Source organism: Erinaceus europaeus, chromosome 13 (assembly GCF_950295315.1).
Source record: "Erinaceus europaeus chromosome 13, mEriEur2.1, whole genome shotgun sequence".
Lineage (NCBI taxonomy): Eukaryota > Metazoa > Chordata > Mammalia > Eulipotyphla > Erinaceidae > Erinaceus > Erinaceus europaeus.
In genome coordinates this window covers 41,464,611-41,588,735 of record NC_080174.1, presented here as the reverse complement: position 1 = coordinate 41,588,735, position 124,125 = coordinate 41,464,611, and the positions used below count along the sequence as shown (strand labels likewise).

At 46.1% G+C, this 124,125-nt stretch overlaps 3 protein-coding genes and 1 non-coding gene across 9 annotated transcripts; 1 reads left to right on the top strand and 3 right to left on the bottom strand.

Moving 5' to 3' along the window:
- Nucleotides 1-9,390: 9,390 nt before the first annotated feature.
- RPS6KA1 (ribosomal protein S6 kinase A1) lies at nucleotides 9,391-61,443 on the bottom strand. 6 transcript variants are annotated; one of them, XM_007538649.3, is made up of 22 exons: nucleotides 61,237-61,443; nucleotides 50,168-50,212; nucleotides 38,065-38,181; nucleotides 36,780-36,861; nucleotides 34,947-35,027; nucleotides 34,734-34,813; nucleotides 33,861-33,967; nucleotides 33,035-33,072; nucleotides 32,480-32,622; nucleotides 31,700-31,770; nucleotides 31,317-31,405; nucleotides 30,270-30,334; nucleotides 30,018-30,120; nucleotides 28,254-28,384; nucleotides 25,244-25,369; nucleotides 25,024-25,113; nucleotides 24,282-24,440; nucleotides 12,287-12,448; nucleotides 12,020-12,096; nucleotides 11,680-11,797; nucleotides 10,524-10,661; nucleotides 9,391-10,342 (listed from the first exon to the last, which is right to left on the bottom strand). In XM_007538649.3, the coding sequence occupies exons 1-22, from the start codon at nucleotides 61,297-61,299 to the stop codon at nucleotides 10,220-10,222; spliced, it is 2,208 nt and encodes a 735-aa protein (XP_007538711.1). In that variant the 5' UTR covers nucleotides 61,300-61,443; the 3' UTR covers nucleotides 9,391-10,219. The 6 variants fall into 6 exon arrangements, with proteins under 6 accessions (XP_007538711.1, XP_060061580.1, XP_060061579.1 ...); XM_060205597.1 differs by lacking the exon at nucleotides 38,065-38,181; XM_060205596.1 differs by lacking the exon at nucleotides 50,168-50,212.
- Nucleotides 61,444-62,032: 589 nt separating this feature from the next.
- On the bottom strand, nucleotides 62,033-102,493 carry LOC132542581 (uncharacterized). Its single transcript, XM_060205093.1, has 4 exons — nucleotides 102,489-102,493; nucleotides 81,059-81,436; nucleotides 62,576-62,686; nucleotides 62,033-62,218 (listed from the first exon to the last, which is right to left on the bottom strand). Exons 1-4 carry the CDS (start codon nucleotides 102,491-102,493, stop codon nucleotides 62,062-62,064), a joined length of 651 nt encoding a protein of 216 aa, XP_060061076.1. The 3' UTR covers nucleotides 62,033-62,061.
- A 23-nt stretch (nucleotides 102,494-102,516) lies between these two features.
- Nucleotides 102,517-102,627, bottom strand: LOC103127768 (thymosin beta-4-like). The gene has a single exon (XM_060205070.1). It carries the CDS (start codon nucleotides 102,625-102,627, stop codon nucleotides 102,517-102,519), a length of 111 nt encoding a protein of 36 aa, XP_060061053.1.
- Nucleotides 102,628-121,496: 18,869 nt separating this feature from the next.
- Nucleotides 121,497-121,602, top strand: LOC132532511 (U6 spliceosomal RNA). The gene has a single exon (XR_009544465.1). It is a non-coding gene; the product is annotated as a U6 spliceosomal RNA (small nuclear RNA).
- The last annotated feature ends 2,523 nt before the right edge of the window (nucleotides 121,603-124,125 follow it).

Below are 124,125 nucleotides of genomic sequence, written 5' to 3'. Positions count from 1 at the left end.
GTTGGCTAGAATTTTGTTCAGTATTTTCGCATCTATGTTCATCAGAGATATTGGTCTGTAGTTTTCTTTTCTGGTTGTGTCCCTGTCTGCTTTTGGTATCAGGGTGATGTTGGCTTCATAGAAGCTGGCAGGGAGTATTCCAGTGTCTTCAATCTTCCGGAAGACTTTTAAAAGTAGAGGTATTAGTTCTTCTTTGAAGGTTTTGTAGAATTCATTTGTAAAACCATCTGGTCCAGGACTTTTATTTTTGGGGAGATTTTTGATAACTGTTTCAATTTCATTAGCTGTGATGGGCCTGTTCATGTTATCCACTTCCTCTTTACTTAGTTTTGGGAGTTGGTAGGTATCTAGGAAATCGTCCATTTCTTCCAGGTTCTCTAGCTTGGTGGCATATAGTTGTTCATAGAAGCCTCGCATGATATGTTGAATTTCTGCGGTGTCTGTTGTGATATCTCCTCTTTCATTTACTACCTGATTTATTTGGGTCTTCTCCCTTTTTTGTTTTGTGAGTCTGGCTAAAGGTTTGTCGATTTTGTTCACTCTTTCGAAGAACCAACATTTACTTTCGTTGATCTTTTGTATGGTTTTCCTATTCTCAATGTTACTTATTTCTGCCCTAACTTTAGTGATTTCTGACCTTCTGGTTGCTTTAGGATTCCTTTGTTGTTCTTCTCTAGGTCTTTAAGATGTGCAATCAGGCTGTTTATTTGTGCTTTTTCTTGTTTCCTAATGTGTGCTTATATAGCTATGAACTTCCCTCTTAGGACTGCTTTAGCTGTGTCCCAAATATTTTGATAGCTTGTGTCTTCATTTTCATTGAACTCTCGAAAAATTTTGATTTCTTCCTTGATTTCCCCTTTGACCCAGAGGTTGTTAAGAAGTGTACTGTTGAGCTTCCACATTTTGGCACTGTTACTAATCTTTTGTTGATTGTTAAGTGTTAGTTTAATTCCACTGTGGTCTGAGAAGATGCTTGGGATGATTTCAATGCTCTTGAATTGGCTGATGCTGTCTTTGTGGCCTAACATATGGTCTATCCTTGAGAATGACCCATGTGGATTTGAGTAAAATGTGTATTCCAGTTTCTTGGGATGAATGACTCTGAAAATGTCCAGTAGTTCTAGTTTATCTATCTCTTCATTTAGCTCCCTTATGTCTTTATTGATTTTCTGCCTGGATGATCTGTCAAGTTGAGAGAGTGGGGTGTTGAAGTCCCCTACTATGATTGTGTTACTGTTAATATATTGCTGTAGCTCTTTCAGTAGAAGTTTGATGTATTTAGATGGCTTCTCATTGGGTGCATAGATGTTAATAATTGTTTAAGTCCTCTTGATTGACTGATCCTCTGAGCATTAAGTAGTGTCCATTCCTATCTTTTTTAATCTTATACATTTCAAAGTCTATTATGTCAGGTATAAGAATAGCTGTTCCTGCCCTTTTTTGTGGGCCATTGGCTTGTATGATAGTTTTCCATCCTTTCACTTTAAGTCTGTGTTTGTCTTGTTGAGTTAGGTGGGTTTCCTGTAGACAGCATATTGTTGGGTTGTGTTTTCTGATCCATCTTCCTACTCTGTGTCTTTTAATAGGTGAATTCAGGCCATTGACATTTATTGATATCAAAGATTGAAGATATTTTAACACCATTCTTGTAGAGTTTTAGAATGTTTTGATATATGTCCTATTTGTGGTGGTCTGGTTGTTTATAGGAGACCTTTCAGAACTTCTTTCAGGGCAGGCTTGGTGATGGTTGATTCCTTCAACTGTTGCTTGTCTGAGAAGGTTTTGATGCCTCCATCTAGTCTGAATGACAGTCTAGCAGGATATAGTATTCTCTGCTTGAAAGCCTTTCTCATTGAGCACTCGATAGATATCTTGCCATTCTCTTCTGGCCTGTAGTGTTTGTATGGAGAAGGCTGCTGCTAATCTTATGGGTTTTCCTTTGTAGGTGACTCTTTGTTTTTCTCTTGCAGTCTTCAGGATCCTTTCTTTATCCTTATTCCTTTCCATTCTAAGTATGATATGTCTTGGTGTCTTTAGGTCTGGGTTAATTCTGTTTGGGACCCTCTGGGCTTCTTGAATTTTTATGTCTTTGATGTTGTCTAGACTAGAGAAGTTTTCAGCTACTATGGCCTGGAAAATGCTTCTTTCCTCTCCTTCTCTTTCTTCCTCTGGTATGCCAATAATGCGTATATTGTTTCTTTTGTAGTCATCCCATAGGACTCTGTTGTTGTTTTCAGCATCTCTTAATCTCTTTTTGAGATCTCTTACTTCTTTTTTAGTTGTCTCTAATTCATCCTCAATCTTGCTAATTCTGTCTTCAGCCTCATAGATTCTATTCTCTCTGCCCTCTACTGCTTTCTGGAGTTCATCTATTTTGTTGCCCTGCTCTGATACTGTTTTAGCTTGTTCAGCTAGTTGCAGTCTTAGCTTAGTGATTTCAGCTTTCAGCTCTCTAATAACCATGTTCCATATTCTCATTTGTTGTTCCTGTATTTCTGATTACAATTTTTTCAAATTCTTTACTCACTCCTGTTATTATTTCCTTAGCTAATGTTTGGATGTTGAACTCATTTTGTGCTTCACCCTCTGGAGGACTTTTAGCTGGACTCTTGTCCTGGTTCGAGTCTCCAATATTTTTTCTTGTTGTTTTAACCATTTTATATATTATGTTATGAGTTCCCTTTATCAGTACTTTTCAAATTATTGATCACTATTGCCTGGATTGACTTGTGTCTAAGTAAATTAATTAAAGGGTTCACAGTGGTGGAAGTTAACAGTTATTTCAATCCCTGAGTTGGAGCTCAGTGGTTTAAAAGCCTCTTTTTTTTTTTTTTTCCTTCCCTGTAGGCTATGGGAGCCTGAGGGCTTTTAAACTATCAATATGCTTCTTAGCTTAATCACTGACTCCTGACCAAGAGATAAAGCAGGGTGTGGCAGAGATAATCCAGTGGTTATGCAAAGAGACTTTCACAGCCCCTCAGCTATGCCATCTAGGTATAGGTCTTTTCCTGAGTTTCCTGGTTATATCTCTGTCCCTTGGTGTCCCTTCCTGTCACTGCTCCAGATTCAGTGACTTACTGGTTTCCTGTGGTCATTCTAGTCCTGTCTTGTAGGTCCTTGTATTTCATGCCATGTGCACTTAACCCACTATGCTACCACCTGACTCCCTCCTAGTGAGTTTTGTTCCATTGAGATGACCCCTGAAGCCCAGTAACTGATAACTGAAAAGCTCCACGGTGATAGCAGAACAGTTCTGTCCAAAGCCAACCCTGGGCACATTTTGAAGGTGGCAAGCAACTCACCCAGGTACACACGCAGCTCAAGTATGTGTCATCTGTCCTTTCATTTCTCACTTCAGCCCACAGCCTGGGGGGGGGGGGGAGTGTAGCAGAAGAAGGGAAGAGAAACAGAGGAAATTACTTATAAAAAGAAGTTTCAGATTGAGTCACAAGCATGAGTTAGAATTCAGAGAGAGGTTCTGGGGCAGGAGGGAAAGAAAAAAGATCTCATAGGCTAAGATATACAGATGAGTCGACTTCTCTCAAGTCTCTGGGTGTGGTTTCCTCTACTTAAAACTCGGGGGGGATAAGAGAGGCCAGAAGATAGCTCAACTGGTAGAGTACAGGGCTCCCATGCCTGAGACAGCTGGTTTGACATCTAGTGCCATGTACCTAGTGCTGCTCTGCCTTCTATGTCTTTGTTTGTTTACACCAGGGTTATCAACTGGGACTTGGTAACTGTAACTTTTTTTTTTAATCTTATTGGTTAGGACAGAGAGAAACTGAGAGAGAAGGAGGGAGACACCTGCAGACCTGCTTTACCGCTTGTGAAGCTTCCCCCCTGCAAGTGGGGACCATGTCCTTGTACACTGTAATATGTGCATTTAACCAGGTGCACCACCACTTGGTCCCATAACTGCAACTGTTCACAGAAGCCAACCCCCCTTTTTTTCTTTTTAAACTTATTTACTATTTGATAGGACAGAGAGAAACTGAAGGGGGAGAGGAAGATACAGAGGTAGAGAGGGGACCTGGGTAGTGGCGCATCTGGTTGACTGCAAATTTTAACAATATACAGAACCAGGGTTCAAGCCCCTGGTCCCCACCTGCAAGGGGAAAGCTTTGTGAGTGGTGAAGCAGTGTTGCAGGTGTCTGTCTCTCTCCTTCTCTATCACCCCCTTTCTCTCAATTTCCTTTTAAAAAATATTTATTTACTTATTTATTTTCCCTTTTGTTGCCCTTGTTGTTTTCATTATTGTTGTAGTTGTTGTTGTTATTGATGTTGTTGTTGTTAGATAGGACAGAGAGAAATGGAGATAGGAGGGGAAGACAGAGGGGGAGAGAAAGACAGACACCTGCAGACCTGCTTCACCACCTGTGCCTGTGAAGTGACTCCCCTGCAGGTGGGGAGCCGGGGGCTTGACTTTCTTTCAATTTCTTGCTGTCTCTATACATTAAATAAAGGTAATACATTAAAAAAGAGAGCGGTAGAGAGATACAGCTGCAGCACTGCCTTACTACTCAAGAAGCTTCCCTCTGCAGGTGGGGACCAGGGTTTGAACCCAGGTCCTGTGCACCACTACCTAGTCCGGTCTTTCTGTTTTTGGTAGAGGGTGACACAAACACACACAGAGAGAAGAAAGGGCATGGGGAGAGACAGAGGAGAGATATCTGTAACACTGCTCCACCACTTGTGAAGCATTGCGCTGCAAGTAGGGATGAGTCTTGAAATCTGGGTCCTCAAGCATGGCAATGTGTGTTCTACAGAGGCCACCTCCACCTAGCCCTGTCTCTCTTTCAGTGTGAAATTCTAAAATCAAGTAAATACTTTTTTTTTAGAAAGTATGAAAGGGGGGGCCGGGCTATAGCACAGCAGGTTAAGAGTACAGGGTGCGAAGTGCATGGACTGGCACAAGGATTCCGGTTTGAGCCCCCAGCACCCCACCTGGGGGGGGGGGTTGCTTCACAAGCGGTGAAGCAGGTCTGCAGGTGTCTATCTTTCTCTCCCTGTCTTCCCCTCCTCTCTCAATTTCAATCTGTCCTATCCAATAGCAATAACAAGGGCAACAAAATGGGGGAAATAGCCTCTAGGACCTGCGGATTCATGGTGCAGGCACTGAGCCCTAGCGATAACCCTGGAGGCAAAAAAAAAAAGTATGAAAGGGGCTGACGAAACAGTTCACTTGGATGGTGTGCTGGTTTACCATGTGCATGACCCAGGTTCCAGGCCAGCTCCCACTGTACTGAAGGAAGCTTCATGCTTTGTGGTCTCTCTCTGTCTCTATAATAATAACAACACAAGAGCAAGGAGGGAATGAGAGAACTGAGAGGCTGTCATCAGATCTGGGAGGAAGGGTGGGTGGGTGAGTGGGTGTCAGCATGTGTTAAGCGCTTACTGTGTAAAGTCTTCAAGCATTCCCTGTAGGGGCCACATTAACACCCCATTTTAAAGGCAGGGAAATCAAGGCTGAGAGGGTAATTGATCTGCCCAAGATCATAGACATGGAGTTAAAACTGGATTTTTGGGAGGGGAGATAGGAAAGGATAGCATAAAAGATATGCAAAAGACGACTTTCATGTCTGAAGCTCCAAGGTCCCAGGCTCAATCCCCAGCACCACCATAAGCTAGAATTAAGTAGTCCTCTAGTTAAAAAATAAAATAGAGGGAGTCGGGCGGTAGCGCAGCAGGCTAAGCGCAGGTGGCGCAAAGCACAAGGACCAGCATAAGGATCCCTGTTCGAACCCCGGCTCCCCACCTGCAGGGGAGTCGCTTCACAGGCGGTGAAGCAGGTCTGCAGGTGTCTGTCTTTCTCTCCTCCTCTCTGTCTTCCCCTCCCTCTCTCCATTTCTCTCTGTCCTATCCAACAACGACAACAACAATAATAACTACAACAATAAAACAACAAGGGCAACAAAAGGGAATAAATAAATAAAATATTTAAGAAAATAAATAAAATAAAATAAAATAAAATAGATGTGTTGCACCAAAGTAAAAGACTCTGGGGTGGGTAGGGGGAGTTCAGGTCCTGGATAAGGAGGGCAGAGGATCTAGTGGGGGTTGTACTGTTATGTGGAAAACTGAGAAATGTTATGCATGTACAAACTATTGTATTCATGGTCTATTGTAAAGTATTAATCCCCCAATAAAAGAAAAATAAATAAATTTAAAAAATAGAATTTTAACCCAATATTACCTAAATGTCAAAGAAAATATTAAACAGCAAAACCAAGACAGCCTGACCCACACCCCTTCCTTTAATAACTGCTACAGCCCCTGTTCCAGTTGAGGAAACCCCAGGGCAGTGAAGTGACTTGCCCAAGGTCAAGATTGGTGCTTGAGGGATGGAGGTAGGTGCCTCTGATTCCATATCCAGAGCTGTTCCCACCACCGGTTGTCTGTGGTTTTCACAGATGAGCTGAGCAGAAATGGAGGAGGGACAAAGTGGGGCCCATGGTGGAACATTGGTGGGTGATGGACAATGAGGGAGGTCTCCTGTTTACCTCACAGGGTCTTTGGGGTCCTCCCCCTCTGCCTGCCTCAAGATGACATTCACTGATGATGATCATAGAAATTCCTCCCCTTGCAACTGTTGAGTCATCTCTCTCTCAACCCCCCTGGGATTACTGGGAAGCCCCAAAGAGATGGAAGCAGTTCAGAAGACCTCAGTTCCAAATGAGGAAGTTCCCAATTGTATAAGGGGCTGCCGTGTGATGTGTGACTTTTCAGGAGTTTGGGCAGAAATTATATCTCTGGGAGATTCCTGGAGTGGGTGGAGACTGGGTCCAGACCTTTGAAGCCCTCTGACTGAGATTTTGTGAGTCACCGTGGATACACTGTAGTCAGGGTGATAAGCTTTGAGACAAGACAGATCTGGGTCCAAAACCTGTCTCAGTCACCTTCTGGCTGGGGGACTGAGGCTGAGAGGAGAAACAGTAATACCTACCTTATTTGAGTTTGATGTATACATTGTGCACTGGGTAAAACAAGAACTCAATAAACCATGCCTGTTACTGTAGCCATTGAAGGATGGTCACATTGAAGATTGGCAGGTTCTCTGGTGGCCTTTTATTATAAGGCTGAGTGAGCGAATCAGATCCATGTGCTAACCAAAGTAGCAAATGTTTGGATATTTAACATATGTAGGAAACCAGCCTTTTCACGGAGGGTGCCTGTCTCAGAAATAATCACGGAAAATACGATGCATAAGTGGATAAAATGCCAGAAATGCTCAGGGATTTTACTGTCTGTGCCAACAATTGAGAATCTAAGTCTCTGACTCAGAGGGGACACGTAGAATCATATAGACAGTTTCCTCCCGTTAAGTTTCCTCTGAGACCTAGATATATCTTACTAATTCTGTGTGTGTGTGTGTGTGTGTGTGTGTGTGTGTGCAGTCCAGGTGAGGGGGAACTTAACTCTTGAGTCCTTCCACAGGAAATCCTCCAAATCTTCCAGCTTGTTCTCTAATGTCTGCCAGCTGGGAAATCAAATTTTCCTACAACTACATTCTGCAATCTGACTAGACTCAGAAATCACAGGAACCACGGCCATGTGACTGGCTGAGCGAAAACCAGACAGATCTCTGAAATATGAAATAGACCTTGGGCATTCTCAGAAGCAGAGAGCCGGGGCAGCACATTGGGTAGGGGGACGTTTCAGAATCATGTAGATTTTGATTTTAGTACAATTCCACATTATTCATGTCCATGGGCAAATCACTTAACTTTCAAGCCTCAATTTACTCATGTATGAAATGGAATTAATCACATCTCACCTTTGCATGAGGATCAAATGAAATAAAATATGAATAACACCTAGTGTCCAGCACTTGTACATGGTATGTAGCGGAGGGACAGTAGGAGTTGTAGAATTGCAGGTAGGAAAGTCTGTTGAAAATTCTAGCATGGGGCAGGGTGGTTGAGTGTACGTTACAATGTGAGAAGACCAGCGTTCAAGCCCCTGGTCCGCATAGGCAGGGGGGAAGCTTCACAAGCAGTGAAGCAGTGGTACAGGTGTCTGTCTCTCCCTCAACCTCAAAGAAAAACCATGGATGCCAGGAGCAGTGGAATCTTGTGCAGCCACCAAGCCCCAGTGATAATTCTCATGGCAAAAAAAGAAAGAAAACTCTAGCAGCAAAAATAAATGCATGCATGCTAGTATGCAGCAGGGCTCAGTCTCTCACCGCATAGGGAACGTCATGGCACTGACACTGGCAAAAGCTCCTGTGCTGGGGTGTCTCTCCTACGCATCTAAATGGAGAAGCAGTCCATGAGCAGTGAAACTCTGTCTGGGTGGGGTCCCATCTAAAATGGAACAATAGAACAGTGCCAGTGGCTGCAGAGGTAGCTCAGTGAGTAGAGTGCCTGCTTTACAAACCTGATCCACAGATTTGACCCTTGTAGTGCATATGGCCAGAGAGGTGCCCTGGTCTGTTTGTCCCTTTCTCATTAAATAAAGAAGCCTTCAAAAATAACATAATTGGGGGCCGGGCGGCAGTGCACTGGGTTAAGTGCACATAGAACGAAGCACAAGGACCTACACAAGGATCCTGGTTCAATCTCTGGGCTTTCCACCTGGAAGGGGGGAAGGTCACCTCACAAATGGTGAAGCAGGTCTGCAGGTGTCTATCTTTCTCTCCCCCTCTCTATCTTCCTCTCCTCTCTCCATGTATCTTTCCTATTCAACAACAATAACAATAACACAAACAAACAAAAAAAAAAGAGGAAAAAATGGCCACCAGGAGCAATGGATTTGTAGTGCAGGGACCAAGCCCCAGCAATAACTCTGGAGGGAAAAACAAAATAAACAAACAAAAACATAATAGCATCTACTTTACAGAGTTAAGACTAAATAAGGTATCCATACAAGGCCTGGCCACTGGTGGGTAATAATGCAACGGTTATTATTAATACCACAGTGAAACCTCCCTGGCAGGAATGTGTAGGCAGAGCCCACAGGGCTCCCATATGCTCCCTCAAATGACCTGAGCCCTAGGAAGCCAGGCTAATTGGTCCTGGTCCATTTCTTTTTTTTTTTTTCTATTTACTTATTTATTTTCCCTTTTGTTGCCCTTGTTTTTTATTGTTGTAGTTATTGTTGTTATCCTTATTGGATAGGACAGAGAGAAATGGAGAGAGGAGGGGAAGACAGAGAGGGGGAGAGAAAGACACCTGCAGACCTGCTTCACTGCCTGTGAAGTGACTCCCCTGCAGGTGGGGAGCCGGGGGCTTGAACCGGGATCTTTAGCCGGTCCTTATGCTTCGCACCACGTACGTTTAACCAGCTGCGCTACCGCTCGACTCAAGTCCTGGTTCATTTCTTGTTGCTGTCAAAGTCTTTGAAAAGCAGAGAGAGAGAGAGATAGAATCAGGGATGGAAAGCAGAGGCAAATGCGTTTCAACTCAACTGTAAGTTTATTATTAGAAAGGCCATGGACAGATGAACCCTGAGTTACCAGCTGAGGAAAATCAATGAAAAAAAAAAAAAAAAAGCCCCTGCCCCTCCTGGCCCACCCTGAGTGAACTCTGTCCCAAGGTGGACCACTTCAGAAGTCTGCCAGAAAGTGCATTCTGGGTCCTGCTCTGCTGCCTGACTGCAGGGGACCCTTGAGGGCTGGTGTGGATGCTGGTGCCTAGAGCTGGGGGCTGCAGAGCCTTGGCGCCCCCAGCAGGGAGTGGTTCCAGATTCCCCTTCCCCCCCCCCCCCCCCCCGCAGCAGAACAGAGCAGAAAAGGAGATGACTGGGTAGAGCAAGTTCTGCTGAGCAGCGGCAGCCAAGAGCACTGAGAGGTGGCGCTGTCAGTCCTTGGAGGTGTGCAGATGGCGATAGGTGGCCAGTCATGGGGGTCCCCAGGGGAGGACCACAAAGCTACTCTAGGGAGTCTCAGCCACAGAGCACTCTTGTGTGGCTCAGTGCCCCTCCTGGGGTTACACTGGCTATTTCTGCTCCCAAAAAGGCAAATGGATCTTGTATCCATGGTGGTTGGTGACATTTTTCCCCTTCAAAACAAGTCTGTTGAATTGAGTTCAACCCGCAGAGCCTGAGCTGAGAAGAGTCCATCTTGAGGAAGAAGGCACTTCTCACACCCGTGCTGGGGGTGCTCTGGGCTGACTACGTCTGGGGCACCTTGGGGCTCCAGATCCCTCTGGCCCTGTGACTCAGGCCTGCTTTCTCTGGGAAGTATGCCAGCACTGCCCTGCAGCCTGAGCACCCTGGGCCCTCACAAGGTGGTAGATGGCAGCTTCCTCACCCGCCGCTGGGCCAGGATAGACGACTCAATGGGCTTCAGCTGAGGGGTGGGCTTGGAGCTGTTGAGGGCAGAGTATGTAGCCGCCATGGCTCCCTGAGAAAGAAGGAGGGGTTTCAGAGAGGATAGGGGCCCCAAAGAGTACAGTGCTGACACACCTGCATGTCAGACTGGTAATCCTGGCTTCTCCAGGCTCTGCAATCCTAATCCCTTGCCCATAGAATCTTAGCCTGCGCCCCCCACTCTGGGTCCCAGCAGTCAGGGGTGGCTATAGTACCTTCACAAGTTGTAGATCCTGGTGGGATAGCTGGCTTTGGGGGAGCTTATCTTTCTGGGTGATCCACGGGTGCTGCAGGACCTGCTTAGCTGTGAGGCGCTGGTGAGGGTCCACATGTAGCATCTTGGACACCAGGTCCTGGGAGCACAAAAGGAGACTAATGCGGGGGGTGGGGCTGGCAGGGGAGATCTTATGGGTAATGGTGGGGCAACCATCTCCTGCCATCTGCCACCTCAAGCCTTGTAATAGCCCTCTGGTCCCATCTCCAGCCTCCTCCTCCACCCCGCAGAGTCAAAGCATGCCTTTCTCTGAGCCTGATTCCTGGCTCGTCTCTTTCTCCTTCACCTTGTGGAAGTCATGCAGGAAAGTGGGAAGAATGTTGGGCTCTGGCAGACTCAGATTCAAAAGCTGGCTCTTGGGTTGGAAGACATTCATCCACAGAGCCTGGGTTTGAGCTCCCTGGCACCACATGGCATGCACCAGATGTCTCTTTTTCCCTGACTCTTTCCCTCTCTGTCCTTTCCTATCTGAAATTTAAAAAGATGACAGAGAGAGAAAAAAAAGTCTTCCAGGAGCAGTAGAATCACACAGGCACGAAGCCCCAGTAAACAAGAACAAAAAAAAAACTGACTCTTTCACTCAGCTGAATACTCTGTGCAAGACACTTCAGCTCTCTGAATCTCCATGTCCCTTTTGAGAAAAAGGCATAACACCTGCCACAGGAGGCCGATGGAGGTGGTGCTGTTCACTCAGGGCTCAGCCCAAGCTCTAGCACGAGGCTCTCACAACTGGCAAGTGCAGCTAGAACCGAACACTCAGGGGCTCACCCTGCTTGGCATGGCCAGCTGCTCTACTCCAAGTCTCCACTGCTCATACCCCTGGCCAGGATGGCACACCTGCATGTCCGTAGCTCCCCCCAGCATCCCTCTGTCCCTCAGGGGACCCAGGGCCCAGGAAGGTCCAGTAAGTGATCACCAAGTTGTTGAAATGAGGAAAGGGATGGGATGTTCTACTGGGAGAAAAATGACAACAGGAATTTGTGGAGATCCTTGAAGAAAGGAGGCTGCAGGGTACCTGTTTGTGATGCCAGGATGCCCTGGGATGGGACTCTGCCTCTCTCCCCACAATGAGCCAGGGTCAGGCTCCACAGACTCACCTTGGCCATCTCTGAAACTGTGTTCCAGTTTCCCCCGCTGAGGGTGAACTTCCCACTGCCGATCCTGGTCAGGATCTCCTCTGGCGTGTCACTGGGGCCGTTGGCAAACGGAGTGTATCTGGAGAAAAGGCCAACTGGTCTGGGAATAGTCTCTGGCTTCCCTCCCAGAGCTAGGGCTAGACTGGGGGGCTGTGACTATTCCCTCAAGGAGGGTTCCCCTAAGCGGAGCTTCTTCTTCCTCAAGGTGGAGCTCCCCAAGGTAGGGCCACTGATATAAGACAAGCACAACCCTGGTGTGAATACCAGGGATGGGAGAAGGGGCAAAGAGACTGGCACTCACCCTGCCAGCATGGTGTAGAGCAGGATGCCCAGGCTCCAGATGTCACAGCCTTCATCGTAACCCTGGCGCTTTAGCACCTGGCAGGAAGGAAGGGCGGGAGGGTGGGCAGTGCCGGGGATGGTGGCAAGTGCTTCATATACTTCCCCGCCATCTCCCATGGGCTGGATCCTTCCCTGGCACCTAGGCCAAGGTGATAAGGACTGGGGTCCTCTTGAAGGTGCCCTCTGCCAGATTCCCTCTTATAACTGAGGAAGTTTGGCCACTCACCTCAGGGGCCACAAAGTTGGCGGTGTAGCAAGGGGTCATGAGGAGCCCATTCTCAGCCCGCAGCTGCTTGGCAAAACCAAAGTCACAGATGCGTAAGCACTCGGGGTTCCCGGATTCATCCACGTACAGAATATTACTGGGCTTGAGGTCTCTGTGCACAACCTGAGGAAGGGGGCTAGGGTCAGTTCTCAATACGAGGGTGCTACACGTGGCCTAGGTCACCCGTCAGGGCCAGGACAGTGAGAAAGGCCCAGGAAGGAGGACAGATGGACCCAGAATCGTCAGGAAGGGCAAGGGGTCGAACCAGGCCCTAAATGCTGCTGGTACCGCCAACCTGAAATCTCTAGGCTGGTTTCTACAAGGCAGCTCTAACTTACCTGCCCAAACTGAACTCACATTTTTTTGAATTCAGTTTGAGGGGAGCCCTCAAACTGTTGGCAATATTACCTAGTGATAACTCCATCCTTTCCAATGCTTGGATCAAACTTTATTTATTTTTGGTCTAGATTATTTATTATGACAGGGATTGAACCTGGCTTACATATGAGCCCTATACACTACCGTGGTACTGTCTCCTTGGCCCTTAGGTCAAAATCTTCAAAAGTTATTTGCAATTCCTCTTTCTTTCCCATTCCTCAGTCAATCAATCAGCAAACTTTACTGACCCTTGCCTCCTGTTCTAAACAGAACTGCTTGAGACCTTGTCAAATGTAGGGCAGACTGGGAAGCTCTAAGTATTCCCTGGTCTTTCCTCTGATTTCCTGTTGCCCACTCCCCTTTGTACTCTGGTCTTCCAGCACTCTCTTTGCTCAGTGGACTTCAGACATACCAACCTCTTTGCTCTTCCTTCAACAAGTTAAGCATGCTGTTGCCTCAGGGCCTTTGCACTTGCTGTTTCCACTTACTGAATACTCCTCCTTCAGACATCTGCCTGGCTCATTCACCTGGCTCTGTCAGGCCTCAGCTCAACCTTATCAGGGAGGCTTTCCTAGACCACTCCAGGGAAATCTCAGTCACCATCGGTATTCTTTAGTCTCCTTACTCGACTCCATCTACACATATAACGATGAGCCACCATATTTTGCCATAACATTTATTTGCACCCTGAATATGCCCACGGGAAACTCCATGTGTCTGTGTCCCAGCAGTAGAAATAGTTCCTAGCACATGGCAGATACTAGACAAATATCTACTGAACAAACGGATGAATGACACCCACTACTGACTGTCCTTCCTCAGGGCCCCATCTGCTCACCCCTATCCTGAGCTACTGGGCTGCTCTACTGTCCACCTCCTCATCTCCCTCCGGATGGCTCTATCCCAGTCATGACTTTATCACTGAATTGTTGACATTCACAATCACTTCTCTACCACCGAATTATTGACAGTTCTCAGACCTCTGACTCCAGTCCAGAACTTTCTGAGTGCAGATTCATACAGCTGCTTACCAAATGGCAACCACTCAGTTTGCCACAGAGCCTCAAACCAAACTTAGGTTTGAACTTATGTTTTCCCCCTCTTCTTCCGAGCTAGTGTACCTCCCTGAACACTGTCAAAACCTTCAATGAGGCTCAGGAGGTGGTTCAGTGGGTACAGCACATGCTCCCACCCACAAGATGGGTTCTTTCATAGTTCCCACTGAACTCTGAGCCATCCAGCAGGTGTCCATGAACAGGCAGGCTGAAGGGCAGATGAGGTCCAGGACAGTTCACCTCCACAGAGTGAAGAGTGGCAGGAAGATGAAAAAGAAAGGGACAAGTGGGTTGGCCCTATTGACACGTTATAAACTGTAGCCAAGCACTGGAGAAGTCAGGACTGACTAGTCCCTTGGGCTCTCTCATTCCTAACAGAATCGTATGGCTCAGAGGACAAGTGCAGGCCCTTGAAAATGGAAGGTCATCTCTTCCCTGTAGAAGCCCAGCCAAACCGTCCAGGTCTGGGTGTTCAGCTTGGCTGAGAGAACTCCAACTTTCACAAGTGAGTTTCCTGGTTTACAAGGTGAAGTAAGACCAGCTGGCTTTACTGAGATTTTTTTTTCCTTTATTCATTTTTTCCCTTCTTCCTTTGTTGTTGTCATCACCACTGAGATTTACCACACCTCGTTGACCTTTTCAGTCAGAGAGACAGAGATTAGAGACAAAGTGAAAGACACCATAACACAGAAGCTTCCTTTGGTATGGTAGGGAATCCAGGAGACTAGAACCTGAGTCTTGAGTATGACAAAGTATGAACTATCCAATTGGGCTATCTTGCTGGCTCCTTCTCTCTCTCTCTCTCTCTCTCTCTCTCTCTCTCTCTGTCTCCCGGGCTTCACCACTCCAGGATGACTTTTTCAGATAGAGACACAAGGCAGAGAGAGTGAGGGGCAGTAGCCATAGCACCAAAGCTTCCTTCAATGGGATGGTGACCAGACTCCCAGGCAATTCTGAAACCTATGCCCAGGTGTACACATGAGGGGAGAAGGGAGCATATTCTCACTTCTCATCACCCTGCAAAGTGCAGAGGCTGGGTGAGAGACAAGCATATGACCAGGCTGAGTGCGAACCTTGCCAACCAGTCTAAAGGGGCAGCTGCTACTTGCTCCACAGACAGCTACCATGTGACAACTCAGGCCCAGATTTCAAAAGCAACCAAATTACCAAACCAAGGCCCAAACAAAAACAGGCCCCCCCCCATCTTGCAGGCCAAACAAAAAATATATATACAGGCCAAAAGTAGCCATTGAGTCAACAGGCCATGGCCTCTGACAGAGCTGTGATTTCAACTGGAAGTCGAACAGGCCTGACTGTGAGTCCTGGCTTACCAGCAGTAGCTGTGTGATCGCAGGCATGCGACATAGCCTCTCGACCGAAGGGATGATTGACAGAGCAGTGCACTATCCAAGTGAGGTATTTGCTAGCCCCCAAAGATTTGAACAAGTGAAACACACAAAAAGGCGTTCAAATTCATTAATTATAGAAAATACAAATCACAACTATAGGTCAGCTGAACTGGACTTGGCATATCGCACCAAAGTAAAAGACTCTGGGGTGGGTGGGTGGGGAGAATACAGGTCCAAGAAGGATGACAGAGGTCCTAGTGGGGGTTGTATTGTTATATGGGAAACTGGGGAATGTTATGCATGTACAAACTATTGTATTTACTGTTGAATGTAAAACATTAATTCCTCAATAAATAAATTAAAAAAAACAACAAAAAAAAAACTACAGGTTAGGCTCCATACTGACCAGAATCATTGATTAAGGGCTGGAAAATTCCAAGTGCTGCTAATATCAGAACTCTCACACAATACTGCTAGGAGCACGAATCACTTACAACTCTGGAACACTGGCAACATTTACTAAGGGTGGACATGCAAGGGGCCAGGTGGTGGAGTACCTGGTTGAGCACATGCACTATAGTGAAGAAGGAACTGGGCTCAATCCCCTGCCCTACCTGAAGGGGGAAAGCTTCAGAAGTGGTGAAGCAGTACCGCAGGTGACTGACTATTCCCCTCCTCAATTTCTCTGTCTCTACCCAATAAATAAATAAAATACAAAAAAAGAAAAAAGAAAAAGAAAAGATGAGCATCTATATACCATGGCTGAGTAACTCCATGGCTGGGTGTACACCCAGTGTTAAAGTGTACAAATGTTTGCAACCCAAAGACTGAGCAGTGGATAATGCACCAGACTCTCAAGCGTGAGGTTCTGAGTTCAACCCATTATCACATGTGTCTTAATGACACTCTTGTCCTCTGTCTCTCTCTTCCTCTCATGAACAAATAGGTACATCTTCTTCAAGCATACATATGTGCACCAAAAGGCAAACACCAAGATGTCAGTAGATCAGTGTTATTTGCAGTGGTCAATAACTGTTAGTAAATTAAAAGTTCATTAACAGTAGGACAGACAGTCAAATCATGGTCTATTCTTTCAAAAAACATTTTATTTATTTATTTATTCATGAAGAAGACAGAGACAAAGAAAGACTCCAGCATATCACTCCAGTAGATATGCTGCCAGGTACTGAACTCAGGACCTCATGCTTGAGGCCTGTGCTTTTTCCACTGTATCACCTCCTGGACCACAAGTTGTCTATTTTATGGTGGAAAGTAAGAGCGAGGAGAAAGAGTGAAAAGCATCTACACAATAATGAATTGTGAATCTCAGAGTCAGCGTGAGGGGCAGAGTGGGGGAGGTGGCTCAGTGCGTAAAACACATGCGTTAACCATGTGTGATACCCTGGGTTCAATCCTTATCACCACACAGGGGCATGAAAGACAGCACTAAGAGAATTCTCTGAATGGCAGATTGGTGCTTTGTTGCTAACCCACCCTCTCACTCTCTCTAAAAATGCAGGATATTAAATAACTGAACCAAGAGGCAGCTCAGTGGTTTCATATATGTGTATATATATAAATGGTCTGAGGTTCATTTCCAGTGCCACTGATTTTTTTTTTTTTAAAGAAAATAGAGGTCATTAAGTGAACTAATATTTAGACTGTTTCTAGCTACACCCTTTCTGAGCCCTTTACTTATCTTTCTTTCTTTCTTTTTTTTTTTTTTTTATTAACTTTATCTATTGAATAGAGACAGGCAGAAATTAAGAGGAAGGGGGAGGTAGAGAGGGAGAGAAAGAGAGAGACACTTGCAGCACTGCTTCACCATTTGCAAAGCTTTCCCTCTGCAGGTAGAAACCAGGGGTTTGAACCCAGGTCCTTGTGCATTATAACATGTGTGCTCAACCAGGTGTGTCATCACGGGCTCTGCCCCACCTGCTTTTTAAAGCTATATATAGGAGCATGTCTATACAGTATTCAAGGAGGGGCAAAACTAATCCAAGCTCTCAGAAGTCAGCTGAGGACTGTTACCTCTGGGCTGAGGAAAGCAGGGACAGGAAGGGGTACTACAGTGCTTTGGGGGAGCTGGACAGACTTTGCATTTTGGTCTGATATCAAGTTATCAGTAAAGTTTCAAACATCACCAACTTGTACATTGTTTTTTTATATTTATGCAATATTTTAAGAAAATATAGCTAAAATTAAAACTGATGGACCTGGATCAGCAAAACAGCTCATTTGTATAAAGCACTGCTTTGCTGTCTGGATAGCCTAAGCTTGAGCCAGGCCTCACTATATTAAAGGAAACTTCAGTGCTGTGGTTTCCTTTACCATTTCCCGCCTGCCTCTCTATCTGGGGTGGGGATGGGGGTGGGGGAAGTCAGCCTAGAGCAGTGAAACCCTGAAGATGACAAACAAACAAATATCCAGTGGACCTGCTCCATGATCACCTTCTTCATATCCCTTAGCTCTTGACAACAGACCCACTAATGCTAAATCAATGCACAGACTCCCTCTCCAGATATTTCAACTAAAGAAGTTTTGGGGGGGTTGGGTGGTGCTATACCAAGTTAAGAGCATAAAGTACGAAGCGCAAGTACCTGCATAAGGATCCCGGTTCAAGACCCCGACTCCCCCCCTGCAGGTGGGTAGCTTCACAAGCGGTGAAGCAGGTCTGCAGGTGTCTCTCTCCCTCTCCCCTCAACTTCTCTGTTCTAACCCCCCCCAAAAAAAAATTGGTCACAGGAGCAGTGGATTTGTAGAGCAGACACTGAGCCCCAGCAATAATCCTGGAGGCGAAGAATAAATAAATAAATGAAAATGAAAATGAAAATAAAAATAAAAAAGAAGTTTCATATTTCTTCTTCATCTGCACCTGGAAACTTAGTCAACTCCTTGCTAGGGGAAAAGTGACAAACAGTCCCCCATAACATCCTCACCAACGTGGCTGTTTGTGCTGAGAGTTTTCATATTCTTCGTGGAGGGGCTCACTGTTTTGAGGGGTAGTTTCCACTTTACAGATTGCTTCCTTGCTCTCAGCCTCAGAGGGCTGCTGGGAACTTATGGTTCAGCAACCTTCTAAACCTTCTTGAGGGTAACTTTGAGATCAAGACAGGAAAAGGAAACACACTTAACTGTCTGACCTGACACCATAGTCTGCTTGGATTGGCCATTTCAAAAACCAAAACCACTACAAACCTGACCATTAAAAGTACATGTGGTAACCAAACTGAAGCTCTGGTTATGAGGTAAAGTTCTTCTTCTTCTTCTTTTTTTTTTTTTTAATTTTTTAAAAAAATATTTTATTTTATTTATTTATTCCCTTTTGTTGCCCTTGTTTTATTGTTGTAGTTATTATTGTTGTTGTTATTGATGTCATCGTTGTTGTTATTGATGTCGTTGCTGGATAGGACAGAGAGAAACAGAGAGAGGAGGGGAAGACAGAGAGGGGGAGAGAAAGATAGACACCTGCAGACCTGCTTCACCGCCTGTGAAGCGACTCCCCTGCAGGTGGGGAGCCGGGGTTCGAACCGGGATCCTTATGCCGGTCCTTGTGCTTTGCGCCACCTGTGCTTAACCCACTGCGCTACAGCCCGACTCCTCCTTCTTCTTCTTTTTTAAATTAAACAAAGGAACTTCCTGTAGTATATGAGAATCAGAAATTGCATTTTGCTAGTTCTAATGAAATAAATGATTTAGGCAAAGATCCTGAGACGATCAAAGTATTGCATGAGCACCCACTGAGAGGCCATGTAAATACATCAACCATCTCCTGAAAGGGCTACAGCAATGTATTAACAGCAGCACAGTAAAAGTAGGGGGTTTCAACACCCCTTGGATGCTAGACCAGAAACTACCAAATACTTAGAGGAAAACATTGGCAGAATTCTTTTCCCTATAAATTTTAAAGGTGTCTTCAATGAAACAAACCCAATTATATATTTTTTAAAAAGTTGAACAATAAACACAAAGCAGAGCTTGGACTGGGTTTGGTGTATTGCACCAAAGTAAAGGACTCTGGGGTGGGGGTGGTTCAAGTCCTGGAACATGATGGCAGAGGAGGACCCAGAGGGGGGTTGAAAACTGAGAAATGGGGACAGGGGTAGATGGCATAATGGTTATGCAAACAGACTCTTATTCCTGAGGCTCCAAGGTCTCAGGTTCATGGTGAATTCACCCTCTTTACCCTATCTTGGAGCTTGAAGGAATCATATTAAGTGAGATAAGTCAGACAGAGAAGGATGAATATGGGGTGATCCCACTCATAGACTGAAGTTGATAAACAAGATCAGAAGGGAAAATGCAAAGCAGAACTTGGATACTTTGGTGTATTGCACCAAAGTAAAATACTCTGGGGTTGGGGAAGGGTTCAAGTCCTGGAACATGATGGCAGAGGAGGACCTGGTGGGGGTTGTATTGTTACGTGGAAATATTATATATGTACAAACTATTATATTTTACTGTTGACTGTAAACCATTAATCCCCCAATAAAGAAATTAAAAGAAAAAGAAAGTATTGTATGAGCTCCACTGAGTAACAACACCGCACCCAGAAATTGTTTTTTGTTGTTGTTGTAATATTTTATTTATGTATTTTGAATAGAGACAGAAACTGAGAGTGAAGGGGCAGTAGAAAGAAAAAGAGAGAGCACGGCTTCACCGCTCATGAAGTCTCTGCCCTCAGGTGGGGACAGGGCTTAAACCTGGTTCTTCATGCACTCTAATATGTATGCTCAACCAGGTGTACCACTACCTGGCCCCACTTGAGTAATTTTTTTTTTTTTGAGAAAGAGGGGTAGGGGAGGGGGAGAGAGAGAGAGAGAGAGAGAGAGAGAACCAGAGCATCACTCTGGTACATGTGATGTTAAGGACAAAACTTGGGACCTTGTGCTTTTAAGGTTAATGCTCTAGTCACTGCACCACCTCCTGGGTCACAAATGTTATAATAGAAAAATGTCTTTTTTTTTAAAAAAAAATTTATTTATTCTCTCCTTGTTTTATTGTTGTAATTATTGTTGTTATTGATGTCATCGTTGTTGGATAGGACAGAGAGAAATGGAGAAAAGAGGGGGAAGACAGAGAGGGGGAGAGAAAGATAGACACCTGCAGACCTGCTTCACCGCCTGTGAAGCGACTCCCTTACAGGGGGGGAGCCAGGGGCTTGAACCGGGATCTTTACACTGGTCCTTGCGCATTGTGCCACATGCGCTTAACCCACTGCGCTACCACCTGACTCCCTAGAAAACGTCTTTTTAAGAGTTATATAACTGGAGCCAGGCAGTGGTTCACCTGGTTGAGCACACATGCTTCTATGCACAAGGACCCGGGTTTGACAGTCCCAGTCCCCACTTGCAGGGGGAAGGTTCCTGTGTGGTGAAGCACTGCCGGAAGTGTATCTTTTCTAGTCCCCTGTCTCCTCTCAATTTATCCCTTTTCTATCAAATAAATAAATGAAATTTTAAAAAGAATTACATAACTAAGATAATGTATGGTCTGTGATATGCTTTTTTTTTTTTTCCTTTTTTAAAATTGCCATCAGGGTTATTACTGGGGCTTAGTGCCTGCACAATGAATAATTCCCCCATTCTCAGCGGCCAGTCCCCCCTACACATACACTCCCCCCCCACCTTTATTTGATAGGACAAAGAGAAATTGAGAGGGGAGGGGGAGATGGAGTAGGAGACACACAGAAAGAGACCTGTCAGCACTTGCTTCACTGACCATGGATCCCCCCATCCACCCACCAGGTGGGGAGTCGGGGCCCAAACCCAGGTCCTTGAGCATTTCATGTGCATTTAACCAGGTGAGCTACCACCTGGTCCTCTGAGATGTGCTTTATTTTATTATTTTATTATTTTTTAAATTTCATATGAGAGCAAGAAAAGCTAGAGCATCACTGTGGTACATCCAACATTGGGAATTAAATCAGGAACTTTAGGCATGCAAGCCCTACACTCTACCAACTGAATTATATTCCTAGCTGCTGAGATATGCTTCAAAATATTTTCATATCTGCTCATTTATTGAGAGAATCAGAGCACCTTTTCAGTATATGTGGTGCTGAGAATTAAAATCAGGAGCCCCAGGCATGCAAATCCTGCATTCTGCCATGAAGCCTTCTCTCCAGTCACTAAAGTACTTTAATTGTAGGTATTTATGAATTGTCAAATGTTTGTAACTGCCTTTCAAATGTGTCCATAAAAAATATATGTAAAAAAGGCACTGCAGATAAAGAGAGAAAGCAAATGTAACACTGTTAAGCACTGGTGACTCTAGAAGGAAAAATGGTTTTTATTTATTTATATATATATTTTTTATTTATATTTTTTAAGTTATCTTTTATTTATTGGAGACACCAGAAATTGTGAGGAAGGGGGAGACAGAGAAGGAAAGAGACAGAGAGACACCTGCTGCACTGCTTCACCACTTGCAAAGCTTTCCCCCTATAGGTGGGGACCGGAGGCTCGAATCTGGGACTTTGCACATTGTAACATGTGCTCTCAACCAGGTGCACTACCACCCACCCCCTGGAAAATGGTTTTCATTGTACTGGTTTTTTTTCTTAAAATTTTCTGTAGATCTGCGCTTTTTCTTCAATAAAAATATAGTGAATATGCTTCAGTAAAAAGTAAAGGAAGAAAGGAAAAAGAGAACCCAGTATAAATATCTCGACAATTCTTAACTCTAGGTCACGGGTATACAGGAATTCATTATATTATTATTTTATATATCTATTTATTTACTTTCCCTTTTATTGCCCTTTTTATTGTTGTTGTAGTTATTACTGTTGTTGTTGAAGTCATCGTTGTTAGATAGGACAGAGAGAAATGGAGAGTGGAGGCGAAGACAGGGAGAGAAAGACAGACACCTGCAGGCCTGCTTCACCGCCTGTGAAGTGACTCCCCCTGCAGGTGGGGAGCCGGGGGCTCGAACCGGGGTCCGTCCGCTAGTCCTGCACAATGAGTCACCTGTGCTTAACCTGGTGCACTACTGCCCGACTCCCCATTATATTATTTCTATAGTTTTGTCTATGTCTGAAAATGTTCCTAACAAAAAGTTAATTTAAGGGAGGGGAGATAGCATAATGGTATGTAAAAAGCTTCATGCCTGAAGCTTCAAAATTCCAGGTTCAATCCCCTGCACCACCACAAGCCAGAGCTGAGAAGTGTTCTGGTAAAAGTGAATGAATAAGGGAGCTCGGTGGTAGCACACTGGGTTAAGCGCAGGTGGCACAAAGTGCAAGTACTGGCATAAGGATCCCAGTTTGAGCCCCCAGCTCCCTAACTGCTGGGGAGTCGCTTCACAAGCAGTGAAGCAGGTCTGCAGATGTCTTATCTTTCTCTCCCCGTCTTCCCCTCCTCTTTCCATTTCTCTCTGTCCTATCCAAAGATGACGACATCAATAACAACAATAACTATAAAAATAAAACAACAAGGGCAACAAAAGGGAAAAATAAATAAATATTAAAAAAAAAACCCTGAAATGTCACACATGTACAATCTATTGTATTATGTCAATGGTAAACCAACAAGAAATTTAAAAAAAAAAAGTTAATTTAAAAAGAAATTCAGCAGGGCCAGGTGGTGGCGCACCTGGTTGAGTGCACATGTTATAATGAGCAAGGACCCAGGTTTGAGTCCCTGGTCCCCACCTGCAGGGGGAAAGCTTCACAAGTGGTGAAGTAGGACTGCAGGTGTCTCTCTGTCTCTTTTCCTCTGTATTCCCCCTTTCCCTCTTGATTTCTGGCTGACTCTATCCAATAAATAAATAAAGATAATAAAAAAATTAAAAATAAAAAAGAAAGAAAGAAATTCAGCACTGGCCTGATGTAATTCCCCTGCTGTTTATGCAACAGCTAGCACAGTCTGCTTTGGACTCCAGCATTTTCCTGGCCCAGCACCACAAACAGCCCGTTTCTCCCTGTGAGGGGCCGCTCCAGTTATCACAAGCTTGCAGATGAAGAAAAGCCTCAGAGAGGAGGAGCTTTCCCACCTCACACACACACATATGGGGCTTGGACACAGTCAGCTGGGCTCCAGAGTCTGCATTTTTTTTTTTTTTTGCCTCCAGGGTTATTGCTGGGACTCAGTGCCTGCACTATGAATCCACAGCTCCTGGAGGCCATTTTCTCCCCTTTAGTTGCCCTTGCTGTTTTGTCGTTTTGGTGATTATTGTTATTGGTGTTGTTGCTGTTGAATAGGATAAAGAGAAATGGAAAGAGGAGGAGAAGACACAGAGGGGGAGAGAAAGACAGACACCTGTAGACCTGCTTCACTGCCTGTGAAGTGACCCCTCTGCAGGTGGGAAGCCAGGGGCTCGAACCAGGATCCTTGCACTTTGCACCCCCTGCAGGTGGGGAGCCAGGGGCTTCAACTGGGGTCAGTAAGCCGGTCCTTGCGCTTTGCGCCATCTGCACTTAATCACTGCTTTACCGCGCGACTCCCTGCTTTTTTCTTAAATTGATTTAATCATGATCCACAAGTCTGGTGGATAAGAGGGGCACAATTCCAACCAGAGTCTGCATTCTTAACTTCACACTGTCTTACGAGAAGCACCTTAAACACTGCCTCGTCTAGAAACTCTTATTTCTACTAGGAGGAATTTTTCTACCTCCACCCTGTGTAGTGATAATGGCCAAGCTCTACTGTGTGAGCACTAGCCCTTGGCAGCATCTCCTGCTTCCACTTGCTCTATCCTAGTAGCTGGATCCACAGCCAGACCCCTGAAGCCTTACAGTGACCCATGTTCAGATTCAAAACCACTCCTCTTCTGCAGCTTCAGCCCAAACCTCTTGGTTAGACATTTTGCCTCCAATCTTCCCTGGCGGCATGACTATGGACAAGTGACCTCACTTCTCCAAGTCTCAGTCTTCTGACCAGTAAATAGAATAAATAACATACCCCATTGGGCTATTAGAAGAATCAACGGAGATCCTGTAAGGGAAGGACTCGGCCTAAAGCCTGGATGTGGTGGGCACTGAGCAGCCTTTTTACAGTCTGGTCTCACCTCTCCTTCCCCTCTATCCATTGTGTACCCACCACCTGCCACCCATCCACCCACCCCGAGTGTCCTCTGGCTGGCTGGAGGCCAGCACTGCCTGGGTCAGCCCCTGGTTCATGCACACAGCCACAGTATGACCACAGTATGACACAGTAGTCCCCACTCCAGACTTACCCCCTGGGAGTGCAGATACTCTACTGTCTTGCTGATGGTGTGCAGGACAAAGCTGGCTTCCCGCTCTGAGAAGAACTTCTGCCGAAGAATTTTGTCCAGCAGCTCTCCACCCCGCATGAGCTCTGTCACTAGGTACACGTGTTTGCCATCGTCGTATACCTGCCAGACACCTCGCCGTCAGGACCCTCCCCTCAAGGCCAAGCCTCTGACCCCTAGATCATGAGCTCACTAGGTCAGGAAGGAATAAAAGCCAGGGCCATGTACTGTGCTCTGTGCTATAGACCCTAACAGGGATGTCACCTCTCTGACCAGGAGGATGTTGGCAATGTCCCCTAATGGGCAGGAAAGCCTTCAGAGGATGTCCAAGGCCAGAGTGGAGGACCCTAGGGAACAGCCAATAGAAGGCACCAAGGACCACCCCCCTTCCACATACTATGAACAGTGGAGGAAAGTCAGTGCCAAAGGCAAGGCAGCTGGTGTACTGCACTAAAGTAAAAGACTCTGGGGTGGGGGCTTCAGGTCCTGGAACATGACAACAGAGGAGGACCTAGAGAGGGCTGAATTATTATGTGGAACACTGAGAAATGGTACACATGTGCAAACTACTATATTTTACTGTTGACTATAAACCATTAATCCCCCAATAAAGGGGGAAAAGGGGGGGAGGGCAAGGCAGCCCTAAGGCAGCCCTAGAGTGCAGACCCCCCCAGCCCCCAGCCCAGTTCCAAAAAGTCCTACTTACATCTTTCAAAGTGATGATGTTGGGGTGCTGTCCATACCGAAGAAGAATCTCAATCTCTTCTGAGGGGTCCCGCTTGCTCTTGTCAATGACCTAAGGAAAAGTGATACATGTGGCAGTATGAGAGGTCAGATCGTAGAGTTGTAGGGCTAAGGGGCTCTCAGCTGCACACCCTTCACTCCAGCCTCCTCCCAGCTCAGTCAGTACACAGTAAGGGGCCCACCTTGACAGCATACTCCATGTTGGTGGCCTTGTGGACACAGCGCTTACACACAGAGTAGGAACCCACACCAATTGTCTCCTTCACCATGTAGCCGTCACTGAAAACCAGGTTCTTTCCATGGAGTTGCTGCAGGGAACCAAGAGGTAGGGCTGAACTCCTGCTCTAGAAGGCAAGGGATGTCCTCTGGCACTCAAGGCCTTGGCTTAGTGGAGATGACACCAGGCACTAGGAGACCAGGGGAGAGCACTGGGTATGTGACTTGAGGCATGAACCTGCCCTATCTCTTTTTTTAAAATATTTATTTATTCCCTTTTGTTGTCCTTGTTGCTTTATTGTTGTAGTTATTATCGTTACTGATGTCGTCATTGTTAGATAGGATAGAGAGAAATCGAGAGAGGGGAAGACAGAGAGGAGAGAAAGATAGACACCTGCAGACCTGCTTCACTACCTGTGAAGAAACTCCCCTGCAGGTGGGGAGCTGGGGGCCTGAACCAGGATCCTTATGCCAGTCCTTGTGCTTTGCGCCATCTACGATTAACCCACCGCGCTACCACCTGACTCCCAAACCTGCCCTCTCTTAGCCTAACTTTTCTCCTGGAAGGTACCAGTCTGCCAGGTTTTGGTGGAGGAGGGGATAGTCAGGATAGTTATAGAGCCAAAAACACACACACAGGTTTGTGTCTCTAGGAAGCCCAACAGGCCTGGGAAGAATACAGGAGTCTCTAGTTTCCTGTGGCCTTAAGACAATCTGGCCCCCTTTCTAGGATGTTTCAGCCTGTTTTGTGAGGTTTCTCTAGGTTTTGCGACACTAAGCAAATACATGAAGGTGTGTAGTGTGCAGACAGCTCTGGCTCTTGCCTACTGTCCTCACAGCCAGGCTGTTTAAACATTTGCTTTGGACACAGAAGTCCCAGCTGGACAACTAATTACAGTCTCCTTAACTCTACCCTGGTTGACCCAGAGTTCTCACAAGAACCCTCTGGAGAAAGGTTCTATCATCCCTACTTATACATGAGGAAACTGAGACAATGCAAAAGTCAGTCCCTCACTTTTTGTTTAATTTTTAAAATTTATTTATTTTTTAGAGAGATGCAGAGAGAGAGAGAGAGAGGGAAAAAAAACTAGAGCACTGCCCAGCTCTGGCTTATGGTGGTGCAGGGGTTTGAACCTGGGACTTTGGAGCCTCAGGCATGAGAGTCTCTTTGCATAACTATTATGCTATCTACCCCCGCCCAGTTCCTCACTTAAAAAAATATTTTTATTTATTTATTATTGGATAGAAACAGAAATTGAGAGAGGAGGTAGAGATAGTAAGGGAGAGAGACAGAGACACCTGCAGCCCTGCTTCACCACTCATAAAGCTTTCCCCCTGCAGGTGGGGAACAGGGGCTCAAACCTGGGTCCCTGAGCACTGTAATGTGAGCACTTAACCAGGTGTATCACCCTTGGCCCCTCACTTTGTAAATTCAGAACACAGCCAGCCAGCAAGACTCTATATTCTTTTTTCTTTCTTTCAAAGACTGATTTGTGCCAAGAAAGACAGTCTAACTGTAGCACATCAGACATGCATTCCTGAGGCTCAGAGGTTCCAGGTTCAAACCCTAGTGCCACCATAAGCCAGAGCTGAGCAGTGCTATAAAAAATGGTGACTTCACCATTTTCAGCCGATCTTGGATGGACCTTGAAAAAATCATGTTGAGTGAAATAAGTCAGAAACAGAAGGATGAATATGGGATGATCTCACTCTCAGGCCGAAGTTGAAAAACAAGATTAGAAAAGAAAACACAATTCGAACCTGAAATGGAATTGGAATATTACACCAAAGTAAAAGACTCTGGGGTGGGTGGGTGGGTGGGGAGAATACAGGTCCATGAAAAATGATGAATGAAATAGTGGGGGTTGTATTGCTAAATGGGAATCTGGGGAATGTTATGCATGTAAAAAAAAAAAAAGAAGTAGAAACGCAAAGCAGAAATTGACTGAGTTTGGAGTATGGCACCAAAGTAAGAAAGCAGAAGTATACTAGAGTTTGCAGTGAGTACCTCCCTAATACTTCCTCTCCACTTTTCCAAGCTTTGGGTCCATGATTGCTCAACAATTTGTTTGGCTTTGTATGTTAACTCTCTTGTCAGTCACCAGGTTCCAGGTGTCATCAGGATGCCGGCCAGACTTTCCTGGATTGAAGACACCACCAATGTGACCTGGAGCTCAGCTTCCCCAGAGACCCATCCTACTAGGGAAAGAGAGAGGCAGACTGGGAGTATGGACCGACCAGTCAATGCCCATGTTCAGCGAGGAAGCAATTACAGAAGCCAGACCTTCTACCTTCTGCAACCCTCAATGACCCTGGGTCCATGCTCCCAGAGGGATAGAGAATGGGAAAGCTGTCAGGGGAGGGGATGGGATATGGAGATTGGGTGGTGGGAATTGTGTGGAGTTGTACCCCTCTTACCCTATGGTTTTGTTAATTAATCCTTTCTTAAAAAAAAAAAAAAAATCACTAAGGGGGGGGGGAAGGATATATTTACTTAATAGAAGAAAGATCAAAGTACCATCATTCTACCTAATATAGTTCTGGTGATTAAACTTAAGGCCCCCAAATATGGAAAGAAAAGATTCTCCCAACTAAGCCATTTCACTGGCTGCAAAGGCTGACACTCTTATCTCTCTGTTCTGTTTTACATGAAGGAATAGAAACATCAAACAAGTATACGAAGATCCAGGTCCCCAACTCTCTGTCAGGTGGACCCACAGCCACCCTGGGCAGCCATTTGCATTTGTCAAGACCATACAACATCCTGGGCTCAATGCTCTGAATTAATATCCATGCTGTCATCCAAGCTTTATGAAGAAACTGAGGCCCAAGGAAGTGGGAGTTCCATCAGGCTCCGTGGTGGCTTCAGGGTTCAAACCCGGTTCCTGTCCAACCCTAGAGTCTGTATTTCAGGATTTCCACCCTGCAGGTTCTAGGTGGGAATAGACTCTGGGCAGCAGTCTGCTGCTTCCTCACCTGTACCACTGAGTGCAGTGGTGCCTGTGTGGCCCGGGCCTTGCCGTCGTCCTCCATCAGGCCAGTAGCCACAAAGCTGAAGCCGCGGAACAGCTGATGGGCACCAGCACTAGGGGGGATGCCTGGGGAATCTGTAGGGACAGGAGGAGATAAGAGTTGGAAGTACACTGGACCCTAAGACTACAAGGCAAGAAGAGACCACAGGGGCTTCAAGGCCCGCCTCAGTAGCAGCATACACAGGTTGCTCCATGCTGGGCCTCACTTTGCCACTTTGTTCATTGGTGCTTGGGCCAGCCCAGTCCTGATAACCACGATAATAAAAGTCTCTCATATGCAGCTTCTGGTCTAAGTCGCTTTTTTCTATGGCATTTCACCTGTGTGATTCCACTGTCACCTTTTTCTGTCCCTTTCCATCACAGATGGAAACAGAGAGTGTAAGAGAGCAAGAGCAAGAGAGAGGAGAAACACCAAGTACTATTCCACTTTGTGTGAAGCTTCTCCCTTGCATGGTGCTCCTATGTGGTGCTGGGACTCAAAGCCAAAACCTCACACAACATCAAATGTGTGCTCTACTGGGTGCCTTCTCCTGGCCTCCCTGCCTTGGGTCTGCCCCTCTAGGGGGCAGTACAGCAGAAAGAGGGTTGGCTTCAGCTATAAACTTGTCTTTTTTTTTTTTTTTCCACCAGAGGACTGCTCAGCTTTGGCTCATGGGGATTGAACCTGGGACTTTGGAGCCCCAGGCATGAGAGTCTCTTTGCATAACCATTATGCTATCAAACCCTGTTCAAGAAGCCTTGTCTAAAACTGCCCATACCACACAGCTCAGCAACTGTCTCCAAGTCTTCTCCCTACTACAGTCTGAACTTAAGACAGCACAGCACCCCCGAGTCTGTCTTTTTTGTTGTTGCTGCTGTTGTTAAATAGAGGCAGAGGCAGAAAGAGTGTGCAAAGGACACAGCACTGAAGCTTCTTGCAAGGTGATGGGGGACAGGCTCAAACCTGGATTGTGCACATGGCAAATAGCACACTATCCAGTCGTGGGTCTGCCTTGTTTAACATCCATCTCCCCATGTCTAATACACAGGAATGACCTGATACCTATCTGTCAGATAAGTGAACACAGATGGACCAGGCTGCTTGGAGAAGTGCTAAGCTTCCTGTCCTCAAGTCACAACAAGAAAAACAACCCCTTGGCTAAATCCTGGCCCTCTAGGTGGCCATCCAACAGCCCCGTTACCTGGTCAAAAGGTTAGAATTTGCTAAACCCCCCACCAGAAGCCCTCTTCTTTGGATTATCAGACCAAACCCAGGGACGGAGTACACTTGCAGCTGAGCCAATATTCCAGATGACTACATTGAGGCCTGGCAGTCAGAGTGGGCAAGCCAATTCCCACACTTGCCTCTGGCCTGTGGGTGCTGTCACCCATGCTCTGCCAGACCCTATTATTTTCACTGGGTCAGATTCTTTAGCCTTGACGTGCTTGTGTTCCCAGCAGATTGGAAGGTGCCCGAGGCAGAGGTCCTGACTTTTCTATTGTGGCCATAACTTCCCACTCCCTTCCATCTCCTCACCCTCACACAAAGAAACCCATAGAATCCCAGAGTGAAAGAGCCAGACAGAATGAGACAGGGACAGGGTCAGAGACCTAGCCGCAGACTGCCTGCTTACCTAGGCCCACCAGTCTCTGCCCATCCCTGCATTCTAAGGTGCCCTGACTTTCTGTTTCCAGTACTCTCCCAGAACAAACCAGACTACGGACATACCCTTGGGTGTTCGGGATGTGAACTCAGTGTCAAAGTAGAAGGTGTCATCAGGCTGAGCCACAGCTGGCTTAAAGGGTGGCTTGATCTCACGACGGTACAGCTTCTGCAAGGCAGGGTGGGCACTCTGGTCACCTCAGACAGCCCAAGAAGAGCTCATCCAAGGTCCCAGCTGGTAGCAGCTGCCCTTGCCCAAGTCCTTCCCCTCCCACCACCATGGAAGCCCCGGCTGGGCCCTGGGCAGGACACACTTACATTCCAGTCAATAGTAGAGTAGAAGACATGCCGTTTGATTTCCTCTGCCCCGTCAGGGCCGGAGCCTGAAAGAGCCCAGATGAGGGGTTTGCCCATGGTTTGTCCAACCTCCTGACGCCTGCCCTGTGTGCCAAACCGCCTTTTGTGGCCTGGGTCCAGTAGCAGGAGCAGCCCACCAGAAGCAAGAGGGAGGATTCTCCACATCCACCCAGCCATTACCAAGGCCAACTGTTCACTCTGCATTTTCATTTTCTGGAGCACTTTATGATTGAGGGTCAATGGACTGATGACAGAAGGAAGGCCCAGAGAGGTTAGGCAACTTATCCAAGTCCACACAGACAGTACAGAGGTCAGATTTGATGCAGAGGGCCCCCATCTCCCTCCCATGCCCTTTGCCTCCTTCTCTCTTATCCCACTGACCTCATCAGTGACAAGATAGAATCTCATTCCATTCTACCTTGGGGACCTGGACTGTACCTTCTAAGTCTGGTCATGGTCTGGATAAGCCAAGGAGTCAACACATACTGAGCAGCAACGTGCACCAGGCATGTTCATAGAACTTCATTTAATCAAGAGAACCCTGAGAGCTAGCTTGAGACTCGCATCTCCCAAGGAGATCCAGCCTCAGGAGCAGGAGTCAGCTGCATCAGGTCACTTAGCTCATAGGTGGTACTTATTTGTCTCACAAATATTTATCGAAAAACTGCTGTGTGCTGGGCAGTGTGGACTGACATGGGCCTTGGGACCTGAGCCATCTGACTCCTGAGTTCATGCTTCTCTCTTGTGCCAGCAGCCTTGGGGGTGGGAGCCCTCTGTCCTTGTCCCCAGAGGGAGTGGGGATGACTCAGTTCCTGCCTTCTCCCCACACATAGGTCACCCCGCAACCCTGCAACACACACCCTCCGCCCCAAACCTGCTAGAGAGCAGGGCAGCCAATGGCATTGTCTACCCACACAAAGGACAAGGACCCCTTTCAGTCCCAGATATGGCCCCATGGTCCAGGCTGCAGCTGTACCCAACTCCCTCCTCTGGGCTGGGGATGCTTACCAAGCCGGTTGGCAGGATTCCGCTTGAACAAGGCCCGCAGGAGGCTCTGGGCTTCTGTGCTCAGAAACTGGGGCATGCCTAGCTTCGCCCTGAAACAGCCCCCAGGTCTTGTCTGAACCCCGCCCCAGAGTCCTTATCTCCCCTTCTCTCTCTGTCTGGTCTGGTTTCTAACTCAGTCCAGACAAGTCACTAGACAAACTCACCTCCTAAGGACTTCAGGGATCCCTGCCACAGCCCTCGGGGGGCCCACCCCAGAGCACTGGCTCATTAATGGGGGAAATCCACAGCTAGTATTGGGTACTACCCTGGCACCCACGCCAGGTCATGGAATGGCGAGAGTGGGGGGGGGGACCCTGAGGTATTAAGGAGGGCCCAGTGCTCACTTTAGAATCAGTGTCATAGTCTCCTTCCGGTCCTTCCCCTGGAAGGGCAGGGAGCCTGTCAGCATCTCAAACTGCAAGGCAAGGACAAGGTCGATTTCAGTTCTGGTCTCCACCTCCCGTACCCCCCACATCCACCCACTCATACCATTTAGCTCCATTCCCCCCATGGAGGATCAAGTATCCCGGCAGGAATAATTGTTTCTTTTTTAATTACTATTATTATTTTTTTAATATTTATTTTTCCTTTTATTTTTCTCTTTTGTTGCCCTTGTTGTTTTAACATTGTTGTTACGGATGTCGTTGTTGTTGGATAGAACAGAGAGAAATGGAGAGAGAAGGGGAAGACAGAGAAGGGGAGAGAAGAAAGACAGACACTTGCAAACTTACTTCACCACTTGTGAAGCGACTTCCCTGTAGGTGGGGAGCCGGGGGCTTGAACCAGGATCCTTAAACCGATCCTTGCACTTTGCGGCACGTGCGCTTAACCCACTGTGCCACCGCCTGACTCCCGGAATAATTGTTTCTATTCCCTATTCCTCTGTGAGCTTGACTATCAGGAGCAGCACTGGTGGTCCAAGGTTGGGGAGAGGTCCAGTCCTGGACTAGGGGATGCCCCAGGTGACGAACCTTCCAAGGAAGGAAACCATGCTGGGCAAACTGATGCCAACTTGGACATGGGGGGAAAGAGGAGAGAGGGTGACAGAGACCACCAACCTCCTTGCTGTACAGAGAGGGAACCTGGGACCTAAGCTCTGGGCTGGATGTCTTACTCCTGCTCACCATCAATACCCCATAGGACCACCAGTCTGCACTGTGTGTGTGACCTTGACGGTTGACAACCTCTGGGGCCATGTACTCCACTGTACCACAGAAAGAATACGCTTTCTTTTCATGGTCAATGGCCTCCTTGCTCAATCCGAAATCTGTGGCAAAAAAAGCAAGAAGAAACATCTGAATGAGCCCCTGCCTTCCTCATTGCCCCCCTCTGCATGCCCAACCCACCCCTAATCCAGCCCAGAGAGGCCTGAGAGCATCACCCCCAGGTGCCAAGAGGAAACTAAGGCCCAGGAGTGCTGTGCAGATGTCCCCAACTCTCGCAGGAACTGGCACTAGCCTGAGGGGACATCTGCACAGCACAGGAGAAGGTAGATGACTTGGCCAACATTTTAAGTGGGATACTGGTATTCAAAGCCAACCCATTTCAAGTTGCAGCTTGGCACAGACTCTCAGGAAGAACAATCCCCAACCACTCAGGCCAGACCCACTAAGAGACTGAACTTCCCTCCCCTAAAGCCTTGGGGTGAAGGTGGGGGGAATCAGGTGCTCCCTACTCACCAGTGAGCTTGATGTGACCCTCCTCATCCAGAAGGATGCTGTAGTGGAGAGACAGGAGTCAGGGTCTCCCGGCTGTGGCCCCCTGCTGGACTATGGGGGTTGGGGCTGGTCCAGAAAAGGGGCTCCACCCAGGTCCATCTGATGAGTGCGTGGGTGGAGAGGGTGGTACAAGTGCCACACAGGTGTGCTGCCTACCCTTTCTGCTTATTCTTGGAACACGTGTACAAGGTAGATACTCTTAGGATTTTTTTTTTTTCCTTTTTCTTTTTCTTCTTTTTGCCAGAGCACGGCACAGTTAAGGCTTCTGGTGGTGTGGGAAATTCCACCCTACTATGGCTCCTTTTAACAAGCGGGGAAACTGAAGGAGAGTAGCTTGCCATGGCTACAGGGCTAGCAGGTGGTGGAGAATGAAATTTGGAAATGGGTCCTTAGCTCTAAAACCTGATCTCATTCCACTTTTGCACCTGCCCCTGACTCCCAAGTTACCGTATGAGGGTAATTCCATGTGAAGGAAAATTCTAGAGAAGGCCTTAGCAAGGAATGACCTTGAATAGCAGCATCTTAGACACCACTGTGGATTACTGAAACAAGTGTAGGCAGTGGACCTGCATGCAGGTGCCTGGCCCTGGGTAGTGGTCGCAGGAGTGATCAGCCTCCAGGATGAGACTGTTGCCACCATGCTACTCCCCTACCCATCCACAGCAGGGCTCAAGACTTTCTTAGGGAGACCCACACCCATGCCCATCAGGCAACCTTGAACTAGGAAAGGCCTGGCCTGTCTCTGTGCCCCTTAAGCAGACCAGGGTGGGACTGGGGCTTCACTTACTTCTCAGGCTTGAGGTCTCTGTAAATGATGCCCAGGCTGTGCAGGTGATCCAGGCCCAAAGCCAGCTCGGCCAGGTAAAACTTTACATCCTCCTCTGTGAACATAACCTACAACAGGTAATGGTGGTGACGGTGGGGGTTCCCATGCCAATACCTTTCCTCTTTGTTTTATTTATTTTATTCTTTTACTAGAGCCTTGCTAAACTCGGGCTTAAGGTGGAACAGGGACCTAGGAGCCTCAGGCATGAGTCTTTTGCACAACCAATACACTACCTCCCCCACCCCCTTCCTCTTTACAAAGGGGGTTTGAGATTACACGTCACTCACCACAGTATTGCTAAAGCAAATCGGGGAAAGTCACCAACAGCAAGATGATGAACGGGGGAACACTGCCTCTCGCCTGCTTAACACACTGCTCTGCAGCATGAACTACGAAAAGGAATCTCTACACACTTTGACGTGGAGGGGTCTCCAAGAGGAACTCTCTTGAAAACACAGCTTTTTAACACCTAGAAGATGGCATCTAGCTTTTTGTCTGGTTTGGGGTTTCTCCCTGTCCTGGTGGCCCTGGAACAACAGAAGTGAAGAGGTGGCGCCTAGATCCCCAGAATCAAAGTGAGATCAGATCCAGGACTGGTCCTCTTCAGCCCAGCCTGGGGGAAACTTGTAGAGGCTTGCCTGAGAATTGGGTTCTGTTCTAGGGTGGGAAATGTTTCCTGGGTCAAGGATTATTAGGTAGGCCTGGGTGGTCTCAGGTCCCAGACACACCAGCTATGTTCTTCACAGGACTTGGGACAAGAGGTCTTATTGTCATCCCTTCCTTCTCCCACCCAACTCCACTGTGGGGCCTTCTGGCAGCAGGGTGTCACCTCACCTCTTTAGAGAGCCGTGTGAAGAGGTCCCCGCCACGCAGGAAGTCCAGAATAAGATAGAGCTTGCCTTCTGTCTGGAAGGCTGGGAAGAGAATAGGCCATGGGAGAGCCAGTTGGGCCCTGCACCTCTTCCCACAGCTCCCTTGGCTTGCCTGGTAGGAGGGGGCCAGCAGCCTGCAGGGAGATGGGAGCGTGGGGAAGGCGTGCAGTCTCACCATAGTGCAGCTTCACCACAAATGGATGGTTCACATCAGCGAGGATGTCTCTCTCCATCTTGGTCCGAACACGGTCCCGCACTAGCCAGAAGAGAAAGGCAGTGATCAAGAGTCTTTCCTACCAGGGGCTCTTTTCCATTTGCTCCTCACCTCTCAAGGTAGTGCCTGGGACTGAACCCTTGATGCCCCACCTATCCCTCTCCCACTGAGGGCCATCAGTCCAGGCTGTCAGAGTAACCTGCCCTGGTATGTCCTTAGTCTGAATCCTTGTGCCTCCCTCCCTTGGGATGCTCTCTCAGCCCCTACTCCACCTGGCACAGATATCCTTACTCCAGTCTGGTTAGAGGAAGTACCTGGGGATCCTGTGAGAAAGGCAGATTCCCCAGGCTTGACATTCAGGCTTGTGGGGCTGGGGCTGCAGCTCAGCAGCAAACTGTGTGCCTGGCATGTGGGAGGCACTAGGCTCAAGCCCTGGCACTTCATGGACAAAGGGGTGCTCTGGTCTTTCTCATAATACTAAAGAAATCAATGAATGAATCTCATGAGTCTGAGAAAACTCTCCTCCCTCACATGCACACTTTATTTTACAACTGCTACTTTGATTTGGTTCAGGTCCTGCCTACTTTATTAAATTTTCTTTAATAATCCTCTTTAGTAGCTGGGGTCCTCTGCACCCATCTGTTGCTTATGCTGCCCCCTTAAGAGCACCTTTACACTCCACTCAAACTTTCTTCCTCCCCAGACATGGCAGGGACTATTTTGGAGAGAACTATCTTAGTTGGTGTTTCCCAAGTACACCTTCTGTTCTCACACCACCGCTGCAGGTGAACATTTCCTCTGTTCAGGGATGTCCTTCCTCTACTCATCCTCCAAGGCATTGCCCTGAGCCTACACCTTAGAAGACTATAAACCTACCCTCCCGTGCTGCTCATCACATGCCAGCTGCAGTGCTTGGGAAGGTCAGCCTCTCTGGGGGTGCCCACAGAAGGGGCCATTCCCCTCCCCTGTGGCTCTCACTGTTCCTCCCAGTCCTACTAGGATAGACTTGGTGCACAGAAATTACATCACTCACAGATAGTCTCTCATGGGTCTTATGACCCCTGATGTCCCCAAGGCCAACAACACTCCTGACTCTCCCCACATCAGCCCAACCATGGACCATCCCACTACTCCACTGGTCAGTGGCTGCACTAGTTTCCAGGCTGTTAAAGTCTTGACCCAGCCCAAAGCCCACTTCCAGCAACTTTCACACCCTTTGCATGTGCTAGTTTTCCAGGTCTAGGCCTGGACTACATACTGAACTTCTTTGCCATCTGCCTCTGGGGCCCTGTTTGGACTCCTATCCACTCAGCAGCTTTCCTGGGTTTCCTTCCTATGTCTCTTCTTATATCCTTCTCCTCCTGAAAGTTCTCCCAAGACTCTTCTAGGGTTGTGAGGCAACTCTACTAAAGAGGCCTCTTACAAACTATTGTATTTACTGTTGAATGTAAAACATTAATTCCCCAATAAAAATTTTAAAAAAGGAAAAAAATAAAATAAAAAAATAAAGAGGCCTCTACCCTACCAACCTGAGGCATGAAATTTGAGGGTTCCCACTTCCAATACACTGTATTCATCCTACTTGCAGACATCTACCTACACCTGTGGTTGGCACATAGCCTGGGGGTTGGGGAGAGAGGGGCAGGGGTGGAAGTAGAGGGTAAAGGGTTGCTAAGAAAATGCTTGTTTCTCTATTGCAGACCAGGCACTCCTGGGGAGAGGGCTTCCTCCTTCATCAGCTCCCTCAATTCTGTGCCAAATTTGGACTCCACGTGTAAAGGTCCCCCTACTCACCTTTCAGTGTTGCCTTCTTTAGTACCTTCATGGCATACAGATGCCCACTGTCAGGCCGGGTGACCTTCCGTACCAAGAAGACCTGGGAAGGCAGGAGTGAAGGTGGGAGAGAAGCTGGCAAGGAGGCCGAGCCTGCTAGTTTCCCTGCTCCAGTCCCAGGTCAACCTCTAACTTCCCCAAGCCACAAGTTGACTGTTTCTCCTTTCTTTTAATTTTTTTATTATCTTTATTTATTTACTGAAAACAAATATAAATTGAGAGAGAAGGAGGAGACAGAGAGGAAGAGAGACACCTGTAGCCCCGCTTCACCACTTGCAAAGCTCTCCCCCTGCAAGTAGGAACCAGGGGCTTGAACCTGGGTCCTTGCACATTGTAACATGTGAGCTTAACCAGGTACACCACCACCTGGCCCCCTTTTCTCTTCTTCTTCTCCTTCTCCTTCTCCTTCTCCTTCTTCTTCTTTTTAACCAAAGCACTCTGGCTTGTGGTGGTTAAAGGTATTGAACCTGGGACCTTGGAACCTCAGGTATGAAAGTCTTTGGCATAACCCCTGCCCTCTTTTCTTTCCTTTATTTGATAGGCGAGAGAGAATTTCTGAGAGGGGAGAAAGAGAGAGACAGACAGACAGACAGATGTTCCTGCATTACTTGCTTCAGTATTCATGAAGCTTCCCTTCTGCAGGTGGGGAGCAGGGGCTTGAACCTGGGTCCTTGCACATAGCAACATGTGCACTTAACCAGGTGCACCACTGCCCAGCCAAAACTACTGTTCTTATCTTACTTATTTTTAATTTTTATTATCCTTATTTATTGGATAGAGACAGCCAAAAATCAAGAGAGTAGATAGAGAGGGGAGACAGAGAGGGAGAGAGACAGAGAGACACCTGCAGCTCTGCTTCACCACTTGCAAAGCTTTCCCCCTGCAGGTGGGGGCTTGAACCCAGGTCCTTGCATGTTATAACATGAGCATTCAATCAGGTGTGCCACCACCCAGCCCCCTTATTTATTTTTTACCTGAGCACTGCTCAGCTCTGGCTTCTGGTGGTGCCAGGGATTGAACCTGGGGCCTCAGAACCTCAGTCATGAAATTCTGCTGCACTATGGGTAGCACCGTCTCCCCACTTTCCCCAAGTCAACTCCATGCTCTCCCCTGGACACCAAGCTGACCTCTCATTACCACCAGATCCATAAACCTTTGCCCTCTGACCCTTGGCCCCAGGCTGACCTCTCACCCCCACCTCTAACATGACCAGTGCTGCCCTCCCAGCTGAGGGTTTAGGACTCACTTTGCCAAAAGATCCCTGGCCCAGAACCTTGAGGAGCTCAAATTGGGACGGGTCGGCCTTCTCGGAGCCAGCCTTGACGTGGTGCGTGATGGAGATCTCCTTGAGGATACCCTCATCCTGATGGAGGGATAAAACTGGTGGGCACGGTGGGTTCCAAGTGAGCCCGTGTAGGGTATATCCACCCACCCAAGTCCAGTCCCACTGGGCTTCAGTAGCCAGGGCCCTGAAGCCCAATCAGACAGTTCCACAGACATGGTTAGTTTCCAGGTTCATCAAAACCAAAAGGATACAAAGACCAGGGAAGAACACACTGCCAAGGTCAGGTGAGGCATACAGCTCCCACTGCTCTTCCAGGCCAGGTCCAAATTCTTTTTGCAGATACAACTGGCTGAAGCAGCTCCAGGCTCTGGCTAAGGCTCAGAGACCTACCTCAGGTCCTCCCTGTGGACCACCCCTCCCCCACTCAGTAAGTTTTGGTTTTACCACAATAGGAAGTAGGGTTTGTTCTTATATTGGATAGGCAAAGCTGGGCTTTTGTTCCTGGTTGGAACGGATGATAAGAGCCCTCTGGCTAGGAGGACAGAGCGAAGATATACACGGATCAGAGTCACCTGGGACTCCCACACCAACCTGGTAAGTGCCAGTCTAGGTGGGAAGGTGCTACGGCCAGAGAAGTCATGTCCTATCCTCTACTCATCCCTTCACACGCATCTACTACAAGTTCCTTGCTGGGCCCTACCAACAGTTGTTCTAGAACCCTCCTGCCTTCCTGCCAATCTGTCTGTATTACCATAAAACCCTGAAGTGCCTCCTTACTCCCCTCAGGAAACAAGAACAGGCTATACCTGGGCAGCGAACAAGGCCATGCCTGGACTAGGAGAGACCAAAGCCTGCCTGGGCCAAGCTAACTGCCCAGGCACCTGTTCCCGGGGCCACATCCAGACTAGGACCAGACATCTGGGCACACTCACCAAGTCCAGCCTGGGGCCAGAGCCAGGGGCAGGGGCAGGGGCAGGCAGAGAGGTCTGGCTGATCCTGGGCCGCTGCTTTCTGAGCAGCCAAGGGAGCAGGGCCCAGAGCCGCAGCCGGGGCGGCTTGGGATCCTGCTCCATCCGCCCCACAGGGCCAAGGCACCATGGCAGGGGCAGACAGTGGCAGGGCTGCCGCGGAGGTGGCCAGGCCCAAGGCGGATGTACAGGATGAGGGCGGGGGCTAGGCCAGGGCGCCAATCACTCAAGGCCTGTGGTTCCCCAGCTCCAGGCCTACAGCCTCACAGAGTCTCTTCCTCCCCCCCCCCACTGCCTAAGGGCTGTCCTCTGGCCATCCCCCATCCTCCCAGTTGCCTACAGAGGGGAAGCCCCAGGCTAACCCAGCTGCTGGGGAGTCACTAGGTGCCCACCAGCAGAGATGGGAACCCAACATAGGTGAAGAGGGGCAGCTGGCAGGCAGAAGCAGGCACCCAACAGGCAAAGACAGATAAAGGCAGGCACCCAATGGGCTGAGGCAGGAAGGTGCCCGTTTCTAACAGGCAGAGTCAGATGTGGACATGTGCCCAATAAGACAGGACAGGAGACTAGGACCTAACAGGCAGAGGTGGCTAACACTTGCATCTAAAACGCAGAGGCAAGTGAGGACAGAGCTGGATGGGAACATGTACTCAACAGGCAGAAACAGAAGGGGACAAGGACCCAATAGGCAGAGGCAGATGGAGACCCAACAGGCAGAGGCAGATGGGGGCTTGCATCCAACAGGCAGAACCAGATGGGAACAAATACTCAACAGGCAAAGACAGCAGGGAGGAGAAACCAACAGGCACCCCACACACATGACATATACCCAGCAGGTGAAGACCAGCACTCCTCCAGTGGAGACAGACAGACACCCCACAACAGACACATGGAGAAATCAGTGAGGCCCAGGAGCCTGGCAGGCAGTCAGGGCAGGAAAGGGGACTAGATCTGGACTCAAGGGCAGAGCACTAGGCTTATTTTGGTCTGTCTGGGAGTGAGGATGGAGGGCAGAAGTGAGGGGACATAATCAGCAAGGTCCCCTGCTGAGGCCTAAGGGGGCCCAGGGTGGGGGAAACAGTCTGAGAAGGATAGCTCCTGAGAGCAACTGGATGCTTCTGACTCTGACTTAAATGTCCTCCAGACTCCCATACCCATCTCAGGAATATAACACTGAGGCCGCAGGACAGGGACGCCAGCTCAGGTTGAACCAGTGGCAGAGCTGATGTGTAGCTGACTCCTTGTTGGCATTACTGCCCAGCCTGGGGAGAGGAGCCTCAAATACCAGGAAAGGGTGGGCAGGTAAGTCAGCCGGAGCCATTTCCTGCCAATGCAAGCAAGCCTCCCCCAGTAGTAGGGTCAGCCTGAGGACTTCCCATCCTGGTCTTGACCCTCAGAGCCAGAGCCCTGTCTTCAGGGGCCTTCCCTGCCAGGATAGAATCAGACAGCCACTGAGCACAGAGCTGCAGGTAGGTCAGACCCACAGTGCAGTCCCTGAGGGTGGAGAACAGGCAGGAAGCCAGTATGCAAGAGAGGCTGAGCAGAGGAGAGACCACAAAGAAACCCCTACCCGCCTGCCCATCCTGAGGTCTGTGCCTCTGGCTGAGAACACTCCCTGGGGAGCTGTAGTCACCCAGAAACCCCAAGGAACAGAGTCAGCCCCAAACCCATCCCAGAGTTATAGTGACAGACACCACTCTGCTCACCTTTCTGAGACAAGGGACCAAGTCTCTCTCAACCCTGGGGCACTCTGCTGGGGTCTGCATGATGGGGCTCGAGCTGGTGGCCAGAGGGCCCTGTTAGTTACTCCCGACTTCTGCTTTTTCAGCCTTCCTGGCCCAGAACGCAGGGTCCCTGACCCCCTCCTTCTCACTTCCCCCTCTGTAGGGAGGAGGGACAGATGATGGGTCAGGCTTCTCTGCTGAAGAGGGGACACTGCAGACCCCAACATGATCATGATTCCAGGGAGAGAGGCAAGGTTCGGGGTCTCTTCAGGGTCTCCTCTAACCTTGAGGAGCAACTAGATCCCAAGCAGAAGTCACATGGTGACTAGCAATGAGGCAGGGAACAGCCCAGCCCCTGCAAGTAGCCCTTGAGGAAAATGTGGGGCAAAAGTCCACAAAGTTATAGCCTTGAGTACACACACTCCTTCCCCAAAAGTGACCTTGCCCTGGTGAGCCCACCCAAAATGGCAGCCACAGGAGCAGGCTCCACCACACTCAGCCCTGCCTTGAAGAAGCCTCTTAGCCCAGGGTCCAGGGCAGGGGAGCAGTCCCAGTGAAACCCTCACAATGGTCTACAGCTGGCCGTGGGGGTAGGGACCGACCAGGCCTGGCCCTTGGCTTATCACTCGCACTTGTGCACTCAGAGGAACATGCAAACGTATACATACACACACACACCAGGGATCGGAAACCATTTCCACAGACACCCCCCCTGTGTGGAAACACACACCCCCATGTACACACGTACTTCCCCTTCCAGTCTTCTCAGGGCCTGCAGCAAAACTCTGACGATGGCCTGCCCAGGGCTGTGAAAGATGCCTCTTTATACTGAGTCCTCGAACAGCACCCCCACATCCACAGGCAGGGGTCTAGAGGCTAGGGTAGCCCTGGAAGCCCCAAAGTGCTCAGGTCCAGTACCAGTTCAGCTCTGGAGTCCCTCAGATGCAGAGGAAGACTCTGTAGCTAGCAGGGTACAGGATGGGGCAACAGGAAGGAAATTCAGCATTGTCTTTGCTGAAGGGTATGTGGAGTGAGTATGAGGCCTGAGGGCGGGGGTGGGGCGCTGATACCAGCCCATATCCCTTGGTCCCTGCCCTATTCCCCCCTTATAGATACTTCCTTTTTATTACTTCCTCTCTTAGGGCAGCTGGGAGAGAAGCCCAGAGCAGCCACCCCCCTCCTCAGTCCCACACACACATACACACAATTACTCCCTAACCCCAAGGGTCCCTACTACCTTGGACCTCCCTCCACCAGCTGCAGCCCAAGACTACCTGCTAATCCCTGGCCCTAACAAACACCAACTTCCTCAGCTGGCAGTACCTGTAGGGTCTCCCAAGCACTGCCTCCTCTGGACTGACAGATGTCCCCCAAATATATCCTCCCAGCATGCCTCTGGGCCAGGGAAGAGGGGATCCACATTTTCCAGGGGTCCTGGAGGGGTAAGCAAGCATTAGGCCAGAACTAATAGGAGATGATAACAAGAGCCGTGCCTCCTAGTAAGCAGGCAGTTCCTACATGGCGCCGTTCTTTCCTTCAACCCAAGCTACTGTGGATTCAGACAGGACCTGTGTCTTAGCTCCAAGGGTAGCAGTATCATACCATTTTCAGAGATGAGGGAACTAGTCTCAGAGAGAAAGTGACTTGTCCAGTGCTATGTGAGTAGAAAGGGGAAGAGCTACAAGCAAAATCAAAGTCTAGGGCACAGAGAGATGGCTCCACCAGTAGAGCACTGAACTGGAGGTTCCTGGTTTGAATCCCAGCAATGCATGTACCAGAATGGTGCTACCTCACTCCTGTTTTGTGTGAAACACTCTATGTCTCTCGTATGTAATAAGTAAATCTGTGACCCAAGGAGTGCAGTGGATCAGGCATTGGACTCTCAATCTTGAGGTCCCAAGTTCAGATCCCTGGCACCACATGTACTGGAGTGATGCTCTGGCTCCCTTTCTCTCTCTCTCTCTTTCATTAATAAGTAAATCTTTTTTTAAAAGATTTTATTTATGAGAAAGACAGGAGAGAGAGAGAGAGAGAGAGAGAAAGAACCAGACATCATTCTGGCACATGTGCTGCCGGGGATGGAACTCGGGACATCATGCTTAAGAGTCCAAAGTTTTATCACTGGGCCACCTCCCAGACCACTATAAGTAAATCTTAATAATAAAAAAAATTAATCTTTTTTCTTTAAATCTGTTTGTGTCCAAAGCCTGCACTCTTGAACATTTCATTATAGCCTTTCCAGCAAGGTCTTTGAGACTCACTGCTCTGCGCCTAGGCCAGGAAAAAGACACTAGGAAATGTACACGTTAAGGCAGACCCTGGCCTGATTTTCCTGAGAAACCAAATACATGCTAGCAAAATACACTGCTCCTTGACAACCTAAGTGCTGTGGATGTCCTAAGGGCTGCCTGTGTACGACTGGGAAGCTTTTCCACAGCTGGGCCTAAGGACAATAGGAGTTGGTCAGGCAGAAGAGGAAGCAAAAAGGCAGAGAGAGGGAGGGAGAGGGAGAGAGAGATGTGTCAATCTATGTGAGCAAGAAACTTAAGGCTGGGAATACAAGGCGGGAAGTTAAGAACTGTCTACTCAATAGATGAGTGCTCCCAGGCAAAAGTCCTTTCTCTGTCTGAACCTCAGTTTGCTCCCCTGTAAAACAGAAGTTTGTTTCTATAAATAAAGCGGGCCATAGTGAGGTGGGGAGGTGGTAAACAGAACTCCCCCTGGAAGGCTGGGCAGCCTTACTGCTGCAGGGTCTCCTCTGGGTGGGTGGAAAGTACAGTCCAGCGAGATCCTGGCACTGGTAGGGAGGACTGGCCTGTTTTGGCCAGTCAAGCAAAGCTTTCCCCAACACCTGAGGCAGCCCAAGGCTTCCCCAAGCCCATAGTCACATCCTGCCTGAGCTCCAGCCAGAGGAGCAGAAGGGATCCGGGAGGGATCAGAGTTTCATAAACAGGAAGAGAGGAGGGGAGGGGGGAGTGGCTCAGCTCTCAAAATAGACCTACTGGCTTCAAAGGGGTCCAGCTCAGGCTGCAGCCAGGGGAGGGGGCCTGGGCTGGCCATTCAGCCCTAGGAAGGAGGGTGAAAGGATCCTTGGCATGCCTGAGGATGTGCTAAAGGGCTGCTGGGAGCTCTCTCCTAGACTGGCTGGGCACAAAAGGTCTGCTAAAACCCACCTGCCTGAAATGAATGAGATAAACAAGTACCAATGGCAACATTGTACCTCAAACGTTGGATTCTTATCTTTCAAGGCATCACATTCCCTCCTCTGGGTGGCCTAGAGGAGTGGGCTCTATTCTCTTACAGGAAAGAATCTGAGTCTCAAAAGAGCAAGCCATTGACCCACAGTGAGAAGGGCAACAGGAAGGGGTGGGGGGGCTGTCACATAGATAGTGCACCTGCTTTGATACACTCCCAGCCCAGGTTCCAGCCAACAACTACTCCACTGCGGTATCTTCTTTTTCTTTTTGCCTCCAGGATTATCGCTGGGGCTCAGTCCCTGCACTACGAATCCACTGCTCCTGGAGGCTATTTTTTCCCTTTTGTTCCCCTTGTTGTTTATTATTGTTGTGGTTATTATCATTGTTGCTACTGCTGTCATAGCATAGGACAGAGAGAAATGGAGAGAGAAGGGGAAGACAAAGAGGGGAAGAGAAAGATAGACACCTGCAGACCTCCTGCAGGTGGGGAGTTCCGGGCTCAAATCAGGAACCTCACGCGGGTCCTTGCACTTTTCACCACCTGCGCTTAACCCGCTTTGCTACCGCCTGACCCCCGTATCTTTTCTTTTTAATAATTTTTATTTTTTTTTTATTTAAGAAAGGATTAATTAACAAAACCATAAGGCAGGAGGGGTACAACTCCACACAATTCCCACCACCCAATCTCCATATCCCACCCCCTCCCCTGATAGCTTTCCCATGCTCTATCCCTCTGGGAGCATGGACTCAGGGTCATTGAGGGTTGCAGAAGGTAGAAGGTCTGGCTTCTGTAATTGCTTCCCCTCTTTTTAATAATTTTTATTGTCAGATCATAAAACTGTGTCTCTGTTGTCACACGACATGAAATGTGTGCATCTGTGGTCCGAGGTGGTGCAGCGTATAAAGCATTGGATTTTCAACCATGAGGTCCCAAGTTCGATCTCCGGCAGCACATATACCAGAGTGATGGCTGGTTCTTTCTCTCTTCCTATCTTTCTCATGAATAAATAAATAAATTATTTAAAAAGAAAAGAGGGGTGGTCCGGGAGGTGGCGCAGTGATAAAGCTTTGGACTCTCAAGCATGAGGTCCTGAGTTTGATCCCCCGGCAGCACATGTGCCAGAGTGATGTCTGGTTCTTTCTCTCTCCTCTTATCTTCCTCATTAATAAATAAATAAAATCTTAAAAAAAAAAAAAAAGAAAGAAAAAGAAAAGAGGGAGTCGGGCAGTAGCGCAGCGGCTTAAGTGCACATGGCGCAAAGCACAAGGACCGGCTTAAGAATCCTGGTTCGAGCCCCGGCTCCCCACCTGCAGGGGGGTCACTTCACAGGCGGTGAAGCAGGTCTGCAGGTGTCTATCTTTCTCTCCCCCTCTCTGTCTTCCCCTCATCTCTCCATTTCTCTCTGTCTTATCAAACAACGATGACATCAATAACAATAACTACAACAACAATGAAAAACAAGGGCAACAAAAGGGAAAATAAATATTAAAAAATAAAAAATAATAAAAGAAAAGTGTGCATTTATCTGTCTGTTTTTATGATTTATTTGTTTGTTAACTTGAGAGAGAACCAGAGCACATAACTCTGGCACATCTGATGTTAAGGGTCAAACTCAGGACCTCATGCCCGAGAGTCTATCACTTCATTCACTGTACCACCTTCTGGGCTGTAGCGCTGTAGTATCTTTCCCTTTCTCCCTTTGTCTCTCTGTGTCTCCTTATCTCTGAAAAGGTCAGCTTGGAGCAGTGAAGCCCTGGTAATGACATAAATAAGTAAGTAATAAAGAACTGGTGGGTGCAGTATGGAGCAATATTCTGTAATGTTACAATCTTGTAAACCACTATAAATCATTACTAAAAAGTAAAAATAAGTAAAAAAAAAAATTTAAAGAATTAAAAAAGAAAGAAAAAGAAAAAAGGTGGGACTCTAAACTCAGAATACCTAACTCCTGGGACTAAGAGATTAGGCGATAGCTCACTGGGTAAAGTACACACCATACCAGGTGCAAGGACTCAGGTTTGAACACCTGTATCATATAGGCCATCAGGGCTGCCACTAAGGGATGCTCCATAGATATTAGAACAATACAGTGCTGTCTCTCTTCACTCTGTCTCTATCTAAAATATGGAGGCCTGGTGGTGGCACATTCAGTAAAGTACACAGGACCTGGACTATGTACAAGGACCTGGACTCAAGCCTGCAGAGAGGAAGCTTCACAAGAGGTAAAGTGGGGCTGCAGGTGTCTCCCTTTTTCCTTTTATCTCCCTTCTCAACTTCTGTCTCTACTGGAAAGCAAAAAAGAAATGAAAAAATGGACACTGAGATTGGTGGATTCATTGTGCAGATATAGAGCCCCAGGGATAACCCTGGTGGCAAGAAAAATAAGTAAATAAAAAATGGTAAGTATAAATAAAAGATTTATAAAAGCTTGATTCTACTGTAAAACATAGTAAGAATAAAGAACACCTGACTCCTACCTCCTACTGGAAGGCCCACTTCTCTCTCCAGTGGCCTAAATGCTGAAACCAGACAGCAGTTAGCTCTACAAGGAAGAGAAGCTGGTGCCCTGTCACCTACTCCAAGCCTCCTCTGTTGCTGTACACAGTGGTGAGGGTCTGTCCGGGTCACACTCAGTCCCAAGACCATGGTGCCCTAGGACATGCTCAACACATCACATGAAACATGGGCACCTGGAAGGAGGTCTTTTTTCTGTGTGGTCTGGCACATAATGAAGGCCCTCACGCTCACAGCCACATTCCTCTCCACAACAGCACCTGCCACACAGTTTTCCTGTCTACACGCCCCACAAGACCAGGAGGTCCCTGAGGATGCAGTGCTGATTTCATTTTAGAGGCCCCCAGGGCCAGAACAATAGCTCACTTGAATAGGGTGCTGTTCTGCCATGTGTGACCTTGGCATACACTACACTGAAGGAAGGTTTTTTTTGTTTGTTTGTTTTTGTTTTATGATTGGATGGAGACAGAGAGAAATTGAAAGGGTAGGGGGGGACAGAACTCCAGAGGGGAGAGGGAGATAGAGAGGGAAAGAGTCAGAGAGACACTTGTATCTCTGTTTCACCACTAGTGAAACTTTGCCCCTGCAGGTGGAGACCAGGGACTTGAACTGGGGTCTTCTCACACTATAATATGTGCACTTAATCGGGTGAATCATTGCCTGGCCCCTGAAGAAAGCTTTGGTGCTGTGGTCTCTCTCACTCTCTGCCTTCTGTTGCTATCTAAAATGAATGAATGAATCCCCCAGTGCCACAGTAGGCTAGCTCGAAGTCTGAAGAAGCTAAAGATAAAATAATCTGGGAGTCGGGCGGTAGCACAGTGGGTTAAGAGCAGGTGGCGCAAAGTGCAAGGACCTGCGCAAAGATCCCAGTTCGAGCCCCCAGCTCCCCACCTGCAGGGGAGTCGCTTCACAAGCAGTGAAGCAGGTTTGCAGGTGTCTATCTTTCTCTCCCTTTCTCTGTCTTCCCCTCCTCTCTCCATTTCTCTCTGTCCTATCCAACAACGATGACATCAATAACAACAATAATAACTACAACAATAAAACAAGGGCAACAAAAGGGAATAAATATTTTTAAAAACTAAAAACAAAAAATAATAACAACAACAATGATAAAACAACAAGGGCAACAAAAGGGAAAAATGGCAGGAGCAGTGGATTTGTAGTGCAGGCACCGAACCCTAGCAATAACCCTGGAGGCAAAAATTAGATTAAATTAAATTTAAAAAAATAATAATCTGCTGCCAGCTCACCACACTGAGCACAGGCTGTGTGGACCCTGGGCTACTGAGCCCAGAGATGGACACTGGGAAGACTGTCAGTTGAAGCAACAGAAAAGATGGATGAGCAGGTACCCAGATCACAGGCCTTCAATGCTCCTCCTCTTCAGCTCCGTGTTCCCTGGGCTGAGAAGACTATGGATGCTCTGGTCAAGCAAGGCAGAACTCTGTTGCCTAGCAGCTGTGAGCCAGGTCTCAGTGATCTCATCTGTAAAATGTGGACAGGAACAATCTCTCCCTCTGGGAGTGTTCTGAGAACCAAATGCAAAGCTTTGTGTGGGTTCAGCTTTTTCTGAGGTTTTCTTTTTTTATTGTTACAGCTATTACTGTTGTTGGATAGGAAAGAGAGAAATGGAAAGAGGAGGGGAGACAGAGAGGGGGAGAAAAAGATAGACACCTGCAGACCTGCTTCACTGCCTGTTAAGTGAATCCCCTGCAGGTGGGGAGCTGGGGGCTGGAACCGGCATCCTTACACCCTTACACCGGTCCTTGTGCTTTGCACCACCTGCGCTTAACCCACTGCGCTACCGCCCAACTCCCTTTCTGAGGTTTTAAGACTGTCCCTGTCCATCTGGAACTTTGTCTCCCTCCCCATCCCAGGGCTTCAGACATCCTAGGGTCCACTACAGGTTACCTGCCTAGCAGAACTCCTCCCTCTCCTAATCAGCCCCTCCAGAACTTGACATGAGAAGTTGTACTCACCACCAACTCCCCCAGGTTAGCCCTAAGACCTGAACACCCTGGTTCTCCTTAGGAACTTCCAGTTGTGCGTTTTGTTATTAGGCTACTAGGGGGAGCTATTTCATGAGATGAGATTCTCCAGACTTGAGGCCCAAGTCCACACCACAGTCAGGCCTCTGTGCCCACAATTACCAGGGTAACCAACAGAAAGGGGAAGGGAACTACTTCTCTTCCCCACCGTACCCTGATCTTAGGAGTCAAGATAAACCATCAGGACCAGCCCTGGGCCCATCTCAAAGGTCAAGTTTATGGCAGGTCTGGTGCCCAGGTGGCCGGGTCTGGAGGGTGGGGCTACTGGGAGGAAGGAATAATTCACATGACTGGTGCTGCAACTGCTGTGTGTTAGGCAGCATTCCATCTGTCCTTCCCATCACTCCCTTGAGGCAGGCAGTGTCTCTCCACCTTACAAATAAGGAAGCATTCAAAAGGATAAAGAGCTTTTGGCTGCATGGTGAGGAGAGAGCTGGGACCAGATCTGCTCTGCCACCAGATAGCAATGCAACTAAACTGAATTGGCATTGGTCTTTCTCCATGTAGAATTGAGATACCTGAGGCCGTGGGGATAAGAACCCATCTATGGGAAGTCGGGCAGTAGCGCAGCGGGTTAAGCACACAAGGTGCAAAGCACAAGGACTGGGCATAAGGATCCCGGTTTGTGCCCCTGGCTTCCCACCTGCAGGGGAGTCACTTCACAAGTGGTGAAGCAGGTCTGCAGGTGTCTATATTTCTCTCCCCCTCTCTGTCTTCCCCTCCTCTCTTCACTTCTCTCTGTCCTATCCAACAACAGAGACATCAGTAACAACAATAATAAATACAACAATAAAACAACAAGGTCAACAAAAAGGGAATATATATCCCGTGTGGTCTGGGAGGTGGCGTAGTGGTAAAGCTTTGGACCTTAAAGCATGAGGTCCCGAGTTCGATCCCCAGCAGCACATGTACCAGAGTGATGTCTTTCTCTCTCTTCCTATCTTTCTCATAAATAAACTAAATAAATAAATAAATAAATAAAATTTAAAAAGGAACCCACCTATGGCCACATAGTTGTCAGCCAGGTGTTTTTTATCAACACACTGAGCCGGGGGGTTGGGGGAGTGTCTGAGATGCTGACAGGAGAAACCTGGTGGAAGGGGGGTTAAATGTGGGAAGGGGAGCAGAGGTGAGGGAGCAAGCTCCAGAGGAGGAAGGCCTGAAGCACAGCCTGTGTGCCCCAGGCGTGGAGCCAGGTGAAACTTGAGAAGTCACCAGTTTCCACTGAGCATCAGTGGCCTAAAAACTTCAGAGGCTTAGACCCACCCAACTTTACCTAAGGGAGGAGCAAATTGAACATTACTCTCCCCTTACTTCTTCAGCTGCTCCTCACACTGGTGAGGACAAAATTAGCCAGGGAAGTGTTCTGGCCTGACTGATGGGCAAGCCCATGGGCTGCAGTCCCCTCACCTAAGAAAGAGGCAGGTTAGAGCAAGTGATCTCCATGCACAGGGTTGCCCTGAGGATAGGGTGGGACGGGAGAAGGAAGGCTGGGCTGAGCAAAACTGCAAGAGGTCAGAGAGAACTCTCCTCTGCCCTCTACCTCCACAACCACGGAAACTGTCCCCATCTACTCGAGACCCTAGCCCAGGGAGCTAGTCCTGGTCCTCACCTTGGATGGCTGGAGTCCTGCATCTTCAACCGAGGCCTGTCCATTCTGGGAATGAGAAGAGAGGTTGGGAGACATTGTCAGATCCTACCAATGAGGGACAGAGCAAAAACAGACCCTGAGGAATCCCCCATCCCTGGATGTTCCTAACAGATAGGGAAGCCATGGAGACAGGTTCCCCTGCTCAAGGTTGCAGGTAGGGAGCCCTACTGCAACAGGACCTCACAGCTCCAGTAGAGCATTTCCTTTGTTACTTTTTCCTTAAAAAAAAAAAAAAAATTTACTGGATAGAGACAGAGAGAAATTGAGATAGAGAGGGAGACAGAAAGATACCTGCAGCTCTACTTCACCACTCATGAAGCTTTCCCCTTGCAGGTAGGGACCAGGGGCTTGAACCCGAATCCTTGCACACTATAGTGTACGCGCTTAACCAGGTGCACCACCACCTGGGCCCCCCCCCTTTTTTTTTTTGTTACTTTTTTTTTTTTATATATTTATTTATTCCCTTTTGTTGCCCTTGTTGTTTTATTGTTGTAGTTATTATTGTTGTTGTCGTTGCTGGATAGGACAGAGAGAAATGGAGAGAGGAGGGGAAGACAGAGAGGGGGAGAGAAAGATAGACACCTGCAGACCTGCTTCACTGCTTGTGAAGCGACACCCCTGCAGGTGGGGAGCCGGGGTTCAAACCGGGATCCTTATGCCGGTCCTTGTGCTTTGCGCCACCTGCGCTTAACCCGCTGCGCTACAGCCCGACTCCCCTGGGCCCCCTTTTTAAAAGATTTTATTTATTAGAAAGATAGGAGAGAGAGAACTGGACATCACTCTGGTACATGTGCTGCCGGGGATTGAACTGAGGACCTCATGCTTGAGAGCCCAATGCTTTATCCACTACGCTACCTCCCAAACCATGTTTTTTTTTATTTTTATTTTATTTTTTACCAGAGCACAGCTCAGCTCTGGCATATGGTGGTGCAGAGGACTGAACCTGGGACTTTGTTATTATTAATTTTTAATTATTTTTTATATTTATTTTCCCTTTTTGTTGCCCTTGTTATTTTCTATTGTTGTAGTTATTATTGTTGTTGATGTCGTCGTTGTTAGATAGGACAGAGAGAAATGGAGAGAGGAGGAGAAGACAGAGAGGGGGAGAGAAAGATAGACACCTGCAGACCTGATTCACTGCCTGTTCTAGCTCAAACCCGGAATGCTGGTCCTTGCGCTTTGCACCACATGTGCTTAACCCGCTGCACTACCACTGACTCCCGGTTTTTTTTTAAAGATATTTTAAAAATGTTTATTTATTCCCTTTTGTTGCCCTTATTTTTTTTATTGTTGTAGTTATTGCTGTTACTGATGTCACTGTTGTTGGATAGGACAGAGAGAAATGGAAAGAGGAGGGAAAGACAGAGTGGGAGAGAGAGACCTGGAGACCTGCATCACTGCTTGTGAAGCGACTCCCCTGCAGGTGGGGAACCAGGGGCTCGAACCAGGATTCTTACTGGTCCTTGCACTTGGTGCCACCTGTGCTTAACCTGCTGCGCTACCGCCCGACTCCTGTTTTGTTTTGTTTTTAACCAGTGCACTGCTCAGCTCTGGTTTATGGTGGTACCAAACGTTAAACTTGGGACCTTGGAGCTTCAGGCATGAAAGTTTTTTTTTTTAAATTATTTATTTATTTTCCCTTTTGTTGCCCTTGTTGCAAGCATAAAAATTTTTGCATAACCACTATGCTATCTCTGAGACCCTCAGTCTAGCATTTTCCGACACCCCTCCCTCCAGCTCTCTGCCTAGTAAACACCTCATCATTGAGGACTCAGCTCCAGTCTTCCCTCCTCCCCGTGAGAAGAGACAACCTCACCTGTGAGGCCTCAGTATCCCAAGCTACACCAGGATTTACTTAGGTCCTAGGTCATATGGAATTAGTGGAACCACAGGTGATTCCAGCACCTGACATCTGGCAGAGGCTCAGGGAAAGCAGTAGTGAGCGCCAGACCCAAGGTTTTCCCATTTATTAAGGCCAGCCCTGTATGTAAATAGTCCCCGCAAGTGGTACAATAAAGCAACACCGGGTGTGGGGGAGCAGAGGTGACTCTGCTTGGCAGGGGCAGGGGAGGGGCTGTAGGGAGGGCAAGGTCAGGGCAGGCACCATTCTGGACTGGCTACTTTCCCAGACTTAGCCTACCCTTACTTGCTATAAGGTTGGGAAGTGGATGCCAGATGTCAGGTGCTGGAACCACCAGCTCACCTGTGGTTCCATTAATTCCTTATGACCTAGGACCTAAGCCCTGGCCCCACAGGGCAGAGAAGGAAACAGGATCAGAGGGACATGTGATGGCATTAAGATCATATACCTGCTAAGTGGGGATTCAAAATTTGGTCTATGACATCCAGGATGTAAACAGTAAAGATCTTTGAAACAGCAGGCCAGACCTCAGCCAATCCATATCCTAAACATTGAGGGAGAGGGGGCTCTGGAACCCCATCTCCAGGCAGGTCTGCTCTTTCCAGCCCTAGGCTGTACCCTCAAGCAGGCACTGTTATTTATTTATTTATTTATTTATTATTAATTAGAGAAGATAGGAGGAGAGAGAAAGAACCAGACATCACTCTGGTACATGTGCTGCCAGGGATTGACCTTCATGCTAGAGAGTTCAATGCTTTATCCACTGTCCCACCTCCCAGGACCACTCAAGCGCTGACTAGGTTCTTTTCAATGCAGTATCTGGCATTGGGAAACTGAAGGAAACTGTCCAACCCCCCCCACCACCCCCCATCCCTCATGGCACAGCCAGACACAATACTTAGAAAGACTCAGCCTCAGGCAGGTCAGGACTTTGGAGCCAGGGGCTGGGTTCACAAGGCAGCTAAAGCTTTGCCTGGCTGTAGCAAGCACAGCTGTGCTCTGCCCATGACATAATCTCCCTGCCCCTGGAGAGCAAGCCAGTCCCAGGATATTTTGTCCCTTGAGCCCCTTTGATGGCCTAACTCTTCCACAGGGACCAGTATTTCTTTTTCTTTTTTTAAACAAAGCACTGTTCAGCTCTGGCTTATAGCAGTGCAAGGGATTGAACCTGAGACTTTGGAGCCTCAGGCATGAAGTCTCTTTGCATAACCATTATCTAACAGCCCTTCAAACACATGTTCCAATCATACACACTCACTACCCTCTTCCAGCAGCCTGGGGAGAAGGATGGAATGATGGAGTCGGTGTGTGTGTGGGGGGGGGGGTGAATGCATTTATAGATTTGAATTCCACCTCGCAGCAATCTAGATTCTTGATATTATTCCCATAAACAATCAATGAAGCCTATATATTGATACAAACTCCTCACCCCAGCCCACTGCATTCCAAAGCCTTGTGTCTCCTAAATGTCAACTGTGACTGCTGCACTCAGCAACTGTCTCCCTCCATTACACAGTCAGTCAACCCTCACTGAGAAGTACTGAGAGTTGAGGTCCAGACCCCAGACACTCCTATGCGAGTGTCTTAACTCCACTGCCTACAGAGTTAAGCCCCAGATCTCTGGCACTGCATTCAAGGCTTCATCTCCAACTACCCAATGCAGATGATTAGGAATGTGGGTTCCACTGGCAAGGGAAATAATTCAACATGTAGTGTTGGATTTGCAGGCCTGAGGCTCCTGGCTCAACCCCTAGCACTGCATGTACCAATGTGGTGTTCTGATTTGTCTTCAACTTTCTCTCCCAGGTAAAACTCTAAATGATATGAAGTAAGTTAAAACTAAAAAAAAAAAAACACTTGGAGAAAGCAGACTTTATGCAAGACTTTCATGTTCAAGGCTCAGAGGTCCCAAGTTCAATTCCCCACACCACTACAAACCAGAGCTGAGTAGTGCTCTACTAAAAATAAGTAAATAAAAATATGCCTGTGAATTCTAGCTTCCTGCATGACCCTGAGAAGGTAATTTCAGGGGGTCATGTGATAGTACAGCTGGTTAAGGGCACACATTAAAGTGCACAAGGACCCAGGTTCAAGCCCCCGGCCCCCACCTGTGGGGGTTGGGGGGGACTTCACGAGTAATGAAGTAGGACTGCAGGTGTCTCGCTGTCTCTTTCCCTCCCTCCCTCCTCCCCTCTCAATTTCTCCGTTTCTATCCAATAATAAATAAATTTATTAAATAAAAATTATTTTTAAAAAAGGTAATTTCATTTCTCACAGTCTTAGTTTTCACCTGCGAAATAAGGCCGAAGTAACATAACCTTACCAGATGGCTGCAAGAAGCAATAAAATAAGGCTAATGCAAACATATACTTGGCACATAACTTGTCCACAAACAATAGGTCTGATTATTACTAGGTCCTGTTATTCAGCTAAAATGAATAATCTGAGACCCTGAATAAAACAGCTTGCTTCCATGTCCCTAGGCATCATGCTGAGCCCTTCTACCAGGAAAGCTCTTCCTGCCTTGTCACTTTGGCAAGCGCCCGGTCTTCTTGCAGAATTCAACTGAAATGTCTCTGCCACTGTCCAAATAGCCTCAAGTCCTTTCTTTCCTCCTTTGCACAACACCCCCCAGCACCTAGCAAACAACATGTTGTGGCGTGTCCATTAAAATGTCCTTGGGACTCAGCTCAGGTCCAGCATGCAGTCTGTCAAATGAAATCTCAGTCCAGCAAAGAAAAAAAGAGCCCAAAGCAGGTTCTATTTCCATTTTCCAGGTGATGTTCAGAGTGGAAGAGGCTCACCTGAGATTCCTTAAGCTAGTAGGTGACAAATATGGGTCCATAATCCAAAAATCAAAAGCCTAGAGCAGGGGAGACAGCATAATGGTTATGTAAAACTTTCATGCCTGAGCTTCTAAAGTCCCAGATTCAATGCCCTCACACCACCATAAATCAAAGCTGTGCGGTGCTCTGGTAAAAACATGAATAAACAAATAAAGGTGGGGCAGGAGGTGACAAACCTAGTAGAGTGCCCATGTTATAGTACACAAGGACCTGGGTTCAAGACCCTGGCCCCACATGCAAGGGGGAAGCTTCATGAGTGGTGAAGCAGTGCTGCCGGTGTCTCTCTCTTCTCTGTCTCCAAGCTCCCTTCTCAATTTCTGTCTCTATCCAAATTAAATAAATAAATGTTTAAAAAGTAAAAAAAAAAAAAAAAAGCCTAAACAAGGAAAGGGGTTGCTGAGTAGACCCAGATATGTGATTTTATTGAGCAGTGTCCTGGATGAGCCAGGGGACCCTGCAGACCCAGTATGGCTACCTTCAGTCCCAGATGAAGCCTCATGCCTGTAAGAGCTGATGCATGAGGTCTCTACAGGGAACTGGACAATTCAGGAAAAAGATCTGAGAGTACAAAGACAACCACAGGTTAAGCTTTCCCCGAGTCAGGGTCCTGGGAAGACAGGAGCCATCTGCCTCTCTCTAGCCTGCCTGCTACACAGGGAGAGGATGTAATTCTCTCTCTCTCTCTTTTATTGGAGAGAGACAGCCAGAAATCAAGCAGGGAAAAGGAGACAGAAAGGGAAAGAGACTGAGAGACACGTGCAGCACTGCTTCACCACTTGCAAAGCTTTCCCCATGCAGGTGGGGACCCGGAGGCACGAAACTGGGTCCTTGTGCACTAACATATAACTTAACCAGGTGTGCCACCACCTGGCCCCAAGAATGTAATTCTCTAGTCATAAAAAAAAAAAAAAAAAAAAAAAAACCTCAGCCAATAAACCCTAACACTGCCAGACACTGACTCTCACCTGGGAACCTGCACATCACTCCAAGCCTCAGTTTCCTCATCTGGACCATCAAAGCAGGTCTGTTTTATTTATAGTTACACCTAGTGCTTGGAATAGTACTTGTCACAATAATAAGTTTTCAATAAATACTTGCTGGACAAATGAATTATTTGAAGAATACTAAACAAAGGACCACAACTAAAACATTTGGTACAGGGACTGGGCAGTGGTGTACCCAGTTGAGTGCACACATTACTGTGTACAAGGACCCAGGTTCAAGCCCTTGGTCCCACCTGCAAAGGGGAAGCTTCAAGAGCAGTGAAGCAGTGCTGTGGGTGTCTTTCTCTTCCTATCTTTTCCTTTTCTCTAAATTTATCTCTATTCTATCAAAAAGAATGAAAAATTAAAAAAGGAGAAAATGGCCACCAGGAGTGGTGGATTCGTACTGCAGGCACCAGCCCCACCAAATAAAGTTTTCCCCAGAGCACTGCTCAGCTCTAGCTTATGGTGGTGAAGAGGATTGAACCTGAGACCTGGGAGCCTCAGGAATAAGAGTCTCTTTGCATAACCATTATATCTTCCCCATCCCAAATAAAGCATTTGGTGTAGCAGCCTTGGAGGTGGTGCAGTGGATAAGGTATTTACTGGACTCACAAGCATGAGATCCCAAGTTTGATCCCTGGAAGCATATGTGTGAGAGTGATACTTTGGCTTTTTTTTTTTTTTTTTTTTTTTTGGATAGACAGAGATAAATTGTAGAGGAGATAGAGAGGGAAAGAGACAGAGAGATGCCTGCAGCTCTACTTCACCACTCATGAAGCTTTCCTTTTGCAGGTGGGGACCAGGGGTTTGAACCTGGGTTTTTATGCACTGTAATATGTGCACTTAACCAGGCACGCCACTGCCTGGCCCCATGCTTTGGGTTCTTTCTCTGTCTCTCTGACAAATTAAGTTTTCAAAAAAATATTTTCTTCTTAATTAAACATTTGGTACAAAAGGATTCTTTGGCCTCTTAAGAAGATGGAAGGGAGTCGGGCGGTAGCACAGCGGGTTAAGGGCATGTGGCACAAAGCGCAAGGACTGGTGTAAGGATCCTGGTTCGAGCCCCTGGCTCCCCACCTGCAGGGGAGTCGCTTCACAAGTGGTGAAGCAGGTCTGCAGGTATCTATCTTTCCCCCTCTCTGTCTTCCCCTCCTCTCTCCATTTCTCTCTGTCCTATCCAACAACAACGACATCAATAATAACTACAACAATAAAATAACAAGGGCAACAAAAGGAAATAAATAAATAATAAATAAATGCTAGAAAAAAGTAGAGATCACTTCCCCCTTCATCCTCAGAGTGCGCTGGTCCTAGAGACAGCTGCCCAGGCTCTCTAGATCTCTACCCACCCCCTGAGAGGTCAGAGATGGATTCTGACAGGCAACCTGCCTTCCACACAAGCAGCTCAGTCTTGGAAAAGCAACAGATGGACAAAGACAGCACATGCCCAGCAGACAGGAAGCAGCCCCAGGAGCTGGGTTCAGAGCCCAGCACTGGCAGCCCTCATGCTGCTGGAGGCTGAGGGCCAGGTGCCAGGGCCGGTTGGCACCACCAGCCCTCAGCACAGGCTGGACAGGGGCCCTGCGGGACACTGACAAACAGCCAACATCCGGAGCCTATCTGAGAGTACCTTCCTAGGGCAGTTTCACCCCATCCCTCCCCCACTTCAGAGCTTCCCAATACTTAGTGGAAGATGGCACAATGAGAGACCTGAGTTCTAATCCTGCCTCTGACATTAACTCAAAGGCCAGCTCTGAGTTCAGTTAGCCTATTTGAAAATGGGGGTAATGGTCTCTACTTTGACAAATTTTAAGAACTTTATTATTATTTTACCAGAGCACTGTTTAGCTTTGGCTTATGGTGGTGCTGGGGATTGAACCTGGGACTTGACGAAGCCTCAGGCATGAGAGTCTGTTTGCATAGCCATTATGCTATCTACCCCCACTCAAGAACTTTGTTATTATTTTTTAAAAGGTTAACTAATTTATTTATTTTATTTATTTATTTCCCTTTTGTTGCCCTTGTTGTCTTTTTATTGTTGTTGTAGTTATTATTGATGTCATTGTTGACATCAACAGACAGAAAGACAGAAAGAAATGGAGAGAGAACGGAAAGACAGAGGGGGAGAGAAAGATAGATACCTACAGACCTGCTTCACCGCCTGTGAAGCAACTCCCCTGCAGATAGGGAGCTGGGTGCTCGAACCGGGATCCTTACGTGGGTCCCTGCGCTTTGCGCCACATGCGCTTAACTCACTGCACTACCACCCGACTCTCAGATTAATTTATTATGAGAAAGAGAGAGACAACAGCACCACTCAGTTCTGGCATATGTGGTACCAGTGAGCTCAGACAAGTCCTGTCATCTACCACTGAGCTATCTGTCCAGGCACCAATTATTTCACTTCAGTAAGGTGACACAGGCTTGGGTAAAGGAGGCAGACTTCCTGTCATGCACCACACTATCGCGACAAAAACACAATCAGTGGAGTTCCTTGGATGGTGAAGCAGTGCTTTGCATTTCTCTCTTTCTCTCTCTCTCTCTCCCTTCTCCTTTGTCTTTACCTCACTTTCTCATAAAAAAAAAAAAATCATGAAAAAAAAGGTGACAGGATCAGGAAGATAAGTTTGCCTGGAGAGTGCATTGCTTTGTCAGGCACACGTGACTAGAAGCTTCAGTGATGTGGTGCTGTCCTCTCTCTCCCTTTCTCTGTCTCTCACTACCTATCTGAGCAAGTCCACTTGGGGTTGAGAAGCCACAGCGAGAACAAATTTTTTTTTAATTTTTTTCGATATTTATTTATTTCCTTTTGTTGCCCTTGTTTTTATTGTTGTAGTTATTACTGTTGTTGGACAGAGAGAAATGGAGAGAGGAGGGGAAGACAGAGGGGGAGAGAAAGCTAGACACCTGCAGACCTGCTTCACTGCCTATAAAGCGACTCCCCTGCAGGTGGCGAGACGGAGGCTTGAACCAGGATCCTTCTGGCGGTCCTTGCGCTTTGTGCCATGTGCGCTTAACCCGCTGCACTACCTCCCGACTCCCAACAACAAAAATTAAAATAAGTGAGGTGGCACAGATGTTACTTGAGTCTGGCACCTTAGACCAGTCAACACACTTGAGGTGGCAGAGATGAAGTAAGGTGGGTGACGCAGAATAAAGCTCTGTATATGCTAGGGTTCAGCCTGGGGACAAGGCTAGCGCTTTCAGCAGTGCCAGGCAGAATATTCACCTACCCTCCCAACGGGTTTACTCCACCTGGACCACACCCTGGGCTAGGCCCTGCCTCCCAGCGGTCCTTTTTTGGGAGTGTCATGGAGAAGGCTGGGCAGCCCAGATCTCAGGTCTCTGCCAAATGCCCCCATCAGTCCCGTGCTTGCCTCCTGGCCAGCTAGGAACAGACAGCACTGCTGATCCCTGCAGGTCAGGCTGCTGTATCGCTTACATGTCACCTGGGCTAAGAACAGCGAGGCCCTGTTCTCCAGTGAGAACAGCCCAAACCTCTCCCTGGCTGCCCCATGGCTCCTGTTACTCAAACAATAACACCCAGTCGCCTGGCACCTCCCTGGGGCGGGGGAGGGGAAGAATGGGCAGCAGGGCCCTGCACCCTCAGTTCAAGAAGTAGAAATCTACAGTAGCTAAGAGCTGACTGAGGCCCATCAGGGTTTCTGAGGTGAAGTTCCTGGAGAAATCATAGTCCTCCCTAACCCTAGGAAATGAGTCAGACTTCTAACAAGAGTTCAGGCACAGGGGCACTCAAAATTGACTTGCTTCCCATTTAAACCTGGCCCTGGAGTTAAGCTGAACCCTTACCTCCAGGGTCCCCCCAAAAGGAAGCAGGAAGTAGTGCTGTGCCCTGCACCAGGAACACAGCTCCTAGGTGTCTGCCCTCCCTACTAGCATAACCCAAGGAAATCCTTGAATGAAGTCCTCCCTGGCCTCTCCCAGTCTAGCTTCTTCTAGGAAGGTCTGGTGGTAGTGACATGCCAGGGCAAAGGAACCCACTTCTGAGCACCCCCTACCCCCCCCCTCTTGTGCCTTTGTCCTGAGGGGGGTGGGGAAGGAAGAGAGGGGCTGCAGAGGGCAGTGTTCCTCACCTCAGAGGGTGAGTCAGCTAGAGAACCTCCAAAGCATAGCAAGGCCTGTAAAAAACCCCATGGCAGGGATCCCAGAACAATTTACTCCAAATTGTGCCTTCAGGTTGGTTACCTAATCTTGCCGCGCCCACCCTCCAACAGCCAGGGTCAGCCATGACCATCCCTTTAAAGGGGTAGCACACCCTGGGTGCTAGGGATCTGGGGTCTTCACTCTGCTTTTCAACCTGTCACCCTGAAAGGAATGGCACCTAGCAGCTTCCCCGGTAGGAAAGGACTGAGGGAGACCTAGGCAGGAGCAGAGGCCCACAACAAGGGAAAAACACCTTGCCTCTCAGGTTCACTGAGGTACTCATGCCCTTCTTGTAAAACGTCCCTCCTCCTCCTTGAAAGGGGAGTATCTGCCTCTTTGCAACAAAAACCGGAGGGTAGTTTTTGACCTGCTCCTTCAGGGGCTTGAGCTTGACCCTGGAGATCAAAGGGCACAGGAAGAGCTGGCCTAGTGCATGCTGAGGGCCTGGCACCACGGAATTCTCAAAGGAAAGCAAGGAGCTGCTTCTGGGAGCAGCAAGGCTGGCAGGGGACAAGCTCCTGAGGGGCCCAGCCCTCCCTGTGGGAAAGGGTACAAGAACTCCCTGCCTAGCCCAGTGTGATCTTCACAAGATCTTAGGAGCTTCTCTCTCCTCTTTCCCAAGCAGAGGCTGGGGACACAGGTGCTCGGCAGTCCTAGCCTCGGGGCAACAGAAACCCAGAGTTTCTCGACTCCAGTCAGGGTCCCCTCACATTTTACAACTGCCCAGAGTCAAGAGGGGCGACCCTTCTAGAGCTAACAGCAGAGAAGCGGGAAGTTCCTGGGGTGGAGCATTGCGAGATGTCAAGGAGAAGGGGCACGGGGAGGTTCCAGGACCCTTAGCTCTGCTTAGCCTCAGGGTCTGCCCCCTCCCCCGTTCCTTCCTGTGCACTAATGCGGGGAGCCCCGACAGCTCCCGGGACCGGTCCTAGGCGCGTGGGGTGAGGCAGGCCAGGTCTCAGCGCCCCAGGGGCCCCCACCCGGCTAAGAGGGGGATGGGTTCTCGGAGGTACGGTCCTCGCCAGGGGGGCGGAGCTGGAGAGGGGGCTCGAGGTCGGAGACACTCGCGTCCTCCCGGCCGCCGGCCCAGACTGCAGCGGCGCCGCAGCCGCCCAGCCCCTACAGGGACCCGGCTTCGCGGGCTGCCGGCGCCAGCCCCCCGCCCGGTTCACTCACCTCTGGGTCCAGCGGCACCAGCTCCATGAGCGGCCAGGGCTCCTTGAGCTGGGCGAGCGGCATCTCGCCGCCACCGGGCCGCCCGCACTCCTCCGGCGGCCGGGGCCGCGCCGCCTCCCGGGACCAAGGGTCCCTGGCTCCGCGCCCCCGCGCCTCCCCCTAGATCCCGCGCTCCGGCCGGGCCGTCTGCCGCCGCTGCCGCCGCCGCCGCCGCCGCCGCGGCACTAGCACTCCGGCTCCCTCCGTCACCCGGCGCCGCCTCGCCCATTGGCTACCTGCGCGGGGGGTGGGCCCTCAGAAGCCCCACCCCAGCCCCCGCGGCGCGGCTTCGGCTTCCCCTGCGGACCTCGGCCCCGCCCCCGCCGCGGCCCCCGAGTGAGTCTTCAACCTCCCGCAGGCATCTTCCGGGTCTCCCTCCCAAGCCTGGTCCCTGGGCGCTGACCAAGCCAGGGCCACAACTCTCCCCCACGCAGCTAGTTGGAATCTCCCCTCCCAGGGAAGCTCAATGTCCCCCTTATGTCCACCCCCCACACACTGAATGTCCCGGAGCTTGAATGGAGCGAGAACACCCCACCTCCCAGCCCCACCACCGCAGCCTTCAGGCCTTCACCTCAGGCCCTAGGAATCCTTCAACAGAAGCCAACACTGAGATCTCCTGGGGATCTCAGCGCCCCAAGCCCAGGTAGGTTCCATCTTTTCTGTCACAACCAGCAGAACTCACAGCGCCCCCACAGTGATTGCTTTTATTTTAATTTTATTTATTTTATTTTTTTACCAGAGCACTGCTCTGCTCTAGGGTATGCTGGTGCCAGAGTGAGGCTCTATTTATATTCTTTTTTTATCCACTGCCCACCTCCCAGACCACAATTTTTTTTTCTTCATCTGTGCTTGAAGGGGCTCCTTATCAGGAAGGTTTCTCCAGCTGCAGGCCTTGCTGATTTGGACTTGTGCCCCCTCACTCTGATGAGGGCAGAAACCAGACCTATCAGGAATGACAAATGCCTGGGTTGCACTTGGAGTAAAAGACCAAAGAGAGAGCCGTTTTTCCCCACCCACCCACCTACCCCAGAAGAGATTCAGCCTCCACCTAAAGAGGCTATAGAGGTCCAGTGATAGTGGTGAGATTGATGGGAAAGAATGGCCAGTTATCTGCAAAACCGTTTTAGAGCAGAGGGAAGGGAAAGACTGTTTATCGAGAGCCTCCTGCCAACCAAACTTCACCAACATGTGAAGTCCTTGAATCCTCACTGTCACCTAGTTTACAAATCATAGAACAGCCTCATAACGAGGAGACAACTTGAGGCCAGGAGATAACACACCTAGTAGGTAGCACACACACCTTAGCATATACTGTGTCCTGGGTTCAAGCCGGGTCATGGCAACACTTTCAAAAGTAAGCTCCATAGATGATGAAGTGGTGGTGTGGTATCTCTCCTGTCTTTTCTTCTCTCTGCAAAGAAAGAAAGGACAAGGGGAAAGGCACTTAGCAGCATTTATTGTGGTAAATTAGTATTATTGCTTATGCAGGAGACCTCAGGCTCACTTTCCTGTGCTGCATTTAAAAAAAAAAAGGGGGACCAATGAAGCCGCTCACTTGGAAAGTGTGCTTTAAAAAATATGTTTTAATTTCCTTTATTTTTAAAAAGAATTTATTTATTTATTCATGAGAAAGATAGGAGAGAAAGAACCAGCCATCACTCTGGTACATGTGCTGCCGGGGATCAAACTTGGGACCTCATGCTTCAGAGTCTAGTGCCTTTGCCACTGCGCCACCTCCTGGACCACTAATTTCCTTTATTTTATTAAACAGGACAGAGCAATTGAGAGGGAAGGGGGATAGAGAGGGAGAGCACTGAAACCTGTTTCAATGCTTGAATGCTTGTGAAGTTTCCCTACTACAGGTGGGGACTGAGACTTAAGCAGGATTCCCATGATAACATGTGAACTTAACCAGATGCACCACTGCCTGGCTCTGGAAAAAATGTGCTGCTTTGCTAGGTGTGCCACCCAGGTTTGAGCCTAGCCCCCAACACATTGAAGAAAGTTTTGATGCTGGTCTCATTTTCTCATTACCAGTCTTCAAAATGGATAACTGAAAGAAAGGGAGGGAGATTTACACAAGATCACCAGCAGATAAATCAAATTAGGACTTTAAAAAGTCAAAGTGGTCATTATTTTTAAAATAAATCTTATTTATTTATTTATTTTTGGATCGAGCCAGAGGAATTGAGAAGGGAGGAGATAGAGAGATAGACACCTGCAGCCCTGCTTTACCACTCATGAAGCCTTCCCCCTGCAGGTAGGGGCCAGTGCCTTGAATCAAGGTCCTTGAGCACTGTAATGTGTGCACTTAACCAGGTGCGCCTGGCCCCCATCGTTATGAGATCTCTAATAAAAATGTTTTTTTGGGGGGTCGGGCGGTGGCGCAGTGGGTTAAGCGCATGTGGCGCAAAGCGCAGGGACCGGCGTAAGGATCCCGGTTCCAGCCCCCGGCTCCCCACCTGCAGGGGAATCGCTTCACAGGCGGTGAAGCAGGTCTGCAGGTGTCTATCTTTCTCTCCCCTTCTCTGTCTTCCCCTCCTCTCTCCATTTCTCTCTGTCCTATCCAACAACGAATTGCGTCAACAAGGGCAATAATAATAACCACAACGAAGCTACAACAAGGGCAACAAAAGGGGGGGGGGAAATGGCCTCCAGGAGTGGTGGATTCATGGTGCAGGCACCGAGCCCAGCAATAACCCTGGAGGAGGAAAAAAAAAAAATGTTTTTTTTAAAAAAGTAAAAGTAGGGGCTGGGGGAGGGAGAAGTAGCACACCGGGTTAAGCGCACATAGTGCAAAGTGCAAGGATCTCAATTTGAGCCCCTTGCTGGGGTCTTGCTTCGCAAATGGTGAAGCAGGTCTGCAGGTGTCTATCTTTCTCTCCCCCTCTGTCTTTCCCTCCTCTCTCAATTTTTCTCTGTCCTATCCAACAGCAGCAGCAGCAGCAGCAACAACAACAATAATGGGGAAAAAAATGGCCTCCAGGAGGAGTGGATTCCTAGTGCAGGCACCGAGCCCCAGCGATAACCCTGGAGGCAAAAAAACAAAAGTAAAAGTAGGTGGCCTGGGAGGTAGTGCAGTGGAGAAAGTATTGGACCCTCAAGCATGAGGTCCTGAGTTCAATCCCCTTCAGCACATGTACCAGAGTGATGTCTGGTTCTTTCTCTCCTCCTACCTTTCTCATAAAAAATAAAAAAGTGAAAGTAGGGGCCAGGTGGTGGTGCTTCTGTTTGAGCACACACTACCATGCACAAGGACCCAGGTTCAAGCCGGTTCCCACCTGCAGGGGAAAGCTTCATGAATGGCAAACCAGTGTTGTAGGTGTCTCTTTCTCTCTCCCACTATCTCCCCATCCCCTCTCAATTTCTATCTCTATCCAGTAAATAAATAAGATATTTAAAAAAAAAAAAGTCAAAGTGGAGGGGGGCGGGTGGTGGTACACCTGCTTCAGTGCACATGCTACCATACACAAGGACCCAGGTTCAAATCCCTGGTCCCTTACCCCTACAGGGGGGGATGTTTCACAAGTGATGCAGCTGTCTTTCTTATCTATCTCTCCTTTGCCTCTCAATTTGTCTCTATCCAATAAAATGTAATAATAATAATAAATAAAACATTTTAAAGGGAGTATTAAAAATAAAGTGAAAGTGGGTGGCCCTGGGAGATGGTTCAGTGGATAGAGCTTTGGGCTCTGAAGTATGAAGTCCCAAGTTCTATCTTTCTATGATTCTTTCTTCTCTCTCAATAAATCTTTTATTATTATTATTATTGGATAGAGACAGAAGTCAAGGTGGCCTGGTGTTGGCACACCCAGTTAAGCACACATAGTATTAAGTACAAGAACCTGTGCAAGAATCCCAGCTTGAGCCCTTGCTTCCCCACCTGCATGGGGGGATGCTTTACAAGAAGTGAAGCAAGTCTGCAGGTGTCTGTCTTTCTCTCTCCCTCTCTATCTCCCCCACCCTTCTCACTTTCTCTGTCCTATCCAATAAAATAGGGGAAAATGGCCACATGGGCAGTGGATTTGTAGTGTGGGCACCAAGTCCCAGGTATAACCATGGGAAAAAAAAAACACACCACAGAAATCAAAAGGGTAGGGGGAGATAAAGAGGGAGACACCTGCAGACCTGTTTCACTGCTTGTGAAGCTTTCCCTCTGCAGGTGGGAACCAGGGCCTTGAACTAGGGTCCTTGTGTATGATAATGTGTGTTACAATAAATCTTTTTTAAAAAGTCATAATGGGCAACGGGTTAAGCGCAGGTGGCGCAAAGCACAAGGATCGGCATAAGGATCCCGGTTCGAACCCCGGCTCCCCACCTGCAGGGGAGTCGCTTCACAGGCGGTGAAGCAGGTCTGCAGGTGTCTATCTTTCTCTCCTCCTCTCTGTCTTCCCCTCCTCCTTCCATTTCTCTCTGTCCTATCCAACACCGACAACAACAATAATAACTACAACAATAAAACAGCAAGGGCAACAAAAGAGGATGCTGGCCAGGCTTCCCTGGATTGAAGACCCCACCAATGTGTCCTGGAGCTCAGCTTCCCCAGAGACACACCCTACTAGGGAAAGAGAGAGGCAGACTGGGAGTATGGACCAACCAGTCAACGCCCATGTTCAGCAGGGAAGCAATTACAGAAGCCAGACCTTCTACCTTCTGCAACCCTCAATGACCCTGGGTCCATGCTCCCAGAGGGATAGAGAGTGGGAAAGCTATCAGGGGAGGGGGTGGGTTATGGAGATTGGGTGGTGGGAATTGTGTGGAGTTGTACCCCTCCTACCTTATGATTTTGTTAATTAATCCTTTCTTAAATAAAAAAAATAAAAATAAAAATAAATAAAATAAATAAATTACATTTAAAAAGTCATAATGGGGGGGCAGGCGGTACTGTACTGGGTTAAGCGCACATAGTGTGAAGTGCAAGGTTTGACGTAAGGTTCCCGGTTGAAGCCCCCAGCTCCCCATCTGCAGAAGTGTCGCCTAACAGTCAAAGAAGCAGGTCTGTAGGTGTCTTTTTCTCCCCTCTCTGTCTTCCCCTCCTCTTTCAATTTCTCTCTGTCCTATCCAACAACAATAGCAACAACAGTAATGGACAAAAGATGGCTGCCAGGAGCCTTGGATTCAGAGTGTAGGCACCAAGCCACACTGATAACCCTGGATGCAAAAAAAAAAAAAAAAAAAGTCAGAATGGGGGCAGGAAAATAGCTCACTGTGTTGAGCACACACTTTATATATTTTACCATTCTCAGAAACCGAAGTTCAATTTCCTGACACCACATGGGAGCACCATGCATGGCCCTAGAAGAGCTCCATGAAAGAGTGGTGCTATGGTATCTCGCCTCTCTCTCTCTCTCTCTCTCTGTCCCTCTCTGCCTCTATCTGAAACTAAAAGAAAAGAGGAAAATAAAAAAGGGAATTTCTCCCTAAAATCACATAATTTTCTTGTTTTATATTTCCCAGAGTAGCATCTCAGCTATTGAATTGAGTTGAATTTTGAGTGGAAGATATTTGGAACTTGACAAACCTGCATTTGAATCAAAGTTCTGCCACTTCCTTAACGTGGGGAAATTCATTTAATGTCTCTAAACCTTAGTTTATTTGGGCTGAGGAGATAGCACCACTGTTGAAGCAACAGACTCTCATGCCTAAGGCTGTGAGGTCTCATCTTCATTCCCTAGTGCCACCATATGCTAGAGCCTGCTCAATTCTCTCTTATGAAAATAAATAAATCTTGGACTGGGGAGACAGCATAATGGTTATGCAAAAGATTTTCATGCCTAGGGGCCAGTTGGTGGTGCACCTGGTTAAGTGTACACATTACAGTGCTCAAGGACCTGGGTTCAAGGCCCTGGTCCCTAGCTGCAGGGGGAAAGCTTCATGAGTGGTGCAGCAGGGCTGCAGGTGTCTCTCTGTCTCTTTCCCTCTCCACTCTGTCTCTATCCAATAATAAATAAATAAAAAGATTTAAAAAAAGATTTTCATGCCTGTGACTCTGAGGTCTCAGGTTCAACCCCTAGCACCACCATAAGCCGTAGCTGAGCAGTGCTCTGGTCTCTTTCTCTGCAGCTTTCTCTTTGCACCACTCTCTTCCTAAAAATGAAATATATAAAAAATTTAAATAAGAAAATCTTTAAAAAATTAGTTCATTTTTCTGTAAAAAGGGATTAATATTCCAATAATTGGGACAGGGAGACAGCCTAATGGTTTTTTTTAAATGACTTTAATGCCTAAGGTTGTGTTCCCAGCACCACCATAAGCCAGAGCTGATCAGTTCTCTGGTAAAATAAATAATAATAATTCCATCCTCGGCTCCCCACCTGCAGAGGGGTCCCTTCACAGGCGGTGAAGCAGGTGTGCAGGTGTCTATCTTTCTCTCCCCCCTCTGTCTTCCCCCTCTCTCCATTTCTCTCTGTCCTATCTAACAATGACGACATCAATAACAACAACAATAACTACAACAATTAAAAAAAGCACAAGGGCAACAAAGGGAAAATAAATATAAAAATAATAATTAAAAAAATTAAAAATATAAATAAATAAATAAATAAAAATAATAATAATTCCAATATTGAGGTATATACTGAGGCTAAGTTCATTTTAATTTTTTTTTGGGGGGGGGCAAGTGGTGGTGCACCTGGTTAAGCACACACATTACAGTTACCAGGATCCAGATTCGAGCCCCTGGTCCCTACCTGCAGGGGGAAAGCTTCAGGAGTGGTAAAGCAGGGCTGCAGATGTCTTTCTGTCTCTCTTCCTCTCTATCTCCCCCTCCCTTTCAATTTCTCTCTGTCTCTATCCAATAATAAATAAGTAAAAATATTTTAAAAGTTGTTTTGATTTGTTTTAGAATTTATTATTTATTTACTTTTGCCTCCAGAGTTTATCACTGGGGCTCGGTGCCTGCACTAGGAATCCACTGCTCCTGGAGGCTATCTTTTTTTTCTCCCCATTGTTGTTGTTGCTGCTGCTGCTGTTGTTGGATAGGACAGAGAGAGGAGGGGAAGACAGAGAAAGGGAAAGAAAGATAAACACCTGCAGACCTACTTCACTGTTTGCGAAGCGACCCCCCTGCAGGTGGGGAGCCCGGGGCTTGAACCTGAATACTTGCGCTTTGTACTATGTGCAAGCTTAGCCTGGTGCACTACTACCTGTTCCCCCTTATTTATTTATTTTTAATCTTTTTACTTTATTTATTATTGGATAGAGACAAAGAGAAATTGAGAGGGTTGGAGGAGATAGAGAGACAGACACCTGCAGCCCTGCTTCATTACTTGTGAATCTTTCTCCTTATAGGTGGGGGCCAGAGGCTTGAACCTGGGACCTTGCACACTGTAATGTGTGCGCTTAACCAGATGCACCTGGCCCCACTAAATTCATTTTAATTCAATAAATATGTTTGGCTATGTATTATACACCAGACCTGCTTTCTGAGTATATTTTGTAAACTAGATGCTCTGAATTGAGCAATAAATGAGCCCAAGCCCCTATTCTCATGCAATTTATGTTCTGTCTGGTGTGATTGATTGAATAATCAGTTAGCTCTAACATAACACTGTGAATCAGGTGCTGTCCAAAGCACTTTACCTGTATAAAAATCATGCAATTCTCATCACGACCATGTGAGGTAGGTGCTCTTATTGTCTGCCTACTGCCTGGCCTTCTTGCTTGTATTTCTCACGACAAGAATTCCTTGTGAATTGCATCATCTCATCCTAAGGGCTGAACAGTGGCTGTGCTTTCATATCGATGTTTCACTTCCTGTATCTTCTCTCCTCAGGATATTGGAGAGGCAGTGGGTCATGGGGGTGGAGGGCCCAAGGGACACCTGAGCCCTGCCTGGGCAGGTCAGCTTGTTGTTGAGCTTCCACTCAACAGGGTGATATAGAGATCAAACTTTACAAAGTGTTGATCCTATGGCTGCTAGTGTTCACCCTCTCTAGACTTTTGACACCTTGATTGGAGGATTGGAGTTTGTGTCAGTTCTCCTGCCACAAGACCTTTGCTCCTCTCTTCCCTCTTCCTCAAGCCTGCTTATCTCCACTATTACTTCCTCCAGAATCTTATCCCTTATCTCCCTCTACACACAAACAGTTGTCTACTTCTCTTTTTTTTTTTTTTTTTCCTGGCCTCCAGGGTTACTGCTGGGGCTCGGTGCCTACACCACGAATCCACTACTCCTGGAGGCCATTTTTTCCCCTTTTGTTGCCCTGGTTGTTTTATCATTGTTGTGGTTATTATTGTTGTTGTTATTGATGTTGTTGTTGGATAGGACAGAAAGAAATGGAAAGAGGGGGTGGGAGTAGATAGCATAATGGTTATGCAAAGAGACTCTCATACCTGAGGCTGCTAAGTCCCAGGTTCAGTACCCCACACCACCATAAGCCAGAGCTGAACAGTGCTCTGGTAAAAAAAAAAAAAAAAAGAAAGAAAGAAAAGAAATGGAAAGAGGAGGGGAAGACAGAGGGGGAGAGAAAGATAGACACCTGCAGACCTGCTTCACCACCTGTGAAGCAACTCCTCTGCCGGTGGGGAGCCGGGTCCTCGAACCAGGATCCTTATGCTGGTTGTTGTGCTTAGTACCATGTGTGCTTAACCCACTGCACTGCCCCCGACTCCCTTGTCTACTTCTTCATAGCACTTCCCAAAACGTTGCACTTTTGTTGTTGTTGTTGTTGTTGTTAGGGTAGTGGTGATACCAGGTTCTCCTGCTGTGCCAATATTTTTCATGCTTTTCGTTTCAGATAGAAAGGAGACACGACAGCACCAGAGCTTCCCCCAGTGCTGTGGTACCTCCATGAGGTTTTTGGGCTAGACCCCAGGCCACATGCATAGGAAGACACATACCCAACCAGGTGAATTATCATCTGGTCCCAACATTTTTGTAGTATTATTAATTAAATAATTGACTCAATTAATTTTAATGAAAGGGAGAGAAAGACACACACATACCAGAGTACTGCTCAGCCCTAGTTTATGTGGTTCTGGGAACTGAACCTGAGACCTCAGAGCCTCAGGCATGAAAGTCTTTTTCATAATCATTATGCTGTCTCCCCAGCCCCCAATTTTTTCCCCATTTTTTTTTATGTGCTACTGGAGAATAAATCCAGGCACATACACCTGCAAGGCATATGCTTTATTGTTGAGCCATCTTCCTGGTCCCTGAAACTTGTATCTTTACATGTGTTTATGTGATTATTTGATTGACACCTGGTTCTTCAGTTAGATGATAAGCTCTGAGAAGACAGAAATCAGATCTTGTCTTTTTTTTTTATATTTATTTATTTTCCCTTTTGTTGCCCTTGTTTTTTTTATTGTTGTTGTAGTTATTTATTTTTTAAATTTTATTTATTTATTTTCCCTTTTGTTGTCCTTGTCTTTTTATTGTTGTTGTAGTTATTGATGTCGTTGTTGTTAGGACAGAGAGAAATGGAGAGAGGAGGGAAAGACAGAGAGGGGGAGAGAAAGATAGACACTTGCAGACCTGCTTCACCGCCTGTGAAGGGACTCCCCTGCAGGTGGGGAGCCCGGGGCTTGAACCGGGATCCTTAAGCTGGTCCTTGTGCTATCAACAATGGCAATGATAATAACCACAGTGAGGCTACAACAACAAGGGCAACAAAAGGTGGAAAAAATGGCCTCCAGGAGCGGTGGATTCATGGTGCAGGCACTGAGCCCAACAATAACCCTGGGGGAAAAAAAATAAAATAAAATAATTATTATTATTTTGTTTGTTTTGTTTTTTGCCTCCAGGGTTATTGCTGAGACTTTGTGCTGCTCCCAGTGGCCATCTTTTCTTTTCTTTCCTTTTTCTTTTCTTTTCTTTTCTTTTCTTTTCTTCCTTCCTTCCTTCCTTTATTTTTTCTATTTTATTTGATAGACTAGAGAGAAATGAGAAGGGAGGGTGAGACAGAGAGAAAGATAAGACACCTGTAGAACTGCTTCATTACTTGTGAAGCATCCCCCTGCAGATGGAGAGTCAGGACTTGAATCCGGGTCCTTTCACATGGTACTATGCACACTTAGCCAGGTGCACCACTACCCAGCTTCCCTTTCTCTCCTTCTCTATCTCCACCTTTCCTCTCAATTTTTCTCTGTTTCTATCCAAAATAAATAAAATATTTTTTAAATACATATTTAGGGGCTGGGTGGTGGCACACCTTTTTGAGCTCACATGTTGCAACGTGCAAGGACCCAGGGGAAAAGCTTCATGAGTGGTGAAGCAAGGCTAAAGGTGTCTCTCTTTTTCTATCACTCCCTTCCCTCCCCATTTCTGGCTGTCTCTATCCAATAAATAAATAAGGATAATAATAAAAAATTTAATACATATTTTTTTAAAAAAAGAAAGGGGTTGGGTTGTGGTGCACTTGGTTGTCTCTCATCTTTGTTTTTTTTTTTTTTTTAAGAATTTATTTATTCATAGAAAGAAGAACAGAAAGGGAAACTAAAATCAGGATCTGATTAAATCGAGAGCAGGGCACCAATGTAAAAATACTGTGGTGAAGGGGAGGGTGGCCATTGGGCTTCCTGGCATGGCGGAGTGGGGGGGGGCAGGGGTGGTGGTAGGGATGGGACACAGTCTTTTGGTGGTGGGAGTGGTGTTTATGTACAATCCTATTAAAGTGTAAACATTATATAAACCACTATTTAATTAATATGAGAGGCGAAAAACTGATGATATGTCTAGAACTTCTTAAAACACAGACTGAGTCTTTTTAATACATAGGCTGTCTTTAATATGTTCTCTCCCAAAAGCCTAGACCAGGGAGAACAGAAGCAACCAATAGCACAGCTATATACAAGATGCTGGGTACTATACCCTAAACCCTATCAAAGGGACTTTCCAAAGTTAACCCTATCACCAAATAATGTGATGATAACAATAACTATCCATTGTCTTCTTGAACCCTAAGACAACAGGAACCTCACATTTCCACTATAGAGCCTATATTTCCCCCAGTCCATGAACCTTAGGGTGGGGCCCACTTTTCTGCATGCTGCTCTCAATTCAAATCAAATAATATTGCATCCGGGGATCACAACCTAATCAACACAATCAGTGCCACTCCAGCATGCTTCACTTCAGACTGTGACCAGAGACTTCAGCTTCATCATTCAGGTGAGACCTTTCCTTTCATAGTATTCTCTAATTCCATTCCAGGTGTTCCACTCCCCAATAAAGTCCCCAAACCTAGATATAGTCCAGGTCCCCTGAGATAGAGCATAGGTTCACCTGTGCCCATAAACTAGGGGAAAAATATATACCTGAAAGCAGAAGTACACAAGAGCATGCAGGGAATACCCCCAATACTTCATCTGCACTATTCCAGTCTTTAGGTCCATGATTGTTCAACAGTTTGTTTGGCTTTGTATGTTAACTCTCTTTTCAGCCACCAGGTTCCGGATGCTAGCGAGATGAGGACCAGACTTTCCTGGACAGATGACCCCATCAATGTGTACTGGAGCTCCGCTTCCTCAGAGCCCCACCCTACTAGGGAAAGAGAGAGACAGACTGGGAGTATGGATCGACCAGTCAACGCCCATGTTCAGTGGGGAAGCAATTACAGAAACCAGACCTTCCACCCTCTGCAACTCACAACGACCCTGGATCCATACTCCCAGAGAGATAGAGAATGGGAAGGCTATCGGGAGGGGGTGGGATGTGGAGATCAGGTTATGGGAATTGTGCGGAATTGTACCCCTCTTATTCTATGGTTTTGTTAATGTCTCCTTTCTAAAATAAAAAAAAAAAGAATTTATTTATTCATGAGAAAGATAGGAGGAGAGAAAGAACCAGCCATCACTCTAGTACATGTGCTGCTGGGGATCGAACTCAGGACCTCATGCTTGAGATTCTGGTGCCATAGCCACTGCGCCACCTCCCGGACCACATGTCTCTCATCTTTGTTTCAATCCCTTTCTCTCTTATTCTCTATAAAGTAAATAAATAAAGGCTACCAGGAGCATGGATTCATACGTAGGCAGCAAACCCCAATGGTAACCTTTGTGGCAAACACACACACACCTCTCACAGAAAGGCCAGAGAGGGAGAGGTCAGAGAAGAAGAGGATAAGGAGGTCTGTGTGTGCAGGGGAACAATTTTCAGGGCTGAGAAAGAACAGAAGGAATTGGGTCAGGAGCCAGGCAGTGATGCACCTGGTTAAGCTCTCACATTATAGTGCACAAGGACCTGGGAAAGCTTCATGAGTCGTCAAGCAGGTCTGCAGGTGTCTCCCTCTACTTCCCTCTCCCCTCTCAATTTCTCTGTCTCTATTCAATAATAATAATAGACAGATGGTGATGCACACATTATAGTGTATAAGGACTCAGGTTCAAGCCCCTGGTCCCCACCTGCAGGGGGAAAGCTTCACGAGTGGTGAAGTAGGACTGCAGGTGTCTCTGTCTCCCTCTGTATCTCTCTCTTCCTCTCAATTTCTGGCTGTCTCAAATAAATAAATAAAATTAAAACATAATAAACATTGATTCAAAAAAAATAAAAAGAAGGGAGCTGGGTTAAGTGCACATAATTCAAAGTGCAAGAACTGGCACAAAGAATCCAGTTTGAGCCCCTAGCTCCCCACCTGCAGGGGGGTTGCCTTGCAAAGTGAAACAGGTCTGCAGGTGTCTTAGCTTTCTCTCCCCCTCTTTTTATTCTCCTCCTCTCTCAATTTCTCTCTGTCCTATCCAACAACAACAGCAACAACAACAATGGAGGAAAAAAAAAAAAAAAGGTGGCTGCCAGGAACAGTGGATTCCTAGTTCAGGCACCCAGCCCCAGCAATAACCCTGGAGGCAAAAAAGAGAGAGAGAGAGAGAGAAAAAGAATTGGGTCTTCTAATCTGGGGAGGGTGTTGGATGGACAAAAGTTTGGGGGTAGGAGCTTGTTGCTACTGGTTAGAGAAGGTGGGAAGTAGCAATTGAGGTGTATGTGGTAGCAGTAAGACCTAGGTATGGAGCTGGAGGTAGAGGAAGAAGCTTTTGATCACCACAGTATTTCTGTGGTGTCAGCTGTATGCCAAGTACTGCTCTGAGCACTGGGGACACAGAGGGCCTCTGTCCTTTGGGGAAGGGGTGTGTGAACTGTAGGCCAAACCTATATCCCTATGAGCTAAGATTGGTTTCATGTAAAAAAAATAATAATAATGATAATTGAAAAAGTCAAAAGATTATTTCATAACTTGTGAAAATTACATGAAATTCAGATTTAAGTATCCATAAATAAAGTTTTATTGGAACACAGCCACGCTTCGTTTACGTATGGTCTAGGGCTGTGTTCACACTCTACAACAGCCGAGTCTAGTAGTTGCAACAGAGACCATATGGCCCTGGAAAGCCTAAAGTGTTTACTAGCTCACTCTTGAGGGGAAAAAAAAAAAAAGTTGTTCAACCCCAGCTCTGGGAACTGCCATTCTCTTTGAGGGGAGATGGTTAAACAAGCCGGTATACTCATTTCAGAGTGCTTCAGAGGAGAAGAGCCAGCTCCAGTTCATCAGCAGGGGGATGGGACAGTTTTACCGACCCCCAGGTGCAATCCCCACCACCAAAAATCAGAGCTGAACAGTGCTCTGGTGGTGGTGGTGGGGGAATTGTTGCCTGCTGCTTTGCGTCCTGGAGTCCTTTCTGGGACTTACTAGATTGATGTTTTTGTTACCGTTTCACAGTTGTGGAAATTAAAACAGAAAAGATCTGATTTACTCAGGCTCACCTAGCTGGAAATAGTTTGCAGAATCAGAATTTGAAAAAAAACGATGCCATTCTGAACCCAGACTGACTAGGCAGTGGTAGAGTTAGAGCTGAGGTTAGTCTGGATCCATTGACAAATATATGTTAAATATTTGCAGTGTGTTGGATGTATTCATGGATACAGCCATAAGCACAAGAGTCTTTGAGACTTGTTTTTTGGTTATCGCTGGGGCTCGGTGCCTGCACCAAGAATCCACAGCTCCTGGAGGCCATTTTTTTCCCTTTTGTTGCCCTTTTTGGTCATCGGTGTTGTTGTTGGATAGGACAGAGAGAAATTGAGAGGGGAGGAGAAGACAAAGAGGGGGAGAGAAAGATAGACACCTGCAGACCTGTTTCACCACCTGTGAAGTGACTCCCCTGCAGGTGGGGAGCCGGGGGCTCGAACCGGGATCTTTATGTGGGTCCTTAACACTTTGCGCCACGTGCCTTAACCTGCTGTGCTACCGCTCGGCCTCTGATCTTTGAGACTTTTAAAAAGGATTTATTTATCTGTTTATGAGGGTAGCAGAGAGAGAGAACTAGAACGTCACTTTAGCACATGTGATGGACGTCATAGTTGACACTCGAAGACTTTATCCACTGCCCCAACTCCTGGACTGCCTTTTGAGACACTTAGTCAGAGATCTGTAACTGGTGCCTGAGGTGGAGGTGAATCAGAAAAGAGCAGTAGCAAGTTCTCCCTGTGCAAGAAATAAGATATATAATACAGCCAGAGAAATAACACAGTGGTCATGCGGAAGAAATTGATGACTAAGGTCCTAACAATCCAGGTTCAATCCCTAGCACCTCCATAAGCCAGAACTGAACAGTGTTCTAGAAACAAAAGAAAGAAGGAAGGAAAGAAAGAAAGAAAAAGAGAGAAAATGCAAAGAGGGGAAGGAGAGAAGGAAACCATGCAGTCTGTAGAGAATCAAAGTATAAATGCAGAGGGTGGGGGAGAGCTGGTATTAGCTCACTTGGATAATATGCTGCTTTTTCTTGTGCTTGGCTTAGGATGGAGCCTGCCCCCCACCACATTGAAGGAAGCTTCATTGTTATGGTCTCTTTCACTTTCTCTGCCTCTCTGTTTCTGTCTATGAATAAATAAAGAAATATTTGTTTTTTAGAAAACATTTACTGATTTATTAAAGCAAGGGAGAGAGAGAAGAGGGAGAAAAAAACATCATTCTGAAATCTGCAATGTTGGGGATTGAACTCAGGACCTCATGCTTTTTCTAAAACTATATATATATTTAAAATATTTATTTACTTATTTTTAAAATATTTATTCCCTTTTGTTGCCCTTGTTGTTTTATTGTTGTTGTTATTATTGTTGTTATTGATGTCGTTGTTGTGGGATAGGACAGAGAGAAATGGAGAGAGGAGGGGAAGACAGAGAGGAGGAGAGAAAGATAGACATCTGCAGACCTGCTTCACCGCCTGTGAAGCGACTCCCCTGCAGGTGGGGAGCCGGGGTTCGAACCGGGATCCTTATGCCGGTCCTTGTGCTTTGCGCCACCTGCGATTAACCCGCTGCGCTACAGCCCGACTCCCCTATTTACTTATTTTTAAGTTTGATAGGACAGGGAAAGATTGAGAGGGAAAGAGGATATAGAGAGGGAAGGAGGGTGGCCCAAGAGGTGGCACAGTGGATAAAGCACTGGACTCTCAAGCATGAAGTTCTGAGTTCAAACCCCTGCAGCACATGTACCAGAGTGATGTCTGGTTTTCTCTCTCATCTTTCTCATGAATAAATAAATAAAATCTTGATTGAGAGAGAGGGGGGGGGGCCAGGTGGTGGCATACCTGGTTTAGCACACGTTACAATGTGCAAGGACCCGGATTAAAGCCCCTGATTCCCACCTGCAAGGGGAAAGCTGCTCAAATGAAGCAGGGCTACAGGTGTCTGTCTCTCTCCCTCTCTTATCTCTCCATTCCTCTTAATTTATGGCTGTCTCTATCCAATAAATAAAGATAATTTCAAAAAAATTAAAAAGAGGGAGAGGCAGAGGGAGAGAAAGATACCTGTAGCACTGTTTTAGTGCTCATGAAGCTTCACCTCAGCAGGTGGGAACTGAAGGCTTGAGCCAGGGACCTGATTCATGGCAAGTGTGTGTGCTCAACTGAGTGCACCACTACCTGAACCCCTAGAGAATTTTTTTTTAATTTTTTTTTATTTAAGAAAGGATTAATTAACAAAACCATAGGGTAGGAGGGGTACAACTCCACACAGTTCCCACCACCCAATCTCCATATCCCACCCCCTCCCCTGATAGCTTTCCCATTCTCTATCCCTCTGGAAGCATGGACCCAGGGTCATTGAGGGTTGCAGAAGGTAGAAGGTCTGGCTTCTGTAACTGCTTCCCCGCTGAACATGGGCGTTGACTGGTCGGTCCATACTCCCAGTCTGCCTCTCTCTTTCCCTAGTAGGGTGTGTCTCTGGGGAAGCATTGGTGGGGTCTTCAATCCAGGGAAGCCTGGCTAGCATCCTGATGGCATCTGGAACCTGGTGATTGAAAAGAGAGTTAACATACAAAGCCAAACAAATTGTTGAGCACCTAGAGAATTTTTTTTTCATTGCCAACAAGATGTTCGTTTGGTGCCAACACTACGAATCCACTGTTCTGGGTAGCCATTTTATTTTTAATCCATCTATTTTATTAGATAAGACAGAGAAATTGAGAAGGGTGTGGGGATAGAGAGAGAGAGAAATAGTGACACCTGCAGTCAGTCCTGCTTCACTGCTTACCCCCTGCAGGTGAGGAGCAGTGTCTCAAACCTGGGTCCTTGCTCATGATAACATGTGCCCTCAATTGGGTGCATTACTTCCCGCCCCCTAAAAAAGTTATTTTTAAATATTTTTATTTATTTTTAAAACTATAAAAGTGTTTTATCTTTATTTTTTTTAAAGAATAAGGATAACCAGAAATCAAGAGGGAGGGAGACAGAAAGACACCTGCAGCACTGCTTCACAGAACTTTCCTCCTGCAGATGGGGACTGGGGGCTTGAACCGTGGTCCCTTATGCATTGTAACATGTGCACTCAACCAGGTGCGCCACCAACTAGCCCCAATATTTTATTTTAAGGAAGTACCTGACCACTACTCAGCTCTGGCTTATGGTGGTGTTAGATACTGAATATAAGACCTCAGAGTTACAGGCATGAAAATCTTTTGCATCACCATTATGCTGTTTCCCTATCTCTAAAAAATATTTTCAAAGCTTTATTTATGAGAAGGAAAGGGAGAGAGAGAGAAAACCAGATCATCTGGCATATGCATTGTCAGGAATTGAACTCAGGACCTCATGCTTGTAGGCCCAACATTCCAAAATAAATAAATCCTTTTTTAAAAAATTGACACTTGTGGGGCAGGAGTAGATAGCATAATGGTGCAAAAGATTCTCATGTCTGTGGCTCCAAAGTCCCAGGTTCAGTCCCCTGTACCACCATATATCAGAGCTGAGCAGTGCTCTGATTCTTCTTCTTCTAGCGTTTGCCCAGTGCTCTGATAAAAAATAATAATAAATAAATAAAGACAACAATGAGATACTTCACTCCTGTGAGAATGTCATACATCAGAAAAGGTAGCAGCAACAAATGTTATGGAGCCGTGGGGACAAAGGAACCCTCCTGCACTGCTGGTGGGAATGTCAGTTGGTCCAATCCTTGTGGAGAGCAGTCTGGAGAACCCTCAAAAGGTTAGAAGTGGACCTACCTTATGACTCTGCAATTCATCTCCTGGGGATATATCCTAAGGAACCAAGCACACCCATCCAAAAGGATTTGTGTATACTTATGTTCATAGCAACACAATTTGTAATAGCCAATACCTGGAAACAACCCAGGTGTCCAACAACAGATGAGTGGCTGAGTAAGCTGTGGTATATATACACAGTGGAATATTACTCAGCTATTAAAAATGGTGAATTCACCTTCTTTATCTCATCTTGGATGGAGCTTGAAGGAAGCATGTTAAGTGAGATAATCCAGAAAGAGAAGGATGAATACGGGATGTTCTCATAGACAGAGGTTGAAAAAGAAATTCAACAACTACAAGGGCAACAAAGGGGAATAAGTTAATAAATATTTTTTTTAAAAAAAAAGAAAAATTCAGAAGAGAAAACACAAAACAGAACTTGGACTGGAGTTGGTGTATTGTACCAAAGTAAAATAACGCAGGGGTTGGGCAGGGGTAGATAGCATAATGGTTATGCAAACACTCTCATGCCTGAGGTTCCAAAGTCCCAGGTTCAGTCCCCTGCACCACCATAAGCCAGAGCTAGGCAGTGCTCTGGTAAAAAAAAAAAAAAAAATTAAAAAATTTTAAAATTCAGGGGTCTGGGGAAGGGTTCGGGTCCTGGAACATGATGGCAGAGGAAGACCTAGTAGGAGTTGTATTGTTATGTGGAAAATTGGGAAATGTTATGTATGCACAAACTATTGTATTTTACTGTTGACTGTAAGCCATTAATCCCCCTATAAAGAAAATTTAAAAATAATAATAGGGGGTCGGGATTTGTGGTGAGCCCCAGCAATAAATCTGGAGGCAAAAAAAAAACAGGGAGGGTTTCCCAGTGTGTGCAAGTCCACAGCATAACAGATTATGAAGAAAGCAGACCCCCCCCCCAATGCAATGTGCTCAAAGCTGTCGCTGTACAGTGAGCCTTAGCCTGTGTCAAGGAGCCAGGATGGAAAAGGTTAACAGCAGCACCCGAATATCAGCTTCAAAGCCAATCCACTCCCTCTGTCCTCTTTTGCAAAGAATGCAACAGAGAGGAGTTATTTGATAGGCCTAGGTGGTGGCTCACCCTGTAGAGCTCCCAAGGTACCACGGGACCGGCCAGTCCCCATCTGAAGGGAAGAAGCTACGCAAATAGTGAATGAGTGCTGCAAGTATATATTCCTCCCTCCCTCCCTCCCTTCCTATTTCTCTCTAGGGAAAAAGAGAGAGAGAGAGTGATGGAGTCGGGCGGTAACGCAGTGGGGTTAAGCGCACGTGGCACAAAGTGCAAGGGGAGCCCCCAGCTCCCCACCTGCAGGGGAGTCACTTTACAAGTTGGGAAGCAGGTCTGCAGGTGTCTTTCCCTCCTCTCTCCATTTCTCTCTGTCCTATCCAACAACGACGACATCAATAACAACAATAACTACAACAATAAAAAAAAAACAAGGGCAACAAAAGGGAATAAATAAATAAATAGAGAAAGAAAAGAAAAAATGGCCACCAAGAATGGTGGAATAGGAGTTGTGGCTCAGGCTCAAGAGCCCCAGCGGTAACTCCCGTGCAATAAATAAATAAGCTATTGGGGTGGGAACTCGTGTATTACCTCTGCTAAGGGGAGAACAGGGAAGAAAAGGGCCTCGTACTGGAAATCTTTCTAGATGTGACTTGTGGCCTAGAAGCTGCCCCTCCCCCAGTCTTGAGGAAACTGAAGAGGCGGTCACCTGGAGGGACAGGTGGGCCTGACGGGGTGCTCAGGGTGGGGCCGGCCGGCCGGGCAGCTGAGTTCCCAAACGCTCAGGGGTACAAGTCTGAGCAGTTGCTGGAATGTGAGGGCAAGAGCGCGGTGACACACTGGGGGCCCCTATCAACTCATCTCTAGAAAAAGATGTCGCCTCCAGATCGAGCCCCCAGATTGAGTCCCAGGATTTCCTGCGGGTTTCCTAGAACCCGGCCCGGAAGGTGGGCGGGGTTCCTGCCTCCCCACTGGGGACGGATTGAAGCCCCAGATCGCAGGCCCCCGCCCCCGCCAGCGCAGCACGCGGCCCGGAGGTCCCCAGCTCGTCCCCTCCCCGCCCATTTCCGCAAAGCAGCGGCTCCCGGCAGCACCTCCGCGGCGGCGGAACCCGGCGGGACACGTGCCGGCCAGTGTTCGGTCCCCGCCCTCGGCCGACCCCGCCCTGTCAGTCCCTGCTCCCGCTCTCGGGGTTGTGGAGGGTGGTCGCGGCCTTGGGAGGGGCGGCAGGCCCAGGGCGGAAGCAGAGGGCGGGGGCCCGGCTGTGAGGGCCGGAGCTCGAGCCCACGCCCACCCGGGCCTCCGGACTGGCGCGTCTGGGAGCGGGACGAACCGTCGTGTGGGCCCCGCAGTGCGGGCGCTGCGCCCAAGCAGGGCCGGGTCGGTGCCCGCCAGGTGCGCTGAGCCGGTCTGGCAGCGGGGCCCCGAGAGCGGTTGTCCGGGTAGAGGCCGGTCACGTGAGCGCGAACCCACTCCCCGGAGGGACGCGGTGGGTGAGCCCCGGGGACAGCCCGTCTCCGTCCCGCACGCCGTGACCCGCTCAGCCTGCGGGTGGGGAGCGGGCCCAGGAGGCGCGGAGCTCGGCTCTGCACCGCCACCGTGTGGCCGGAGGGAGCAGCGCTGGAGACTCCTCGAGAGTGGGGGGTGAGCGGAGGGGACTTTCCTGTAATGGGATTTGGGTTGCCGTGGCAACGGTGGACCGAAGGCCCGACTTCCCGGGACCCCGGTATGATCTTACCCAGCAGCCGCCCCACGCTACTCAAAGAATAACGGGATGTGGATAAGAATGACCACCCTGGGGACCGGGCACACTTGGTTGAACGCACAGTACCGCGCGGAAGGACCCCTGTTCAATCCCCACCCCCACTTTCAGGGAGGAAGTTTCACAAGCGGTGAAGCAGGGCTGCAGGTGCCTTTCTTCACTCTCAATTTCATTGTCTCTATCCAATACATACATAAAATTTAAAAAGGGGCAGAGGTAGATAGCATAATGGTTATGCAAATAGAGTCTCATGCCTGAGGCTCCAAAGTCCCAATTCAACCCCCCACACCGCCATAAGCCAGAGCTGAGCAGTGCTCTGGTAAAATAATAATAAATTAAGAAAGAATAACTACCCCTCCCAGAGGTAGTAAGACCTCCAACAACTATATGAAAGGCATTCAAATAGATGAGCAGGTAACAACACGTAGGGAAATTTCCTATGTTCATGGCACCCATTCTCAGGAAAACATGCATAACATTTAGGGAGAAACTCATGTTATTAGACTTGCCTTTTTCTTTTCTTTTTTTTAAAGAATTTATTTATTTATTTATGAGCAAGATAGGAGGAGAGAAAGAACCAGCCATCACTCTGGTACATGTACTGCCAGGATCAAGCTCAGGACCTCCTGGTTGAGAATCCAATGCTTTATCCACTGCGCCACTTCCCAGATCACTTTTTTTTTTTAAGATTTTATTTATTCATTCATGAGAAAGATACGAGAGAAAGAACCAGACATCACTCTGGCACATGTGCTGCCAGGGATTGAACTCAGGATCTCATATTTGAGAGTCCAATGCTTTATCCACTGTGCCACCTCCTGGACCACTAGACTTGCTTTTATAAGCATGCTGATAATACTCAACAGAGGAGTAAGGCACGCTAATCACACCCAACAGATGAGGAATTGAGAAGATATAGGTCATTGAAGGTCACCTTCCTGAAGGGGGAATCAAACTAAGACTGAAGAATGTGAAAAGTGTCCAAGACATGAAGTAAGCAGGCAGGGGGACAGTTGTATATATAAAGATGAGCTTTGGCAACCAGTTGGTGGCGCACCTGGTTAAACTTACACATTACAGTGTGCAAGGACCCAGGTTCAAGCCCCTGATCCCTATCTACAGGGGGAAAGCAAGAGTGGTGAAGTAGTGCTGCAGGTGTCTCTCTGTCTATATCTCCCCCTCTCAATTTCTCTGTCCAATAATAAATAAATAAATAAATAATACTTTAAAAAAAGATGAACTTTGAGTTTAGTTTGTGTAGGAGATACTAAATTTACAACGACAACAACAATAATAATTACAACAATAAGACAACAAGGGCAACAAAAGGGAATAAATAAATAAATATTTTTAAAAAAAAGGAGATACTAAATTTGACTAAATCAATTGAGTATCAACCTCAAAAAACTTTGCCCTAAACATACAGCTTTTATTTTTTGAGTATCAGTTGAAATACTTATAGCTGTTAGAAATATTTTGTCATACATCACTAACCACCCCTATTATAACCCCCTATACACACCAATGCCAGTCCTGCCTTTTGGAAAACACCATCTGAGAAATTAATGAAGAGACATGATGAAACCACGGTTAATATTGAGTATAGGTTATCTATGTCCCAAGTAAGGTGCTTGCTGATTTTCATAATTATCTAAGTTCTAGATTTACCATCACACATGATTTTATCTTTTTCTGGCTGGTCACACTTTGATGGCTTCCCATCCTCTTCTAGATAAAGAGAAAGTAGGTCAGTATACTCTAGAAGTCCTTTGGGGCTCCTCATACAACCCTGTCATAGCCACTTGAAGTTGGCAAAGAGAAGCAGACAGGAAAGACTCCCTAGAGGAAGTGACATTGGAACTGACATTATCTTAGGGAAGAAAACTAAGAAGTAGTTGTAAAGAATGTCATATAGGTAGAAGAAGCTAGAATGTTCAAAGTTTCTTTCTTCTTTTTTTTTTTTTTTAAAAGAACTCATTTTATTTATTCATGAGAAAGATAGGAGGAGAGAAAGAACCAGCCATCACTCTGGTACATGTGCTGCCGGGGATCAAACTCAGGACCTCATGCTTGAGAGTCTAGTGCCTTAGCCACTGCACCACCTCCCGGATCACAGTTTCTTCTTTCATTTATTTTTACCAGAGCACTGCTCAGGTTGGGCTTACGGGTGGTGCTGGGAATAGAACCTGGAGCCACAGACATGAGTCTCTTTACATAACCATTATACATCCTGCTCCTTTTAAAATCTTTTTAAAACAATTTTTTTTTAAGCACTTGGCTCTGTCTATGCTGATATGCCACCCTCTGTCTCAGCTTTGAGGCAGATGACTCCTCTTTACTGTCCATCCTTCTTTTGGTGTTTTGTTTTGTTTATCAGAACACTGCTCATCTTGGCTATGGTGGTGTGGGGGGATTGAATTTGAGATTTTGGAGCCTCAGGGATGAGAGTCTCTTTGCATAATTATTATGTTATCCATTCCCCCCATTAAAACTTTTTTTTTTTTTTTTTTGCCTCCAGGATTATCACTGGGGCTTGGTGCCTGCACTATGAATCCTCTGCTCCTGGAGGCCATTTTTTTCCCTTTTGTTGCCCTTGTTTTATCTTTGTTATTATTACTGTTGTCATTGCTGTTGTTGGATAAGACAGAGAGAAATCAAGACAGGGTTGGAAGACAGAGAGGAGAGAAAGATAGACACCGCTTGTGAAGTGACCCCCCCTCAGGTGGGGAGCTGGGTGCTAGAACTGGGATCTGGCTTTAAGTTCAGTGACCTACGGACAGTGCCACTCCCTTGGCCCTTTTGGGAAATTTTTTCATTATTTTTATTTATTGAATGGACACAGCCAGGAATTGAGAGGAGAGAGGGAGATAGGAAGAGAGACAGAGACACCTGCAGCCCTGCTTCACCACTTGTGAAGCTTTCCCCCTGCAGGTGGGGACTGGAGGCTTGAACCTGGGTCCTTGCGCACTGTTAACATGTGAGTTCAACCAGGTGCCATGGCAGCATCTGGAACTTGGTGGCTGAAAAAGAGTTAAGATATAAAGCAGAAAAATGTTGATTAGTCATGAACCTAAAGGCAAGAATATTGCAGATGAGGTTATGCAAAGAGACTTTCATGCCTGAGACTCCAACGTCCCAGGTTCAACCCTCAGCCCCACCATAAGCCAGAGCTGAGTAGTGCTCTGGTAAAAATTAAAAATAAATAAAAATAAATTTATATAAAAAAGAATATTGCAGATGAATATTTGGGGTGTCCATTTTGGAAAAAGCTAATAGGTCTATTTTATGTATATTCCAATAGGCCTATGACTTTACTAGTTTTTGCCTGAGCCTGACAGCTAACATGCAAGTGGATGCAAGGTATTGTTGGGGAGATAGTGTTATAGTTGGAAAAAGGACTAGAAAGCTGGATTGGGGGAGAGAGTAGCTCCCAAGTATGGGAAAAGTACATAAATATTGTTAACTGTAAACCTCATTGATTTGATCTGAGGCCCATGTTCAGCACAGGAGCCTGTGTAACCGCTGCCCTGTAGGTCTGAGCTGACATTCTATGGTCACAGCTAGGAACATTCCAGGCTGCGCTAATTTCAGGACCCATCATCCTTGAGTGGTAGAATATGTTGTCCAACCTTCCTTCAGAGAGTGGGGCAGTCTCTACGTTTGTTGATCCACACTGAGGACAAGGTCCTATGGGGCCCACAAAGGAGCCCATTATGTTGTTCCTAATGGAGATGACCAGTGACAGTGGAGAGAGGGATCTGTTAGAGGTCTAGGCACAACGTGTCTGTGTGGGAATTCCAGGACTCCCTGACCAAGGCCCCAGGTAACAGAGTGACCTGGTAGTGACTAAAGAGTCATAAAGGGGCCGGGTGGTGGCACACCTGGTTGAGCACATGTATTACAATGTGCAAGGACGCAGGTTCAAGCCCCAGTCCCCACCTGCAGGGGGAAAGCTTTGTGAGTGGTGAAGCAGTGCTGCAGGTGTTTCTCTGTCTCTCTCCCTCTCTATCACCCCCATCCCTCTTGATTTCTGGCTGTCCTTATCCAATAAATAAAGATTAAATTTTTTTTAATAAATAAATTTTTAAAAAAAGAATCATCATGAAAGTATGCCAGTCTCTTGCCCTTATCTAGCTTTTGTAGTCCTTACTTTGTCTGAGAAGGTTAGCTTTGGAGTGACTGAAGGAAGTGTACTTCCATCTCTATGTTGTATGGTGCTAATGATCCCAGGACCTTGGGCAGGTGTGAGCCTTCTGAGCCACCTTCCCAGTTCAGATATGTGCTACCACCCCACTTTATGGAGTTTCACACTTTTTTTTTTTTTTTTTTTTTACCAGAGCACTGCTCAATAAGCTCTGGCTTATTGTGGTGCGAAGAATTGAACCTGGGACTCTGGAGCCTCAGGCACGAGAGTCTCTTTGCATAATTATTTTGCTATCTACCCTCTGCCCTTCATACATTTTTTTATAAATGTTTTTTTATCTTTTTTTCCTTAACTTTATTTATTTATTCCCTTTTGTTGCCCATGTTGTTTTATTGTTGTAGTTATTGTTGTTGTTACTGATGTCGCCGTTGTTGGATAGGACAAAGAGAAATGGCGAGAGGAGGTGAAGACAGAGAGGGGGAGAGAAAGATAGACACCTGCAGACCTGCTTCACCCACCGCCTGTGAAGCGACTCCCCTGCAGGTGGGGAGCCGGGGGCTCAAACTGGGATCTTTACATTGGTCCTGGCATTTTGCACCACGTGCACTTAACCTGCTGCGCTACCGCCTGGCTCCCTGTTTTTTAAAAAAGATATGCTGGGAAGACAGCATAATAGTTATGCAAAAAGGCTTTCTTGCCTGAAGCTCTGAGGTCCCAGGTTCAATCCTTAACACCAGCATAAAGCCAGAGTTTAGAAGTGCTCTCATGAAATAAAATAAAGTAAAATAATTTAAGCCAGAGCTGAACAGTGCTCTGGCATATCTACAACTATATCATTTTCTCATTAAAATAAGAGAAATAAAAAAAATATATAAAAGTTTTGCTTGTCTTGGGTGGGGGCATAGCATAATGGTTAGGCAAAGAGACTTTCATGCCTGAGGCTCTCAAGTCCCAGGTTCAATACCCCACACTGCCATAAGCCAGAGCTGAGCAGTGCTCTGGTTAAAAAAAAAAAAAAAAAAAAAAAAGCAATAAATGATTCTCTCTTGTGGTCCGGGAGGTGGAGCAGTGGATAAAAATGTTGGTGTCTTGGGAGTCGGGCTGTAGCGCAGTGGGCTAAGCGCAGGTGGCGCAAAGCACAAGGACCGGCATAAGGATACCGGTTCGAACCCCGGCTCCCCACCTGCAGGGGAGTCACTTCACAGGCGGTGAAGCAGGTCTGCAGGTGTCTATCTTTCCTCCTCTCTGTCTTCCCCTCCCTCTCTCCATTTCTCTCTGTCCTATCCAACAACAATAATAATAACTACAACAATAAAACAAGGGCAACAAAAGGGAATAAATAAATAAAATAAATATAAAAATATATATTTTAAAAAAAATGTTGGTGTCTCAAGCATGAGGTCTGAGTTCAATCCCCAGCAGCACATGTACCTGAGTGATGTCTGTTTCTCTCTCTCTCCCTCCTGTATCTCTCATTAATAAATGAATAAAATATTTTTAAAAAATTTTTTTAAAAGTTTTGCTTGTCTTAAAAGAGCCAGAGCAGGGGGCCAGGCAATAGTGCAGCGGGTTAAGCACACATGGTGCGAAGCACAAGTGCCAGCATTTGGATACTGGTTTGAGCCCCTGGCTCCGCACTTGCAGAGGGGAGGCTTCACGGGTGGTGAAGCAGGTCTGCAGGTGTCTGTATCTCCCCCCTCTGTCTTCCCCTCCTCTCTCCATTTCTCTCTGTCTGATAGGACAACAAAATGGGAAAAATGGCCTCCAGGAGCAGTGGATTCGTAGTGCAGGCACAGAGCCCCAGCAATAACCCTGGAGGCAAAAAAAAAAAAAAGCCAGAGCAGAATTTTGCTCTAGTACACATAGTTCCAGAGGTTGAACCAGGAACTCAGACATATTATATCCACAGTTCTACCCCTGAGCCAGCAACCAGGTCCCAGAAAGTTTCATCATTTTTTTAAAATGGTGGTTTCACCATTTTATTTTTATTTATTATTATTATTTATTTAAATTTTTATCTTTATTATTGCATAGACAGAGAGAAATTGAGAAGGGAGAGGGAGATAGAATGAGAGAGGCAGAGAGAAACGTGCAGCCCTGCTTCACCACTCATGAAGCTTTCCTCCTGCAGGTGGGGACCAGGGGCTTGAACCTGGGTCCTTGCGCACGTTAATGCGTGCTCTTAACCAGGTGCACCACCATCTGGCCCCCTATTATTTATTTATTTTCCCTTTTGTTGCCCTTGTTGTTTTTCATTGTTGTTGTAGTTCTTATTGTTATTGAGGTTGCCGTTGTTGGATAGGACAGAGAGAAATGGAGAGAGGAGGGGAAGACAGAGAGGAAGAGAGAAAGATAAACACCTGCAGACCTGCTTCACCACCTGTGAAGCGACTCCCCTGCAGGTGGGGAGCCGGGGGCTCGAACCGGAATCCTTACACCGCTCCTTGGCGTTTCGTGTGCTTAACCTGCTGAGCTACCACCGGTCCCCCAAGTTTCATCATTTGTAAAGGTTTGAGAGAGTTTTACGTGAAAAAGAAGGAAAGCAAGAACACCAGGGACTGAACCAGGAGCTTTAGACTTACCTGCCCCAGCTCTACTAGTTGAGCTATTCCTCTAGCCTAATTCCAGCTTCTCACAGAAGGTTTTTCTTGCAGTTTCTCTTCTGCTCCAGTCTCCAGTGTTCTCCCTATATACTTGGGGGATAGATATCTTTCTGGGGAGGGAAGGTCCAGATCTCACAGTATTTAAAAGTTATATGGACAGAGGAGCTCACTGAGTGGGTGGGTGGAGCTCAGACTCTGATATGTGGGCTTCCATGTCCATTCCCTGAACTTGCATATGACAGAGCTCTGGCCTTTCATAAAAATCAAAGAGGAGCAACCCAGGTGTTGACACAGTGGATAAAATGTTAGACTCAATTATGAGGTTCCTAATTCCATCTGGCATTACATGTGCTAGAGTGATGCTGAGAGAGAGAGAGTTTCTCTTTCAGATATATATAAAAAAATCTTGTTTATTCTTTCTTTTCTCTTTCTCTTGTTTCTTTCTTTTTCCTTTCCGTTTCCTTTTCTTTTAAAAAAATCTTAAATAAAACAAGCAACCTGGGATCTGGTTCAGTGAAGGAAGACTGGTGTGTGGGGGGAGAGATAATGTAATGGTCATGGAAAAGACTTTCATGTCTGAGGGCCCAGAGATACCACGTTTCCCCACAGGTCCTACCCCAACCCCCTCTTCACCACCATAAGCTATAGGTGAGCAGTGCTCCAGTAAAAAATAATAGACACACACACATACATACATACATACACATACGTACACACACAATACACACATATACATACATGCATACATACATACATACATGCTCTGTGGGCTGGTGAAATAGTTCACTTGTGTGCTGCTTTGCTATGTGTGTAACCCAGCTTTGAGTCCAGCTCCTACTACTTTGAAGGAAGTTTTGGTTTTGGTGCTGTGGACTCCATATCTATCTACCTATCTATCTATCTATCTATCTATCTATCTATCTATCTATCATCTATCAATCTATTTCTGTTTGTTCCCATCTCCATCTCTATCAGAAAGAATGAAGGGAAGAAAGAAAGGAGAGGGGAGTCGGGTGGTAGCACAATGGGTTAAGCGCACATGGTGCAAAGCGCAAGGACCAGCGTAAGGATACAGGTTCAAGCCCCCAGCTCCCCACATGGAGGGGTCGCTTCACATGCGGTGAAGCAGGTCTGCAGGTGTCTTTCACCCTCTCTGTCTTCCCCTCTCTCCATTTTCTCTCTGTCCTATCTAACAACAACAATAATAACAACCACAACAACGATGAAAAACAACTAGGGCAACAAAAGGGAAAAAAATAGTCTCCAGGAGCAGTGGATTTATGGTACAGGCACCGAGCCCTGGCAAAAACCCTAGAGGCAAAAAAAAAGAAAGAAAGAACATAAAAGAAATTTGTCTTTAGAGACAGCCAGAAATCGTGAGGAAGAGGGATATGAGTGGGGAGGCTCCCAACCTGCAGGGGAGTCGCTTCACAAGCTGTGAAGCAGGTCTGCAGGTGTCTGTCTTTCTCTCCCGCTCTCTGTCTTCCCCTCCTCTCTCCATTTCTCTCTTTCCTATCCAACAACAATGACATCAATAACAACAGTAATAACTACAACAATAAAACAACAAGGGCAACAAAAGAGAATAAAGAAAAAATATTTTTAATTGGGAGAGAGATAGATACTTGCAGCACTGCTTCACCACTTGTGAAGCTTTCCTACTACAGGTGGGGACTGGGGGCTTGACCCCGAGTCTTTGCAATTGTAACGTGTGCTCAACCAGGTGTGCCACCACCTAGCCCCTCTTTCTTTTTTTATATTTTAATTTTATTTTTTTATTACCAGAGCACTGCTCAGCTCAGGCTTATGGTGGTGCAGGGGATTGAGTCTGGAACTTTGGAGCTTCTGGAGCCTCAGGCATGAGAGACTTTTTGCATAACCATTATGCTATCTACTCCCCACCCCACCCCCCAACGTTGTTTTGTTGATTTAGACCCAGAAATGGTGTTCCTCAGCTGTCACTCTTCCAGTTTGTTGCTGGTTGTCCCTGAATATTGTCTTTTAATCCCGGGAATCTCTCCCTCACCTCTTTTCTGTTCATGAACCAAACATGTCTGTATTCACCTATGGCTTGGTGTATTTCTGAAGAAATCCTAGTAATAAAAATTTTGTTGAGTTTTCAGGTGATTTTCATTGCTTTTCTTTTTAAAATATTTTTATTTATGTATTATTAGAGACAGAGAGAAATTGAGTGGGGGGGGATAGAGAGGGAGAGAGACACCTGCAGCCCTACTTAGCACTCATAAAGCTTTCCGCCTGCAGGTGGGGACCAGGGCCTTGAACTTGGGTGTTGTGACCCCAACAGGAGTTTGGGACTATTAGCATATGAATGACATCAGCCTGAGGCTGGGACACAAGGGAAGGTATAAAAGCACAGACTTGTGCAGGTCACTGTTTTTGGCTGCTGCTTCTCCTGGTCAGAAGCATCTCAGCAGAGGTGCTCCAGGTATCTGCCACGGCTACTTCTCCTGGGAACTGCACATGTGTGACTCTGCTAGCCGGTAAATTTTTATATATATATAATTTTTTTATTATCTTTATTTATTGGATAGACACAGCCAGAAATCAAGAGGGAAGGCGGTGATAGAGAGGGAGAGAGAGACAGAGAGACACTTGCAGCCCTGCTTCACCACTCATGAAGCTTTCCCCCTGCAGTTGGGGACTGGGGGCTCAAACCCGGGTCCTTGTGCATTGTACTACATGTGCTCAACCAGGTGCACCACCACCTGGCCCCGCTGGTAAACTTTAAGACCCCTCTACAGCCATGAGCAACCTATATATACCTCAGCTGATAATTGTTTATCTCATGGGACTAAACTTTGATAACTATATTCAGACTTTATAGACCTACTGTACTCTTTTTTTTTTTTTAAGATTTTATTTATTAATGAGAGAGAGAACCAGACATCACTCTGGTACATGGGCTGCCAGGGATTGAACTCAGGATCTCATGCTTGAAAGTCTAATGCTTTATCCACTGCCATCCCCCAGACCACCAGCGTACTCTTAACCCCTGATGATAGTTGCTTATTTTGTGTATCTAAATATATGGCCCAACTTTTGCAATGCTCTAATAAACCTTGTATTGTTTAAACCTGTTCCCAGCTCCCTGCTGTGAATCCTTTTACGTGCTGAAGCTCCCCAAAACTCCCTCTAAGTTAAAGTTTCAACACCTGGGTTCTCGTGCACTGTGCTGTGTGCGCTTAACCAGGTGCACCACCACCTGGCATTGCTTTTTCTAGTTGACCAGGGAGAGCTCTACATGGCTGTTACTGCTCCATAGTCACACCTCCAGAAGTCCCCAAAAATAAAATAAAAAAACTATTTATTTATTATTGGATAGAGACAGAAAGAAATTAAGAGGGCAGGGAGGAACAGAGAGAGAGAGAGACAGAGAAACATCTGCAGCAACTGCTCCACCCCTCTTGAAGCTTTCCCCCACCTGTGGGAGCCAGGGACTTGAACCTGCATTCTTATACACTGTAAAGTGTGCACTTAACCAGATGAACCACCTCCTGGCCCTGCCCCCCAAATTTTTAATTTAACTTTATCATTATTGTTGTTATTATTGTTTTAACCAGAACACTAATCAGCTCTGGTTTATGGTGGCACAAGGGATTGAACCTGGGGCTTTAGAGCCTCAGGCTGGTGAGTCTCTGCATAACCATTATGGTATCTATCCCTGCCTTTTTTTTTTTTTTTTTTTTTGCCTCCAAGGTTATTGCTGAGGCTCGGTGCCTGCACTACAAATCCACAGTTCCTGGAAGCCATTTTCTTCATTTTGTTGTCTTTGTTGTTGTTGCTGTTGTTGTTATTGTTGCCATTGTTGTTGTTGTTGGGTAGAACAGAGAGAAATCGAGAGAAGAGGGGAAGACAGAGAGGGGCAAAGATAGACATCTGCAGACTTGCTTCACCACTTGTGAAGTGGCCCTCATGAAGGTGGGGAGCCTGGGGCTCGAACCGGGATCCTTTTTTTTTTTTTTTTTTTTTTTTTTTTTTTATTTTTTTTTAAAGATTTTATTTATTTATTAGTAAGAAAGATAGGAGGAGAGAAAGAACCAGACATCACTCTTGTACATGTGCTGCCAGGGATTGAACTCAGGACCTCATGATTGCGAGTCCAATGCTTTATCCACTATGCCACCTCCTGGACCACCCGGGATCCTTTTTTTAAAAAAAAAATTTTATATGTACTTACTTTCTCTTTTGTTGCCCTTGTATTTTTTTGTTATAGTTATTATTGTTGTTTTTATTGATGTTTTTGTTGGATAGGACAGAGAGAAGTGGAGAGAGGAGGGGGAAAAAGGGGGAGAAAAAGACACCTGCAGACCTGCTTCACTGCCTGTGAAGGGATTCCCCCTGCATGTGGGGAGCCCAGGGCTCCAACCAGGATCCTTACGCCCATCCTTGAGCTTCGCGCCATGTGCGCTTAACCTAGTGAGCTATCGTCCACCCCCACTTTTTTTTAAAACTTCTTCCAGGGTTATTGTTGGCGCTTGGTACTGGTACTACCAATTCACCACTCCCACTGGCCATTTTCTTCTTTCGAATTTTTTTTTTAAGATAGGACAGAGAGAAATTGAGAGAGGACAGTAAGAGAAAGACACCTGCTGACCTGCTTCACTGCTAGTGAAGCGGCCCCCCTGCAGGTGGGGAGGTGGGGCTCCAACCTGGGTCCTTGGTTTGGTAATATGTGTGCTTAACTGGGCACACTACTGCTAAGCCCCCAAATTTACATTGTTTAGAAACATTCCTCTCTCTGTCTTCCTCTTCCCCCACCCCCCTCCAGAGCTCTATTCAACTCTGGCTTAAGGTGGTGCTGGGGACTGAACCTGGGACTTGAGGCATTAATGTCTTTTTGCTTAATCGACCTGTCAATGCCCATGTCAGGTGGAGAAGCAATTACAGAAGCCATGTCTTCCACTTTCTGCTCCCCATAAGTAATTTAGGTCCATACTCCCAGAGGGCTACATGTTAAGAGAAGATGACCATGGGGCTCTGGACTCCAACTCCATCAGGACTTGGAGAGAGAAGGCGGGGGGAGGAAGGACACTCGGAAGTAGTAGGTGTAACTTAGAAAGTAAAAGAAGGGGGAGTCCTGTGATAGTGCAGCAGGTTAAGTGCAGGTGGCAAGGACTGGCAGAAGGATCCCGGTTTAAGCTTCCGGCTCCCCACCTTCACAAGTTGTGAAGCAGGTCTGCAGGTGTCTATCTTTCTCTCCCACTCTCTGTCTTCCCCTCCTCTCTCCATTTCTCTGTCCTATCCAACAACAATGACATTAATAACAATAATAATTACAACAATAAAACAAGGGCAAAGAAAGGGAATAAATAAATAAATAAATATATATATATATATGGAAAAGAAGGCAGGAAAGGGGTAGGGAGAGGTATATATATATTCGTATTTGAGCCCCCACTCCCTACCTGCAAGGGGTCCACTACACGAGCAGTAAAGCAGGTCTATAGATGTCTGTCTTTCTCCCCTCTTTCTATCTGCCCATCCTCTCTCAATGGATAAATATAAATATTGTAAAAAATAATATACCAAAAAAAGTTCTTTTGTTTAACCATTATGTTGTCTTATCCATTTTTTGAAGATTGACTTGTTTATTAATGAAAGAGAGAATCGGAGCATCACTCTAGCACATATGATGCCAAGGGTGGAATTTGGAAACTCATGGTTACAAGTTCAATATCTTATCCACTATGCCACCTCCCAGGCCACTATTTTTATTTATTTAGAAACCAGAACATTACTTTATTACATGTGGTACTCAGGGCCTGATGTGTGCAAAGCATTCATCTCACCACTGACCCAGCCCTTGCCATTCCTATTATTTAGATGAACCTCTGATTTTTTAAAAATATTTATTTATTTTTCCCTTTTGTTGCCCTTCTTGTTTTTCATTATTGTTATAGTTATTATTGTTGTTGTTATTGATGTCACCATTGTTGGATAGGACAGAGAGAAATGGAGAGAGGAGGGGAAGACAGAGGGGGGAGAGAAAGATAGACACCTGCAGACCTGCTTCTCCGCCTGTGAAGTGACTCCCCTGCAGGTGGGGAGCCAGGGGCTTGAACCGGTGTGGTGTCCTTACACTTTGCGCCACGTGCACTTAACCCATTGCGCTACCACCGGACTCCCTGATTTTCTTTTTTTGAACCTCTGATTTTCTCCCTTCCTTTCTCCCTTTCCTCCCTTCTTACCTTCCTTCCTTCCTTCTTTCTTTTGATTTTTTAAATTATAATTAAAGTTTTAATGAAAACATCATAAATGCATATAATATATTCTCTTTTTAGGCATACCCTGATAGTTTTTTTTTTTGGGGGGGATTAATGTTTTACATTCAACGGTAAGTACAATGGTTTGCATATGCATAACATTCCCCAGTTTCCCATTTAACAATACAACCCCCACTAGGTCCTCTGAATCCTTCTTGGACCTGTATTTTCCCCACCCACCCAACCCAGAGTCCTTTACTTTGGTGCGATACGCCAATTCCATTTCAGGTTCTACTTCTGTTTTCTTTTCTGATCTTGTTTTTCAACTTCGGCCTGAGAGTGAGATCATCCCATATTCATCCTTCTGTTTCTGACTTATTTAACTCAACATGATTTTTTCAAAGTCCATCCAAGATCGGCTGAAAACGGTGAAGTCACCATTTTTTACAGCTGAGTAGTATTCCATTGTGTATATATACCACAACTTGCTCAGCCACTCATCTGTTGTTGGACACCTGGGTTGCTTCCAGGTTTTGGCTATTACAAATTGTGCTGCCGAGAACATATGTGTACACAGATCTTTCTGGATGGATATGTTGGGTTCCTTAGGATATATTCCCAGGAGAGGAATTGCAGGGTCATAGGGTAGGTCCCTTTCTAGCCTTCTGAGAGTTCTCCAGACTGTTCTCCACAGAGGTTGGACCAATTGACATTCCCACCAGCAGTGCAGGAGGGTTCCTTTGACCCCACACCCTCTCCAGCATTTGCTGCTGTTACCTTTTCTGATGTATGACATTCTCACAGGAGTGAAGTGATATCTCATTGTTGTCTTGATTTGCATTTCTCTGACAATCAGAGACTTGGAGCATTTTTTCATGTGTTTCTCGGCCTTTTGGATCTCTTCTGTGGTGAATATTCTGTCCATGTCCTCCCCCCATTTTTGGATGGGGTTATTTGTTGCCTTGCTGTTGAGTTTGGCAGGCTCTTTATATATGTTGGTTATTAACCTCTTGTCTGATGTATGGCATGTAAAGATCTTCTCCCATTCTGTGAGGGGTCTCTTGGTTTGGGTAGTGGTTTCTTTTGCTGTGCAGAAGCTTTTTAATTTGATGTAGTCCCATAGGTTTATACTTGCCTTAGTCTTCTTTGTAATTGGATTCGTTTCATTGAAGATGTCTTTTAAAATTTATTCAGAAAAGAGTTCTGCCAATATTTTCTTCTAAGTATCTGATAGTTAGTGGTCTAACATCCAAGTCCTTGATCCACTTGGAATTTACTTTTGTGTTTGGTGAAATACAGTGGTTCAGTTTCATTCTTCTGCATGTTTCAACCCATTGTTTCCAACACCATTTGTTGAAGAGACTCTGCTTTCCCCATTTAATAGTCTGAGCCCCTTTGTCAAAGATTAGATGTCCATAGGTGTAGGGTGATTTTTTTTTTTTTTAGGACAAAGGACAACTATTTTTTATTTAAGAAAGGATAAATGAACAAAACCACAGGGTAGGAGGGGTACAACTCCATACAATTCCCACCACCCAATCTACATATCCCACCCCCTCCCCTGATAGCTTTCCCATTCTCTATCCCTCTGGGAGCATGGACCCAGGGTCATTGTGGGTTGCAGAAGGTAGAAGGTCTGGCTTCTGTAATTGCTTCCCGCTGAACGTGGGCGTTGACTGGTCGGTCCATACTCCCAGTCTGCCTCTCTCCTTCCCTAGTAGGGTGGGTCTCTGGGGAAGCGGAGCTCCAGGACACGTTGTGGGGTCTTCAGTCCAGGGAAGCCTGGCCGGCATCCTGATGGCATCTGGAACCTGGTGGCTGAAAAGAGAGTTAACATACAAAGCCAAACAAATTGTTGAGCGATGATTTTTTTTTTTTTTGGGGGGGTTACTACTTTTTTTTTTTTTTATTAACAAAACCATAGGGTAGGAGGGGTACACACAATTCCCACCGCCCAATCTCCATATCCCACCCCCTCCCCCGATAGCTTTCCCATTCTCTATCCCTCTGGGAGCATGGACCCAGGGTCATTGAGGGTTGCAGAAGGTAGAAGGTCTGGCTTCTGTAATTGCTTCCTCGCTGAACATGGGCGTTGACTGGTCGGTCCATACTCCCAGTCTGCCTCTCTCTTTCCCTAGTAGGATGGGTCTCTGGGGAAGCTGCGCTCCAGGACACATTGGTGGTGTCTTCAATCCAGGGAAGTCTGGCTGGCATCCTGATGACACCTGGATGATTTTTTTTAACATACTTCATTTTTCATTTGAAATTCCCTATTCCCTCTATACAAGAACCTCTGCTGAAACACTTTCCACAAAGGCAGCCTTGAATTTTCAGAACATTTTACATATTTCCCCCTCAGCAAAAAGATAAATCATAGTGAAATTATGTTTTTCTTTTGATTTTTTAAAAAAGATTTTATTAAGCACAAGGACCGGCCTAAGAATCCTGGTTCAAGCCCCCGGCTCCCCACCTGCAGGGGATTCGCTTCACAGACAGTCAAGCAGGTCTGCAGGTGTCTATCTTTCTCTCCCCCTCTGTCTCCCCTTCCTCTCTCCATTTCTCTCTGTCCTATCCAACAATGACGACATCAATAACTACAACAATAAAAAATAAGGGCAACAAAAGGGAATAAATATATAAATATTAAAAAAAGATTTTATTTATTTATTGAAAAAGATAAGAGAGAGAGAGAAAGAACCAGTGATTACTCTGGTACATGTGCTGCCAGGAATTGAACTGGGGACCTCCTGCTTGAGAACCCACTGTGCGACCTCCTGGGCCACTTTCTTTTGATTTTTTTTTTCTCCCCTCTCCATCTCTTTCTTTCTCTTTATCCCTCTCTCTCTTGTTTTACTTCCTGAAGATATTTTAAAATATTTTGTTTATTGGATAGAGATAGAGAGAAATGTGGTCTGGGAGGCAGTGCAATAGGTGAAGTGCCGGACTCTTAGGCATGAGGTCCTAAGTTTTATCCTCGGCAACACATGTACCAGAGTGATATCTGGTTCCTTCTCTTTCCTGCTATCCCTTTCATTAATAAATAAAGAAAAACTATTTTTAGAGAGAGAGAGAGAGAGACAGCACTGTTTCACTGCTTGTGGAAATTTTCTGCTGAAGGTGGGGGATGGGGCTTGAACCTGGGTCCTTATACATTGTAACATGTTTGCTCAATCAGGCACTCCACTGTCTGGCCCCTACTTCCTGAAGATTTTCTCAAATTTATCTTCCAACCCTTTCATTGGATTTTTTAATTTGCAAGAACATTTTGTTGTTTCTCTTTAGAATAATGTCCTGTTCTTGCTCTTGCATCATGGCTACACTGTTCTTTTATCGCTCCAAAGACATTAACTGTAGGTTTTTCCCCCTGATCTGGTCTGGTTCCTTTTGAGTGAGCTCTCTGACCCCAGCTTCTGCCCTAGAGCAAAGCCAGGACTTGCCAACTTCCTGGGAGTCAAGTAAAAAAGGGGTGTATCTCTCCAAGCATGCGCGCTCCAGGTTTGACACCCTGGGGCTTCAGTGTGACTGCGTTTTCCATTGCAGTGTTCCTGCTGTAGCCCCCTCCTTGAAGACTCAAGAATCAACCTTGAGTCTTCTGCCAGGTTTGGGGGAAGGATCCAGGGACTTCATTTGGATCCTGAAATAGTTGCCATCCTCTGCTTGCTTGCTTGCCTATGTTATGTTATTTATTTATTTATGGAGCTGGGGCCTTGCACATGTGTCATTTTACAACTCCTAGGCCAACTTTTCTTCCCCCATACCAGGATTGTTTTGTGTGGTACTGGCCGTTTGATCCCAGTGCCTTGCTCCTCATTTTATAATAACTTCTCCCCCACTCAAACAGGAACAGTCTTGGTTGTGCTCCTTCCTCTCATTCAGCTTTGGGTACAGTTTTATGAGGTTATGGGATAGTCACCATTTGAACATCTGTTTCCAGCTCTTGCCTCCTTCTCATTCTCCTCGGTTTTGTGGGTCTGTGCCTTCAGCAAACACTTTGCTGTCATTTAGTTGCATCTGGGGAGCTAGTGGAATTAGATGCGTATGCTCAATCTGCCATAATTTTCAGCTTCATTTTTCACCTAAACCAGTAAGCAGACTAATGATCTCAAACCATAAGGGCTACTGAGGAAGTAAACACAGGGCTGGGCTGAGAAAAAAAGAAAAAGAAAAAAAAAACAAGCAGGATGAGTCAGGCTCAAGAAATGTAGTTTTTAATCTGTACCTTACCACTGCTGCTGTGTAGAAAGGAGGCAGTACAGGAAACAGTTTGCAGAGGGCCAAGTGGTGGCGCAGTTGGTTGAGTGCACACATTACGGTGCACAAAGACCCAGGTTCAAGCCCTTGGTCCCTACCTGCAGGAGGAAACTTTCACGAGTGGTGAAGCAGGGCTGCAGGTGTCTCTCTGTCTCTTTCTATCCCCTGTCTCTCAATTTCTCTCTGTCTCTGTCCAATAATAAATAAAGATTAAAAAAAAAGGAAGCAGCTTGCAGTCAGAGGGAGCCATGTGGAGCCATTGAATGTGAAGGTGGTAGAAAGGTGAAGGCAGCAGGTAGAGCCATGGAGGATGTAGATAAACTCATGGGCAGGAAGGTGGGCCCCAGCTCCAGCTTCTGCTCTGTATGTACCCACAGCTTAGCAATTTTCTAGCTTTCTGAGGCATTTTATAAAGTAAAAAGAAAAAATAGTGGCAGCCCGGTAAGTGGCACTGTGGCTAAAATTATAGACTTACAAGCATGAGGCCCTGAGTTTGATCTCCAGGTTCATAGGTACCAGAATGATATTCTGGTTTTCTCTCCTCACCATTTTTTTTTTTTTCTGCCTCCAGGGTTATCGCTGGGGCTCATTGCCAGCGCTATGAATCCACTGCTTCTGCAGCCATTTTTCCTATTATTTATTATTTTGAATAGGACAGAGAGCAATTGAGAAAGGAATGGAAGATAGGAAGAGAGAAAGAAAAACACCTGTGGTCTGGGATGTGGCACAGTGGATAAAGCACTGGATTCTCAACCATAAGGTCCTGAGTTCAATCCCCAGCAACACATGTACCAGAGTGATGCCTGGTTCTTTCTGTCATTCCTATCTTTCTCATGAATAAATAAATAAATAAATAAATAAATAATTTTTTAAAAGAAAGAAAGAAAGGTAGACACCTGCAGACCTGCTTTACTGCTTGTGATGTGACACCCCCCCACACACACTGCAGGTGGGGACCCTGGGGCTTGAACCGAGATCCTTTCATGGGTCCTTGTACTTCATACTATGTGAACTTAATCCAGCACACCACCACCTGGTCCTCTCTCTCTTCTCTTTCTCTCTCTCTCTCTCCCAGTGCACTCTTCTCAGCTCTGGCTTATGCCGGTATTAAAATAACCATTATGCTGTCTCCCCAACCCTAAGGTTTATTTCTTTTAAAATTTTTAAAAATATTTATTTATTTATTTTCCCTTTTGTTGCCCTTGTTGGTCTTTTTTATTGTTGTTGTAGTTGTTGTTATTGATGTCGTCATTATTAGATAGGACAGAGAGAAATGGAGAGAAGAGAGGAAGACAGAGAGAAGAGAAAGATAGACACCTGCAGACCTGCCTGTGAAGCGATGTCCCTGCAGTTGGAGCTGGGGGCTCCAACCGGGCTTCTTATTCTGGTCCTTGCGATTCACACCACGTGCACTTAACCCAATGTCCCTATTTATTTCTTAATGATACAGAAAGAGAGAAGTGGGAGGGGGAAGATAGCATAATGGTTATGCAAACAGACTTTCATGTCTAAGGCTCTTAAGTCCTAGGTTCAATCACTCAGTTACCATAAGCCAGAGCTAAGCAGTGCTCTGGTGGTGGGGAAAAAAACAAAACAAAACTGATGAATAGACAGAGGTAAAGAGGAAGGATGAAAAACTTCAGGTTTCCCCTAGCACAGACCTCAGAGACAGTGAGTTTGGGATGTGTATACTGAAGGAAAAAAAAAAAGCACTGGGGAATGGGGGAGAAGAGAGGAAGTAGAGAGGGTATAGGAAGGGTCAGGCGGTGGTACAGCTGGTTAAGAGCACGCATTACAGTACGCAAGGATCTGGGTTCAAGCCTCTGGTCCCCACCCACAGGGGGGAAGCTTCATGAGAGGTGAAACAGAACTGCAGATGTTTCTCTGACTCTTTCCCTCTATTCTCCCACTCCCTTCTCAATTTCTCTCTATCTCTATCCAGTAGTAAATAAATAAATAAATAAAGGGCACTGTGATCCTGGTGCATGATGGTGGAAACATACCTAAGTTGGAGGGGAGAGTATTCTGTAGACGCTTATCATGAGGAGATGAGAAATTGTACTCAAATGTCAACAACTGTACTGTAAGCCCCTAAACCACCCCTATTCCACCCCCCCCAAATGATACAGGTTATTTTCCCCCGCACTTTCTTAGATTTTTATTTCAGGCAATGTTTCTAGCAAAGAATGAATATGATAATAAAAACAAAAAGAAATTCAGTACATGTCCAAATGCTGGACAGTGTTAAGAAAAGTTGGGACTAAAAGAAGATTTTTCCAAATTTACCTTGTTGATATGCAATCTGAATCTGAGAAAATAATGTCAGTGAGGGAAGTAAATGAACAAACCAGGACTTATAAAATGATGGGGTTTTTTTCACCAAGTTTTAAAACTTTATTTGCTGTTGTATGCTTTACATTGGGTTGTTCTAGATCTCCACCGCCAAGAGAATTGGATCAGTCCTGTTAGTTTCGCGGGCCCGCTTGGCCTCGCCCCGAAGAACCCCGAAAGAGTTCCAGGGTTCCTGAGTTCGAGAGTAAGAGAGAGTGCTTGCGCCGTGGGAAAAGAGGCAGCAGAGTTTCAGAGTGCCAGAGTTCAAAAGTTCCTGAGTTCCAGAGTTCCAGAGTTCGAGAGTTCGAGAGTTGGAGGGTGGCAGAGTTCGAGAGTGCTGGCGCCACCGCCAGGAAAGAGGCAGCAGAGTTTCAGAGTGCCAGAGTTCCAGGGTTTCTGAGTTTGAGAGTAAGAGAGAGTGCGAGGCATTATCATTTGCATATTAAAAATTGTGCATTCCAATAATTAAAATCATTGAACAAAAATGGTACTCTGATGTAACTGCATTAAAATATTTATTTACTTTTAATGTTTATTTATTTATTTATTTTCCCTTTTGTTGCCCTTGTTTTTCATTATTGTTGTAATTGATGTCATCATTGTTGGATAGGACAGACAGAAATAGAGAGAGGAGGGGAACACAGAGGGGGCAGAGAAAGACACCTGTAGACCTGCTTCACCTCCTGTGAAGTGACTCCCCTGCAGGTGGGGAGCCGGGGGCTCGAACTGGGATCCTTATGCCGGTCCTTGCACTTAGCACCACCTGCGCTTAACCCGCTGTGCTACTGCTCAACTCCCAAAAATACTTATTTTTAAAAGTTTTTAAATTTATTTTCCCTTTTATTACCCCTTTTTAAAAATTATTGTTGTAGTTATTATTGTTGTTGGATAGGACAGAGAGAAGTGGAGAGAGGAGGGGAAGACAGAGAGGGGGAGAGAAAGACAGACACCTGCAGACCTGCTTCACCGCCTGTGCAGCGACTCCCCTGCAGGTGGGGAGCCGGGGCTCGAACCAGGATCCACCAACATGCAAGTTCTTTCCCTTTCCTGCCGGCCAAGGGGTGGGAGGGGCAGGGCGGGCCATTATCGTCAGTAGTTCTTGGATGTGAAAAGGGGCAGCACAGTCATTTAAACTCGATCCAAGCTCTTTGCATCTTACAAGGTTAAACAGCTAAAAGAAGTATAGTAAGAAAGCAATGCTTGGGGGCCTGGTGGTGACGCACCTGATTGAGTGCACATGTCACAGTGCACAAGGACCCAGGTTTGAGCTCCCGTGCAGGGGGAAAGCTGTGAGGCAGGGCTGCAGGTGTCCTTCTCTTTCCCTCTCTATCACCCCTTCCCTCTCAATTTCTGGCTGTTTCTATCTAATAAATAAAGACAATAAAATTTTTTTTTAAAAAGAAGGCAACGCTTGTGGAATGTACAGTGTGCATATTGGCAATACCTGCCTCATTGCGATTCACCGGCTTGCTTCTCCTATTCAGTCGTTTCTTTTGAAGGCAGGATTTTTTTCTCTTTCGTTTCTGTCTTCTTCAGTTTTGACTTACTGAATTTCTCAATCTCAGCCATACCGGGTTTGTCAGACATGGTTGTGGAGGAAAGCGGAATAAGGCAAGAGCAGGCCGGAGAAGTGGATCTGTGCCCAGTGTAGTAGCCGAGTGTGAAAAATTATGTGTTTTTAAAGTTACAAATGGGCGGTCAAATAGGGGTACACTTAGTTGAATGCACCTGTTACAATGTGAAAGGATCTGGATTCAACTCCCCAGTCTCCACATGTAGGGGGGAGGTTTTGTGAGTGGTGAAGCAGAGCTGCAAGTGTCTCTCTCTATCCACTCTTTCCTTCTCAATTTCTCTCTGTCTTTATCAAAAACAAATAAATTTAAAAAACAAGTTATGGGTATGGGCTGTAGCGCAGCAAGTTAAATACACATGGTGCAAAGGGCAAGGACTGACATAAGGATCCCGGTTCGAGCCCTCCCCCTTCAGGAGGTCAGTTCACAAGCGGTGAAGCCCATCTGAAGCCAGTCTGCAGGTGTCTTTCTCACCCTCTCTCTGTCTTCCCCTCTTCCATTTCTCTCTGTCCTACCCAACAACGACATCAATAGCAACAATAATAATAATAACCACAACAATGATAAAAAAACAAGGGCGACAAAAGGGAAAAAGAAAGTTATGGAGTGCGGAGCCACAGAAGGTCAATGACCATGTGAGAGCAGGTCTTTACTGCACCAGGCCATTTCACCTTCCAATTTGTCTCCCATCACACTCCACTCTGCTGCTCCAGAAGTCCCCTTGGCCCTGACCTTAGCGATACCCCCTCCTCTGGTCACTTCACACCCCCATCCTAGCCTTGGATAGAATCAGACCTCAGTCTGATTTTTTATACTTTGTTTTTTTCTATATAATTTTTTTGGGGGTGTCATTACCAGGGCTTCATCACTCCTGTCTGACTTTTTCAGATAAGCGGGGGGAGAGAGAGAACACACAACCACAGCACTAAAGTTTCCTTCAGTGCAGTGGGGACTGGGCTCAAACGTGGGGTGCACATTTGACAAAGCATGGGCACTATTCAGATGAGCTATATGGCTGGCCCAGATGCACTGTCATGGGCACCTTTTCTCCCTTCCTTCCTTCCTTCCTTCCTTCCTTCCTTCCTTCCTTCCTTCCTTCCTTCCCTTCTCCCAAGTTTTCATTCAGTTAAAGAGGCACGAAGACACACAGTGAGGGAGAGACACCACAACACCATTGCTTCCCCTGTTGCCATAGCATTTCCCATGTGGTGCCAAGACTCAAACTTGGGCCATGTGCACGGCAAGGCCCTCCCGCTACAAGTTCTCTCTCTGCCGAGCTCTTACCTCAGCCTGAAGTTGTGAGGCTATTGCTGGGGCCTTTGTGTTTAATATGTGATTCCCCTAGAAGAGAATAAACTCCAGGAGGGAGAGGACCCACTTGTTCTAGTTCTGGCACTGTTTCCCTAGCACCTAGGACAGGCCCGACACAGAGAAAAGGACTCAATAAATGAATTATTTATTTTTAAAATTACCCCACCTTTATTTTATATTTTAATTATATACTTTAAATATTTGATTTAATGTGGTCTGGGAGTTGGTGCAGTGGACAAGGCATTGGACTCTCAAACATGATGTCCTGAGTTCAGTCCCCAGCAGCATATTTACCAGAGTGACATCTAGTTCTTTCTTTCTCCTCCTAATTTTCTTTTTTTTTATTATTATATTTATTTATTTATTTTCCCTTCTGTTGCCCTTGTTGTTTTTTATTGTTGTTGTAGTTATTGTTGTTATTGATGTCGTCATTGTTAGGACAGAGAGAAATGGAGAGAGGAGGGGAAGACAGAGGGGGGAGAGAAAGATAGACACCTGCAGACCTGCTTCACCACCTGTGAAGTGACTCCCCTGCAGGTGGGGAGCTGGGGGCTCAAACCGGGAATCTGATGCAGTTCCTTGTGCTTTGTGCCACATGCGCTTAACCTGCTGCACTATCGCCCGACTTCCTCTCCTATCTTTCTCATAAATAAATAAATAAACATTTGATTTACTCAGTAAGGACAGAGAGAAATCAAGAGGGGAGTAGGAGAAAGAGAGATACCTATAGCACTGCTTCACTGCTCAGAAGGCTTCTAAACCTCATATTAAAATAAATTTCCACACCTACAGAGAACTAATCTTTGGCAAGGATACCCAGACTATAAAATGAGGAAAGAAGAGTCTCTTCAGCAAATGATGTTGGAACCATTGGGTTGAGGGCAGGGGAGACAGCAGCATAATGGTTACACAAACAGACTCATGCCTGAGGCTCCTAAGTCCCATGTTCAATCCCCTGCTCTACCATAAGCCAGAACTGAGCAGTGCTCTGGTGTTTCTCTCTGTGTGTGTCTCTCTCTGCATCTCTCTCAAAAAAATAAATAAATATATATTTTTTTAAGTTGAGGAAAATTCGAGCCTCCAGTCCCCACCTGCATGGGGAAGGCTTTGCAAGTGGTGAAGCAGTGTTGCAGGTGTCTCTCTGTCTCTCACCCTCTCTATCCCTCCCTTCCCTCTTGATTTCTGACTGTCTCTATCCAATAAATAAATAAATAATTTTTTTTTAAGTTTAGGAAAAGAAAAATTGGGTTGAAACATGTAGAAGAATGAAACTAGAGCCCGCCCTCCCCGCCTGCGGGGGCACATGGCTGGGGGCTCCCGGCCCTGGGGCCCGGCCTGGGCTGCTCCGTTCATTCATTCATCTGGAGATGTCAGAACAACCGTGGCGACTTGAAAAAAAGAGTGGGGGGGACTCTCCTGCCTGAGGCTCCAGAGTCCCGGGTTCAAGCCCCAGCACCGCCAGAAGCCAGCGCTGAGCAGGGAAAGAAAGAAGAATGAGTGGTCAGGGTGGCTCAGTGGATAGAGCACTGGACTCTGAAGCATGAGGGCCCGAGTTCAAGTCCCGGCTGCAATTGTGCCAGAGTGATGTTGTCTGGGCCTCTCGCCTGTCTTCTTCATGAATGAAATCTTTAAATGAAAAACAAAAGGAGATGAAAGAGAGAAAACAGAGCAGAACGTGGACTGGAGTTGGTGTATTTGCACCGCAGGAAAAGACTCTGAAACAGGAGGGCAGAGGACCCAGTGGGGGTCGCACTTTTATGTGGGAAACTGGGAAAAGTTATGCATGTACAAACTGTTGTATCTACTGTTGACTGTAAAAACAATCCCCCAATAAAGAAATAATTTTAAAAAAGTAAAAAAAGAGAAGGGGGGACAGGCGGTGGCGCACACATACTACGAAGCACAAGAATCCCGGTTCGAGCCCCCCACTCGCTCCCCAACCTGCAGGGGAGGGGTCCCTTCACAAGTGGTAATGCAGGTCTGCAGGTGTCTGTCTTTCTGACCCCCTCTCTATTTTTCTGTCTTGTCCAATAAAATGGAAGAAGAAAAAAAAAGAATGAAACTAAATCACTATATTTCACCAAACACAAAAGTAAATTTCAGATGAATCAAAGACTTGGATATTAGACCAGAAACTATCAAATACTTAAAGGAAAATATTGGCAGAGGTTTTTTTTTTTAAAAAAAATTTTATTTATTCCCTTTTGTTGCACTTGTTGTTTTATTGTTGTAGTTGTTGTTATTGATGTCATTGTTGTTGAATAGGACAGAGAGAGGAGGAGAGGACAGAGAGGGTGAGAGAAAGATAGACACCTGCAGACCTGCTTCACCACCTGTGAAGTAACTCCCCTGCAGGTGGGGAGCCTGGGGCTCATACCGGGATCCTTAACACAGATCCTTGTGCTTTGCGCCACATGCGCTTAACCCACTGTGCTACTACCTGACTCCCCCCCCCCCTTTTTTTTTTTTTTTTTTTTTTTACCAGAGCACTGCTCAGCTCTGGTTTATGGTAGTACAGGGGATTGAACCTGGGTGGTGGTCCAGGAGGTGGCGCTGTGGATAAAGCATCGGACTCTCAGCATGAGGTCCTGAGTTCAATGCCCAGCAGCACATGTATCAGAGTCATCTCTGTTTCTCTCTCTCTCTTCCTATGTTTCTCATTAATTAATAAATAAAATCTTAAAAAAAAAAAAGGATTGAACCTGGGACCTTGGAGCCACAGGAATGAGAGTCTCTTTGCATAACCATTATGCTATCTACCCCTGCTTGGCAGAACTCTTCTCATCTAAATTTTAAAGGTATCTTCAATGAAATGAATCCAATTACAAGAAGACTAAAACAAAAACAAACAAGTAGAACTACATCAAATTTAAAAGCTTCTCCATAGCAAAAGAAACCACCACCTAAAGAGACCCCTTACAGAATGGGAGAAGGCCTGTACATGCCATACATAAGAGTCTAATAACCAAAATACACAAAGAGCTCACCAAACTCACCAACAAGAAAACAAATGGGGAGTCGGGGGGTAGCACAGTGGGTTAAGAGTACGTGGCTCAAAGCGCAAGGACCAGCACAAGGATCCCCATTCAAGCCCCCGGCTCCCCACCTGCAGGGGAGGAGCTTCACAAGTAGTGAAGCAGGTCTGCAGGTGTCTGTCTTTCTCTCCCCCTCTGTCTTCCCCTCCTCTCTCCATTTCTCTCTGTTCTAACAATGATGACATCAATAAAAACAACAATAATAACTACAACAATGAAAAACAACAAGGGCAACAAAAGGGAAAATAAATAAAAAAAAACACAAATGACCCCATCTAAAAATGGGGAGAGGACATGGACAGAAGAGATAAAAAAGGACACGTGTGCTTAACCTGCTGCGCTACTGCTGGACCTCCCGTATTTCTTCTTCTTTCTTCTCCTTCTTCTTTTTCCTCTTTTTTTTTTTTTTAAATTATTTATTTATAAATGGAAACACTGGCAAGACCATAGAATAAGAGGGGTACAATTTCCACCACCATAGCTCCTTATCCCCCCTTCCCATAGCTTTCCTATTCTTTAACCCCGTGGGAGTATGGACCCAGGAAACCCAGATTTCTTAATGTGATAAGGACATCAAGGTGTTGAGGAGGGGAGATGGAAAGAGTCAGCACATGGCACCATTCTATGAATAGCAGCTTGCTTTTTTTTTTTTTTTTTTTTAACCAGAGCACTGTTCAACTCTGGCATATGGTGGTGCAGGGGAACTGAACCTGGGACTTTGGAGCCTCAGGCATGAGAGTCTTTTTGCATAACCATTATGCTGTATGCTATGCTATATGCTCCTCTTGCTTTTTTTTCTTTCATTTTTTTAAAATAATTTATTTCTTTATTGGGGGATTAATGCTTTACTATCAACAGTAAATACAATAGTTTGTACATGCATAACATTCCCCAGATTCCCATTTAACAATAGAACCCCCACTATGTCATTCATCATCTTTCATGGACCTGTATTCTCCCCACCCACCCACCCACCCCAGAGTCTTTTACTTTGGTGTAATACTCCAATTCCATTTCAGGTTCGACTTGTGTTTTCTTTTCTAATCTTGTTTTTCAACTTCGGCCTGAGAGTGAGATGATCCCATATTCATTCTTCTGTTTCTGACTTAGTTCACTCAACATGATTTTTTCAAGGTCCATCCAAGATCGGCTGAAAACGGTGAAGTCACCATTTTTTACAGCTGAGTAATATTCCATTGTGTATATATACCACAACTTGCTCAGTCACTCATCTGTTGTTGGACACCTGGGTTGCTTCCAGGTTTTGGCTATTACAAATTGTGCTGCCAAGAACATATGTGTACACAGATCTTTTTGGATGGATGTGTTGGGTTCCTTAGGATAGATCCCCAGGAGGGGAATTGCAGGGTCATAGGGTGGGTCCATTTCTAGCCTTCTGAGAGTTCTCCAGACTGTTCTCCACAGAGGTTGGACCAATTGACATTCCCACCAGCAGTGCAGGAGGGTTCCTTTGACCCCACACCCTCTCCAGCATTTGCTGCTGTTACCTTTTCTGATGTATGACATTCTCACAGGAGTGAAGTGATATCTCATTGTTGTCTTGATTTGCATTTCTCTGACAATCAGAGACCTGGAGCATTTTTTCATGTGTTTCTCGGCCTTTTGGATCTCTTCTGTGGTGAATATTCTGTCCAAGTCCTCCCCCCATTTTTGGATGGGGTTATTTGTTGTCTTGTTGTTGAGTCTGGCAAGCTCTTTATATATGTTGGTTATTAACCTCTTGTCTGATGTATGGCATGTAAAGATCTTCTCCCATTCTGTGAGGGGTCTCTTGGTTTGGGTAGTGGTTTCTTTTGCTGTACAGAAGCTTTTTAATTTGATGTAGTCCCATAGGTTTATACTTGCCTTAAGTCTTCCTTGTAATTGGATTCGTTTCATTGAAAATGTCTTTAAAATTTATGTGGAAAAAAGTTCTGCCAATATTTTCCTCTAAGTATCTGATAGTTTGTGGTCTAACATCCAAGTCCTTGATCCACTTGGAATTTACTTTTGTATTTGGTGAAATACAGTGATTCAGTTTCATTCTTCTGCATGTTTCAACCCATTGTTTCCAACACCATTTGTTGAAGAGACTCTGCTTTCCCCATGTAATAGTCTGGGCCCCTTTGTCAAAGATTAGATGTCCATAGGTGTGGGGCCTCATTTCTGGGCTCTCAATTCTATTCCACTGGTCAGTGTGTCTGTTCATGTTCCAGTACCAAGCAGTTTTGATGACAATGGCCCTATAATACAGTTTGAGATCTGGGAGTGTGATGCCTCCAGTTCTGTTCTTTTTTCTCAAGATTGTTTTGGCAATTCTAGGTCTTTTCTGGTTCCAGATAAACATTTGTAGCATTTGTTCTATTCTCCTAAAAAATGTGCTTGCGATCTTGATGGGGATAGCATTAAATTTGTAGATGGTTCTGGGTAATATATTCATTTTGATGATGTTAATTCTTCCAACCCATGAACATGGAATACCTTTCCACTTCTTTGTGTCTTTTTCAATTTCTTTGAGTAGTGACTCATAATTTTCAGTATACAAGTCTTTCACTTCTTTGGTTAGGTTTACTCCTAGATATTTTATTGTATTTGTTGCTATAGAAAAAGGAACTGATTTCTGGATTTCAATTTCTTCTAACTTAGTGTTTGCATAGAGGAATGCCACTGACTTTTGAATGTTAATTTTATAGCCTGACACATTACTGTATTGCCTGATGATTTCCAAAAGCTTCTTGCTGGATTCCTTAGGTTTTTCCATGTATACTATCATGTCATCTGCAAATAAGGAGAGTTTGACTTCTTCTCTTCCAATCTGTATGCCTTTAATTCCTTGCTCCTGCCTGATTGCTATGGCAAGAACTTCCAACACTATGTTGAATAGTAATGGTGATAGTGGGCAGCTCTGTCTAGTACCTGATCTGAGGGGAAATGCTTCCAGTTTTTCACCATTGAGTATGATGTTGGCTGTAGGTTTGCTATATATAGACTCCACTATCTTCAGGAATTCTCCATCTATTCCCATTTTTTGTAGTGTTTTGATCATAAAGGGATGTTGTATTTTGTCAAAGGCTTTCTCTGCATCTATTGATATGACCATGTGGTTTTTGTTCTTGCTTTTGTTGATGTGGTGGATCACATTGATTGATTTACGTATATTAAACCAACCTTGCATGCCTGGGATAAACCCCACTTGGTCATGATGAACAATCTTTTTGATATATTGCTGTATCCAGTTGGCTAGAATTTTGTTCAATATTTTCGCATCTATGTTCATCAGAGATATTGGTCTGTAGTTTTCTTTTTTGGTTGTGTCCCTGTCTGCTTTTGGTATCAGGGTGATGTTGGCTTCATAGAAGCTGGCAGGGAGTATTCCAGTGTCTTCAATCTTCTGGAAGACTTTTAAAAGTAGAGGTATTAGTTCTTCTTTGAAAGTTTTGTAGAATTCATTTGTAAAACCATCTGGTCCAGGACTTTTATTTTGGGGAAGATTTTTGATAACTGTTTCAATTTCATTAGCTGTGATGGGCCTGTTCATGTTATCCACTTCCTCTTTACTTAGTTTTGGAAGTTGGTAGGTATCTAGGAAATCATTCATTTCTTCCAGGTTCTCTAGCTTGGTGGCATATAGTTGTTCATAGAAGCCTCGCATGATATGTTGAATTTCTGCAGTGTCTGTTGTGATATCTCCTCTTTCATTTACTATCCAATTTATTTGGGTCTTCTCCCTTTTTTGTTTTGTGAGTCTGGCTAAAGGTTTGTCGATTTTGTTTACTTTTTCGAAGAACCAACATTTACTTTCATTGATCTTTTGTATGGTTTTCCTATTCTCAATGTTATTTATTTCTGCCCTAACTTTAGTGATTTCTGTCCTTCAGGTTGCTTTGGGATTCCTTTGTTGTTCTTCTTCTAGGTCTTTAAGATGTGCAATCAGGCTGTTTATTTGTGCCTTTTCTTGTTTCCTAATGTGTGCTTGTATAGCTATGAACTTTCCTCTTAGGACTGCTTTAGCTGTGTCCCAAATATTTTGATAGCTTGTGTCTTCATTTTCATTGAACTCTCGAAACATTTTGATTTCTTCCTTGATTTCCTCTTTGACCCAGAAGTTGTCGCTTCACAGGCGATGAAGCAGGTCTGCAGGTGTCTATCTTTCTCTCCTCTTCTCTGTCTTCCCCTCCTCTCTCCATTTCTCTCTGTCCTATCCAACAACGATGACAACAACAATAATAACTACAACAATAAAAAAAAAAAAAAGAAGTGTACTGTTGAGCTTCCACATTTTGGCACTGTTACTAATCTTTTGTTGATTGTTAAGTGTTAGTTTAATTCCACTGTGGTCTGAGAAGATGCTTGGGATGATTTCAGTGCTCTTGAATTGGCTGATGCTGTCTTTGTGGTCTAACATATGGTCTATCCTTGAGAATGACCCATGTGTATTTGAGTAAAATGTGTATTCCAGTTTCTTGGGATGAATGACTCTGAAAATGTCCAATAGTTCTAGTTTATCTATCTCTTCATTTAGCTCCCTTATGTCTTTACTGATTTTCTTCCTGGATGATCTGTCAAGTTGAGAGAGTGGGATGTTGAAGTCCCCTACTATGATTGTGTTACTGTTAATATATTGCTGTAGCTCTTTCAGTAGAAGTTTGATGTATTTAGATGGCTTCTCATTGGGTGCATAGATATTAATAATTGTTAAGTCCTCTTGATTGACTGATCCTCTGAGCAGTAAGTAGTGTCCATTCCTATCTTTTTTAATCTTATCTATTTTAAAGTCTATCATGTCAGATATGAGAATAGCTGTTCCTGCACTTTTTTGTGGGCCATTGGCTTGTATGATAGTTTTCCATCCTTTCACTTTAAGTCTGTGTTTGTCTTGTTGAGTTAGGTGAGTTTCCTGTAGACAACATATTGTTCAGTTGTGTTTTCTGATCTATCTTCCTACTCTGTGTCTTTTAATAGGTTAATTCAGGCCATTGACATTTATTGATATCAAAGATTGAAGATATTTTAACACCATTCTTGTAGAGTTTTAGAATGTTTTGATATATGTCCTATTTGTGGTGGTCTGGTTGTTTATAGGAGACCTTTCAGAACTTCTTTCAGGGCAGGCTTGGTGATGGTTGATTCCTTCAACTGTTGCTTGTCTGAGAAGGTTTTGATGCCTCCATCTAGTCTGAATGACAGTGTAGCAGGATATAGTATTCTTGGCTGAAAGCCTTTCTCATTGAGCACTCGATAGATATCTTGCCATTCTCTTCTGGCCTGTAGTGTTTGTATGGAGAAGTCTGCTGCTAATCTTATGGGTTTTCCTTTGTAGGTGACTCTTTGTTTTTCTCTTGCAGCCTTGAGGATCCTTTCTTTATCCTTATTCCTTTCCATTCTAAGTATGACATGTCTTGGTGTCTTTAGGTCTGGGTTAATTCTGTTTGGGACCCTCTGGGCTTCTTGAATCTTTATGTCTTTGGTGTTGTCTAGACTAGAGAAATTTTCAGCTATTATGGCCTGGAGAATGCTTTCTTCCTCTCCTTCTCTTTCTTCCTCTGGTAAGCCAATAATGCGTATATTGTTTCTTTTGAAGTCATCCCATAGGACTCTGTTGTTGTTTTCAGCATCTCTTAATCTCTTTTTGAGATCTCTTACTTCTTTTTTAGTTGTCTCTAATTCATCCTCAATCTTGCTAATTCTGTTTTCAGCCTCATAGATTCTATTCTCTCTGCCCTCTACTGCTTTCTGGAGTTCATCTATTTTGTTGCCCTGCTCTGATACTGTTTTAGCTTTTCAGCTAGTTGCCTTCTTAGCTCAGCGATTTCAGCTTTCAGCTCTCTAATAACCATGAGATAATTAGAATTTTCTTCCATATTCTCATTTGTTGTTCCTGAATTTCTGATTACAATTTTTTCAAATTCTTTACTCACTCCTGTTATTATTTCCTTAGCTAATGTTTGGATGTTGAACTCGTTGTTTTGTGCTTCACCCTCTGGAGGACTTTTAGCTGGACTCTTGTCCTGGTTCGAGTCTCCAATATTTTTTCTTGTTGTTTTAACCATTTTATATATTATGTTATGAGTTCCCTTTATCAGTACTTTTCAAATTATTGATTACTATTGCCTGGATTGACTTGTGTCTAAGTAATTTAATTAAAGGGTTTACCGTGGTGGAAGTTAACAGTTTTTTCAATCCCTGAGTTGGAGCTCAGTGGTGTAAAAGCCTCGTTTTTTTTTTCTTCCCTGTAGGCTATGGGAAGAAAAAAACTATCAATAGGCTTCTTAGCTTAATCACTGACTCCTGACCAAGAGATAAAGCAGGGTGTGGCAGAGATAATCCAGTGGTTATGCAAAGAGACTTTCACAGCCCCTCAGCTATGCCACCGAGGTATAGGTCTTCTCCTGAGTTTACCGGTTAGATCTCTGTCCCCTGGTGTCCCTCCCTGTTGCTGCTCCAGATTCTGAGGGTAGTAGCAATGGAGACTCAGAGTTGCACTTGGTGAGTCTCTGGGGAGTCCTTTCCTCCCTTCAGCTGTCCCCTTGTTGTGGAGCAGACTGGAGGTGTTGTCTCCACTGATAAACTGCTGAACTGTTAGCAGTCACTTAATCTCTCCTTAGGCCCCTCTCTCCTCTCTGTCACCAGCCACGCGTGTTTGTACTCACAGGTGATTTACTGGGTTCCTGTGGTCATTCTAGTCCTGTCTTGTTTCGGTCTGGGTGGTCTCCTTTGGTATTCCTAGTTGATCTGGGAGAGGAGAGGAGAGGAGAGGAGAGGAGAGGAGAGGAGAGGAGAGAAAGCGATCTGCTGCTCGTAGCTCCGCCTCCGGAAGTCGAATCTCTTTTTCCTCTTTTAATTTTTCTTTTTAAAAAAATTTCAGGAGTCAGGCGGTGGCGCACCTGGTTAAGCGCTCACATTACAGTGCACAAGAAGGAAGGTTCAAGCCCCTGGTCTGGTCCCCACCTGCAGGGGGAAGCTTCACGAGTGGTGAAGCAATGCTCCAGGCGTCTCTGTCTCTCTCCCTCTCTATCTTCCCCCGCCCCTCTCAATTTCTCTCTGTCTCTAGCTAGTAAGTAAATAAATAAGTATTTCAGAAACTTTTTAGTATTATCTTAATATATTTATTGGCTAGAGACAACCAGAAATCAATAGAGACAAAGAGAAATTGAAAGGGGAGGAGGAAACAGAGAGGGAGAGAGACAGAGAGACACTTTCAGCCCTACTTCATGGCTTATGAAGCTTTCCCCCTGCAGGTGGGACTTGAACCTGCATCTTTTTGCACTGTAATCTATGCTCTTAACCAGATGTGCCACTGCCTGGACCCATCTTCTTGTGCTTTTTTTAAAAAAATAATTTATTTATTATTTATTCCCTTTCATTGCCCTTGTTGTTCTATTGTTGTGGTTATGATGGATGTCATTGTTGTTGGATAGAACAGAGAGAAACGGAGAGAGGAGGGGAAGACAGAGAGGGGGAGAGAAAGATAGACACCTGCAGACCTGCTTCACTGCTTGTGAAGCGACTCCCCTGCAGGTGGGGAGCCGGGGGCTTGAACCAGGTTCCTTATGCTGGTCCGCTTTTTTTTTTTTAAGATTTTATTTATGAGAAAGATAGGAGGAGAGAGAAAGAACCAGACATCACTCTGGCACATGTGCTGCTGTGGATCGAACTCGGGACCTAATGCTTTAGAGTCCAAAGCTTTATCACAATGCCACCTCCTGGAGCAATATCCTTGTGCTTTTTAACATGCACACTCAACCAGGTGCACCACCACCTACCCCCCCTTTTTAATTTGTTTAATCTTTATTTATTTGATAGAGACAGTCAGAAATCAAGAGGAAAGGGGGATGATAGAGAGACAGAGATAGAGAGACACCTGCAATACTGTTTTCCCATTTGCAAAGCTTTTACCATACAGGTGGAGACTGGGAGCTTGAAATTAGGTCCTTGCACATTGTAACCTGTGTGTCCAACTAGGTGAGCCACCACCTCCCTCCCACCATATTTCTTCTTCCTCTTTTTTTTTTCTTTCAATTTTTTATATATAAACAAGAAACATTGACTAAACCATAGGATAAGAGGGCTACACCTCCACACAATTCCAACCACCAAAACTCTGTATTCTGTCCCCTCCCCTGATAGCTTTCCTATTCTTTAACCCTCTGGTTGTATGGACCCAAGGTCATTGTGGGATGCAGAAGGTGGAAGGTCTGGCTTCTGTAATTGCTTCCCCACTGAACATGGGCATTGACTGGTCAATCCATACTCCCAGCCTGTCTTTCTCTTTCCCTAGTGGGGAAGGGCTCTGGGGAAGCAGAGCTTCAGGACACATTGGTGGGGTTGTCTGTACAGGGAAGTCTGGTCAGCATCATGCTATCTGGAACCTGGTGGTTGACAAGAGAGTTAACATACAAAGCCAAACAATTTGTTGACCAATCATGGACCTAAAGGCTGGAATAATGAAGATGAAGAGTTGGGGGGGGGTTCCTCCATTTTGTAGATAGCTAGTAGGCATAATTTAGTTATATTCCAAAGGACCTGTGGCTATACTAATGTTTTTTTGTTTTTGTTTTTCCTGAGCCTGAAATCTGATATGCAGGTGGATCCTAATTATTGTCTGGGGAGATGATATCATGGCTGGGAGAAGGACCAGAAAGCTGGATCAGGGAAGTGAATAGCTTCCTAATATTGGGAAGGGGTATAAATATTGTTGATTGTAAACCCCATCAATTTGATGTGATCTGGGGCCCATATTCAGCTTGGGAGCCTATGTGACCTCTGCATCCCTGTAGATCTGAGCTCACATTCTGTGGTCATAAATAGGAACATCCCAAGCTGCCCCAATATCAAGACCCATCTTCCTCAGGTGTAGCATAAAGTATATTGCCCAGCCTCCCTTCAGAGGATGGAACATTCTCTACCATTATTAATCCAAGTTGAGGGCAAGGTCCTCTGGAGGCCCAGGAAGGGGTCTTTTGTGTTGTTCCTGATAGAAATAATCAGTAAGAATGGAGAGAGGGATTTATTGGAGGTCTAGGCCCAGCATGTCTGTTTGGTAATCCCAGGACTCCCTGATTTGGGCCCCAGCTGATGGGGTGGCCTGATAGTGACTAAAGAGTCATCGTTAAAGTATGCCAGTCTCTTGCCCTTATTCAGCTTTTGCAGTCGTTGCTTTGATGAGGTTAGCTTTGGAATGAGTGAGAGGACTGTAATAGGAAATAGGTGAGGAGCGTATCTAAGCCTAAGTAGACACTATTTCATTATGAACTTTATACTGAATCACTACAGACTATTGTGTATTTTTGCTTTCAGGTAAATATTTTGGCCTAACTTATGGATACACGTGAACATATGCTCTATCTCACGGGACCTGGTCTATACCTAGGTTTTGGGACTTTGTTAGGAAATGAATCTCCTGGCATGGAATTAGAGAATCCTATGAAAGGAAAGGTCTCACCCAAGTAATGAGGGTGAAGGGTTGATATTCCATGCTTGACGTCTCAGGACACAGTCTGAAGTGAAGCATGCTGAGGTGGTACTCCTTGTGTTGATTAGGTTAGGATTGGTGGATGCAATATCATTTGGTATGAACTGAGAGAAGCATGCAGAAAAGTGAACTCCACCCTAGAGGTTCCAGGACTGGGAACAGGCTCTATACAGGAAACAGGGGGTTCCTGCTGTCTTTGGGTTTAAGAAAACAATAGATAATTATTGCAATAATCACATTATTTGGTAATTGGATTAACTTAGAAAAATCCCTTTGTTGATAGTTGGGCTGTAGCACAGTGGTTTAAGCGCAGGTGGCGCAAAGCACAAGGACCGGAGTAAGGATCCCGGTTCAAGCCCCGGCTCCCCACCTGCAGGAATGTTGCTTCACAAGTGGTGAAGCAGGTCTGCAGGTGTCTGTCTTTCTCTCCCCCTCTCTGTCTTCCCCTCCTCTCTCCATTTCTCTCTGTCCTATCCAACAACAACAATAATAACTACAACAATAAAACAACAAGGGCAACAAAAGGGAATAAATAAATAAATAAATAATTTTTTAAAATTTAAAAAAAAAGAAAAATCCCTTTGTTAGGATTTGCTGTATCATACATCACCATAATTTATGTCCTTTGACATTATTTGTATATAGCTGTGCCACTGGTTGCTTCTGTTCTCCCTGGTCTAAGCTTTTTTTTTTTTTTTTTCCCTCCTCCAGGGTTATTGCTGGGCTTGGTGCCTGCACCATGAATCCACCGCTCCTGGAGGCCATTTTTCCCCCTTTTGTTGCCCTTGTTGTAGCTTCGTTGTGGTTATTATCATTGCCCTTGTTGACGCAATTCGTTGTTGGATAGGACAGAGAGAAATGGAGAGAGGAGGGGAAGACAGAGAGGGGGAGAGAAAGACAGACACCTGCAGACCTGCTTCACCGCCTGTGAAGCGACTCCCCTGCAGGTGGGGAGCCGGGGGCTCGAACGGGATCCTTACGCCGGTCACTGCGCTTTGCGCCACATGCGCTTAACCCACTGCGCCACCGCCCGACCCCCTGGTCTAAGCTTTTAAGAGAGTCAACATATCAAAGACTCAGCCCATGTATTAAAAAGACTCAGTCTGTGATTTTAAAAGTTTGAGACATACAATCAATTTTCCCCCTCTCATATTAAATAGTGATTTATCTGACTACAAATTGATAGGAGTGTACATAAACACCATTCCCACTATCAAAAGACTGTGTCCCATCCCATCCCTCCCTACCCCCCCCTCCCCCGCCCTGTGAAGCTGAACATCCACCCTCATCCTTAACCTAGGGTTTTCACTTTGGTGCACTACTTCAACTTTTTTTTTTTTTCCTCTAGGGTTATCTCCGGGGCTTGGTGCCTGCACTATGAATCTACTGCTCCTGAATGCCATTTTTTTTTTATTGTTGTTGTTATTGTTGCTGTTGTTGGATAGGAAAGAGAAATTGAGAGAGGAGGGGAAGATAGAGAGGGGGAGAGAAAGGTAGACACCTGCAGACCTGCTTCACTGTTTGTGAAGCGACCCCCGCCCCGCCGCTGGAACCAGGATCCTTGAGCCAGTCCTTGCACTTCGCACTATGTGCACTTAACCCAGTGCATTACCGTCTGGTCTCCATTTCTTCTTCATCTTTTTTTTTTTTTTTAATTACTTTTGGTCGGGGGTAGATAGCATAATGGTTATGCAAAGAGACTTTCATGACTGAGGCTCTGAAGTCCCAGGTTCAATCACCAGCATCACAAGCCAGAGCTGAGCAGTGTTCTGGAGAAAATAAAAAGAATGTTTAAATTGTTCTCCAGTGTAAACTAGAGAGAAAGAGAGCCCAAGCACCACTGTGCCATTTCCGTTAGGGCTGTGATAAACCAGGGCCTAAAGGAGTGCAAGGCGTGTATTTCACCACTAGTCACCCCCGTGCCCCAGTACCGGCTACATTTCAAGAGCTCAGCAGCCGGGTGTGGCTAGTGGCCACCAAACTGGATGGCACAACACCCAGCAATGAAGCTGAACTATTCTTCTTTTTAATCTTTTGTTTTAATTTAATAAATTTATTATTTTTTAGTTTTTAAATATTTATTTCCTTTTGTTGCCCTTGTTCTATTGTTGTAGTTATTATTGTTGCTATTATTGATGTCGTCACTGTTAGATTGGACAGAGAGAAATGGAGAGAGGAGAGGAAGACAGAGTGGGGGAAAGACAGACACCTGCAGACCTGCTTCACCGCCTGTGAAGCGACTCCCCTGCAGGTGGGGAGCCAGGGGCTTGAACCGAGATCCTTACGCTGGTCCTTGCGCTTTGTGCCACCTGTGCTTAACCTGCTGCACTACCGTCCGACTCCCTTAATGAATTTATTTTTAATGAATGAAGGATATGTAGAGAAAGATACAGAAAAGGAAACCAGAGCACTGCTCAGCTCTGGCTTACGGTGGTGCTGGTAATTGAATCTGGGGCCTCAGAGCTTCAGGCATGAATGCTGTTTGCATAGCCATTATGCTGTCTTCTCAACCCTAAAGGACTTAAAAGGGATTTTCTTTGCCTCTTCATATTTTTGTATTATTTATTTTTATGAAAGATAAATGCAGAGTGAAAGATAGAGAGGAGAAAGAAGAGGAAGGAGGAGGAGGAGGAGAAAGAGAGGAAGGAGGGAGAAAAGGAGGAGGAGAATAACCCGAGTTCTGTTCAGCTCTGGTTTATGATAGTGCTGGAAATTGATTCTGGGACCTCAGAGCTTCAGGCATGAAAGTCTTTTGCATAACCATTACGCTGTCTCTCCAGCCTGAAGTTGAACTGTTCTGAGTATCTGGAAGATATCTGTGCTCTCAGTTGAGAGAATCAAGCAAGCAAGCAAGTAGCCAATATGACTTTACTTATGCAAACAAAGAGAAACTCTACCCCCAGTCTACTGATAGATGTTAAAGAGGAAACTGAGATGTAAGCAAAAAACCTGCCAGCTTTATGAGAGCAATGATCCGAATCCATGAAAGCACCAGGAAGAAATGAAATGTTCAACTGGAGATACCAGTTGAGAGGGAGGGCCCTGAACAGCGGAAAGCCTTGTGTTGGCTTTGTGAGTCTGACAGAGGAGCTGAGGGTGCTGAATTAGGGAAAGGAGAGAGAATTTGAACTTTGAGTATGAGAAGGATGGATGAGAGACAGGATGGTGGAGTGCTTGAGATAGGGGCCCAGGGAGCACCGCTCAGTGACAGGGATGGCTGAGAGGATTTTAAACCCATCACAGAAGTGCTACTGAAGGCAGTTTGCTGTGTAGGGTACAATATGAAGGCTTCAAGGAGCCATCATGTGTCCCTTTGTGAAGTTTGCTTGGCTGACTAAAGCTCTGTGTAAGTGAGTTTGAGAGTGAATCCAGAAAGGGGTCAAGCAGCTCATCTGGATAAGTAAAGAGGTAACAAGGGGCAACAGGGGAAATGGCTTAACTTAACTAGAGGCTACTGGTTCACTCCTTGCCACGCCTGTACCAGAATGATGCTCTGGCTTCTTTTTTTTCCTTTTTGCCTCCAGTGGTATCACTGTGTCTGCACCACAAATCCTATGCTCCTGACTGCCATCTTTTTCCTTATTTATTTATTCCCTTTTGTTGCCCTTGTTGTTTTATTGTTGTTGTTGATGTCGTTGTTGTTGGATAGGACAGAGAGAAATGGAGAGAGGACGAGAAGACAGAGAGGGGGAGAGAAAGATAGACACCTGCAGACCTGCTTCACCGCCTGTGAAGCGACTCCCTGCAACAGGTGGGGAGCCGGGGGCTCGAGACGGGATTCTTACGCTGGTCCTTGCGCTTCCTTTTTTTTTTTTTTTCCCTTTTGGTTAGATAGGAGAGAGAGAAATCTAGAGAGGGGAGGGAAAGACAAAAAAGTGGAGAGAAAGACAGACAGAAATGGAGAGAGGAGGGGAAGACAGAGAGGAGGAGACAAAGACCTGTAGACCTGCTTCACCGCCTGTGAAGCGACTCCCCTGCAGGTGGGGAGCCAGGGGTCGAGCCGGGATCCTTATGCTGGTCCTTGGGCTTTGCGCCACGTGTGCTTAACCCGCTGCGCCACCACGCGACTCCCTTACTGTCCTTTTCTTTCTCTTCATCTCTCCCGGGTTATTCAAAAGAATTTTATGTCTAAGACATCAAGGTCCTAGGTTTAATCCCTGGCTACACCATCAAGCCAGGGCTGAGTGGTGCTCTGGTGAAAAAACAAACCAAATTATTAGCTCACTGCTCAGAAGTCACTACTCTTTGCACAGCATTATGAAACATTGGGAAATGTATAGCCAGATGTTGGGATTGACTCCTTGTCATTTTGTTCTTGTACCCGTGTAGTCAGAAGTGAGGCTGTTTTAGAGTTCAGGGGTCTGTTCCTTGCTATATGCCAGTACAGCTTATGACTCAGTACTGAGGACGCTGCCTTCTCAGGGCATGTAGAAGTCAGGAATGTGGTAAATTTCGTAACTGTGAACACGTAACTTATGCATTCTGAGCTTCAGTGTTCTTTTTGTAAAATATTGTTTTGAGGGATAAATGAGATTGTGTGTCACACATTCAGCACAAACCAACATTTTAAACTGTGATTTTTTTTTTTTTTTTTTTTTGCCTCCAGAGTTTATCACTGGGGCTCAGTGCCTGCAATACTGCTCCTGGCAGCCTTCCCCCCCCATTCTTGTTGCTGTTGTTGTTGTTGTTAGGTAGAACAGAGAGAAACTGAGAGAGGAGGGGAAGACAGAGAGGAGGAAAGAGACACCTGTAGACCTGCTTCACTGCCTGTGAAGTGACCCCCTTTCAGGTGGGGAGCCAGGGGCTTGAACCGTGATCTTTGAGCTTTGTACTATGTGCACTTAACCCACTGCGTTACCATCTGACCCCCCCTTAAATTGAATTTTTATAAAAAAATTTATTATTGAGAGAGAGAGTTAGAAGACAGATCCAGAATGTCAGTCTGGCACATGTAATGCTGGGGATAAAACTCAGGACTACAAAAACAAACACCTCAGGATTAGTTGCTTAAGACTTTTATGCACTGTGCCTATGGCACCTCCTGGGCCATACAAAAAGCAATATATAGTGCTTCTTTGGCAGCACATATACTAAAATTGGAACGATACAGAGAAGATTAGTATGGCCCCTGTGCAAAAAGCGATATATAGGGCTGGTGGTGGCACACATGTTACAATGTGCAAGGACCTGGGTTTGAGCCGCCAGTCCCCACCTGCAGGGGGAAAGCTTCATGAGTAGTGAAGCAGTGCTGCAAGTGTCTCTCTCCTTCTCTATCTCCCCTTCTCTCTCAATTTCTGTCTCTAGCCAACAAAAAAAAATTAAACAAAAAACAACAAAAAGTTATATATATTTAGATTTATTGATTGATTGCCTCCAGGGTTACTGCTGGTGCCTGCACTAGGAATCTACAGCTCCTGGAGGCCATCTTTTCCATTTTGTTGCCCTTGTTGTTGTTTTTATTGTTGACAGTGCTGTTGTTGAATAAGACAGAAAGAAATCGAGAGAGGAGGGGAAGACAGAGGGGGAGAGAAACATAGACACCTGCTTCACTGCTTGTAAAGCCACTCTCATGCAGGTGGGGAGCCCGCTTAACCTGCTACATCTTATGTATTTTTAATGAGGAGGGAGGGAGAGAGAGTGAGAGAGAGAGAGAGAGCAGCAGACAAGAGCACTGCTCAGCTCTAGTTTATGGTGGTGCTAAGGATTGAACCTGGGAAATTGGATCTTCAGGCATTAGTCTTTTTTTGCATAACTATTATGCTCTCTCTACAGGTCCCACAACGCAATCTTAAGTGAGAGTAAAACTCTCCCAGTAAGGGGAGTGGGGCGGTAGCGCAGCAGGTTAAGCGCAACGCAAGGACCAGCTTAAGTATCCCCCTTCCAGCCCAGGCTCCCCCACTGCAGAGGAGTCGTTTCATAGGCTGTAAAGCAGGTCTGCAGGTGTCCATCTTTCTCTCCCTCTCTCTGTCTTCCCCTCCTCTCTCAATTTCTCTCTGTCTTATCTAACAACGACGGCATCAATAACAACAACAACAACAAAAGCCAGGGGAGTTGGGCTGTAGCACAGTGGGTTAAGCGCAGGTGGTGCAAAACACAAGGACCGGTGTAAGGATCCCAGTTCGAGCCCCCGGCTTCCCATCTGCAGGGGCGTCACTTCACAAGCGGTGAAGCAGGTGCAGGTGTCTTTCTCTCCCCTCTCTGTCTTCCCCTCCTCTCTCCATTTCTTTCTGTCCTATCCAACAATGATGACATCAATAACAACAGCAAAAATAACTACAACAACAATAAAACAACAAGGGCAACAAAAGGGAATAAATAAATATTAAAAAAAAAAACAAGGGCAACGAAAGGGAAAATAAATATATTTTTGTCTCTAGGTTATTGCTGGGGCTTGGTACCTGCACAACAAATCCATTGCTCCTGGAGGCTATTTATTTTTCCCTTCTGTTGCCCTTGTTGTTTTACCATTGTTGTGTGTTGTGGTTATTATTGTTGTTGTTATTGATGTCATTGTTGTTGGAAAAACCAAAGAGAAGTGGAGAGAGGAGCGGAAGACAGAGAGGGAGACAGAAAGATGGACACCTGCAGACCCGCTTCACCACCTATGAAGTGACTCCCCTACAGTTGGGGAGCCCAGGGCTTGGAAACAGGATCCTTATGCTGATCTAAGTGCCACCTGCGCTTAATCCGCTGCTCTACCACCGGTCTCCCTGCTTTTTTTTCCCTCTTAAATGTATGGTGGGGAATTGGGGGAGGAGGGCTGCCTCTTGGGTCAGTGCTCTGTCTGGCAGGAGCAGGAGGACCACAGCACTGAAGCATCCTACAGTGCAGTGGGGGTCAGGTTTGAACCTCACACATGTCAAAGCGGTGTACTACGAGTGCTGTTTCACTAGCCCCCGCTAGTTCTGTTTAATTCTTCCCTTTAAATATTTTAAAATTAATTTCATTTTGATAGACTAAAGAGAAATTGAGAGAGGAGATAAAAAGGAAGAGGAAGAGATGTAGCACTGCTTTGTCATTTACACAACTTCCTTCCGTGCAGGTGGGGACTGGGGGCTTGAACCTGGGTCCTTGTGCATGGTAACCTGTGTTCAATCAGATGTGCCACTGCCTGGCCCCCATCCCTCCCCTGTCCCCGTTCTTCTTCTTCTTCTTCTTTTTTTTTTCAGAAAATTTATTTGAAAGTTTAGAGAATAGGGCAGTATAGGTAGCATAATGATTATTCAAAGAGACTCTCATGCATGAGGCTCCAAAGTTTCAGGTTCAACCCCCCACACCACCATATGCCAGAGCTGAGCAGTGTTCTGGTAAAAAAAATGAGAGAATAACACATTGCTATATGTTTATTTTCTTAATACACAGCTACAAATGAATGTGGGATGACAGTACAGCTGTTTAAGCTTTATAGAAATTAGTTTAAAAATTTTTATCAGTGATTTAATAATAACAAGATTGTAAGATAACAGGGGTACAATTTCATATATTTCCCACCACCAGAGTTTCATATTCCATCCCCTCCATCGGAAACTTCCTTATTCTTTTTTTTAATTTTAATTTTATTTTTTTAATTGCCTCCAGGGTTATTGCTGGGGCTTGGTGCCTGCACCACAAATTCACTGCTCCTGGAGGCTATTTTTTCCCCTTTTGTTGCCCTTGTTGTTTTATCGTTGTTGTGGTTATTATTTTTATTGGGGTT

Bases quoted from the DNA above. Each gene is read 5' to 3' on its own strand.
- RPS6KA1 (XM_007538647.3), bottom strand. From the start codon at position 39,176: ATGGAGCAGGATCCCAAGCCGCCCCGGCTGCGGCTCTGGGCCCTGCTC. The intron at 33,968-34,733 runs GTGAGGTGACAC...TACCTGTTGTAG, and splicing joins TCACACGGCTCTCTAAAGAG to GTTATGTTCACAGAGGAGGA. The intron at 25,370-28,253 runs GTGAGGAAGCAG...GGTTCCCTGCAG, and splicing joins CACTGCACTCAGTGGTACAG to CAACTCCATGGAAAGAACCT.
- LOC132542581 (XM_060205093.1), bottom strand. The intron at 62,687-81,058 runs GTTCGTCCCGCT...CTTTCTTTGCAG, and splicing joins ACTGCGGGGCCCACACGACG to AGAGAAGAAAAGACAGGAGA. The intron at 62,219-62,575 runs GTGTGTGTGCTA...CATTCCTGATAG, and splicing joins AGGACACAGTATATGCTAAG to GTCTGGTTTCTGCCCTCATC.
- LOC103127768 (XM_060205070.1), bottom strand. From the start codon at position 102,627: ATGTCTGACAAACCCGGTATGGCTGAGATTGAGAAATTCAGTAAGTCA.